Genomic DNA, 138,061 nt, shown 5'->3' with positions numbered 1-138,061 from the left:
ATCCAGGAGTTCCCTTATCTTCTGGATTGGGTTCAAAGTTACAAGACTACGAAATAGAGCATTGGTAGTCGTAAACTCAAAATTGTATCGGTTGTTCAACGACGGTTATAAAATAGAAATTAAATAAGAGCAGCTCGAGTGTTCGATTGAAATACTGCGTTTTGTAAGCTGTTTGAAGCACTGTTTTTGTAGGTTTTTTTATGAAAAGTAATAAATAAATAAATGAAATTTAAGAAAAGGGGCATTTTAAAATTAACGAGCGATTGTATACATATCGCACTTTTTTTGAGAAACAAGGTTATAAGCGATATTTTACTCTCATTTCGTATGTTTCTATGCCTCAAAAAATAACTTTAAAAATACTATAAGTAAATGAGTCTAACATGCATTTGAAACTATTAGTTTCTATTAAAATAAATAAATAAATAAATAAGTAAAAATCTACGGAGCAAAATTCTAGGAGGAAAATGAAAACGCGGAAAAAGAATCAATAAATCAAACAACGACTTTGAACCAATTGCCCGAATATTATCCTTCTTTTTCTGGCTATTCTTTACACTTAGGTATCAATTTAGATCGTTGGATGCTTATGATCTATGCAACTGTTACTGTCATTAGCTGTTCAGAATATTCTAACCAGCAAGCTACTATTTCTTTTCTTTTTTTTTTCTTTCTTTTTTTTCTTTCTTTTTTTTTTTGATCACAGCCGTGTAAGGAGCTTACTATATTCCGTTTAAAGGTGATAACAGCTGCATAAATAAACAACTATAAATGATAGCAACTGAATTTGTTGTATGATCCCTTTCATAATGATTGATAACATTAAGGTCAAGTAATAAAAAAATTACCCCGACAAGTGATTTTGTTTACAATAAATCACGACTTCCTTTCTAGCTCATAAAGTATTCGTCGCGAGCCCACTGGCATAATTTCAATCCCTGTTGGAAAATTAGATCACTTCCAATTTTTTTTTTTTTTTTTTTTTTAATTTTTTTATTAGGATTGCAGTTGAATGTGTACTACGTTTTGTTGACATTTAAAATCGGGTAAGTAAACGTCATTTATAAAAGAAATGCTTGGAGATCAAAGCAATTTTTTTAAGAAAAATTATTCATTTTATTATAGTATTCAAGATTATTAGTCTGTACGGGCATTTGATTTTTAATTTCACGTAAAAAAACAACTTAAATTTTTCTCTCATACGTTTTAAATAAATTAACAAATCTGATTATTTCATATAAAATAAAAGCAATTAGTTAAATTCATTAACTATATTTAGTTTTTCATTATACTATTTTTTTCCAATAATTTAAAATTTGTTAAACCATATTTCTCTCAATTTTTGTTAAGTATTTCTGTTAAGTGAATTTTATAATAACTTTCTACAAAGACGAATTTGAATGATAAGTTATATTTTCATTACTTTAGCATATTGATATTGAAAAACTCTATTAAAGAGTTTAAATTTAGTTACTTTAAAATTTGGTGACAAGTGCATATTTGATAGAAGAAATTTAATTTTCTTTGGTTGTTTGACTGTTTTATTTGGCATAATATTCAGTCTTATTTTAATTTTAAATAAATGAATTGTCTTGTTTTTAAAACAATAATTATGGTTACTGCCACAGTATTATGTTGCCAATTCAACTTAAAAATTAAATTTCTTTAGTCTAGAATTCAACACTATTTTCCTTGCAAATTTTCAAATTTCATTAAAAAAAATTTTTTTTTCAATTAAATTATAAATCTTTATTTACATGAACGTCCCGGTAAGTTTCTCTGTTTTATTTTATTTCCTTCCAAAGTTACAGGAGAATTTTTGATGATGATCAGGTATTATATTGTAAGAGGTAAGAATGTGATTTTCGATATTTTATCTTTAAGTAATATATAAACATTTAAAGTTAAATATATAGTTCATCGTGATGCAAATGGTCCAATTTTCTGAACCTTTTCCAATAGCTACTTTCTAGTATGGCTAATTCATACATTTATTCCTGAAAATTAAATGTATTATTTAACAAAAAAGTATTTTTAATGTCAACAGTTTTCGATTCAAAGTCGTTTAATAAAATCTTTTGATTGTAAAAATATTGTATCAACAAACATTTAAAGTTAAATATATAGTTCATCGTGATGCAAATGGTCCAATTTTCTGAACCTTTTCCAATAGCTACTTTCTAGTATGGCTAATTCATACATTTATTCCTGAAAATTAAATGTATTATTTAACAAAAAAGTATTTTTAATGTCAACAGTTTTCGATTCAAAGTCGTTTAATAAAATCTTTTGATTGTAAAAATATTGTGTCAATTTTACAAGGGCTAAATTGGATAGTTCTTTTTTTTTTTTCTTTCTTGAAAACATATCAAAATTTTATTCGCAATGTTATTCGAGTTATAACAAAAACTGTAACAGTTTGCTAATAGAATCGGACAGAACTCTTTGACTCAAGATCATTGACGCTGAATTAAGTCAAACTAAGTCAATAACATTGTTTGATCAATTGACATTGAATGCGCGATATCGTTTGAATTTGGCGCAGTGTGGTCGATTGCAGCTCTTCTGCCCTTGAACTTTAAATTAAACTTGACTCAATTTGTCTTTAATGTTTGTTGTTTAGTTTTTTTAAAAAAATTCTGAAAAGCTTCTGCTTACATCTAAACGTCTAATTTTAAGCAATTTTAATTGCGTAATTTAATTAGGTACGCAACAGTTTTAATGTAGCCTGGTTAGTAGGGCGTTGGGCACATGTTCAAGAGGTCGTGAGTTTGATCCTTGCCGGCCAAAGGCATAAATGGTGACTGGTGCACGTTAAATATGTCGGGTAACAAAGTCTTCCCATAACAAATCGATACCTCTGAGGGTACTGAATTGGAAATTGATCATACTCTGGTTCGGGTCAAAATTACGGTCAGGTCTGTGGACGAATGAATGTCTCCGGCCTTTAACACGGACTGTGACGTGTGTGTGTGATGCTGAAGTCGTACTCTTGGCTGAGTTTGTGCTACTGAAAAATAAGAAACGTGCCATCTGCCATAAATTCACTTGGTTTCACCAAATGGGCTTGCTGGTATTGGCAAGTAGCAATAGTAATAACAAGAACAGCATTTCCATCATGCCGAAAGTTAAAATATTATCTAACTTTTAATGCATATAATTTTAGATAAAGTTAAAGAGTTTTAATAATTTTTGCTAATCCAACTTTTTGCATTATTTGCATTGACTCCATTTTTTGTAACTTTCATAAATTTAATTTTTTTTTAAAAAATTGAAAACTGGCGGCTACGGACGTAGCTAAAATATTTAAACAACTTAACCTATTTTTAAGCTGTGTTATATGTGTTAAAAATCAAAAAAATATTGTATTCACAATGATGATATTGTGATAAAGGAAACGATAAATGTAACCGTTTACAGACTTCTTAGAAACTGAATTCTAGATGAATAGTAAATTATATTTAATGCTCCTTAATTCTTAAAATGTCGGAAATTACTTAAAAAATTATATTGCCAAATTAATATTGCCAATTAGTTATTAAGATAAAGTTAAGTAATAAGTTGAGTTTTTAAAATAAGTCTCGTCAAAATGTTGTTTTATTACTTTAAAAATTATCTAATAATATAAAATAATTTTTTTTTTCGTGAAACACTATCATTCAATTTTTTTTAAAACATGCATTATTAAAAATAAATTTTTCAAGAAAAAATTAGTGTCAGGTCTTAATTTTATTCACATTGCCTAACTCAATATTATTCAGGTAATTCTGCAAATTCTTTATTTATCAGCAGTATATAAATTTTACAACTTACTTTTATAGTGTAAATAAGAAGCATGATAAATATTTTTACACGCAATTCATAACTTCAATTGTGTGATATATTGGTACCCTTCACATTAACATTTTAAAGGAAAGCTATTTAATGAACTCCAACACTCCCAAATTTGATTTATTTTAATCTCTATTTTATAACAAAATGACAAAGATAAAATACTTTGCAACAAATAATCAGTTAATCATGAACCACCACTGTATATATTATTCTATATTCCCCCATAAAGCTACCCTAGCGGTGTGACTTTAAACAAGGTCCCAAAACAGGTTCGAGACCTTATGGATAATGGATTGCTTAGAGCTCTAACTCATAACGCCTACTCGATATCTACTACAGGGCTTCGGGATGCTAGTCACGTGGTTACCATGGTAACTCCATCTTGGTCTTCTTCTTCCTGATCCGATCCGCCCTACTCCATGCATAGAAGAGATGATTGATGGGAGACGCCATCTAAGATGGATGGCGGATTCTTTAGCGTTGAAGGAAGGAAGTGCTAGGAAAAATTTTCGATTAAAAAATAAAAAATCTCTCCTGCTAGGGAGTGTCCGGAAGCTACCTTAACCCCTCTTGTGATATTGCGTAGCAATTGAATGAAATAATAAAATAGATAAATCTGAAATTCACATAAAAAAGTATTCTATAATGTCACTGGCTTTAAAATGTCGATCATTTTAAGTATTTTTGTACAAGAAAAATCTTCCATTTACGTAACAAAATAAACTATTCTTCGGTGAGTTTTTTTATTCTGGGTGTAGCTCAAAATGCGTGTTTAAGAAAATGGACGCAGCTCGAAATGCATTGGAAAACGGACACAGCTCGAAATGCGCGTTCAAGAAAATGGACGCAGCTCAAAATGTGTGTTCGAGAAAATGGACGCAGCTCAAAATGTGTGTTCGAGAAAATGGAAGCAGCTCAAAATGTGTGTTCGAGAAAATGGACGCAGCTTAAAATGCATGCTTTAAAAATGGTCACAACTTAAAATGCTTGCTCAAGAAAATGGATATAGCATTTGATTCCATTTTTCAAACCTTTCTTATAAAAATTTTCTCTCTTTCCTTTAAGAATAAATTTATGGATTCAGATAAATTCGTAATGTTAAACCATTTGACTAAATCACTTAGCGCATTTTTTTAAATAATTATTTTTTGAAAAGACATTAAAACAATCTTTTACTGCAACAGTTTTTTTTTTACTAGGTTGTTACGGGTTCTATAGATTTTTAATAATTGGCACTGAATTGAAGTTGTACGAATTTATATTTTTTAAAACCACTTTATCGTTTAGTGGCCTGAATACGAAGAGATAACCGATTGGTACATATGGAAGCAAGCGGTAGCACAAACTATCTTACCATCCATCTCCGAACCATTTTACCATCCATACCCTCTTATCATCTGTATCTTACCATCTATCTGTAGAACATCTCTTTATGGAATGTACAATAGCATAACAGCGTTTTGCCGTTATGAAATGTAATTGTGACTATTGTTTTTAATTTATAATATTATCTAAATGTAAATAAACTGGTCGGAAAAAAAAATTTTTTTAAAAGGATAATACTAACATTGATAAATGTATAATTTTTTTCTTCTTTAAATAAGTAAAACCTTTAAAAAAGAAGGGAAAAAAGAACAACATAGGGTTAGGAATTTGAGTGGAAAGGGAAAAATTAATCACTAGAAATCCAATTTCTTGCTGTGCACAGACGCTATGCCAATGCGCAAATTTTTCATGGAAAGATTGACACCCAGCTTATGTTTCCTTATTAACAATAAAATATAAAAATTAAAACTAACATATTGAGAGATTGTGGAAAGCTCTAGTAATATTGTGTTCAGAAAAGAATTGTTTTTCCTCAAAATATTCAGATATTTTAGATTTGAAAAAAATTCCGAATATATTTTGCCCCAGTTACAATATTTTAATCGTCATAGCATCTCAGATTTGTATATCCTGGCTTATAATTTAATTACTTTATTTATTTGCAAAATACCTGAACAATAACTTTCAAAATAAATTTTTCATCCAAACTATATGTTGGAGTATTAAAAAAAAACTGAGATCTGTTGTGTAGTCCTCAGAGAGAACCTCAATAAGTTAAAAGACTACAAGCGCTTAATAGAAAAGACCCAATATTGAGTAAACAATTTCATTTTTATCACGACAAAATACTAATTTATTTTCATAAAGTATGTTATTAATAACTATAAACACATGAATTACTAATTATTGAACAAGAAAACCGATAATTTTGGTTTAATTTCAGAAACAACGACATTAAACAGATATAATTAGTATTTATTAAAATATATTAGCTTACACAATATCCAAATAAAAATACCTTAAACTTGAAAAAAAAAGAAAAAAAAAGCATGCATTCACACTATCAGTTTTTAAACTTGCTTATTAGATGAAAAAAAAAACTTTGACGATGAAATTTTTTGGGTGGAAGTCATGCATTTTATTATCTTTTTATGAGTAATCAATTACATAATGTTTTGCAACCCGTTTCAGAGATATCATTTAATTAGATACAGCAGGGAATGAACTAATTGGAATATTTACATAATCTGTAACGCCCATATGTTTTTCTTTTTCTAAAAATTTAAGATATTTTGTCCGAAAATATAATGTTTTGTAGCAACAAAAACAAAATATTAAAATGTCGTATGTTTAATAGCATATTCTAAATATGGACATTTATAGCAACGTGATAAAATGTTCCATATACACAGAAAAATAAATTCGAAATTGGAATAAACATAGAAATAAAATACTGGTGTAAAAGTTCTGTTTAAGAAAACAATAGCAGACCGTTCTATAGTTGTTTAATTTCATTTAAAACTTTTATTTTCACCTCGATATACGAAATCTGAATTGGGAACGTTAAAATGTTTTGAATTCCTGTTCACGTTTAAGAAAGATTTTAGGGAATAAACTTTGATATTCCTATTTTACACTTAAAATCTTACGTACCATTTTATTTTTAACTAAGCAATTGATATCTCATATAATTTTTTGAAGATTTATGTTGAAGATTTGAGAAAAATGCATTTTGTTGATATAAACCATAGTTGTATCAATTGGTTGTTTATGTAATTAGATTCACACCAACAAAATTATATATTGAATCAGAATAAATTATTTATTATAAGGTAACATAGATAAAAAATCTGTTGTACTGGCAGAGAAATCGAATAACATTTTTTTGTTATATTTATTGAGAAAGGGAATGCGAATGATTTATTTAATAAGAATATAAATTTAAGAGCAAAATAAAATTAAGATATATATAATGCATATAATGGTATGACATGAGGAAAATATCATTTTTTTCTAATTTGAAAACAGGCACATACAATCTTTCTAAAATTAAAAGTCAAGTAAATACGAGAGACTAGGAGGACCTAGAAATTTTAAAATTCCGCTCTTAAAAATTTAATTGTGATGCGTAAGTAATGACTATAAAACAGTATGAAGAACATCATTAAATCGACAATTTTGAAGAGTTATAAATGAATAAACAGTAATTCAGTAATTTGAAATGTTTTTGGTCCCAGATAAAAAAAAAAAATTATTTTAATTGAAATTACCTGAAATTTAACAAAATAGATAAATTTTCAAAATGGGTTTTTGAGATATGACTAACTATGCAATCTATTTTTATGCTTTTTAGTTAATACTTCATGTCTGCACGGAGAAAGAAAATTCTGGCAAAATTACCGTGCTACCGTATGGTAATGACATTTTTGGTAAAATGATTCATAATTCTGATTAGTAAAACAAAGATTTACCGTATTTAAACCAACCATTTGGTAATTTTTCCGTTCATATGGTAACTGTTAACCACAAACTCTAGTTTACATAATCATAGTTTGCTACCACACATTTTGTAAAAAAATAAAAAAATTAAAAACTGAAAAGTAAATTTAACTGAATAAATGGTTTTTATGCCATGTGCTAAGGTATCACTATAAAATTACAAAATTTTACCACATTTACTAAATTTCATCACAAATTATAAAACCATATTTTGTTAATTTTACTAAAATAATTACTAAAGCAATTCAGTAAAATTTACTGAGCTTTTTGGTGTTTCCGTAAGACCAGAAACACAGTAAATTTTACCATATTCTGGTAGTTTGGATCATACATTTTTTGGGGGTTGTTTTGTTATTTTATTAATTATTTTGTTAATTGTATCATTTAATTTCTGAGGCTATTTAGTTTGAAATTTAAAAACAATAGGTGCAATAATAATTTATCACTTAAACTTACGCAAAATTTCAATTGAAATTAGCGATTTTCAACTCAACAAAATCGTTATAATATTAAAGTGCTATAAACATTCCTATTTTCAAGCTTACCAAATTCGCAAAAGTAAATAAATAAATAGTATGTTTAGTTAGAGAATATACGCTTTTGTGTCTGCATGCATTTTGAGTCTATGTACACATCAATAATATTTAGGATGAATTAATCGATATATTTGAAAAGAACTTTCATAAATATAATGAATCTATAGTCCGAATAATAAATATGACTCTACTCTACTTTAAGAGAATTTAATCTTTATTTAAAAAAATACCAAGGCGTTAAATGCTTATTTTTGTTTTAATACTGAAAATGTTATATATATTTAATCATTGTGATTTGAATATGGTTTAAAAACATATAACCGCTAAATTAATGTTATATTTACTGTAGAATTTTGGGAGGAAATAGTGCACAATACTCAATTGTAAAAGATCGAAGATGCTATATTGAATCTGTAACTTAAACGGCCAGTTGAGGAATATATCAAAAATAATCATATAAAGAAAAAAAATTGGTTCCTTTTTATTCTTTTTGTTATTTTCTTGTAAGCGTATAAAAAAATTATAGAGCAAAATTAAATAATCGCCAAGAGATGTAGTGAGCGAGATTATTTATTAAGCAGTAAAGATTAAAAAGCTGGTGATTAGGGATAATTTAGTCGATTAATAAGTATGAGCTCTTATCACGAAAGAAATTTTTTGGGATAATTAAAGATGAAGCCAAACAGAAGAATAAAAACAAAGAAGGTAAAGAAAAAACTGCCAAGTCAAAAGTAGAAATGAACTTTCAACACGCTGTGATAGAGAAGGTAGGCACTTGCCACTAGGCACAATACTCAAGGCGCCGGGATTTGCCGTCAAAGGAACAGGTATGTCTGGGTTGTAGCCATGAAAACAGGCTGCAGGGAGTTACTATAACGGATTTCAAGAAAAGAAAAACCACAGTTCATTTGATGGTACCTCTCCAAATTTCCCGGCATCTATTGTCATACCTTATACAAGTGACAAGGCTTTACCAACTAAAAGTTGTGTGGTAATCCGTAGTATTCCCACCGTGCAGGCGTCGCCGATTTTCCTTTCTGTCTATACATCTCCCTAAGTTTTGACATTTTGTCAGCCCTGGAAATTAGATATTTCAATTTGTAGGATTGTTAGCGTCTTATGGCATTGGACTTATAAATCGAATTATTATTTTCAGTAACACAGTTATAGATAAAATTAGTTTGGATAATGTTTATTATTGTAAAATGTGTCAAATTACATTTTAATTTTTATGTTATAACTTGTAATTAATTAATGATAAAATAAAAGAGAGCTTAATTATTTTTACTTCCTGTTCTTATTTTATTTATTTATTTTTTATTTATTTATTTCTTATTTATTGCTATTTTGTTGCTATTTTGAGAAATATAGTGCCATTGGGTGCCAAACCAATATAATTTATGTAATAAATTATCTATTTTTTTTAATTACAAGAAAAATATAGAATTAGTGCAAAGGAAAAAAAATCAATTGACATGCCGATTATGTGCAAACAAAATTTATAAAAAAGTGAAAATAAAAAAATATATATATAAAAAAGAAATACTTAATTTCTGAATACAAATATTTATATTCTGTTTACATTTTATCATAAATTATTTTCTGCTTAAAGTAACAAATTATTTTCTACTAATATAATTAGGATTCATTTTTTATACATTTCAGCAAGTAACGTACAACATACTTTTTCATAAAGACTTTTTTTTTTAATCAAGGCTTCAAAAAATCTTTTACAATCGATTCTTCTAGAAAGCCATTTTGTTCATGGATCGAGTGCGTATACATAGTAACACTTATTTGAAGGAAAAAAAATATATTAATTATTATAATAGCAGTTTTCTGAAAGGTGATTCCTAAGGAAATCAGAGATCACTTTTAGTTATATATCACAAATAATTTAATTCCACCTTCCTTGATAATAATACTTGAATGATGATAACGTTTTTTTCCCTGCTTAAACATTAATTTGCCCCTATTAATACTTAGGTTTTGAATTAATTTTTGCTAAAATTTCTAAAAATATGTGTTAAAGGTGGTGATTAGGAAACAACCTGTATTTGGTAAACCATAAGTGAATGATTTTGACTTAGATCCACTTCTCTTAGTGGGTAATTATTTTCAGTCAGTCTTTATTAAAATCAGCTTAAATATTCAATTCAAATCGATTTTTAATTCAAAAAGAAATTTGAAAATAATTATTTTGTGGAAAAAAGCAAAACTATTACATAGTTTTCAACCACAAACAGGAATAAGTGTACGATGCAGGTATAATTTTGTCAAAGTTTTAACCAATGAAGGTAATAACAAAATCTTTTACATGTTTATATAAATGTTAACAGGATAACTGTTTAAATTATAGAGAGCTTATATGCTTTATTTAAGATATTCACTGCAAAAAATGTCTGTTAAAAAACATGATGATTCTGTAGCTCTTTCCTACAGAAATTTTCTTAAACTACATCATTTTAATGTTAAACTGCACCGTAATTTAGCAAAAGACACATTCTTTCTGTTAACAAATAAAACCTGTACTAATTGTATCTGTTGGGTTCAGATTTTTTCAGTTTTTGAAATGAAAAACATTAATATCAAATCGACAACAAGTAATTTAATACAATAAAATAGATTTCATTCCTTATGACACTTATATATGTTTGAACTTAACGATGAAAAAAAAAAATTCTTCCATGATTCTTTCAAACGTAATGGTTTTCAATGTCTCCAAAATCATGAAAAATCACACAAATTCTATAATAATTAAAAAAATTAATAAAAATTCCAATTCTGTTTCCATATGCAAACCAGAGGGTATACAGCTACATTCATGCCAAATTCCAGTGCTGTACGTGTTTAAGTGCGAATTGTATTCTGACCTATAGAATATCTGGTGTTCAAAGTAATTTTTAGTAGTGTTTTGTCACAGAAAATTTCTGTCAACGTGTTTTTTTCTGTAACAAACGGATAATCTTTAGTCGTAAATTTTCCGTAGTATAACAGAACTTTTTTTTTCAATGATGCAGTTTATAATTTTATGTTATACAGTAAACGCCAGTAATTTTCTGCCTTCTTTCTAAATAAAACCCAAAATACTTTGCATTTTATTCAAGATGTTAATTACGTTCTATTAAAAATATCAATTACATTCTATTTAACATATTGTACTTTATTATTTAATTGTACAATGCACAAAAAAACCAAGAAATTTCCTGCTTTTATGTTAAATAAAACTCAAAGTTATTTCACGTACTATTCAAGATCTTGATAATGCTCCATTCAAGATACCAATTACTCTCTTTTCCAATGTTAGCATTTTATAATTTTGTGCTAATTTACAGTAAAAACAATTGTCAGTCTTCTTACTAAATAAGAATCAAAGTTACATTACACTCCATTCAAGATACCAATTACTTTCTGCACTTAATATTCTTTGCACTTAATTTGTTAATAGTAGTACTACGTTACATTAAAAACATAATATTTTTCTACCATCTTACAAAATAAGGCCCTCAAATACTTTACCCTCTATTTAAACTACTACTTATCCTCACTTCAATGTTCAAGCTCCATTCACTTCATAATTTAATGCCATGTACTACGGTAAAAAGGAAGAAATTTTCTGCCTTCTTAATAAATAAGTCTCAAAGTTACTTTACACTTCATTTGACTATACTCCATTCAAGATACTAATTACACTCCATTAAAAATATTGCACTTTATAATTGAATACTGCATTACAGTAAAAGCAAGTAATTTTCTGTTTTGTTACCAAGTAACAAGTAAGACTTAAAGTTATTTTACACTCTATTCAGAATAATTTCCAATTAGTCATACATCTTTGACTCTCTTGGATTTTGACTTGAAAAGAGAGATCGTTTTATTTACGATTTCAAAGCAAATTTACACCTTTCATTGGCTCTTGAAAAGAAGCAAACATATTATTTTCTTCACAAAAGTTTCTGTCAGCTATCTTCCCATCTTTACAGATAATCTGTCAAAAAGGCTTAAAGTACGAGTAATAGTAGTGAGCATTTACGAAGAAATAGCAGAGAATTCATAGTCTCCCCTAAGAATAGACAAGTGGCCACCAACGGTGTGACACACACCTTGCAGGAAGATATAAATCATAAGTTAAACGTGTCAAACATGGTTCAGATTTTAGGCATCTCACTTTAGTTGTACGCGTACCTGGTACAGGTGGCTTTATGAATGAAATATGCATGTTCTAGAAATGTTTTCTGGGAATATTGAAAATTATTTCTTAAATCTTGAAGTTATGTCAAGGAGAAAATTGAACGAAATTTAGATTTTATGATTTTTTCAGTATGAATGAAAAGTGCTCGCAAAATAATTGCCTAAGATATTTTATTGTATTTCATTTTATGCGATTTAAAGTTTTCACTTTCTTCGAATATATAACAGAAGAATCTTAATTTTTATCTTAAATTTAAATGCTATGTCGATGAAAAAGATGCACACAAAATTTAGATTTTATGATTTCTTTAGTACGAAATAAATAGTACTAACACAATAATTGCCCTTGAAACTTTACTGTATTTTATTTTATGTGGTTTAAAGTTTTACTCTCTTAGACTATATAACAGAATTAATCAATTACCCCAAAAAGTTCATCTTTTTACAACATTTATTTTAAGTTTTAAAAAATTTAGATTATTTTATCTATATTTCCTGAACTGTTAACTTTGAAATATAAAATAAATAAATATTATTAAAAAGAGTATTTGTGCCAATTTTTGGAAATTTTTGTGCCAATCTGAAGGAGAATTATTAAAATCATCAATCCGGTACCTCAAATATATGAACTAAAGCATCTGCTTCCGTATAAAATTTTGTATAGCTGTAGCAATTAAATAAGCCAAGCTCTCATTTAAATGCTTCCTTAATTTAAGCTTTTAATTTTGCATTGATAAAATAATAGCTGGAACCTACAAGAGATTTGGAAATGCTGCTGAATTAAGTTTACTACATTTCTTTTCTGAGCAGTATTTTTCAAACTCTGTATTATTTAAGAATGAATATTACTTTTTTGTTTTCAACAAAAAAGATTTATTGTCTCAGATATTAATAAATTGACTATTTTTAGAGCTACCGTTGTTCAAATTTGAATTCTGCTACAAATGCCATCTCTTCTTGTTCGTCCATAAGAAATATGTATCCATGAAAATGATATATATTTTTGAAAACTTAAATTATGATCATTAAAAAAAATGATTTACGAAGCATAGTTACAGTTTTAATTTACGAAATTCTCCTATGCAGAGACAAAGAAATACACTGTTTAAATTGAGTTAATGAGTATTTTTATAAGCCTGTGGTACTTTAACGCTCAAACGGCAAAGTAATTATTAATTTTGCGTTGTCAGTTCTGCCCATGTGTATGAGATCATTTTCAAGCAACTCATTCTGAACTTTTTAATAGAACATAAAAAGAAGTAAAAATTAGAGATCTAAGCAATGTACTTAAAAATAGTTATGTAACTACTCTCTTAAAAATGAGTAAATAATCAAAGGTTCTCCTATAATAGTTAATATTAATTACGTGAGTGTTATTCAGGATTGCACAAAAATTATAATTGCGTAATAATCACCCAGATATTTTTAAAACCAAACATTTTGATCCTTTGCAAAATGTTTGTTGATGTTTTCTCACCATTACGTCAACTTACATTTTTCTTTTCTAAAATAGAGCTTTGGAATACATGTGCTTCGACATTTTTTTCCTTACTTTTTGTTCATGAAAAATGATTCAATTTCCAGAATTTTTTTTATTATATCTATCATAGGAAGAAGTACGAACAATGAAATGGTATGGAAAAAAAGAAAAGAATTTACTATCTTTGTTGCATGGGGGTAATATATCTCCAAGCCGATAAATCAGGAAATTTAAAAATAAAATGGTACTTTGTAACAAACGTTCCTTGCGTAACATGAGTTGGAAAGTTTCTTATACACTTATAACTGTGGAACACAAGTTATATGGAAAGGCAAAATGTTTGGTTCGACGATTTACATTTTTAAAAGGGGGAAAAATTTAAACTTATAAGAGAAAGTTGGTTCTAAGTGACAGTTAGGTGAACTTAGAGACTAAAAAACAGAAAATTAACTCAAAATAAGATAATGACTTTTTCTTACTTTTTTTCGTGAAAAATGATAGTATTTTTCAAGTGTGTTTTAATTTATATCGATCTGTATAACAAATAAAGTTTTCGTATAACAAACTATCATATTTTTCTTACTAAACTTACTCCTTTAGATTTGCATATCATCATTGAAAACCTAGTGGCATTTGTATTTGAATGGAGAAGTGTCAAATTCCTCCAGAATAAGTGGGTTCATACTAAACCATATTTCTACTGTAGCATTCCGAACGTGTCACATATTTTTGTTCGATCCCACATAGAAGATTCGATTTTTTTGACTCAGGTTGTCTTAGTGACACGCCTTTTTCTTTCATCCTTTCCATATCCATGGATACTTTCAAAAACTTAAGGACTCTATTCAAAGAATTATATCTTGAGAATGGATTGCTTTTAGCCCTCTTAGCAAGTTTAAAAACCATTCATAACTAATATGACAAATCTGTTTAACCAAAAAATGCCAAGCTGTAATAATTCCATAGTGAAACATTAAATCATTGGTCATTTTTGTTATTAATTGTGCTTTTTTATTTGCTACATTTTATTCTGGCATTATAGATGGTAAACAAAAGTACAGAAAATCCTAAAACTGTGCAATTTTTAAGCCATTTTATTCAAAAGAAAATAGATGAAACTAGTAAATAGGTCAAGATAGTGGAAATTGACTTAGTAGGGAATCGGCTGCAAGGCTTAAGAGGAAGAAAGCTGTTGGATATAATTAATCGGATAACTCAAAAGATACATAAATTTCTCATGCCTTAGAAACAAAATTCCGAAAAAATATTAAAATTAAAATCGATAAAACCAAGGAAAAAAATTACTAGACGAATTTTTTAAAATGATTTTTGTACAGTTGTACCGGAATTTTTACGGTGGCTTTAAAATTATAAGAATATTTTCCTCTTTGTGCCATATGTTTGATTACTCAGTGGTTTCTCGACAAGGCTCAAAACACCTCCAGCAAAAGTCACTGCCTAAAACAATATCAGATATAACTAGATACTTTTTTAAAATTAAGAAATCCTGCTGCAGATAATATAAATTAAATCACAAATGGGCTATTAAATTCAGCGTCAAGAATCAAGACAGTTCTAACTCAATGACTGATTTAATTACGATTTTTTTCAATAGGTTATTAGCAATATATCATTTGCTAATATATCTAAAATTAGAATATATCCTCTGTTGTGATTTCATGTTCATTACTTTAAAATCAAAATGGACAACTTCATTTTATATATGTCTGTAGATAAACAGCAAACGCGATCGATATAGTTTCCGGGGTGAACCATAAGTTATTCTTACAAATATATCACACCGACGGCCGTGATTAAATTCATTGGGTGAAGAGCAGAAAACAGGAACACTAAATTTTATAGGAAAACATTCATGATGAAAGATCTTTCTCCCTCTTAAATCTCTGGAATACAGTAGACATAGCGGGGTTTCTCAAACAATCATTATTCCCCTTACCCTCCCCATTTCAGATTTGAAAGGGCTCCAACTGACAAGTCACGTGACCCACAAACCCGGGGCGGTTGGTGGCTGGGCGTGCGCCCTTGATGGGGGGCAATGAAGAGAATAAGATCCCCCCGTCGAACTACTCTGGTCTTTTGAGAAACCCTCTCAATGATTTACTTGAGAAGTAATCGGCTTTTAACGCTCTCAGAGCTAGAGGGGGTCATGTTTTACAATGATTTTTAACAGATTGATTTGATATATGTATATAAATATCCTTTTTCTAGTTATATAATAGTGTTATAGAATTTGGTTTTATTAAATTAAGTAGACTATAAACGTAATTTCAGTTAAAGCGATCAACATCCTAAAAATGTAAATCTAAGGGCTAGTGAAATTTGGGTCATTTTTATTTTACTTCTTTATTTCCAGTATTATTGAAAGTCGTAAAATTGAATCTAACGACTCCAATCGTGTAACTTCTTCGCATTTTCCTTGAAGTTGAATTATAAATATAAGGGAAAACTCCAAACATCATTTTGCGCCCAGGAGCGCAAACACTTTCTCTCTTATCTTGAATTGGCTTAGCAAGAATTTAGCAGCTCATTTGCTGGGATCATCCAGGCACTTCGGAGCACAAATCTGAAATCCTGAATCCAATATCAAGGAATAAATTGATCTCTAACTTAAACGAAAAGACGTAATGTTCAACAAAAAAAGAACCAACATAAAACTAGGTAAATTAAAAAAAAAGGTTTTTAAAAACTAAGCTTAATATATTTAGCTTGTTAAATGAATGATTAGAGTCTCTTATAAATTATGTAAATCAAAGTACAAAGAAACGAAATCATTAAAAGTTTTTTTTATTATTTTTTTTAACACTTCTGTAAAATCTAAAATCGTTCATTCGATTAAGGGTCTCTTACTCAAGTGACCCTCTGGATCCCATTCCTAAAATCCAATTCTGGGGGTACCAAAAGTCAGTTTTATGAATAAAATTAGGAGGCATTTATCAAGAAATAACATTGAATTTGAAAATATAGAAGAAAATTTAAATGAAAGCATAATCAATGAAGTATATCAACCATAAAAGGACTGCTTGAAATTTGACTAAAAAGTGTTTATAAGGAGATCAACTTGAATGTATGATTGTGCGATAGAAATCTTCACTAAAACAAGGAACTTATGGCATAAAAATTAACAATCAAATGAAACTCAAAACAGGGATTATGGAATCCGCATCTAAAATTTACTCAACAAAATCGGCTCAAGTTAAACCCGTGATCCTAAGTTACCCAGAATGATCAATAATGAAATTTTCCTTTCTTTTTAAACAAATGGATGAATTCTCGCAATCGTTAAATCGACTTTTTCGGAAGTGAGAGATTTGACTATTTTAGAAAGATAAATTTATTAAATCGAAGTTTATTTCAGCACTTCTCTCGGTCAGACTAAAGCAGTCTCGCTCTTATGATCACCTTAGCTAATAATCACAAAACAATTTCTTCTTAAACAAAGCAAAATCTTTTCAAAGCAAAGTCTTATGAGATCACCGTAAGGACCATCCCAACTTTTTTGAGTACCAAAAAAAATAGCATATGAATTAGAATTAGATTGGTGTAATATATTTACACGCAAAAAACTCGCAATTAGGTTCTCGTTCACACACAAAAAAAGCATCTAGTGCGAATGGCAGCTTAGCATGAGAACCAACAAAACGCACAACTTATTAAGAAAAAAATATTCACCAACAAAGAGATTTAACTTACATTATAGCTGCCTGCCTTATCATACTTTGACAGCTCTTAAAACTGAATTCACGCCCAATAATTTCTAACTGTATGTTCAAACTATGAATCGTGCCATTTTTGTTTATGTTTTTTGCGACTTTTTGATTTCAGACTTCTATTTCTCTACGTTTGATACGTTTTTAGTTACTACTTTAGTGTTTTAAGACACACAGCAGTTGTTGAACATAACTTCGGTTCCTGCTTAATGAGTTATCTATTGGTAGTATGCTGACCAAACTTCATACACTCGATTTTTTTATTTTATTGTTGTGTTGTTGTTTCTAATGTCACTTGCCAAATACCAGCAAGCCTGCTTGGTAAAACCAGGCGAATTTAAGGCAAAAGTGCGTTTCTCGTTTTCCAGGGGCGTCATCTATGGCCAAGAATATGACTTCAGCCACACACACGTAACGCCCGTTTATAGGGTGATCCCATTCATACATCCATTTATCTACCGATCGTAATTTTGACCTACACCAGAGAACGAGCAATCTCCAATTCAGTAGCCGCAGATGTATTGATTTGTTATGGAAACATGGAGGACTTTGTGACACAACAGATTTAACGTATGCGGTCTTCGGTTAGTGGGGATGGATCGAACTCACAACTTTTTGGACATGGGCCCAACACCCTACCAATCAGACTATCCCGGTCAATCGCAAAATTTATTGTTGTGCATACATATAAAGGCTTGTGTGTTCAATAGAAAAAACGCATTATTAACCTATCATAAGTTGATGAACAGATAGCACAAAATAGAAAAGAATAGTACAAAAATACATCCGAAGTTACAATGGGATTCGAACCCGTTTCCTCCACGCTTTAGAACTTTTGGTGGAATTACATTACCCTCACCTACGGAAGCCAGACCTCCCAACAACAAGGCTTTCAATCCCGCAATGTTCTCCGGCTTGATTTCAACAGGGTTCACCGACTCTAGTTGGTGCTGGATCACGAAGAATTGTCAACAACTCCAGTTTCATATACAGGGCTTGACTTTGATTGTCATAATTTAGCTTGTAAAAGTAATTGCATTATAGCTTGATTTCTTTTGATATTAATTTGATTAAACACTTAAAATGTAGATTAGACTCATCAAGTGTTCATTTTGTTTTTCGAAATAAACAAAATTAGTTGTTGTAGTTGTAGTTCATTTACGACGTACTAGAGCTGCACAATGGGCTATTGGCGACGGTCTGGGAAACATCCCTGAGGATGATCCGAAGACATGCCATCACAATTTTGATCCTCTGCAGAGGGGATGGCACCCCCGCTTCGGTAGCCCGACGACCTGCACGCGAAGTCATGCACTTTACGGTAGAACAGTTTAACGAGGACCAATACCACACGCCCTCGGTCCCTACGCAGACTGATCCAAGTGGTCACCCACCCGCACACTGACCGCCGCCAGTGATGCTTGACTTCGGTGATCTGCCGGAAACCGTGTCTTGACGATCAGTCCACTGCGGGACAAACAAAATTAGATTATGCGAAGTTTACTTACAGCAGTAATAGACACTCGGAAATAGACTTCAGTAAATTTTTCTCGCTAAATCTCTGACTTAAACATTTTATCATGCATCTTACAAATATTAATGTTTAATTTTAATACATCATGGCATTTTTTTAGTTACATGCTGTAATAATCTCTAAGTATATTAGTATGAATATCTATTATGATAATTATTTTGTTCTAATGATGAATATAACTAGAAAGTGCATTCAGGTTAAAACAAAGCAGATATACGCGTAGATCTAAGAGATGTTTTAGTGTTTGAATTTGTTTGCATTCTTTAACTGTAAGTACAAGTTCGGCTTCAATATTTCTTTACATTAAATTTAATAATTGTAATATATATGTAGATAGATTTAAATGTTTTATACTTATTAAGAATCTTGAGCATTGCCGAAAGAGATAGGTACTTGATGAAATATTTACGAAGTATAGGTGACTTCGAATTCTTATACAATTGAAATAAAAAGAGAGAAAAATTGTGCCTATATATATTTATTTTGTTTCAAGCAAAATTGAGTTTCGCAATGCGTGAGGTGATAATTTTTGCTTAGTTATTCATTCATTGTATTTTTTTCTTTTTCTTTTTGTTTAGATATAAAAAATTATAGCTTGCGCTATGTTTTTCTGCTTTATAAAACAAAAACGAAAAAAAATTGTTAAGTTGATCATTAGAAGATAACATTCAAATAAATATTTTTGAAATTGTATATGTAGGGATGATTCATATTAAATTACGAGAAATGTTTTTTGAAATTTTATCCAGATCAAAAACTCTAATTAAAACATCATATATATAACCATAGCACACAAGCATGCATTTACATGTCTTAAAAACAGTCTAGATCTTCAGATCTCTTATAAAAACTGATAATTGGTATTGAGTTGTGATGACTCATGTTTAAAAATACTGAAAATCCCCACAATTTCAGAACTTATTTTTCCTTTGCCAAAAATATTATGACATCCATATTTTTTACGTAATAAAGCGATGTTTTTTGCTGTGTGAATTTTTATTTATTTTTTATTTTCATATATTTTACAAACTGAACATCATTAAACTAATTGAAATACAACCCTAAAGTCGAGGACTAGCTTTTGGAATAGATAGAATTTGTTTCAAAAAAATTCACAATAAAGGGAATCTGCTGCGAATAGAAGAAAATAAATTAAGCTGTTTTTTTTTTTTTTTCCAAATTAAATCAAGGCTATGCAATTTTGCCAGCAAATTTTAGACTATATTTCACTCAAATTTCTATAAAGTCAAATGTCTGTGAAATTAAATTACTGGATTATTAATCAGACTGAGAATGCGACAAATGCGTCAACTAACTGAGCTTACAAATAAAACTTATTAACTACCATAAACTTAAAACTCCATATTTATGAAACTCATAGAGTTTATGATGGAGTATGTTATTGTTAAAAAATAAAGAAAAAAGCTAATTTTTGTGTTGAAAAAATTAACTTTAATTAGAAATGCATTTATGGAGAATATGATAGTCATCCTTATTTAACGTCTTTGGAAATTTTCCCTGCGCATGAAAATAAAATAAAAATCTGATTTGAGTTTCAATTTGGTGAAAATTATGGTTTTATTAAATTTATTTATGCGTACTTCATTCTTTTTTTGAAATGCTTGTTGAATTTAATTTTTATTATTACTATTTTTAAAGAAGAAATACTTTAACTTTTATGTTTGTTTATTTTGAGCTTTTACTATGTTAAGGTTGAGATTTTTTTTTTACTTGCTTTCATTTTTATTTATTTATTTATTTAACTTTTACAATGAATATTAAAGATCTAGTTCTGTTAGTGTAAAATGTAAGTTGCAAATTATAAAAAGATTTGCGTTAATTGTAAGAAATATGCTACAATTTATATATCATAAATTAATTACATAATACAAAATGATACAGTTATGACTGTTTATGCATGACGTAAGCATGTGTTCCATAATTTCTGATCTTACCAACCCCTTTATCAGCAATAATAAGCAAATTAAAAATATATTGTAAGAAAGACTAATTTTCTCTTATTTGTCGCATTAAATTGACTTTTACCTGTCAATATATAATATTAGGATTAAATTCAAATAAAAGATATAACATTGAATTAAACACAATTCATGTTATCATTTTTTATAGAACTTTTATTAGAATATTTTTAAGGAATATTTTGCGTTTTCCGTCCACGGCGAAAATTTTGTTTAACTTTAATTTTCATGGTCAACTTTTATTTTAAATTTAATTTTTTTAGGTGTAATTTTTTTCAACTTTTTTTGTTACATTTTCTGCATTAAAAATAATATATTTTATTTTATAATCAGCGTTAAACAGCTGACCTAATTCGGAGCTTATAACTATCAGCGTTCAACTCCATAACCTTGTAATTTTGTACCCAACCCAGAAAACAAGAGAACTCCTGTATCAAGCATTGTGACAAACTGGTCTTCCCGAAGGACTTTTTGATGGAACTATCCCGTATATACTCAAAACGGAAAGGAAAACCACGAAAACCTGCCACGGTTAACCAGATGATTCTAATCCATGATCCGTCTACCACTGAAGATATTATACGCCAGCACTGTAGTCGGTGTGATTAGTGTTATAATTTTTCCCCTTATAGCCAGTCGAGAGGGTTAAAAAATTTTACGCTTTTATTCTTACATTCAGGAAAATTATCAGCTTGTATGATATGCCTTTCCTCAAGACTTAATATATTTTTGACCGATGACGAATTCGCTCATCCAATGTCGAGTTAACTCATCATCGGTTCACAACGTATGGGCATGGAATCAATATTTAGAATGCTTTACTTCCATATTTAATTACAAAATAAGATAGTGACATGGCATAGTTTCTGAGTAATATTGACGGTCAACAGAGGGTTAAATCAAAGGAGAGGATATGGAGTTAATATTCTCCCACAGGTAAACCGATTTTGTCAAAAAATATAACGGTATTCTCGATTCTGTCTCCTTATCGGGACCTCTCTTTCGGTACTTTTATTCGATTCATTTTTATCAATTGTTATTAGTTCCATTACTCTATTACTTTTCCTCCATTACTATTATTTTATTTAACTTTTCTAAAGCTTACGAATTTTATGAAGTCAAAGTGTAATATTTTTTTAATTAACGGGCGTAGTATAGATTTTTTTTTCTTCTAATATTATGCTAAACTCAATTACTTTTTATGTATTCAGAAATTATTTAGTCTGTTAGTTACAAAAAAAAAAAAAAAAAAAAAAAAGAAGAAGAAAAAAGGCTTCTGGTCGACAGCCCACATTTTGTGAAGCTATATATAAATGTCGAGAATTTTATTCTCAATGTCACTTTAAAACATCACTTTATAATATCACTCAATATCACAAAAATATACACTTTGTTTCATTAATACATTGGGTCTGTTAAAATATTACGTAAGCATATATTTGTCCCTCTCTTATTTCTTTTATGTAATTTGTGACCACTTCTATATTTACACAAAATTTTTGTGAGAAAAAAAAAATAGCACTGAAATTTTTTTTTATCAGATAAAATAAATTTTATTAATCGACGGGTTTAGTATAGAGCTTCAAATTTAATTTAGGTGAACCAACTTTGGTTATTCAGAATCAACTACGTGTGATTCAAACTAAAAAAAAAAAAGGGGGGGGGAAGCCAAAGTGTACTTTACGGTATATTTTAAAAAATTTTATGTCTTAATTAAATAACCTAACTCAGATCTACCCCCGTCAGCAAAAATGCACATCAAACCGTCTCCAACTCAACCATGTACCAACTGAACCTTAACCATGTTTAACCTATTAATCGAGCAACCTATTTCAAAAATTTCAATTTTTATAAATTTATTTTAATATTGTATGTGTTGTATAATTGAGTAAAGTGTGATAAATATTAGTTAGCGTAATAGTACATTATTTAAAATACACAAAACCGAAGGGAAACTTTTTGTGTCAGAATTAAAACATGTTTAAGCTTAGCTCACATACTATTTTTGACTTTTATAATTTAATTCAATCACAAATCTTTCGTTGCATTCTTTTCTTTATTAAAAAAAGTTAACGAAGAAAAAGTGGAAAAAAATAACGACTTCAGATATTTTATAATTAAATTCCAAGAAAATTTAATGAACCTTTTCTATTTCTAGGAAGTATGGAGCACAAGATGGGAGAACAATAAATATAGTTCTCTTTTAAATAGCCAAGTAATTTAAAAGAGCCAATAACTATTTTCACCGAATGCAGGAAATAAGCTAATAATCGCTACCTAAATTTGCCGTCCATCGGAGATACATACAAGGTTAAAAGAGCGTTCACAGAGCCTAGTTTACACAATACTGAATCTCTTCAAATATCATTTTCTTGACAAAACCAAAGCTTTCCCTATGTATAGCCAGCCTAAATAATTGCCCGTGGGGTAGATACGTCGTCCAAGCCTGTAAAGCGGCCAGAGTTGATGATTGACAGGTGAAGGCGGAGTTTAAACGATCCACCAACCAATGGTGCAGCTGCAGTAGGCGGAGACCAGGACTAGTCTTTCATCCATATTCATCCTAACGTTGGAGAGACGTTTTCTCCCGCCGAAGGGATACTCTTTCATTTGTAGCGCGAGAGGTAACACGTTCGGACGGCAAGTTTGAAGCTTGAGAGACGAGTATTCTTACATAAAGGAGAAGCAAAAAAGAAGAAAAAAAAAGATAACAAAAAAAGAAGTTGTGTTGTTTTTTATCCTTCTATCGTCTCGTGCTCCTACTTCAAGGGCTAAGTTGAAAATATTTTTTTGCGTTACGGTGTGCCTTCAAAAGCCGTCACCACGTTGAATTTCACAGAGTTTTCGGCCCCCTATTCCAGCATGGCTGGTGCAGCGGATGGCCTGGACCAGGACGGTACAAATAAATCAGCATTCATGGAAATTCAACAACAGGGGCTTGCGGGTATGCCCCACCATGCCCAGGCTTACCCTATTCGTTCAACTTATTCTTCGCAACCATCACAGCACGAGGCAGTATTCGCCTCAGCCCACAACTCTCGGCCGTTGGGTGCAAATCCTTTCCCCATGAACTATAACCCCCTGAACTCTTCTCTTCATAATGCCCATTCATATCCAACTCATCCGTACCTGGGTTCGTATCCGGGAAATGTACCCGGCTGTCCGCCATGTCCATCACCTCCAAGGGACGGTAAGTAATTTTCTCTTTATTACACTTGATTACATCTGCTCGACCTCATTAGAGGCAAGCACGTGCTATGGGTGAATTTGTGTTTACCTCCTCCTCCCCCCTTGACCCACCCCCTACTTCTAAATCACTTCTATCATTATTTAATATCTAATAATGTATGTTCTCCATCATTTATGTCACACTTCATATTTAAATATAATTATTTATAATGGTAGCCCATAATTGCTAAAAGTTTAAGCTGTAATTGAAATTAAAGTACTAGGGATTAAGCAATGATTTATTTTTATTTTATTTTAGGCTTTGGAATTAATTTAAATTTTTGTTAAACCAATTAAATAATAATTCTTCATTTGTTTTTTATTTTAAATTTTTTCTTCCTTACAGTTGGAGTAAATGTGATAAGTTAGGTCCCCTTTTAAATGTTTGCATTTCATATTGTTTATGACTCCTAATTCTCGCAAATCTTAACGTTTTTAAATTTATTTAATTGAAATTAGAATGATATATTATAAGTTATGTCATCGTTTAATTGTTTCTAATTAAATATTTCTTAATGATATATATATATATTTATAGTTATCGTTCTGCATCATTTCTTTTATTAAATGCTCACAATTTTGTATCAAATCATTGTTCCACATTTTCCACTAAATCATTTAAAAAAATTTAAAAAAAATCTATTTACGTTGGATTTCTGTTTTTTTTTTTTTTTTTTTTTGTTCGTTTATTTTGTTTCATTTCTCTCTACAGTTTCTATTTTCTTGCATTCCTATCTGTATAGTTTTTGTTTTCTATAATTTTTTGTATAGTTTATATACCATATTCGCTATTTTATTCTTTTTCCTGTATTAACAATATTTCAGTTCAAATATTTGCAGTCTTTTCGTTATAGTTTCTAATTTCTGTATTTTTTACTTTATTGATTTTTATTTTCTGTATTTTTTTCTTCTTTTTGTTACATTTTCTGGTTAACGTTTAACAAATAATTTCATGATGAAAAGTTTTCACACCAGAAAATGGAGCTTTAATTATTTCTTGCTTTTTAAATGTTAAGTTTTTCATGAAACTTTAAGTAAAATTAAATAATTAGTTATTTAAGAAGTACTTAGCTAGCAGTAGTATATTTTAATAGATGCTAGTAAAAATTTTAGATGTATAAGAAATAAATTAAGTGAAACTCATAAACATGTTCTGCAACTTGAGTCTTGCGGGTTTTAGTTGATTTAACAATTTATTGTTCACACCTTAAGCTTCTCGGAGTAAAATCACTTATGATTTAGCTAGCATATGCAAGTAAAATTTATCTCTTTAATAAAGGCGATTCATTATTAAATAACTGAAAATCAGATGAGATATTGATTTGAATACACTCTTTTAAGTTTCATTAATAATGTATAAGATATCTGTGTATTGTGCTAGGTTATGAATATCTTTATTAATTATTTTTAAGATATGAATAAATTATTCTAACCATTTTTTAATTCAGCTAATAGCTTTTAAAAGAATACAAAAAGCGAAAGTATAGTATATGAAATAATAAATCACGGTTGAATAGAATTTGAGGGTTTTCACATTTTATTTCTTGTCTTTTCGATTGATTGCCGATATATTATTGAGCATCATCAGTTTTATGGCATTGTTATTTTTTGGGATCAATTCTCCAAGTAGATAATAGGTGAATTTTACGTCAATGTGTATTCATTTTTTCTTCTCTATTTCTATTATAAAGACAGTATTTTAATTAAATTTTAGCAAGTTGGCTTTTGTTTGCACTCATTTGTTTCAGTTTAGTTAAATATTTTATGCGTCTACATTTTCAAAAATATAATAATGATTGGTTGGAATAATCGAAAAGATTGTTTACATTTGAATTCCTCTAAAGGTATTTCTTACTAAGCATTAAGTTTTAAAGGCGGGAGGACAATATAAAAACTTTATATCTATTACTCTTTACATTCTCCCGTTTTTTAAAATGTTTTTTTTTATGAATTATCCCTTTTAAATTCTGAGATAGCTTATTAATGGAACAAAACTATGTTTATTTGCTCTACTACAGATTAAACTTTTGTTAATCGTCAAAACTTTATATTTCATGTAAACTTTGCATATCAGTCTCTATTTATTTTTAAACATTTTAACTTTTTCTAGATTTCTTATAAATAAAAAATTTTCAGGCATAAATGAAAGTATTTTGCATAAATGTTAGCTTTTTAGGAAAGTTGAGTAAATTCAAAATCATAGTGTCTTAAGCGTAATAGAAAATTTAACACCCACCCCTTCCCACCCGGTTCGCTTGATTATTATATTTTCTTGTGGAATATTGTGAAACTATAAAAGATTATATGATTCAATAATTGAATCATTTTGTTAATTTCAGCTTTAAATATTGTAAAAAATATTTATTGTAAAAATCAGGTTTTTTTCTTTTTTGTCAAAAACCTCTGTTATGACCAGGAAAAACTTCCAATGCTATTCTGGATCTTGTAAAAAACGTCAAATACTAGAAGAAGCAATTGATATATTGACTTTAAGATTGTTAAAGCTCCAATTTAATAATATTAAAATCATATCAATCAGCGAAGTTAACTTATGGTAAATTAAAAAATAAATATTTATCGCAATGTAATATTAATTTAGATTTAACTTCTGATAAGAAAAGACAGTGTTTTATTGTTTACTCCATACCTCCAATATGTTTAAATAACTTTTGAGATAAGATAATCTATTTTGTGATTAGGCATCTCAAAGGAAGCTAATTGTTACTAATTTTTAATGTAGTATCAAATAAACTCAAAATAATTGTCCCCCTCTTTCGAAATTAAATAGAACTTGTAGAACAAGAATCTATAGAGTATTCAGAAAGTAACGGAAAGATTGAATTAAAATGTTTAAGATTTTGAATTATGATAAAATTTAATAGTTTTGTTCGAAATAAGCATGTTTAGGGACGAATTTTAAAATTGTTTGTAAATGGCTCTTTTTTATTATTTGTTTGATACTTCGACCATGCAACTAATTTCTAAAAATGTATATTGAAATAGATAATTTTTGACCAATTGTTGCATTTTAATAGTCAAAACTGACTATTACCTGTGATTAAACAAAGAAGCAAAAATTATTTTTTATCATGCTGATTTTGATTAATATTTACTGGTGCTAGTTCTCTCTAATGTGGCAAGGGTAAAATCTGAAATATTGCGCAGAAAGTTTAGTCTCTCCTATAAATGAAAAAAATATTTTAAATGGAATTAACAAACATTTTTAAAATATTAAAAGCTAATAACGTAGCTTTACATGGGCATTCAAATTACCATTATAAGAAGTGTAGTAAAATATGCAACGGTTGCATACGATAAAAAAAAAAAATCTTGTAGCTAATAAAACTTTTCCGTGCCGAAGTTGAGAAACTGGTTGAAAATCATTGATTATGCGTATAAGAGTATGTGTAGAGAATTAAACAAAGCTACTTCCCCCTGCGGTATCAGTAGTTGAAGTATACGTGCAAGGTAACGTTTTTTTTAAACAAACATTTTTGCCATTACAAATACAGTTTTTTTAATAACGCATGCTTGCTTTTAACATTGTTTGCAAGTGGCGTTCGATACACAGATTCATTCACTATTAGACAATACAGAATCGAAATTTACAAATAGAAATTCCGTATGAAGCGTGTAATGGAGTATTTTGTAGCAAACAAACATTTGTTCATATCGATATAAAACCCTTGCTGTAGGTCTGGTAATGTTGACTCAAACGATTGGGATTGTCAGGGGTTTTTAGGAAGATTTTTATTTGCTTTATCAATATTTGTCGCGGGGATCATGATAGAAAAACGTTGCAGCTATCAACACGCAATGATAATTGCGTATCTACTAGTGCTTGTAAGAGGGGGGAAGAAGATGAGTCTTCTTTTGTTGACAGCTTCCGTACTGTAGCCGACCCCTAAATGTAATAAATCTGAGTAGTGCAATGATGAGATTAAAATATTAAGAAGATATCTTCTGAGTAATTTTCTTTTTTTATTTTTATTTAATCGATTGGAATTAACATTCAAATAGTCGTTTAAAGTTATTAAAAATTTTGTATTTACGGCTTACTGGGTTCTAGAGTCCAGTTTTGAGAAATTATAAGTTTAAGTATTGTTAGCCACGAATGTTTTACTTTTTATGAATCTATAGTGTAAAATTATCTCCCTCACCCAAGATTATTAAAGCTTTATGCAGGGGTATTAAGATTTAAATTTGTCAGTGGGAAAACATTGTTGCTGCAAGCCCAATAATTTATACTTTTAACGCCATAGCTAAGGCTATTTTTTTCTGTTATATGGCGCATCTTTTTAAGACTAGATATTTTTTTCACGCTTTTAAAGTTGTATTTGTTTAGGTGGCATCTTTAACGCGTTTTGAACATGTTGTAGTGTTATCAGACAAGTGCACAAAAGCCAACATTGAATCAAATTTTAATTATGTGTGTAAAAAATGCTCTAAACAGCTTTGCAGAAAGATGATGAAGAATCTTTTAACTGATTTTTTTAATAAATTTTAATATTTTCTCATTGTTATCAGTATTTTGCACTTGATTCACCTTACAAAAAAAGAAAAATATTTGAGCTTTGTTTACAGTTTTTAAAATCATTTATAAGGTATAACCTACTGTTATAACAGTAATAATCAGTAGTTTTTGTATAATTGTAAAATACTATAAATAAAAGTGCCTTTTGTATAACATTTAGTATAAATCATTTGGGGAAGCAGAACGCGCGAAAATGTCGTGGGTTAAGTTTTAATTTTGATAATTACCAATTAGTAGTTTTACAAGATGCAGAGCTCTCTTTTAATGTTAGCAATAGGAATCAACACTTGCAGTTAAGTAGATATATCGGGAGGAAATATTCGTGAATTTGTAATAACTGTTACGTTATGATTAGAGTGCCTGTATTGCACTCTAGTTATGATACGTCAACGCACGGGTTTTCTTTTTTTTTTTTTTTTTCCTGTTTTTTTGCCCGTAATCAGTTACACAAAAAAAATTAAATCCCTAAAAATCAATGCAGTAATGTCACAAACAAGAAGAAAATAAATGAAGTAATTTATGATAAAACTCTGACGTATGGCATGACTGTTGCATGTACAAGTAATAAAGCTCTATTAAATTATATTCATCTTGCGAGTTTCAACAAAAAATAATTTATGACAGATTTTTTGCAATTATTTTTGGAAAATTTATAAATGACATTATTTAATCAATCTATACTTCGCTTATAGTCAATACTTGCTTTGGCAATATCACTAGTAGCTATTATTAAGATTGGAACTCATTGGGCATCAATTTATAGCAAAGAAATTTTTCTTATCTTCCATCTACATAATAGATAAGGGCTTATATATGTATTTAGTATTAAAAAGTAAGAATGTCGTACTGAATTAAAAAGGGATAGTAGAGTTATTTCGAGACAAGACGTGTCTTGCAAATAAAGTAATTTTAATCATCAATGTCCAATTTCATGAAGAAAGATTTCTATAAATTTCGTGATTTTTTTCATTTGAGGATTGTTTGCAGTATTTCATTTCCGGTTAATGTTTTTCCCTGTTCAATTTATAATACAATTAAATAATTCATGAGTTTATCTTATATTTTATAACATCGGAAATGGAAGTATATAGTTCGGAGCATATTGGCAGATTATCCTAGTATTTCCTAAAATGCGTACTATCGTTCAAGTTTAACATCGTGTAGCAAACTCTGGTCCGTATGCCATTATTCAAACACTTCCATCCATCAAAATAATATATTTGGGCTTCTGTTTGGGCACATGTTTCTTTAATTCCGTAGAGAGTGTATCAAGTTGCTTTAATTGAATTTTATTTTCTTATCTTTTATAATAACAAAATTATATATAAAAATTTTATTTTTCTAATTCAGATACAGTTTCGTTACAATCATGTTTTATGAGCTTTATGATCACGCTTCGTAGTAGGAAAAAAAGTTTGTATTAGAAACTCCAGTTTTTAATTACTTAATCGCAAAGTTTTGCAAAGATTTTTGTTTCTGTATTTTTCAATAACTTCTTTTTTTAATTACCGTCAATAATGTCAAGCATTTAAATATTTGTAACATTGAATTCATTTAAGTTTTTTTTCTTCCTTTTTTTTCAATAATAATATTTCAAAACATTAATGAAAACGAATTAACGTCTTTGTGTTCAAAGTATCACTATTTTAATTTGTAACTTTTTTCAAAAAATTGAATTAGTCTGATATTGAAAAGAGTGAATATGTCAATTAATTGAATATTTATTTCCGAATATTAAAGCAAATAGATTCTTTTGATTTCGTGTGATTCCCTAATTAGCTAAATTCAAAAGCTTTAAAGTGAGTACTAAAATTCCTCAAGAGATTTAAACGGGGGAAGGAATTTTTTTTCTCCATACATTTGAAATTTTTAACAGTTACCAACTCATAAATTGCAATGAAACGTATGACGCGTGCGGATATTATTTACTCTCTTAAGAATGTTTATAAAAAAAAGAAACATTTCATGTAAACAGCGCTCTAAATATTACTGTAAACAATAGTAATTAAAAAAGTATCAAATTTATTGTTTTAATTGTATTTTAAGTAGTATTTTACGTCATAGGTTACTGTCCATTGTTACGTGTAACTAATTTCTATAAAATAAAAGGGTTTTAATTATTTTGTAGGGAAAATATCTTACGCACAAAGCTTGTTATTGTAATTACTGATAGAAAATATGCTGCATAAATTTTCAAAAAAGAGTGCTATTTATTAATTGCTAACTATTATCAGATTAATGAAATACATAAACACATTTTTTAAATTTTTGCAATTGAAGCACCGTTGACTATCACTCCACAGTTCTTCGGTTAGTGTTTTAAACTATTTTTTTTTTCAAATTTAATATATCATGTAAATAAAAAATTCTCAGTTTAGTCGCATCTTCAGTCAAATTAAAAAATATGTAGATCTTATGGAATAAGCATTTTTTTTTCTCTCCAAAAATGTTAATTATGTAAGTATTCAAGTATCAATTGAAAAGTAACTGTAAGAATTTGGGTTTCCCAGAATTCATATGAAAATCATAATTTTAATATAAAAAGAAAAGAAGACTTCAAATTTCATTTCCAAGGAAAAGTGTTTCCTACTACACCCTATAGTGCCCATCTTGTCATGTAATGAGCCACCAAGTACACAAATCACTACACAAAATTGAATAGCCGAGTGAAAGTGCTGATTGATAGTTAATTATTAGTAAATACATATTAGACTTAAGTGTTATTCTCTCATCCTCTCAAATCTTTTCCACAAATTCATATATCCATTTTTTTCTATTCTGTTTTTAGCATCTGTTTGCAACTTCAGTCAATAGTGTTAGTTTTCTTCGAGGTGACCAGATAATTAAAAGTAACACACTTCAATTTCCTTTAAAATAGTCATTTAGTGTAGGTGTGTCCAACCTTATACGTTAACTGAATCGTTAAGGAGGAAGCATTTGATTGCGGTATAAAATTGTCTTGATTTTTTTTTAATGTTTACAATTATTTTAGATCGCCATTTTAATTACGAGAAAATATTACATTTCTAATAAATCAAAGCTTAACCACTTTGTTTTTATTGCTACAAACGTGATGCTTACATTTTCTTTTGCTTAAAAAGCAAGAGATGGTGTATTTTTATTCCTCAAGCCATATAGATATCAACGACCCTTCTGCAGCAAGAGATAGAGAATGGTAACTTCGATGTAAGGACGATGTTACAGCATCCATTCCCATGCTAAAGTTATTTCGTAGTCGCTTTAAAAGTAAATTGTAAAATTATTTTCGTTGGCGAGGATGAAATGTTTCTCCTTTTCGTAATAGTAAAAAAAAGTAATTAACACAACACACACTATTAGAGAAAAATAATTTTTAGGTTTTCCGATATCGTTTATTGATAATATACCGACGAATTTTTATACGTATCCTTTATTAAGCACACTTTATATTCTATCACCTGTGCATATAAACAACCAGCTGTAGCTATCTTTCCCTTTTTAGTGTAAACCTTAATCATTGCAAAACTCAAATATTTTTCTTTGCGATATTTGTATCCATTGTTAGAAACAATAGTATTTTCGAATTCAATTTTTACAAGAGTGAATTCAAATATATTATGTGAACTCAAAAATATATTAAGACTTATTAAAATTTACTTATATCATAGTCTTAAAAAGATTAAGAGCCACTGGAACCATTTGTGTTGGTTAAAGTGGCAATTGAGATGTATGTTTATGAGGGGAGAGATTAAGAATGCAATATGCTGTATAAGAAAAAAGAAAGTCATCTTTTAGTAAATGAACCTCGTATTGTATTACCATTAGTTTATTGAAAGAGTTTATTTTAAGCTTAGCTTTTTGATTTGCAATTAAATCTAATGATTAGGCATAAGATGGCGCATGACAATAATGCTTCAACTTAAAAATGCATAACACCGTTAGAAATTTTGTATAGTATTGAACCTTAATATTACTCAAATTTACTGCAACCATAATACGGTGGCAAGTTGTACTATATTATTGCACTTGATTACATGATACTATGTTTTCGCTTGAATGATACTATGCTGCCAATGATTTGATTAAAACTTATATTAAAGTTGCAGGAAATTTGCATTCTATTACTATTCAAAATTCAACCATTGTTCTGCGAATGTGTACATTCGTGTTTAAAGTACTTTGATGAAAATGATGTAGATCGATTATTATGATGTATTAATCAGAGGTGATTTTTTTGTGCTTAATTCATAATAACAGAAATTCCACTATATTTCATTATTTAACACGGCCAGTTTTCCCTCACCATTGTTTTTGGCTTGAGGTAATTTACCAGTGTTTCATTCACCATTGTTTTTGGTTTGAGATATCTAATAAGTAAAATAGTGTTAATTTTTCTACTTATCCTACGTTTTTGATAGTAAAAGCTACCACTCTTAATTGCAGCCACATCGTCCCTAGTGGCCCTCCAGAGCCGCATGATGGGCAGTGCTCCATACAAGTACAACTCCCGATCGATAAAAGACGAACCGAATTGGGAACTTGGTTACTATGACATGGGTGTAGGTATGCCTGAAACCTCCATTCATATCTAATACCTTTTTAAGCACACAGCACTGCTCCTCATTTAGACATGGAACACCCATTTCGATTTGTATCCATTTTCGCTTCACTTATCTAAACAAAGGATTGTCTAAATATAAGGCATCCTAATAAAAATGAAAATCCAAGTTTTAATTGTTATTCAAAACTTTAGAAATTATTAATTACGTTCATGAATAAGTTCCATTTCTTTAAAAAAAGTTAATATTTTATTTTTTAAAGTGTTTTTTCTTTTTGGCAGCGTTTAGGTTTTAATTATTTTTAACAGCAAGTCTAATTAAAAGTTTCGACCTTTTATGCATCGTACGGATGCTTTAGGTACTCATAATGTTTTCTTGATTAGATTATGTATTTAATTAACTTCAAAATAATTGTTTTTGTAATATTTGGATAAAATGCTGGAAAGCAGCTTTTTAGTTTAAGAGATCCTCTATCCGTAGAGATATTTTTTTGATTAGTTGTAGTAAGAGATTTAGGAATTAAACGTATTTTTAACGATGATATGGATACAATTTTTTTAATAAAGCTATCAATCATCCACCGAGACTCTTAAATAATTGGAGATTGCTTTATCTTGCGGCTATCCGGAGGGGCATTATGGCAATGTTGCTGTCCAAATAAGTTCCCATTATTAATACTATAATTTAAAATAAATATTTATTTTGTAGAATCCCATGAGCATGCAGCTACGTATATATTTTTTGAAGAGTTCATATCTTTCATTATATGTCGAATAACACAATGTTGGTTTTTGTTACTTGGTGTTAAATGTATTATTCATGATTTGAAATTTGTGAAAGTGTTATTTATTACATTTTTCGCTCATTGATGATGAAATACTTTTTATTTCCACAATCCCGATGAATATGAAGTGAAAAGCTCTTTCTCAAAATTAAATAACTAGGGCTTCCATGTATATTTGTAGGAGCAGTGCCGTAATTTTCTAAGTATTGTCAAAGGAAGTGAATTTATAATTTAAACAGTAAAGTTTTTTGAAATATTCACTGTTTTGAAATTCCTATAAAATTTTAAAGAAAAATGCAAAGTTTTATTGAATTATAGAAACTATGTATTTCATAAACTTAAATAAGAAAATCGGTGCTTTGAGGAACTTGCAATGTTGTACACTTATTCCTCATTAATGTATAAATTAGTGATGGCATTATTTTCTAATTTAAAAACAAGTGATTGGCTCATTAAACTACTTCAATAGAATACACTTCCTTTGAATATTTATTGTTTTATGTTAAGTATGTAAATTATTTTTCATTTGTATTGGACTGATTAGAAATGTTATCTTGTATATTATTTTTTATATCTTTATACAATTTATCAAAATGTATAAGTATTCATGACATGCTATATGTATACAAAAAACTTCTTTTTGAGAATTATTCTGATTCGTGAATCACAAAGCGCAATTCTTTTAAATCTCGTAAAAGTATTCAAACTATTTAACTACATTTTACATTACCATATGTTGAGTAGAACGTTATCGAGCCACAGGAATAACAATAATTTCATAGCAAATAATAATTCATAAAAGAATGACGTATTTTCGGTATTAAGTTTCGAAGTATTAAACTTAATTTTGGTTATGACTGAAACGACATTCTTATGTTTTTCTTTTTATGGTATTAAGATTTTAGAGTATTAATATTTACTATATAATCAATATCATATGTTACAACAGCCACCATTTATTGTATGCTCACTGTTATTTACATGTGTGCATGTTAGCTGTTTTCTGATCACCTTATATTGTGTTTTATGGAAATATTTTGACGGTCAAATAGCAGAGGTTCCGTGGCCTGTTGTTAATTTTGAAATCATCAATGAATTTATATTTTTAAATCAGAATAAGCTACTGGTATGCACGAATCTCTATCACTTGCGTTTTCTTCCAATATTAGCATAATTGTTCTTTACTTAATAAACAAATTAGCAACGCCCCCGAAAGGGCAAAGTCGTGCTTGCTCTTTACCTCAGGAGCAACCTTACGTGCCACCAACTGCTGACAGTTGCGTCATGCTGCAATCGCTTATAATACAATAAAAAGCAGTGGGGGTGATTCACAAATTGTCATGTAATAGGCATATGTGACAGATGCCAACACTATCTTTTCCATGGGAAAAAGATAAGGACATTTTTTTTTTTTTCCCTTTCTTCCTTTTGACAGATTTTGAACGTCCCACAGGATTAGGTCTCAGCAATATCCGCCTGCAATTTTGTTTTATCGACGATTTATATGTATTTGGAATTAACAGTACAAAAATATGAAGCTAATTTATTGAAATTTTTCTTTTTACTGGATTTTAGGTTTAAAATAATAGTTATCACAAAACTTTAGCTTAGCTACTTGCCATTATACTAGACCTAGTCGTTTACAAGTTTCTTACGTTTTCACAGAGAAAAAAAATTGTGGTAAAATTACAGTACGGTATAATAATTACGCTTGCGGTTAAAAAAAAATTTAAAATAATAAAATTAATTTTGATTATTAAAACCAAAAGACACTGTATTTAAACTATTCATTAGGTGCTTTTTTCTTTTATATGGAAACGGTTTATCGAAAATTCTGGTTTTCAAAATTATAGTTCTTATTACCACATATAGTTAAGAATAAAACGCAGAAAATTGAATTTAGAAGAATAAATGGATTTTATGCCATGCTCTAAGGTTTCATGATAAAACTACCAAATTTACAAAATTTCATCACGCATTATAAAACCTTATTTTATTGCTAATTTCACCAAAATCATCACCATATTATTAATTGATTAATGTTATTTTATATATTTATCTCGCTAAACCTCACTCCAATTATGAGAAAGACAGAAGCTCTAGTCTGCGATTAAACAAATTTTAAATTGTTATAAATTCTTTAATTGCTTATAATCATCATTTTAAAGACGTATAGCATTAAATAACACTCTTGTCCGCTTTTTCACACGGGTGATGAATATTTTTGATAAATGTTCCGTTATTAGGTAAGCATCGTTTATTTCTATTAGTAGCGTTTACGTCTATGTTTTGTTGTTTCACTTTTTCCAGAGCAATGTAAACTTTTCTTTTCGCAATACAAATTAAGTTTAAGCTAATATTTCATGTGTTTTCATAATGAAACTTCAATTAATTTTTTGTCTCGTTATATCTTTTAGGTATAGATAAGAAATTACAAGGCTGTTTAATTTAATTTAATTCTTTTACGTGAACAGCTTTAATTGATTTCATTAACTAAGAGTTAAATTTAAGTGCTCCATTTTAAGTCAAAAGACATTGGTTTAATTAAAAAAGCAGGGATAGCATTTTTTTCAAAGGTGATATTTTTACGTCAAATTGTTCTTTAGTTTTGTTTCCAGATAAGTGCTTTACAGTTCGAAAGTTTTCGAAAACTTTTACTAGATAACAGCGTAATACAGAAAAGAAAATTTACTGCCTTTTTTTTATTATTATTTGTATTTATTATTTTTTTATTATTTTTTCATAAAAATTACTTTTTTACGCTCTTTAGAACAATTTGAAAATGTGGCTAATCTTTATACTGCTCCAAACACTTTTAATCCTTAATTATGTTTAAATTGATTTATTTTTTTTGCTTAAAACTTCAAAACTTAAAGTGAAACGATTATAGCATGTGTGGTCCAATTATTGAGAGTAAAAAATAGTTACATTATAACAAATCATTACATACAGTTATCTTAAATGGCACTTAAATAACAAAAAAACGAAACGATTGAGTCAGAAATTCGAAATGAAAACAAAAGTGTTATTACTGTATTTAGAGCTAATATGTGAGAGAAGTCCCGCCATTCGTAACAGAGAACAAGTTAAAAGAAGGCTATATATGCATCACCAACCACGAGGAAAAAAATATGAGAAAATCTTAAAAGACAACGGTTGAAATAGATGAACAATATTCACACGGATGCTGTAATCAAAGATCCGACTTTGTTTAGTACAAAAAAAAGGCTTCAGACTGCTCATTTAACTTTTTATAAAGGTCGGAATATATCTTTATTAGTTGATTTTTCTGTAGAAACTAAAGGCGATTTTTCTATAGAAACTGAAAGCGATATTTTTGGCGTGTTTTTCTTTTTTTCAGCATGAATTTTTTGTGCCAATTTATGTTGTCCTTTATAAATTTATTTATATATATTTTTTTTACAAATTCAAATTTGCTTCTGAAATATTCAATTGCATTTCTTAAGTTATTTATAATTTTGAAATACAGTAATAAAAAATTAATTAAGTATTTCTTTAAAAAAAAATCATAAAAGCAGATTATAAGACTATATGAAAAGTTCCTTATTAACTGATTGCTCATTTCCAATCATTCAGTTTGATTTCTGCTCACTTTTCTTTACTTTTTCTGAAGGTTTTGCATCTTTTGAAAGAAAGCACCTTGTGAAATATTTTTACTCGGGAAAAAGGCGAAAACAAGATTTCTTAAAGGGAATAGTTAAACAATTAAGTATTGTTGAAATAGGTAACAAAATGGTAACAAAATATATACAAAAACATAGAAACGGTAATACTTTTTGAACGGGAACATCTTAAACGTGTTTCATTGTATTTCATTTAAATTGTTCACACAAATGTATCCTATTTACACAATACTGATGTTCTTAACTACACATGCCCCCAATTTTTTTACGACTATTCTAATTAAAATTATCAATGTATTATTCCAATATATTTTGTAAAGCCTGTATAATAAGTTAGATGTTTTATAAAAAAGCATGGATATGGAGAGTTCCCGCTTCGCTTTGCAAATATGTGGTGTTGGTTTTTTGAGAAAAAAATTTAAAGGTAGTAATGTTGAAAACTGAAAAAATCATAATGTAATATTTTAGGATGTCTCATTTTAAATTAAATGCGTAGTTCTGAATTAAATTTTAAGGTTTTTAAAGTAACACTCATGGAAATGTAAAAAATATTATGTTTTCTTTTCTAATAAATATTTTAGATAAGATGTAAGAAAATGTTTGCGTTTATTGATTATTGTTTAAGTTAATTGCGTGTATTTTCAACAAGCAGTACGGATTTTGCTTGACTTTCTTCCCTTCAACGTTAAATATTGTCTGGAGAAAAGGAAAAAAAATATGTACAGGATTAAATTACAGTATAAAGAATTTTTCAGGTTTTTTGTATTGTAACATGTTCCGGTAAAAATGGAATTTACTGTAAAAAGAACAGGCACCCCTAAATCCCGGACTTTTCGCCGTAATTTGTTACGGAATCTTTTACAGAGAAGTACGCTGAAATTATTTTCTTTTGAAGCAATTTACATCAGGTTGTTCTAAGAACCTCCATTTTGAGTTATTCAGAAATATTTCTGTAGAGTGTTAACAATTTAAGATACTCTTTACAAAAAGAAAGAAAAATAATTTTTTTTTTTACGTTTATAGGGAACTTGATCGCCCAATCCTTGTGCCACCAAAGGCCCCATGTTTTCTGTAGGTTATTTTATAGTTGTATTTCTGTATTTTTCGGCACGATAATGTATTACATATGTCGCTCAAACTTGGAGATGTTACATTTCAAACTTTTCCGGATCTGTTTTGTGTTGTAGTTGTGAATATTAGTTAAAAATGTTAGTTAAGTAACCTTGTAGATAAGAATATTTCAAACTATTTTATAAAGAACGATGGCAAAGAAATTTGCTAGTGTTCGTAAGTTTGAACTTAGAGTTTATTTACTTATCCTCATGATTTTAAAGAAATGTTTATAGATATCTGCTTAGGTAAAAATAAACTTATTTTAATAAATAAAATATGTTATTCCTTTATATAACAATATAATTTACATACTTGGCAATGTTTTGATGTTTGGAGATGATAGTCCTTAATAATTTGAGTTTCATATTCATTGTTAGTTACTAAACTTATTCTTTTCAGCGTATGTTTCTAAATTGTTTTTACAGTTTCGAAGAATTTTTAGCTTTTGTTACATTTCTATTATGTAAAATTGTGTTAATGAGCATGATTTGAATTGAATAACAAAGATCATAGAGTAATTTGCCCTAAATTATAGTGTTATACGATAATTAATAAGTTCTAGATAATAATTCTTTAGAAATCGTAGCACATCATATCTCTGAACTTAAGATAATTCACACTGTGAAAAAAGAGTTCAAAAATACCTGAATATGGTATTTTACCATATTTCTGGCTCTATGGGAACACTGAAAGACGCGATAAATTTTTACCGACATACTTTGGTAATGATTTTTGGTAAAATTAACCATAAAATATGGTTTTATTTCCATGCTCTTTTAATAATTTTATCATGTCATGAAATCCCTTTATTCGGTTAAATTTACTTTTCAGTTTTGTATTTTTACTAAATGTGTAATATTTGAAAACCAGAAATTCCCATAAACCATTTCCATGCGAACAGAAAAATTGTCAACCAAATGAATGATTTAAATATTCTATATTTTGGTTTAATTACCAAAATTATGTTTTTTTTTTCTTTCCTTTTCCTAATACCAGAAATGTACGGTAATTTTATTAGCTTTTTTTTCTCATAACATACATAACATAACATGCAAACATAAGTTAAGATAATCTCTTTTCTTTCCCAGAGACTGCTTACACTAATTTTTTTAGTTTCTTACTGAAAAACTTGCAATGCAATGATAAATCCAAACATCTAAAACTTATAATCTTCCTTTTAAAATTCGCGCCAACAACGTATTTGAATAAAAACCAGTCATTTGATGATGCTAACTAAGCATTTATATTGACGGGCTCTTTTAACTTTAACTAATTCATTATACTTAAATGACAGTAATGACTGCTATTATCCTATATTGACTCACAAAGATGTAATGTATAAAAAGATTATAATAAATTGAAGTTGAACGTCAACAAGAAGTTTCTTTTTTTTTGCGTCTAATTAATCTTATTGTAGTTTAATTTCTCAGTTTTTTTTTTACGTAAATTTTACTGTTTTTTTTAAAATTATATCTAAACAAATAGCTATAATAAATATTTAATTTGGCAGTAACTATAGTTTTGTTAACCGATTAAAAAATTCCGCTGAAATAAGAAAAAAAAGTTTAACTCACAGTGGTATATTAGGTAATAGACATGAAAGTTGGAGTTTTCACAGAATAAATGAACCTGTAGAAAGTGCAATGTTTTTTACTTCTGAATATTAGTTTAAATAGAAAAAGAAGCATAATAATCACTGCGTATTTTTGCGAATTTTATGAGTTGCAAATATATATAACTTACTTTTACAATATATTATTTTGTAAAAATTTGGTTATTTTCATTTATTTAATTTTTTTCCCATTTATAAGTATGTAACTATAGTTTTTGAAATAACAATCGGATTAAGAAAAGCATTGCAAAACAAATATTACATCTTTTTCAAAATAATAATAAGGATAATAATGTGTATTAAATATATTTGTTGCAGTACTGCGGTATGCTGAGAATTATTCAAACACTACATTCTAATAGCATTCGTAAGAACGTAATTTCAGGAATACATACAAGCCTGAAATAGAATTTTTACGGAGTCTCGAAATAAGATATTTTAAAATATTTATGATGATTATTAGCAATTTTATACTAATTCAGTTTGAAATACTTTTTTTAAAAAAATTTTTCTACTTAACCCCTGCTTTTGTTTAGTGTATAGTAAAAAAATTTTGTATAAAAATTTACTATTTTAGTCGTTTGCTATATATTCAAATGGTTGAATATTTATTCATTAGGTTTAAGTCCTATATATTTATCTTTTGAATCTTATGATAAGCTAAAGTGACACAAAATATAATAATACTGTTTTATATTCTGTATAAATAAGGTCTTTAATAATGATTAAAATTATTGAAAAGGTAAAACTCGGTAAAAAAAAAAAATATTCAACACATCTCTAGTTTGTATTATATTTGAAATTAAAAAAAATTACAAATGATTTCCAAAACAGACATATTTCAGTGAACAAGTCAAAAATTCTAGAGCGTATTAAACCAGAATATCGTTAAAATTTCTTATAACATTAATATAGTGCTTAGTTTAACTATATTATCGTACTTATGAAACTTGATCACACACTGAAAATATTCCTGATCAAATTACAGTATAAAGTACCGTCACTTTAGACTCATTATCCGTAAAATCCCTTTTTACAGTGAAATATTAAACCGTATACTTTTATAGTAAGATTTATTTAGAGTGATTCAATGATATAACGGTAATTATTACTGTTAAGATGACGGTATGTCAGACTTTTTTGTTACGCAACATGTGCCGGTAAAAATGGTTTTTACAATAAAAAGTACCGATAATTTTTACTTTAATTTTTCACTGTGCGCGATATTATGGTTTAACACGAACGAAAGGATGATTCGATGAAACCCTTTATTAAAATTGCTACAAAGTCGTATTGGTTTAAGGTACGGATTTATTATGGTTCTGCGTTAGGCAGATTTTTTGAAAATGCACAAAACAGGATGCAGTTAATTATACGAAAAAAAAAGAAATTGGTTCAATTTTTATCTCTAGACAGTTTAAAAAAATAAACTTATAAATAAGTATCGACTTTAATGTGATGAAAGATTATTAATTCAATTACGTTTATTGATTCAGTAGCTAGATCGGAATCTTATACTTTTATCATCGTGATAACCTTATAGCATCGTAACATTCAATTCCACGGATTTAAACCAATAAAAAGAGTTTAATTTAGATTCAGAGCTCCTTAAGCTCCGATAGTTGTAAGTTCTCACGTGTTAGCGGGATTTAAGCAACCTTATTAGATTATAAAACTTTCACCGTTCCATACCGATGGTTAAAAGCTTCATATTTACACACTTCATACGCAATGATAGCAGTTCTTTTCAGGTTTTACGACACACGCATCATTTCCATTCGAATTTTTCTTCTTCATTATCATGTTAAGATTCTCTCTTTTTTTTTTTCTTTTTTTTTTTTCTCTCTCTCTCGGCTAGCACTTCATTCGAAATTCCGATCTCGTTCCCGAAATTGAAGATTTTAATTGTATTGACAATACAAGACAAAGTTTCAGGAAATGTTACTAAATCAAAATATTACAGAGACTTAAACCAGTGTTTTACGCGCGTATTCACGCGCCTTTTGTGAGAATTAATACAGATTTAGTGTCTATTTTATGGCGCGGGACTTGATTTATTAGATTGCCGGGAAGGAGTTGCTGACCCTTTAAATATAAATTCCGCTTGAATGCTCGAGTAATATGCTTGTAATACTTAAACAATAAAATGTTAAGCATGTGTACTGTTAGTGTCAATCGTAAAGATTTAACCTGGTCTGTGTAAGAGAAAAATAAATTCTAAAAGAAATGAGGGTTTCTTAGAAAAGTCTACCTTTTTTTGAAACTTAACGTGCTTTGCATTTTTATATTTTTTTAGACAATTGTTAAATGCTTTATTTGTATTATTTACGAATATATATTTCTATAGTAATAAAAAATATTTATAACATATTTATTTTGTACAATTTATGAGACAGAACAAGCTAAGAACAAGTGACATTCACTGTAAAAATATAAGGATCAAATTACAGTATAAAAGTATCGAGACTTTCGGTGCATCATCCGTGAAATTCCTTTTTACCGTAAAATATTATACCGTAACTTTTACAGTGATATTTATTTCATTAGAGTGATTTAGCGATTTTATGGTAATTATTAGCCAAAAAAGTTATGGTATCAAAAATTGTAACACGTTGCTGTAAAAATGGATTTTACGATTATAAGTACTGACACCCTGAGTGCTGGTACTTATTACCGTAATTTGATCGGGGATTTTTTACAGTGCAATAACATAAATATCGAAGATTGTGTTCTTAAAATAATTGTTAGCTGTGGAATAATATTTTATTATTAATTTTGTCCTCGTTGTGAATATCTGTTTTTAAATTATAAATATTCTAACGGCTTCCAATTTTCCTTTTGCCCCCTAGCAGCTCTCGGGGGAATATAGAGAAGAAATTTATACCATAATATTTTTTACATTTGCAGCAAATTTAATGCGATACCATGCTGAACAATATTGATGTACAATTTAATCTTTCTTAAACTTTATTGTACGGCAGTACTATTAAATATTACGGTGACAAATTCTTTTTAAGGTTACAGCAAACTTGCAGGTTAATACGACTTGTTCAAATTAAAATTAATGGTTAAGCATTAAACTGTTTTTTTTTTATAATAGTGTATTAAAAACTAACAAATTTATCTTCTTTTACCAAAGATTTGTTGAGTTCAAAATTTGTACACGAAAAAAAAATTCAAATTTAGCGAATGTTTTTTATTGCTGGTGAAAGTGTTATTACTTGCATTTGATATTGAAGACGAATAGTAGAAAATTACAAATATGTCATTTTTTTTAAATAGTTGAAATTAGAGAGTGCATTCCTGTTAAAGAAATTGATCGAATATTTGAAGCAATATTTTATTTTATTTTTTATTATTTACTTATATACTTATTTAATTTATTTGCATATTTTTTTTTTTTTTTTTTTTTTGGTCTCTTAAAAAAAAAGGGTTAGCAGATCTTGTGTCTGGAATACTTATACATATCTTTTCCTCAAAATCTTAAATAATGACATTTAATATGAATTGAGGAAACTATTTAATTAAGTTAAACCTATGAATGAATAGAAAATTATAGTATAAAATAAATAAAATTTGAAACTTGTTTATTTAATGTTTTATTTAGTTTTTTTTTTTTTTAAAAAAGGGAAACATATTGTGAAATTGGCTATCCTAATTTGCTTGCGAAGTATATGGAAATAAAACTAAGTTTAAATTTAAAATAAATGTGTGGTAAATAATTATCTAAGAATTTAACGCGTTTTTAACTTTTACTTTTCCGACATTATTATTTAATACCATTTAATTATATAGCATCGCTTCATGTATTATCTTAATCCAATAGTATCTAATTTTTGAGACATAGGCGATGCCACTTTCTTTTTCATAATCAGCGTTCATCTAAATTCATTGTAATCCGATTCTCTCAAATCTTGTCAAGAAGAACAACAAGGAGACGTTTTAGCGGAACTGATTGCCTTGGAGCATGACCGAATCATGCGGCTCAATTAACATAACTCTTGCTCAAGATTGAACTAGGATGTTCAACTTTTAGCGCCATACTTTCCTCCATATACTTACGAATTCAGGGATTTTGATTTGTAAGTTTTTATTTACCATTAAATTTGACAAGAGAACACCTGACTTCCTTTGTAATCAATGGGTGGTTATCTATGACTCTAGCCCTTGAAATGACCACAAAAGAAAAATGTTATTGGAAAAGTATTACCACCACTGGTGGCCACACTTACAGGAAATGGAAATATTCATGGACTTAGTTTTCTGTTTAACTAACTGAAAGATAACACCTGACTATTCTTTTCTTTTTATGCTGAAGATGGATGATATTCAGTGGGTGGGGACATATCTTTCAGATCCCCTAAAGAGACCACATAAAAGCAATACATATTTCTGAAAAGTGTCTATGTATTCACCCTTTGACTATTGTGCTTTTGTGTTTTCTCTATGCATATACTGTCAGAATCTGAGGGAACTTACTCCCTTGTAGGCGTTGCTGGGGAATAGAAATGTCATATACAGAAATATTAATAATAACACAATTCATTTATTTTCTACTGCTTTGTACACTTCTAAGATTCTTGCTTTTGAATGTCGTTGATTGACTTAAATTGATCATTTACCATAACCTGTGAACTATTAAGACGAAATCCTGCTATTTCCTTTAAAGTTTTGAATTTCAAATGTGTGTTTATAACAATTAAAAAGCGTCTTTGTTAAATAATATTTTTCAACATTCGAAATAACAGTAAATATAATTGAACTGTAAATAATATTTATAATGTTCGGATTCTTGAATAAAATACATTTTCATCATCTAATGAAAGTGATTAAGAATACCTTAAATTTATGTAATGAACTGGTTAATTATATTTTCCGGTAGCTTTTTCAAGTTAATTTTTTTTAATGAATTACATTTTCATCCCCGGGATAAAAGAGAAAAGAATTGCATGAAGTATTTTTTTTAAAATATGACTGAAAAAAATTTAAGTTTAATTCAGCTCGAATTGCTTATTATTTTTTTACTAATTTACTTAGCAACATATTCAATTGCTCTAAAATTATTATTTTTTTTAACAGATTTTGAAATTAAAGATTTGATATTTCTTCAACAATACATGCGTTACTTTTTCTTATTTTATGGAATTAGTTAGGATCTGAATCAAGAAATATAAGTATACTGAGAAAAAGAGTATGGTCCATACAAATGTAGTAGTAACATTTACCGTTATTTTATCCTGATATCTTAGATCAAGGCATAAACACCAGTGGTTAAATATATCTTTCAATTTTGTATTTTTATTTATCGTGCGGTAATAAGAACAATTACTATGAAAAGCAGAATTTCCCGTAAACCGTTACCGAATCGGTGGCCTAAATACTGTATATTTTGGTCTTATTAACCAGAGTTAAGCCTATAAGAGTCTGGTTAATAAAGTTTATTAACCAGAGTTTTTTTTCCCCAAAAGTGTCATTACCATACAATACAGCAATTTTAATAATAAGAAAAAAAATTTCTGCGCCTCATATTTTAAATAACCATTTCAATTTTAGAATCATTTTATAGTGCTACAATTCTTTTATTTCGAAATTGTAATCTCAGCATGTTTTCGCAGAAATAACAATTATGTTTAGTTATCATTAGTGAATGATTTAGGCACATTTTAAAAAAAATTGGATCCCGTTTAAGCATAACATGGTTGACATTTGCTGCAACTTTAATTTAGTGCTAAGTTGAACCAGATTAACGTACTTCCAAAACTTCATTACACGATGTTATGGTTCAATTTGAACGGATACATGGTTCAATGAAGCACATTAATTAATGTTGCATCGAATTTGAATCGGTACTACGGTTTAAGATATAGATATTATTGTTTCAACACTGAACCGATTTTTCTTTTCCATGTTTTTTTTTTAGAAATTATTTTACCTACAACGGATTGATTCCTGTTTCGGTTTGGTGTATATTATGTGCATCCATGTTGATTAAAGTACAGCTCTGTTTTTATAAATGTATTGAGCTTATGTCGGTGGATTTATTTTTCAGATAATTTATGAATAGTCTAAGAAGATGCAATTTTGATATCATTAAGGAATAATTATAAATGGCAATGAAAACTATAATATTTTATAATTTTGTCTCATTACAATTTATGTAATTATTTTTCACAACTTCGTTAATGTGCTTCTAAAAGTTAAACATCTTTCATAAGTTTTTCCATTGCTCAATGTACAGCTTGTTTCGTTAGGTATTAGATAATACCTATCATAATGACTTTTTTAATTTTATGAATTTTCCTTTTGCGTTGTATAGTAATGGCGTGAAATTGGAAAATCAACATAAGCGGCGAAAATTTCATAATTAAGGCTTTTATATAATTAGCATTTCTATATGACAAGCTACTTATTGCAATTTTTTTTCAAAAATAAATTTAGTTTTTTTAAGTTTTAAGAAATTCTATTTTAATGTTAATTAGCAGTCGAAAGACAGTAGTTGGCATTCTACTTTCCTTGAAATCTATCGTGCAGCACTTAACGGCGTTTTTCTAATCGCCCAGTAGAATACATGTTTATTTTAAAAATATTTTATAGTTAATAGATAAGAGACAATCTTCTTTTAGGAATGCGAATATTTTGGGTATATTATCTTATACTAAAACCTGAAATTTTCTACTTGTTTCCAAGAGTTTATGATCAAAATATTATGAAAGTGGTAAAGTACGAATGAAATTTATCATTTAACTGAGTCGATATACATTGAAATATTTTAAACGTGATTAAAATAAAGCTCTTCTTCTTACGTCTGATGTATATTTTTGTTTTCTTTAGATAAATCTCAACTGGAAGAAACGTTAAGAGTGAACGGAAAGGGGAAGAAAATGAGAAAACCGCGCACAATATATTCTAGCCTTCAATTACAACAATTAAACAGACGATTTCAAAGGACGCAATATTTAGCATTACCAGAACGTGCAGAATTAGCTGCTTCCTTAGGCCTCACACAAACTCAGGTAAGGCTAAAACATCTACATTTGCCAAATGTACGTACATTAGCGTCTTAGTGATGGAATTTCTGATCTTTTCAGAGTTTATCTACTGAGGTGTTAATATACGTACATTGGGTTTTTTCTTAAATGTAAAATTATAATTTGCAAGTAGATTATTAGTTAGTGTAGTTGATTTTTATTAAAATAGATAAACTAACAGTCGTAATTAGCAAGTTATTTTGTTTTAGTTTGAGTTATGTAATTTGATAATTATAGTAATATTTTTTACTTAGTAGATATATTGTTTTGAACTTCATTTAATACTGTATTAAGATACGAAACTAAAATTTTTTTACATCTTAATATTATCACTGTTAAATCTTTCGTGGAAGGATTTTTTTTAAAAATAACTTTTAAAGAATTTTTGGTTAAGTAAACAATATTTTTTTATTGCAGATAATGTATAAAACTACATATTCTTGCTTATTGTTTATGGATCGAAAATAAATAAAATGTAATATTTTTTTTTTTTTTGCAAATAAAAATTTTTTTGGAAACATTGAGTATAATTCCCAAGTCTAATTTAACTAGAACTGTAAGGTAAAAAGTTATTTTCTAAACTCAAACATGACCGGAAATTTAATGCTATAACAGTATTTTTACTGTATGATTTTAAAATTATATAATAATTCATTTCAGCAATAAAGGATTATGTTAATTTTATTTTACATGAAGTGTTTTCTCTTAAATTACAACACTATCCCGTTAAACTCATTCACCAAACTCTTGTTTCTGATTTAAAATAGATTCACAGACGTGATTTATGTAAAATATCTCTTTGCAAGGATTTAGTTTTCATAATAATAATAATAAAAAAACCGAAACTTAACATTTGATATTAGGATTTTTACTATTTTTTTTACTGAAGATTCATGAATTGCACTTCCTTTTTACGACTGTTGTTATTAAAATAAATAATAGTCATATAAAAAAAATTTTTAGAATTTTTGCAAATTTTTTATTTTTTTTATAGGTTAAATATAGTAGCTTTAATTTTATGAAAGCTAATTTATATCCTATACCTTTAAATGAATTACATTGTAGTTTTAACTTAATTTAACTCGATAAATTTTTTTATTGAATTATAGGTCATTTATAGAAATTAATATATTTGAATGATTCAGAGCATAGTAAAGGAGTTCATTTTTCAATCTCGTTTTAAAAGAGGCCTCAATCATTTTCAAAAATTTCCCTTTACTGTGCTGTGAAAAATTCTTTTAGAAAAATTTAATTTGTTTAAATTAGGCTTAGTTGAAGTAATAATAGTATTGGGAGATAGTACGAGATTTTTTGGTAAGTGCATGTCGCTATATAGTAGTCTTTTTACTTAGATGATAAAGTAGATGGAATTTTCTTAATTTGGTGAGTATCTTTAAATAGACATTAAAGTCAAAAAGCCCAATTCTTGCAAATAATGATGTGGTATATATCTTTCCTTAAATAGTAATGTGGAAGCTGATTTACACCGAAGCTTTCAAGGTGAACAATGGATCTAAATTGTACTGACTTTTTAAACTTATCATTATTTAAACTTATACTACTACCAGCATATATCTCATGTCTGAAGTTGTTAGGAAGTATAATATTTGAATCACAAAAAGGATAACATTTTGTTTTAGTTTTAAAAAAGATTATTTACTTTGTTGAATGGATAGTTTGCTAAATCATAAGTTTTTTTTTTTTTTTTCTTTTGTGATTTCCTTGTTTTCAAAATTTTATTTCCTTTTTGGGATTTAAAAATGCTTTCTAACAATTTTAAATTATTCATTTAATTACTTGTTAACTCGTTGTTCAGTATACGTGTACATACATTAGATATTTATTAGTTAAGCGATTGGTAATTTTTCTGTATGTTGGTTTTTATGTATGATTAACTTTTTCAAAACTATCTATTTGATTATATGTTACAATTAATAATGAACATTTATAGAGCATATAAAGCAAAAAGTAATATTTTCACTATAAATTTATTAATTGCCAACTAAGGTTTCCAGTTTGTATGCAAAAGCGATAAAAGCTGATTGATCAAAAATTAGTTCTTAGTTGCCACAACTAACCAAAAAAAAAAAATATATAAATAAATAATAATTATATAATAATAAATTTAAAAAAGTTAATTTTCAAGTATTTTAAGAAATTTTTTCAGAATTATTTGATTTCTAAAAAATATATTTAGTCGCATCATAATACGGCTACTTTTGAATAGTGGGGAAATAATTCAAAGTTCTTAATTTGAAGTTCTTTAAAGCTTGCAGAATTCAGCTTCTTTAATCAGTTTCTACGGTATCAAATCTTCAGAAACATACCTACCCAAAATTTTGAGTTTTACGTTCTTTATGCGTTTGAAATTCTATAACGAACACTTCTGAAGAGAGGATTTTTTTTTGTCACCATTTGGCGATAGAAAACATAGTGACAGGATATCTATTCTACTTTTACAGGGTAGCTATTTCATTCTATGAGAAATTTCATTGTTTTATTTTAAAAGTCTTGTCCGAACTGAAGAACTACAGCTTAAATGCCACCTCTATTTTTTATCTCTTCTCATTGCCGCGGTCTGATGATCTCCGATCTCGACAGACCGTTACGCAAGTTGAGTTTTACTCAACCTGTTCCCAGAAAAAGAGAAACAACTTACTCCTTTTCGTACCTTTACTTGACTGTTGGTGGAATACATACACGCACTACGCACACTCAATTTTCCAAGGCCAAAATATCGACTTATTAAGACGTAGGTTTCAAGCTTAGTGAATAGCTCTGAAGGATATTAATCATCGCGAGTTTATTAACATAACGAGTTAAGAACCTTACCGTGGTCACTAATCTCCCTATACCATCAAAATTCACAAATTAACAACCAATTTGATAGCCCTCGTTTTCAGTCTCATCAAGTAACTCTATTGCTGATTAATGTTAATTAAGAAATCATTTAATAGCATATCTCATCAAATAAATACTTCGTAGAAGTAAAATTTCATGAACATGAAACGATGTGGTACATAACTTGTCCATATTTTGTATGTAGCACGAATTTTAACCAATTTATTGCATCGGATTTTTAACCTCAGTGTGCGCAAAATAAAAAATAGACCACTTTGAATAACTTTTGATCAAATAATCGGGTCTCCACGTTCTAGAACTCAATCTTAAAGGTTCGATGGGGTGACCTCAAGTATACTAATTACTTAGTGCAGACGATAATTTAAGTTACGAAATCGAACGACACAAAAAAGTATTTTATTTGAATAAACGTGCTTTTTTTACGATTTATTCGGATTTCTGACTCACAAAATATAGGGAAGAGCAGCAATCGGGAAATACGGTTCCAATAATTGAATTATAAGAGCGGTCCAAAGTTTGGAACCCTTAATGTTAATTTGTTTTTCGTATTTCACCATGTCTCGAGAATTTTTTAAACGAATTGAAACATTTTTGCACACAATTATAAAATTTGTTTATCCAAAGACAATTCCATGCATTTTATTTATAAATATATATTATTTTATTTAATAATGGTGGAATTGAATTTAATTGTAATGTATAAAATTTTTTACAGCATCATTTTAAAGAATGCTATCTTAAATGTCAAAGTACAATATTTGGGAAAAAAACAGTCGAATAGTTATTGAGAAGTTGAATTTTGAAAAAGTCGTATTTTTAAATTAATTGCCTAATGCATTTATGACAACTTGTAGAAAAATAAATACTCATCTTTTATGTAAGATATTCCTTTTTTTAGTTTAAAAGATTTTAATTAAAAAAGAAACACTACAAAATTATCTTATAAGTACAGATATGTATTTACAACTCAGAAGTTCGCATTCAACATACATGCGCTAAAATGTGCTCAATCCCTTTTAAGAAGCGTGCCAAACCTGCTTCATAAAAGTCATAATGCTTGATTAAGATCAGAAACTGATCTCAGGGTAGGTTTTCACCTGATAACAAAGTTACCACCCACATAGTAAAAGAACTTGGTTATCTAAAAAGCTTTTCTTTCATGTCTTTTATTCAGTTTTATTTTATAACTCATTGAAAAATAGAGGTGAAATGATTCTGGCGTCTGATAGATTCAAACCCGATATCGAAACAAAATATCGCCATAGAAATCTAAAACTTCCTCGAGCACAATATCAGGGGGAAAACTATTACCAAGGGGTGGGGGTAGCTTGAGTGGATATCTTTGTCAAGCGAACGCGTGCCATAACCGCGCTATAAGCGCTCTCCAGGGTTCTGTAAACTTTTCCAGAGGTGCTCTACAACAACATCGATAAAAACCCTGCTGATAGTTGCTTCCAGCTTAGTTGGTTGAGGGGTCAGGTAAAAAAAATCTAAATTATAGGTTGCGATTGAGATTTAAAAATTATGAGAAAGGGTTTACGGTTACTTTTAAGTTGACATATGATTAATTTTTAAAATAAATTTATGTTCTTTAAAGATAACTTATTTGCCAGATATTATTTGATGTTTTTATTACACATTTTAAAATATATATGTATTCTAAAGCTTATAAATAAAAGTGAATGCTAAACAACTTAGTAAGTTTAATCCAAAAGTTGGCGTATCTTTTGAGTGAATTATTCTGAGAGTTAAACAGTTTCCTTCTTTAAGTGACAGGTATTTGTCTGTAAAAAAATATCAAATAACTACTCAAACTATAAATAGCAAATTCGAGTGAGTGTTTTCATTTTTTGAATTTCATTGAAGATTAATCAATGTTTTATACGGAATTTTCTGTAACATTTTTAAGAAATTTCATTTTAAATTAATATGAAATCAACTCTTAATTTTTTTTTAAAGAAAAATAATAACTTTTCAGAATTTTGCACTCCATATAGGTGGTCCTCATCACCTCAAAAGCAGTGGCAGGATCCTTTTGTGACTGAAAAACACTAGTAGATTTATTTAATGACTTTCGGACATACAAATTATTTTTTGTTCGCAATAGCTCTGGCTTATTTATTTCCCCAAAAATAACTAACCTGGCTTTTATCTTCCTGAAAAACTCAATATGTAGCAAATCCCTCGTAAAGCGAATCAAAAACTTTACAAAGTCTCAAGGAAGTTGGATGAAAAGGGGGGGGGGTGAAATAGGGGATTTGAATGTAAGTTTTTGGACGGAGGATTTTAGCTACAGGACAGGGACGGACCAAAAGATAGAAAGGAAGAAGTTAGTAAAAAAAAAAAAGCTTTAAAAAGAGGGGTAGTATAGAGTATATAAAAGGGGGGGTTGCATACAAAACCTGTGGAAGAGCAGGTGATAGATTGTCCGTCTGTCTTTGGCTTACCTTTGTTCTCTCCGCAAGGGGTGTTCTCTGGCTGTCTTTCATGAGAAGGGGGGGGACAGGTAAAAACTACGATTGTCTACCCCCTTTTCCCCCTTAGAACTTCGTGCTGGAGACAGGAACGCGTTGAAAATATTGCCTCCAAAGGTAGTTTATGTAATCCCTCTGTAGGTAGATAAACACGCCAACAGTGGAAACGGATTTGTCAGTAATTTGCTGAGGACAACGTCCAATGATAAATAAAACGCGATTCTTTCTTCGCGTTGTATAAAAGACGCGGAACATCCGTATCTACAACAGCTGTGCATATTAAAACTATTTTTCGCTTTATTCTTTTGGTAATTTTTATTTTTATTGCAGATTCATTCCTTTAGAGTGTAGTGATTTTTTATTTTTTATTATGCTTTCGATGTATTTTGGTTGATTTGTCATAGAATTTAAGACAGGTATTTTGAAACAAGGTTTGTAGGAAATTAAAAGTAAATGCTTAAGTTTTTTTGGAGTAATTGCTTTTCCGGAGTTTGAAATTCAATAGCTAATAAAATTGTTTTAATACTACTTATGACAAGTTCAAAAAAATTTTTTTTTTGAATTTATGAACATTTGAAATTATTGTAAACTTAAATTTTTGAGTAAGAAAAAAAGTTTTTATTATTAATTTCTGAATGTTTTTTTAAAGTTTACAATGCATTATAGTGTTAATTAAGCTTCTAATTTTTTGAAAGAATTTTTTTTTATCACTTAAAACTCTACTGGGAGAAAAAAAGTAATAAAAATTAAAGTATACGGTATTTAAACCATTCATTTAGAAATTTTTCCGTTCATTTTTAACGCTTTACCGGAAATTCTAGATTTCAAAATCATAATTTTTTTTTACTCAAATTTAGTAAAACATACAAAACTGGAAAGTAAATTTAACCGAATAAATTACTTCTATGCCCTGATCTAAGGAACCAGAACAAAATTATACAGAACAAAATAAAACCATATTTATTGTCAATTTTATCAAAATCATTACCAAAGCGATTTGGTAAAAGCTAACAAGCTCATTGGTGTTCCCATAGAGCCAGAAACATTGTAAATTTTACCCTGTTGACTATATATATATTTAGTGTACTTTGAATGAAAAAAAAAACTTGAATTATTCTTCAAAAGTGCTTTGGGCTTAGAATTTTTTTATATATTTATTTTTATTTATTTTTTAATAAGGATTAAACTAGTTTTCTTAAATTTTATTAATCAAAAATTATTAAAAGACAAATGCTAGTCATGGTAGTTGATTTTTCATATCCTAATTGTTTTATAAACATTTCTTTTATGTAACAAACTTCAATTAATTTTTAATTGTTCTTAATTTTGCTTGTTAATTTTTTTGAGAAACAAGTCATGAATGTGTAAAAGCTGTTCTCTAAAGATTGATAACAGAAAATTTGTTATCGTTCGCCTTTATTACTTGCAACTGTTTTGAAACCGAACGTTGCAATTTGTTAACTTTTAGTTAGGTAAAAAAAAAAAAAAGTGAGAAGATGAAAAAAATTAATATCTATGCTTTTTATTTTATTATATATGTTTATGGGCAGTCAACAAGGTTCAGTAATTAATTTCATTATAAACTAAGAATTCAATTATTGAGACTAAACCAAATAGGAGGTCGAATCGTCAATTCTTAAACTCATATAAACTTTCGATATCAAACATTACAACAGAGCGATTTATTATTAATAAAACGCTCAAATGATTTCTTCAAAACAATTTTTTCAAATATAAATGCACCTAAAGACCGCTCTGTTTGAGTCCCATCAACTGAAGCGTAACTCTAAAAATATAAAACAGTTACATTGCATTCACAAGATCGGCCATGAAGAAACAGAAAAAAAAAATTATATCGTGCTAACTGATAAAAAGCGACGGTAAATAATACAAATAGTAATGCAGAATGGCTACTTTTTTTTTATAAAAGACCAAAGAAAGAAAGAAAGTAAAAAACTAAACATATTTCGTGCATATCTCCAGTTGTTGGGCAGCTGTCTAGCAGTTTTTAACGGTTGCATAAACTGAGGCTCCGACATTAGCGGAAATTTCAGGTTCGACTCCGGAAGCACGCTCTCGTTGGTCTGCCTGTCCGTCTTTTTAACGGTATACAGCAAAATTGTTCGGCCTATGCTCTAGAACTACAGCTGGTTTCTAGCGAAATATATTTTTAATAAAAATAGGAGGCCAATCTGACCTTTTGCTACGTGTATAACAATATATAAATGGTCATGACAAACTGTGGTCAGCCCATTCATCAAGCATATTGTTCTGGTGTTGCATAGTAGTCCAGTGACTATATTAGTTTGTGTCGGGGAAGGAAATTCAATCAGTGCTGCAGAGCCTGTTTTTCAAAACTGTTCATAATCATAAATGTCACCAAAATCAAATCTTGAAATTCAATTTCTGGAAGGTACCTATTGTTAAATAACCGAAAACACTTTTGTTGTTAGTTTATCTAATTATTTATGTTTTCTTTTTTGCTTTTTTATTGTTCCACGTGGAAAATTGATTCAACAATCAGTAAAAATACCCAATTTATTGGTTTTTGTTCCTGGTTTCCCTTAAATAAGCTAATCTAGAATAGACTGTGAGCAGCTGAACACCCTTCTTTTCTTCTACGTTAAACAAATAATTTTCATATTTGAAATTTACCTTTGACGTCAGAAACAGTTTTAATTATCGCAGTTGTTTTTGATCATTCTATTTTCTAAATTTCAATTATATTCTATTTTTAAATTTTAATTATATTCTATTTTCTAAATTTTAATTATGATATTCTATTTCAAATATTTATTTTCTACTTATATTTATGATTTCATAAAAATGTGCATTTTATGTAAGTTTTTTTAAAATTTGCTATTTTGAATTAAAGGAAACTAAAAACACCGTTTACTTCATTGAAACAGATAATTTTTCACTGCTATGTGTTTTCAAATGAGATTTTTTTTCTATTTTTAAAAAATTACATTTCCAAAACCACAGAGAAAGACTAAAAAATTTTTTCTATCATAATGAATAATTTCATAACGAATAATTTTCCAAAATTTAACTTAGTTGGCAAAGTATCTCAATAAATTCCTTTTAAGAATAATTTGAAAATAACGAAAAGAAAAATAATTTTTTTTTTTTTTAAATATTACATTATGCCAGTTTTTACTTTGTTTTTTAAAAGATCGCCATGGCAGTTTTTTGTTTTTTTTACGAAAATATTCTTTCATGATACATATAGTTAGAAAAATATGCTTAAAAGCTATATTTTTCTTAACTATATGTTCTATAATTTTTAATTCCATTTTCATTCCTTAATTTTTTTTTTAACAGGCTAAAACAAATATCCCCTCTACATTTATAAAATATGCAAACGTGGGTAGGTCATCAAAACCTTATTGTGTCCTAAAAATATTTTCTCTTAATGAGAATGAATCGTCATGGTGTCCAGAGTTTACAAGAAACAATTATAAGCCAATTACAATAAGCTTAAAGAATCATTTCCGATTTAGCTTTCACGAAACTGTTAAACAAAAACATAAACAAGAAAAACTGTTCCGGTTGGACTGGAGGGGAAAAAAAAAAAAAAAAAAAAAGCGCTTTACCAGTAATTATCCTTCATACAGTTTTACACCTTTTGGATCCATCGATAATATGAAAAGAGTTTTGTAATTCTTTAATGCTTTTACGTTTTCTTACATCTTTTTCCGATAAGATTATTGATATTTTTTTGTGGAACGAAATCGATTAGGATGCTCTAAAAATTTTATATCTTCATCAATTTCAAATACTGCATAACAATGAAGAAAGATGTCGCGAATGCAAAAACCGAAAATGAAGAATAACTTGTCTATTATCTTTTCCCCAATATTTCTTAAGCTTGTATCATCTTTCTTATCTAATTTTAATGCGCAAATTTTGCTATTAGAATGTCGGATATCATTCACGCCTCCTTAAATATGTATTTTTATTGATTCGTGTTTTAGGGACTGAAAATCAGGGCGACAGCAGAGTCATTATCTAAAATAAAAAAGATGGGCAAATTATTGAATTGTGGTTTGTTCATATATCATAAAACTCTTAATGTTCTGTCGCCTTGTCTTAGAAACAGTGAATAAATGCAAGGAATAAAATTATACCGGTGATATTTTTTATACAATTTTTTTTTAATCTTGTTCCAACTGTTCCGGAGTATGTTATGAGCTATTGCCCGATTAATTTGTCTTTGCTTTTGTTATTTTACGATTTATATTTTGAGTGAGTGAAAAATATGTGATAAATATTGAATGCATAATAATTAAAGATTGTAATTCAAACTTCCGCATGTTGAATTTATATTTAGTCAAAAGCTTAATACAACATTGAATTTTTAAGAAATCTTGGATTGCATTTTTTGAAAAAATTTTTTTTATATACATTTAAAAAAAAATTTTTAGAAAAAAATTCGTTACATTTTAGATGTATAGCTTTGTTTAAATTCTTTTAGAGAACTGGTTCACAAAATAGCATCATGTATACAATGCGTCATGTTGCGTCAAACATTAGAATAATTTATGTACCGGAATTTGAAAAAAAATATTTTATAAAAAAACTTATGAAAAAGAACATTTTTTTAAAAAGAAATATGAATATAGCCTTGAAATTAATTTAATGGGGAAAATTTTATCTGCAGAAATTTAGTAAAACTATATTTTTTCATGAATGTACATATATACGTTTATGATGTACATGATGTCATTATGTACAATATGTACATCCATGAATGTTGTGTAAAGTATTACGATTCAATTTCAATCAAATTTTCACTATACTTACATGGTTTGGAACATATGGTTCGCAGTTTTGACTGTGTGCTCTACCTTTTAATACAGTATTTGTAATCCAGTTTTAAATAATTGCCTCTAATTTATATTACTTTTCTTTTAGCTGAGGCAGATTTTTGTAAAATCTTAAAAAACAGCCGTAAGTTCTTTTCTTTGTGAAAACTTACATTCATTGAACTGAAAAAGTCAAATGCAAAAAGATACCATCTATGGTAAAATAAATTTATGCTCAAATATTCATCCACTGTTCTGGGAATAAAAAAAATTATTTAATACAAAACCGAAATTTAATTTTTTGTGAGATAAAGTTGCGGACTTTTAAATAGATTCATGCAACTTGAAATTAAAACAGTGACTTTATAATCATTTCTCAAAATTTCATGACATTAGTATAAGTACTGTCAGATTATTTGAGTATTGTATAAGTATTTAAAGACTGATATGAGTCTTAAAATAATTTTGCTTAGTGTATTTGAAGTGAAACGCATTAAATTTAAGTTAAACTTTTCTTGAAGAACATATAAATAAAATCATCAAATGGAAGTTTAAGTGGCGTGAAAAATTTAATTATATAATACGAAGTGCATCTCTGAGGGGAAGAAATTAAATTATGTTCATGTACCAAAATTAAGTTTTTTTTCCCCTAGAAATGTCATTAACATTCAGTACTGCAATTTAGCCAGAAATTTTTTAACCGTGCGTAATACGTCATGTAACGTCATACATTGGAATAATTTATGTACCTGAATTCTAAAAATATTAATTTATAATAAACTAATGTAAAGGAAAATGTTTATTCCAAAAAAAAAAAAAAAAAAAAGAGAAACGTCTTGAAATTAATTTAATGGGGAATAGTTAACAGAAAGTTTTATTAAAAATTAATAAATAAATCCTAGAAAAATTTAATTTCAACTTTTCTTGAACGTATAAATAAAATTAAAGTTTAAGTGGTGTGGAAAATTTAATTATATAACATGAAATGCATCCTTGAAAAAAAAAATCTAAAATTCAGGTTTTGCATTTATTTAGATTAGTTCACCCTTTACTTCATTCTTTACTCTTTCATTTTAAGTAATTATCAAGCGAAAAGAAAGAAACATTCTTTGATCCTTTTATTTATTCACTTTTTTTTTGTCGAAGTCTGATTTCGAACAAGATCATATTTATTCAACAGAGTTTATTTCATTACTTCTTTTTTTTCTCTTCACATTTTGCATAGAATCACGATTTCGAAATACTTCAAGAGAACCAGAAATCATGCAGCAATTGACGTTGGGAAGTAATATTTCCCCCTTTCAACATTTCGAGGTATCGTGAGAAATTGGAGCAAGTTTTCGAATTATTCATCACAAGAGGGGTGGAGAAATTTCTTTTTTTTTTCTTCTTTCTTTTTGTCTTTTTTTGGAAAAGACCAAAGGACTCAAGCAAAAGATGAGAAAACGAGCGTATTTTGCGATGCTATTGAATTTATAAAATTTTAAATATGAAAAGCTACAATAAAGTTTATTTATAGTTTTTTGAATTAAATGACAAGCAATACTCAAAAATAAGATTTAAAAAAAGATTTTTTTCGTACTTATTAAAAAATATAACTCAGATTTATTGTTTAATACAGCTTGAAAACTCAAAGTAGGCATTATATCAGTATAACTTTGATTTTTTTTTCCTTTTCCAATGATTTGTGACTATAATTCACTATTAATTTATAAACAATTTATTAAGATTAAAATTTTTAAAAAATTGTATTTCATTAACTTAAGATTTATTTACTGTGAAAGAGCTTAAAGGAAAAAAAAATCTATGAATTTAATTAGTTTTACTTTTAATGCTAATGAACACTCTTTCGTGCAAAATGACAAAATATTTTTTTTTGCAATAATAGTTACAATTTTAACCTCGGGTTTCACAACCTAGCTAATTTTTTATTTTATAATTTCTATTTAGTAATAGTACAAATAGGAAAATTGATAAGCATTATTTTAACACTTTTTTTTAGTACATTCAATCTACTTTGCGACTTTTTCCTTTATTTACTTTTTTTTTTACCTTTGAAGAAAAATTAAATAAATAAACAATTAAATTAGTTCAAAGGCTATTTTCTACTGGCATTAAACAGCAGTTTTTTGTCTTCATTAGAAATTTGATTTGCATATGTCAACGATGAATATAGGGAATTTTTAAATTCTTTTAATCCCTTTATAATTAGAAGTGAGTTGTAAATACTTAAATTAATATCTTTTTCTGATGAACTTTTAAAGTAAAATTTTGTAATTGGCTAGTACATTTTGTCATGATGCGATTTATTTTTCAAGTACTGAAACATATTTAAATGTAAATTTTTTAAGCTATTAAGCCCACATTTTTGTTAAAACAAACATTTCATTTACAAAACGATGTTCAATTTTTTGATATTTTAGTAAATGAAGTTTGGAATGCCATTTGCTCCAGTTAAGTAGCATCAGTATTGAACTTATTTCTTAAACTGGTTTACAAAACATTGCATAAAAATTGCTAGCAAGTTTAATCTATTTTCATTAAATATTTATATCAATTAAGATATCTTTTATATCAATTAAGATATTTTTTATATATGAATGCATTTTTATGCTGCAAGGAAAAAAGTCTGATTTTTTCCTACTTGTCCCTTCTTTCCCTTGCATCTTTTAACAACATTAAAAAAAATTTAAAAACAGTTAACTTTAATTGTGACTGATTTTTAGAAAACAATAATCATAACCTTTCGCAATCTGCAAATATATTGTCTGTTTCTACTAGGTTAACACAATCTGAATTTTTTATTAAGGTAAAAATCTAGAATTAATCTCGTATTTTCTCGTTAACTGGAACGGGAAGGAATTGAGTGGCTGGACAGTTGCCGTCAGTAGTTTTATTTTTGCATGAGCTAATTGATTTGGGCATTGAAAAGCTTATTGAATAGGTTTATGCAAATGAAACATTAAATCTAATCATATTAGAAAGGAGCCGGCTTGCTGAATGCGTTTATTCAGCTTGAGTAGATCGTTCTTTTTATGCATGTTAAGTCTAGGAATTCGCTTAAGTGGAAAATTAACCTTTCTTTACGTGCTCACGTGGAGAAATCTTGAATTTATATAGTGAGTTCTGCACTAAACAAAATGTATTTCTGTACACATGAAAATACTCGAGCGGTCATTTTGTAAATATTTAAATAGGCGACTTTGAAGTTTTGAGCATTGATTTTGAATAGCACTTTTAAGTTTTTCCATTTGTAACCATTGATGACTTTTTGATGATGGGAATTGAAATAGTTTTAGAGAATTTTTATTTAGTTCAAAATTACTAATTTGTTTTTAAATTTAATTGCTTCTTTAAAAAAAAATGATCTATACTACACTGTAAGATAAACTAGTTCGACGTCTAACTATGATATCTGTACCCTGAGCCTTAATATGGTGCAAATTTTTTGCATCTTTAAAAGGATGTTAAACTGAATCATTGTTCAAGTTGACTTACAGTGTCATGTTGAGTATTAAGCTCACCTATTGTATCTCTTGTTGAGCATAGGTTGATACACAGATATACATGTTTGTTAAGAAAACTCTAATTATTTGTAAAATTGTTTTTCAATCAAGTTTTCTATAACTAAACTAGCCCATATTTGTGTTATTAGTGAAAATGAAAATGGTTGCCATTATTGGTTGACCTGACTGCGATAAAAAGTTTAAAAAGATGGTCATTGTATGTCCGCACTGTCGTAAATGCAAGTAAGCAATAAGATAGGAACTGAAATTTTTGAAGATAAATTTGAATTACTAAATGAATACTTTATTAATCTATTTTATTTTCTCAAAAAAATTTTGAATTTAAAATCCATTTTTTGATATGTTATCTAAAATATCAAAATGCAGTCGATTGCAGTTATTGCTAATTAATAGAAAAGTTTTAAATATAATATATTAAAGTAATTTAAATTAGCGAATGAATAAACAAAAATGCTTATTACTTAAGAAATTATATTACTTAAGAAAAGTTCTAAATTTTGAAAATTTTTTTTTTTATAAATTGATTAAAATATCTAAATGCATTTGATTGGAGTTATTATTAAACGAAGTATAATAAATATCTCTTTTGATAATTGAGAAGTCATAGCAACTACTTAATTTTGAATCGGCATGTGTTAGGTTTTAGGACATCTAAAACTTTGTAAATGGTTCCTAGCCAATTGGTATTTTTAGATTATTATTTTTCTTCATTTGTCTCTTTAGGCATAAATAGCTTTTTACTTTACTAGATTTTCCATTAAACTATCAAATTTTCGTTTGCCGCAAGAAGCTCTCTAAAATTAGAAAAACTCCAGGAAAAATGTAAAATCTCTTACAAAAAATTTTTTATTTAGCTTATTGTGTTATGAACATTTAAATATATGATTCATATCATTATTAATACTACTAAATATCGAAAGGCAACGCTGGAAGTAAATTTTAATTTTTAGAAAATGCTATTTTGTTTGTTATAAATTTGAAATTTGAATTTTCGTTTTTCATTCATAGTCTTTTTAAAACTTTAAACTAGTTGAAAGATATTTTTGTTTGTATAATGAGTAGTTTTAATGGATATATTATTGAAAAATTTGTTACTACTATCTATCTAAAATGACTTCATTATTCTAAATTATGAATTTTTGAATATCGTAAATCCATATCAATATGAGTATCAATAAATTATTGTTTCAAAAATGTTTCTTTTTTATTTCTGAATATTTCTACTTTGAGACTTTAAATTAATAAAGATACGGACTACACCAGATAAAATTTTTAGCGAATTACTTACTTTTTCCATAACGTCAATAAAGCTCATTGCAAATCCTTAATAAATCAATTGCGTAAATGCGACTGGCTTCGTTCTAGATATATTTTAATCATTTTCAAGTCTTAGGTAAAATAATGCAGACAATTAATCTTTTTTTTTCTATATTTAGTTCAATTCACTTTCTAATTTCATTTTAATTAGTAATATCTTAGCTTTCTGTAAATTTAATCTTTTGCGAGTAAGACAATTTTAATATAAAATTATTTGCAAATGTAAGAAGAAAAAATGAAGACAACTTCATCTTTTGTTTTAGTTCAATTTACTTTCTTATCACAATTTTACCAGTACCCTCTTAGCTTTTTATAAATTTAATGTTTTGTGAGTAAGACGCATTAAACTTAAAACTATTAAACTATTTTCACGTATCAAAAGAAATAATGCAGACGATCTTTTTTTTTTTTTATTTAATTCAATTTACTTTACTATTTCAATTTCATTAGTATTATCTTAGCTTTTTATAAATTTAATCTTTTGTGAGTGAGGAACATTTAACTATATGCTGTTAGCAAGAGTTAGGAGGTATGGGAAAAAATAAAGTTATAAATTTCTTTGCTTTATGTTTATGTAATTATGAAACAATGCAAGAAACATAAATTCCAACTAGTCTACCAAAATTTTTCCTGAATAAAAAAAAAAAAGAAGGAAAATCATCTTATGTATAATCATATTTTGGCGTGTTTCAACGAATCAGTGTTGCGAGACGGTTATTAAAAACCCATTCCAATTGATGAATCGGATAAAAAAACATTGATAGACAAAACAGAATTTTCATAAATAATAACCGGAATTTGAGAACTTTTCAATACTCATCATTTAGCAGGGTTCAGTTTTTCACTGCCTCCTCTTTTTAAGATGTCAATGTTCAAAACATGTAAGAATAAAAACTCAAATTATCAGCTTTTACTTTTTTATGCATCTTGATTCGCTCTATATTTTTTATTTCTACCATTCAAGATAAAACCTTAACATATTAAAACGTTTTGTAAGCAATGGGAAAAATTATAATTTGATTTGCCGAATAAAACTAATGCCACAAAATCCATTTGTTTTTCTTACGACAATTGTAAATCTTCTTTTACTTTGTTCATAGCTAAATAAAGAAAAATAATTTAGATTAAAAAATACCGGCTTAGAGCGAAGTTCTGAATTCAAAAATCCGTAAAATAAACATTTTTTTTCTTGTTAAAACATTTTCTTTTTTTTCTTTTTCTTTTTAACACCTTTTCTTATTCTATTTTAAAGCTTTTGGTGGTTTAGCAGAGTATTTGTTAATAATATTGATTTTCCCTTTTTCTTTCGTTTATTTATTTGAAGAGTACAATTATGAAAGCTTCATTTGTCATTATTTAACTTGAATTTGTTATTGATAGTTTTAAAAATACTAAAAAAATAGAGATTTTTACTTTCTTCCATCATAAAATCATACTCGTATGGCAATATTTTTTATCATTTTCAATTTTTGTTAACACACTTCCATTGATTTCGTTTAAGCAATAATTTTGTTTTTAAGTTAAATACTTATTATGTTACTTTAAATCTTCGACATTAGTTATATTTATACAATTTCTTTAACCTAATTTTTACCTGTAAAGATTTGTTAATAGTTTTGCTTATTTTATATTAATGTTAAAATTAAATTCAACCTTGAATACGTTTTACGAATTATGCCTGAATATATTATATTTTTTTTAACTATCTAGTGTGCTCTTAAATTGATGAAAGAAAGCTACAAAAACATTAAGTTAATAGTGTAGTATAAAGAAAATTTAGCTCACTTTTTAAAAATGTATCAGGATAAACTTACAAAATAAATTGATTTCTTAAATATAAATACTGAAAAAAATAAACATCTTTTAAATCTAATAGTTTAATTTTGGAGAATATTCACTTCATAACAATTAAATTTTTATATTTTTCATAAACTGTATGTTGATCTAGTAAAATTTTATCTCCTTCAATGAAATATTTTAAAAAAGCAATTTTGATTATTTTGATGGCAAATTGCGTTTTATTAGGCTTAGTCAAGGTGGAAAAAAAATCGAAATATTAAGCTTTGCAAAATTAAAGCAGTGATCTAGATTTCTTAGGAGCAGTACTATCGCCAGAGTAGTAAACTTTCCATTCGAGCTTTAAAAGCAGTAAATTGTTGAGTATCATGTGTTCTTTATGTACATACTGGATGAGTAACAATTTCCTCCGGGATTTGGAAGTCTTATAAAAGCAAAATATTAACAATGCAGCAACGAATTTACCTTTTAACTGACAAAAAAACATCGAGTTTTTCTTTTCTTTTTACATACGCGAACCCTTGGTGATGTTCCATACTTCTAGTCTTAAATCAAATTCTTACCACTCTCGCTGCAACATGTCACGATTAATGGTGAACATGTCACAGCGAATGTAGATGTGATCCGTTGTCGTAATTCTGTTGGAAAAAGTGAAACAGGGGCTTACGAACACATAATAATTAATGTGTAAAAAAAATATATCTGAGGAGCGCGGTGGCCATGAGTAAAACCCCGGAAAGAAATATGCCAATTACATACACACATATATATATGTATATATATACATACATGTATTATATATATATATATATATATATATATATATATATATATATATATATATATATATATATATATATATATATATATATATATATATATATATATACAAAAATTACAATTTTACTTTTTTTAATCCAATGATAAAATTTCTCGTTGTTTCTTCCTCAATAAAACGATTGTGTTTCAATTTTTAAAAAAAATCTCATTTTCTATAAGCTTTTTTTTCGGGTATTTATGTTCTTAGTTCATAGAGTCAACAAAAACTGTTTTATTTATATAACGATGCCAATTGACTTGCATTCAAAATAGTTTACTAAAACATCAGTTAATTGAATCAGTTAATCAATTCAAAAAATATGACTCTGATCAAATATTTATCTAATTTTATACATTATCAAAACATAAATAAAGAAGTTCCATTGAATGATCAATAGCAAATTTTATGTATCACATCTTTTCAAATTGTTTATTTTTATTGTAATCATAATTACTTCACGCTATTTTATTTTCTCGTAAAATACTATCTCTATTTAATAAAGTAATTTTATTTTTTCTTAAATAAATAACAAAAATAAAATGGATTGAAAATGATATTAATTTAAATCACTAACAATGGGAATCAATTGACCAAGAAATGAATAAAAAATTAGCTTGCTAAAAAACGAAAGCAGAATTAAATTGCAGATATTAAAGTTTTATCAAGGTTAAGTACACTAAATTGAGTATCGATTGTTAAAACAATAGATTTTCTAATTTATGAAAAAGTAGATAAAAAGCAAAAGTAATTGCGTCTGTAAATTTTATATGATTTGAGTGGAAGGCGTCACATGAATAGAGTATTTATATTCAGATGTCATTAACAAGCTTAGTTTTAAAAAAGAATTTTGTAATTTTTCTTTTCCGCATGCCGCTACTATTTATTGTTTTTTTCAATTTATGGCAATCCTTTTATGATTTGAGTCGATACATTTTGTGCCTTTACTATTCTAAAATTACCGTCATGATTAGTTTACAACACCGTTAACGTTTGATTTCTTTGTCTTGAGTATGAGTGCAATTAAAATTTTGAGTAAGATTGCATTTCTTGTGTCATTAAACTCTACATTCAGTCCAATGTAATACATTTTATTTTTATGGATAATTTCATACAAATGCGTCATTGTTTTCATTTTTTTAAAAGTTTATGTTCGTTAAAATATCCACTTTTTCTGCTTTACGACGTTCTGAGGAGACGTCATTTCTTTTCCGTACATGTCTTGTCTCATGACGTCTTGAATCTGTCATTTCTTTTCTTTTCTTTCTTTCATTACTGTTGTTAACGCTTTGAATGAGTAATTGTTTTCGTTTTCGATGTCTTAGCAAAATTTTTTAATTTCAATTTTCCATATTTAAAATTAAAACTATTTTGAACACTGCTTGAAACATGTTAAGATAAATTTTATTGTTTAGATTTCCGAACGTACTTAATTATATAAAAATTCTTATTAAATTACACTTTTGCACTAACAATTCTTAATCACTTTTATTTTAGATTTTCCATTTTTTGTTCTCTATTATACATGCCTCTTAACTTCCAACAATCTTAAATCGAAATTTTACTTTTCATAATTAGCATAATTAATGATGACCTTAAGAGATTCGTAGTTGAAAATAAATCTTCAAATGTATTTGATTTGTATGTCTTTTGTATATGAATCACGATTCATGCATTTGAAAACTAAAATAATTCTGGCGAGATTTATCTCATTTTTGAATTTTGCGAATACACGTTGCAATTAGTGGTACAGTTAAATATATATCTATCGACGTGTGTGAAGTTAAAAAGTATATAGCGTTATACCAAATATAGTTGCGTTTTGGCAACGGTATAGCAAATGTTTCAAATACTTCCAACTTTGTTAAAATTCAGCTAGGTTTATCCCCAATCCAAAAGAAATATAATTTAACGAAAAGTACCATTGTACTATTTTTTTATCATATTGAGCATACTTTTAATAATTTTATTCTTCGTTTAATACTAGCAAATTTTCAATTAACACTAGAAAGATTGAAACTTAGTATATACCTATATCGTCCAAAAGCAGTCAAAATGACTAGATTGTAAAAGAATAAATAATGTGTAAAGAAATTTGTTTAAAATTAATTTTTAATATTTTTTATATTACTTACAGTTATATAACAAGGTATTAGTAAATATCAGCATTAAAAAATTTTTGCGTTGTGCAAAATTCTAAGAAATTCTGTCATTATATACACCATTGTTTTTCTAATTGAAATTAAAAGCAGTAAAAATGACTTCCTTCTGCAATCTAGTGTTAAACACTCCTGATTATCCGGTGGATTTTGATTTTCCGCAGCATCTATAATTTCGTGGGTGTCGTATAATTGCAGCTATTAACCACTGAAATAATTAATTAAATTTCAATTAGCAAATAACTTATATATAAATTAATGAATTGTGTTAAGACTCCTTATAACGTAGCTATTAGTTTATGACATATTTATTGTATTTTATTTTCTTAAGTTAGATCAGGATGAATGAGTGTAGCGTTAAACGTGCATATAAACTAGATCTGTCAAAAAATGTTATTATATTGCTTCAACATCATTGTACGACGATGTTTAATCCTTTTAGTTGATCCGTGTAATAGTATTTTTACTAAAGTATCGAGGTTTTTATTACTATAACTGATTTTTTTTAGAAACATTAAGGTTGTTTTTGTGGCTTTTCTCTGAGAAAAAGGCATGTCCAAAATTACCAGAATATGGTAAATCTTACCGTGTTTTTGGCTCTATAAAGACACCAAAAAGTTCGTTAATTTTCATTGAAGCTGTTTTTTAATGAATTCGTAAAATTAGCAATAAAATATAGTTATAATATGAAATAAAATTTGGTAAAAGTTATAAAACTTGCCAATTTTATCATGATACCTTTGAGCATGGAATAAAAATAATTTTTTCGGTTAAATTTACTTTTCAGTTCTGTATTTTTTACTAAATGCATGGTAATAAGAACTATAATCTTGAACACCTGAATTTCCGGTAAACAGTTAACATACAAACTGAAAAATTACCAAATAAATGGTTTAAATACTGTATATTTTGATTTTATTACCCAGTGTTATGACTTTTGCCGGAAACGTCATTATCATACAGTACGGTAATTTTATCTTAATTTGTTTCACGTGTTCATAATTTTTTTTCTTCTGCAATAATTATGATTTTAATTAGCCGTAAATTATCTTCCAAGTTAACGAAATTAAATACTAATCAGTTTTATATAACTTTATTTATTTTTTATATCACAGGATTTATTTCCATAATTCATTACGACGATCTCTCTTTATTTAAAAAAAAAAGAAGAAAAAAAGCATCAAGAGTTTTACCTATTTCCTAAGAAAATAAACAACTAAAATTAAATAAAAATAAAAAAGGTGAAGGAAAAAGTTTTTCCTTTACATGCGTTAAAAAAGTCGACTTTCAAATTTTATTTTAAAGAAAAAATTCCGTCTTGCTTCTCAAATTGAGCGTGGAAACTAAGCCACCATTGGAGTACTCTTTTATATATTCATATTTAGTTTTATCTTGGGAAAAGAAGACTAATTTTTATTTATTTTTGTACCTGGACATAAAAGAAAATAAAGATCCTTTTGGATGTAATATGTGCCTGAAGACAGAATGTGGTTTTCACAAAACTTTCGCGGAACTGGATCATCGAAACTTTACGAACAAGTTTTTCCTTCACTTTTCTTTGTAAATACGGAAGTGTACCGTAGTTTCAAGAGACACCGACATTTCTTCGTCACACAATGATTATTTAGATCATTCTCACGGTACAAAACTTGGATGCTCTCCTTTACTCGCAACATTTGCTTTTTTTATTTTTGTTTTCCTTACTGGGAAAAAGTTTATTCTTTGTTTTTTACATTTTTTATTTTATTTTATTTACTCGTTGTTTGTTTACTTCAAATGCCATTTTCTTCGTGTTTGCATTTAATTCACAAAAAATTGAGTAAAGCGCGCGATATCGTAAGGAACGTGGGAAACAAATCTCAAAAAGAAAAGCGGGTCCTGCGATTTTAAGATAGATACGCGTGACAGGTTTGTTAAGTTTCGAAAGTTATTGCAAGCTTGTAGAGTAAATTAAATATGTGATGACATTTTATCAACTGCCTCAAATTATGACAGGACATTCCAATGCATTTCTTTATAATTTAAACTTATGAAACTGAAATTTTAAAATAGGCAACCTTTCTCGTGGTCTTACTTGCCAGAATGAACTTACATTTAGTAAAAAATAAAATTTTAAACTGATATACTTTTTTTAAAAACAAAAAAGAATCGCGATAACGCTGCCCTATATGATTATATTAAATTGCTATTCATGTTATAGTAATTTTAACTTCATTTGTTTCATACACTATTGAAATTTTCATCATAAAGTTATGGAAAACTAATCGGCAGTAGTCTGCCCATCCAATTAACAGTAAAGCTTACTGTAAACATTATGGTTCTCTAACCGCGTACCTCTAGCATGGTTTAAAAAATGTGAAAATGAACTGGACATTGGAGCTTGACTTTTAGTTAAGTAATGAGCATTGGAGAGTGCAGGGCACTGGAAACTCTTCCTTCAATTGTTTTAGGGGATGGTGGAAATAATGTGGTGTCAACGTACTGTAATATGTACGCAGCTATAAGGAACTAAGTGACTTCATTTAGTGGGCTTAGTTGATGCGATAAAATTCTGGTAGCTTAATCGTATTTTTCACCCGATACGGGAGCAGTACGGTTAAATGAAAATTAAATAAATTGTTATTAATTATTTTTTGTTAGAAATTTCTAACAGTTTACATATACAAAAACATATACAAGGCACAAAGAGAAAAAAAAGAAAGTAATTGCATTGTTTGAGGTTTCTGACTTTTTATTTTACTATAATTTCAAACGTTTAAGTAACTTGTAACATAATACGAATTTGTTTGCCATAATTTAAACCTCGTAAACTTCAGTATCTTTATTTAAAAATACGAAAGCAAAGCATATGTTTATAACGGTTATTTTTCGAAGGTTGAAAATGGTGCAAAACGTCAATATGGAGGAAAGCCACAGTTTTGGGGAAATGAAAAGCTTTTGTGGTCTAATTTTTTAATACTTAAGAAAATACTCCACTGCTGCACTACCTAGGTTGAAAAATGTTGCCAAATTAGCAATTTTTAAAAAAGTTTGATAACTTTTAGAATGCTTAAGTTATTTATTCGTTTTAAAGCCTTGCTAATTCTTCACAGCAAGATGATATAGTTTAAAATCATCGTTTTGCTTCAAATGTAAGACACTTAAACTTAAGCATATTTATTTTCCTTGGAAGCAGAGTTTCGAAAGATCATGTTAAGAAGTTAAATAGCTTAACCAGCTTTAATCATTGCTTTGTTCTGTACTATTCATCTTCTTTTTTCCCCTTTCCTCTTGTATTAAGTGTTGTAGAACAAGCATTAAACAAATTTTAAGAGCTGAAGGTGACTGCTCATTCTTTAAATTAGAAAAAATCGAAGTTCTCTATTATGAGGCACTTTTAAGTAACTAATTATATCTTTTAAATACTTTTCAGGGATCCTTTCAGTAATTTCCTTATCATAAAAAATAACTTGATTTTAATTTCTAAATTTCATTTTTCTTAACGTTTTAAAACGCTAAGATAAAAATCGTATTTAAACATCAATTTCAATCTCTCTAAAACCTGTAATAAAATTAATAACGAAAATTTTAATTAAAAACTCATGCAAAAAAATTTTTTGGTTTAATATTAAGAGACATTTTAGGTATGAAATTACGAAAAATTTTAGTTTGAAGGCAAAAGCAATTTCGATTTTCTGCTTTAGATATAAATTCTTAATTCTTATAAGTTTATGGGAATTTTTTTAGTTAAAATAATTTTACGAAAATCGAATTTGCGAAATTTTTTCTAATTTTACGCCCAGTGAATTATTTTTTGTATGAAGAGTGGGTGTGATTCAATAATGATCAAATATAAAAGTTTTTATTTTGGAAAGGCTTTAAAAAGTTAATTCAATTCAAGTTCATAAATCAGGATTCAATTTCATCTATTTTCCCTTTTAACGCGTTTATAATAAGTGTAGTTCGTATTGTATACGAGTCAAAAAATTAGCTTAATTTAAAAATCATTTGGAAAGAATTGTTTATAAAGTTGCTCGTTTCAAATCAGTAAGATAAAATACTATTTCATTGCTTAAGTTATATTTTTTCAATTGAGCTATAATTAACCTCAGTGGGAGACAGTTCATAATCGACTTTGCCTTGAAATGATTTTGTGAGAATTCAACTGAAAATTAAAGTCTAATATCGCATGACAGGACGAAAATTAATTCTGATTTCCGGACACAAAAAGTTATAATATATATTACAATATTTTTCAAATAAGTTTCAATTACCTAAACAATTTAAACTGATTCAATAATACCTTAAAAATTCATATTTTTTAATACTTTAAAGGATAGTTTTTTTTTTTTTTTTACGAAATAGAATTAATATGACAAAATGTTACATATGTTTTTAAATAATAAAAAAAATCTTTCTTTTTTAAAGGCTAAACAGAACGAATAAGTTAAAACAAAAAGAATATTTTCTCTAAACTTAATCTTTAGATTTGAATAAAATATATTTCTAAGTATTTTATTATATATGAGGAGCGAGATGTTTTATATAACTTTATTGTGACTCTTGTATACTACAAAAAATTCCGGATCAAATTGCAGTAAGCAGTACCGGCACTCACAATGTCGGTACTTTTTTATGGTAAAATCCTTTTCCCGAACATATTACGGAACAAAAAATCAGATATACCGTAATTTATACAGTAATAATTAGCCTATAAACCTATAATCACTCAAATTAAATAAATATTCAAGTAAAAATCGTTGCTTATTTTACAATAAAAAATCAATTTTACGGTAAAATAGATTTTACCGATGATGAACCCAAAGTGCCGGTACTTTATACCGTAATTTGATCCAGAATTTTTTACAGTGTATTTTAGCATCCAATTTGAGCGATTTATTCATTTTGGTTCTTCATTTCATTAAATAAAATAAGATTCTTTCATTTTAATACGCTTTTAGAACACTTTTAAATTAGAAGTGATTCTCTAATCAACAATAAAAATATCTAAACGAACATTAGTCATGCTTCACTCTCCCCTCTCTACCCTTTCTGCCCCTTTTGAAAAAAAAAAGCATCAAAAATGATGAAGTAGAAACATGATATGATCGAACCGAACGAAATTAAAATTTCACTAGTTTAAACACCGATATCGTAATATTTTCGTGAAATATCTCATTTCAACCTATCTTATCTCGAAGGGGATCGGAAACACTAGTTTGTCACACCCCAATCATTTAAAATTGATTCAATAGGATTAATTAAGTTGTCAGTGTTGCAAGTATACTTTGATTTCGATATTGCTAAAACCTTAATAAACTTCAAAGTTATTAAGGATTAAAAGATTGTACAATACATAAAATAGTTTTTAATTCAGATTTTTAACGGAGTGAGAATAAAAACAGAGATTTCGATTGAAAATAATCAGTTTTGTGTAAAATTTTAAAGTATATTTTTGATTATAGCTTTTCGATTGAGGTATTCAAGCTACACTGAAAACAATTTTGGTTCAATTACCGATCATAAATCTAGCAATAAAATTAAAATATATGGTATTTATATACCATTCATTTGGAAATTTTTCCGTTTATAATTCACCAGAAATTCTGGATTTCAAAATTATAGTTTTATCACCAAATATCTAGCAAAAAATAGAAAACATTTTGGATCTAATAAAGTCATTACAGTTTAAAAAAATATCGTTTTTTGAAAAATTCACGAGTTAGATTAATTAATTAATAAAATTCTTAAAAGATTTCGTATATGCAAGAAAAATAAAACGAAATAAATATTCTTTGATGTAAATAATATTGTGCATAATGATATCAAACAAAACATTTTTCTTTTTTAATACTACATAAGTCGCCTTTGTGTTTTCTTGTAATATTCTTTATCTTATTCTTCAAAAAGAATAGAAAAGAAAAAAAAGAAGCGTTTTTTTCTCTTTTTTTTTTACAGTAACGCAACACTAATTTGTACGTCCAAGACCTATTTCAGTAATTGTACGGAATCACTCATTAAATAACTTGTTTTGTTAATCGCGCAATTCAGTAAAATACTACAGGGGAAAGCTTCTTCTGATATGCCGGTTTGTTGAAAATTCAATCGAGCTTATCGAGATTTTGCTAGCTTCTTTAGAAAAATGTATAACAAAAGAATCTCGAGTATTTTTCTTTGCCAAATTCCTTCTTTCTTCATTACGTTTATGAATACTTTCTCTACTCTTCGAAAGTCTATTTGGGTCAGAAGTGAAATTATAGCCTTCAACATTTTTTTTTTAAAAAAAAAGAACTCTTAATAAAAACGTCATAATGTGAACGATGCATTTAAAGAACCAATGTGAACAAAGTCGTTATGTGAATTAAACTTTTAATCTTTTCAAATTTTTTTCTTTTGTACCTTTTTTTTCTTTCTTTCTTTGAATTTTAAGATTAGCTCGACTAGGGGTATTTTTTTTTCCTTACATATATAGGCAAGTCGTCAAATCTAACGTTAAAAAACGCAAATAAAGCAATTCTTCAGTTAAATTGATATTTATTGAAATAGATAAATATCTCCATTTGTTGTTTGTGAAATAATAATAATGAAATAAAATAAATGTTTAAATGTTTTTTTTATTTGTGTTCTGAAATTCAAACAAAGTTAAAGGGATTTTGAAAATTTAAAAATACAATAGTCAATATCCAACTATTTGACTGACAAAAACTTTTATTGAACCTTACCTGACAAAGCGACCTCTTTTAAATGTTTGCGTAAAACATTCTAAAGTTTGTGTATAGTATTTTTTTTTTTTTAAATGCGTCAAAGGTACATTTGTTTAGATCAAAAATATCAATTTCACCAGAAATATTTTTTTTTTCAAAGTACTTCGAAAGCAACAGAAAGTACGACATTTGTAATTGATCTAAAATTAATAACAAAAAAATCAGAACATCTTTAAAGATTGAGACCATTATAAATTTTTCGAATTCACAACTACAGCTTTAATTTATGGAAAATAAGTTATCTGAGCAGATTATTTTTAAACTATTATTTTCCAACTGTATAACTGTATAATCATTTTTTAACTATCTATGTTTTTAAATTTGGAGAACTTCAGTGTTTACAACCACTTTGGCAAACGATATCAATGCCGAGAGAGAATAGAATTTATTGGCAAATCCTTCGCGATCGGAAAAGTGACAGCAGGTTATTTTTTTTATACATGTCTTCTCTTTTAAGTAACAAGCATTGTTGTTGTCGGTACCGTATTCAGGCTACCAAAGTATTCAATCAATCGACAACTATCACCCAACTTTGAATAGAGCACCAGTTCTATAGGAAACCGATACTGTTCGCGTCTCCTATAGGTACACTTTATCTTTTCGTCTTTAGATGCGTATAAAATAAGAAATGAATAAAATTTAGCGAAATTTCCTTTTTGTTTTTGATGAGTTTCCTTATTCAGCTACGCGTCAAACTGTTCATTTTGAGTTTTGAATTCAATGATGTAATTGTTAAAGGGACTATAAATAGACTCATTTTAATTGAAGTTTGAAGAACTTTTGACTTAGCAATATGAAAAACTATTACTGCCAATCCTTTTGAGCGATTTTAAGGTTTAGGATTTAGAAATTCCAATGAAGACCCGATTCCAATGAATTTGTAAGGTGGTAGAAAATTCTTTAGAAATTTGTAATTTATAGACGATTTTTAGAATTTTTTTTTTATTTTTCACTTATCAATGAATATAATAGAACACGTAGCTGTAATTAGTTTGGAATGTTGTAACAAAGGCAGGTAGAAAATCCAATTTTTGGACGATACTAACACTTAAAAAGTTATCTTGATATGATTTACTATTTAGATGAGAAGTCGGTGTCTTTATTTTTAAATTTCGAAGTAGTTTCTAGTTGTTTTTCTAATAATTTTTCTTTAATTTATTATTGTAAATGTAATCAAGGGAACAAAATTTGGAAAATCTTATACCAAATTAAAATTTTGATTAAAAAATTAAAAATTTTGATCTGACCAATCACATTCTTAAATTACTTGATTGAAAGCAGGCTAAGCAAATCGGATTTTTGTTCCTCTTGTGATATCATGCGCCTGATGTCAGGCTTCGTGTAAATAGGGAGTTATTCTAAATCAAGACCAACAATTTCCTCGCTTTCTGGGATGGGTTCAAAATTAGAAGGCTACGAAACAGTATGATCCACAAATCTGCTATATCAATGAGCTATTCAACATTGATGATAAAATCAATTAAGGTTTTCAATAAAGTTATAGTTCAACTATGTACTTCATATGAAGCTTTACATTCTAACCAATCCTTTAAATTTTTTTTATAAATTCCAAAACCGTATCTTTTATGACGCTATTTAAATTCCCATTAACTACTGACTTTTGAGGATTTTGAGAATAATATTTTTTCCTAGATAACTTATTTGTAAAATCTTTAACCTATTGTTCTTTGTCTCTTTCTGGCCTGTAACCAGAAACTGTAGTATTAAAGTATTTCAGAAAAAGTAAAATAAGTAACAAAATGATATTTACAACTATACATTTTTGTATCTTTAACTCTTAAAGAATCTATGGCTTGCGTTGAAAGAATGTATATATTAAATTAGTTTTATTAATGGCATGTATCAAAATAATATTTCTAATTAATAATGAGCTTATGAAATTAATATATTTTTTCCAAAACAAATCTTTCTTTTTAGTTTTAAATTGGACACTCTCCTCTAAATAAATTGAATTAATATCTGTAAAATACACAAAGTAGTTAGAGATCATTTCCATTTTGAATTGATTGGAATTTCAGCTGCTGCAACCATTCGAATGTTACGGGGGAAATTTCTATCCCGCGCATATGTCCAACTTATCTGAGCCCATCCCCAAACTGCCTGAATCCTCAAATTCGACGCTTTGCAACGTAGTCTTATATCTTGGCGCTGAACTGTCAGCCTATGCAACCCTTGTTGCAAACTGGGTGTCCAACTGTCAAATATAAAGCAGAGTTTGAAAGCTCGTTCACTCCTCTTTCTATGAGTATCCCTCTTCCAGTGTTTCCTATGCACTATGTGTTCCTGCATGTATAATTTCTACACTATTCCTTGTCTAATATTCAGCGAAGAAAGATTTCGCTACGTTTATCTTCTGAGATCTCATTAATATTGGCGAGAATCTCTTTTACTATGCATCAAATGCGCCAAATGGAAAGAAATCAATCTTGATTAATTTTCTTCTTTGTTACTTGAACGGTAGTCATATTAATTAATTCCAAAGGAAAAATTTTCAGACATTAAAAGATTCATTGATTGATATATTTAAAGTTCTTTTGATGTGATCTATCTTTTTAAATTATTTATATTATTTTTGTGTTTTGAATTTGAATGCAGCCAAACGTGGGTTTCCAGAATAGGAAATTGAAAACCAAAATTTTCTAGAATGTTGTTAATTTAGGAATTTAAAAAAAAATATCGATTTGACATAAATGGGAGAGCCTGATATTAATAAAAGTATCAAACATAAGAAAAATAGATTTCGCGTTAAATTAATCTCACAATTTTAATTTCAAATTATTTTAAATATCAAAAAATACAATTAAAGATTTGGTTGCAAAAATTGGAGTTTAAATTAGTTTTATAAATAATAGTCAAAAATATTAATGCTTTAAGATAAATAATTTCAAGTATTCAAGTTGGAAAAGATAACTGTGTTGAATGTAAAACAATTTAATATTTTTACAATAAAAATCAAACAATTATTTGTAATTTATAACTGTAGTTGCAATATTTAATCAATTAACTCTATGTAAATATTTATTCCTTGTCATTAATTAATGTATACTACTGGTTAGAAAAGCTTTGAAATTTTAAATTGAAGTTGATCAATTTAAAGTGATTTTATTTTTTGATGTGTTATCGAGTACTTTTTTTCCCAAATTTTTCATTGAAGTAAATAACTTCTTGAATTGTTTCACAAATAGTTTGTATTGCTGCTTATTAATTTTTGCGCAAAATATTCTTGCGATAAATAATAAGTTATTCAACTAATAGTTTTTAATATTTAATTGACTATTCGAATCCATGTTTCTATTTATTTTTGATTTAATGCTTCATGCAGATAATGTAAAAAAAATATTGACGCAAACAGTGGGATGAAGATTATTGACCTTTGCCAAGAACAAAGTTGTTATTGAAGTATCACGCGTGATTTCAATTTCATTATTTACCAATAGTAACTTCAAAATCAATAACCCATTTCAACAAAGTAACGCAAGTATTGGTCACATATCAGATTTCTTTTTCGATGCTTGAATACGTCACACCAGTTTGGAAAGTTATCTTGTTTGTGAATAGACACACAAAAGAGGGTTAATTTCTCCAATTTAAACAGTCACAGGAAGAAAAAAAAATATTCTGAGATCAATCTGTCGTAATCAGAAACTGGTCACATCGAAACACTAATCATTTCGAAATAAACCGGTATAGGACAAGAATAATCCACTCTTTCAGAAGGCAGGGAATAGATCATGGCAATCCATCTACTTGCGAATGGGAGGGGTCATTGAAAATAATGTGAGTGATGAACGGGCCAGCAGAGCCTTGCTGTCAGTGTCCCGCGGTGTAACACAAGAAGCAGAAATTTGTCCCCTAGCCATCCCAACATGCACTGGGAACCTGTTTCAAGCCGTCAACCCACTAGATTAAAAATGCGCGACATTAGGCCGTCCCGTGTTCCACTGCGTTCTTCTAGAATAATAATATTAAAAAAAAAAAAAAAAAAGAGCCTCACACGATATGAACCCCTGTCTTCTCTATTGCCTTTGATTTAAATAATGCGGAAGAACTGTTTGGTTTTACGTTATTTATACTACTAGTTTCGAAATCACTCTACAGCTAATATACGATGTTTGGAATATGGACTTTAGTAAGCATATATCATCGTGATGTTTAATGTATTTAAAGTTTTTATGCGCTGTTATTAAAGAATCAGAGAATTTGACTTGTTTGTTTGAATAGAAAAACTTGTTTATTTCCTAAATACGGAAGTTTTTTTTTAATAGCAGAATAATTATTTTAATTTCTACTTTAAAGGAGTAATACTTTATTTAAAGTAACGCGACAACATTGACGTTTGCTTAACAGATGATAACCAATTCGGTAGCTTTCATTTTAAAATTCTAAATTGAAAAATGTCAAAATTCTGATGTAAATTGCAAGAAACAGTAGTGTGTATTTTTTTTTTAGTTTTGCATTGTTTTATACTTTTTAAGATATTTCGTAAAATATAAAGTATACGTCCCCCATCTCTAAATAAGAATTAAATAAAACAATGAGCGAAATTTTAAAGTTTTTCTAAGCATGCATTGCAGATTATCTTTTATAGAATTGCATTATTTAAATGCGTGGCTTCTTAATTTTTGATTTTCCAATTTTAAAGCGTGTATTATTAAATCATTATATTCGACTGAAATTTCTTTGAAAAAGCTATGCAAATGAAATGAAGGCTAAATCAATATTCATATCCTCAATATTTTATTAATCCACAGTGATTTCAATTTTATAAATAATTTTAAAGTACTTAAAAGTGTTGTCTAAGCAAAAATTTTTTCATTTTTTGGAAGAATTTTTTTTCACATGTTACAGACGATTTGTTGTTTTGGACACATGTTTCCCACGTCTTTAAAGCTTTAGTGATCGCATTGTGCTCGTCATTGCTTCAACACTTTCACCGAGGAATACGATTTTGTTAAACAAAGCGTTTGAGAAGATGTGAGAAAAACGTCGAGGCGTTAAATAGTGTTCAGCTATTTCCCATTCATTTATGGTGCCTGACGCGTAGTAGCAATTGAGTGAGCTTGAACTATGAAAAGGAACCAATCGCTTTAAAAATGCAATGACTGTGTCGATGAGTTATAATTCCCTAAGAAAAAAGATGAGAAAACAAAATGCTTATCTGAAAGTGACGAATCGAGTTGAAAATTGTTGGTGCAAAAATCTTTTGACATTTCCGCTTTTTCTTTTACATTTTCCTGACATAAAAATAGCGCCAGCATTTATAAGTAATTTCCTTGAGACAAAGTAACTAATTTTTATCACGCAAAAGGCAAACAAGACTAATAGAAAAAACTGAAGACCGTTATAGACGAAGTTGTTAATATAGATTCACGAGAATTGTATCAAATTGCTCAATCTCAGCTGTCGTTGCCAGGTTTATGCTTTGGGCTGAATTGGGAAAATTCATTTTTAGCTTTATTGTTCTGATTTGTAGTGAAATTACCTTATTTTAACAGCTTAACGTAATTGTAGTTTAGGGTCATAAAATGTTTTTCATTCGTTTGATTGTTCAATATCAATCTGACAATAGAATCATAAATCTTATTAAAAGGTATTTTATTATCCAACTATTGACTATTAAATAATTTTCTTTATTAGTTACATTTAAGAAAATAAATATTTTTTTACGCAAATTAATTGTGCTCTTATTTTTCGATTTCTTCTCTCCACGTAAAAAATTATTTTTATAAGACAAACTAATTTAAGTATTGATCTAAAATCTTTTATTTAATCTTCATAATTTTTTTTCAATTAAATAATCATTTAACAAGTGAAATTAACTAAATTAAATGGAAACAAAATAGCAATACATTTAAGTTATGGTACTTATTTACGTTTTCTCACGAAATGCTGATTGTTGTTATATTAATTCGTTAGTGTGGTAACAAGCATATTTCTGTTTTGTTAGTGAGGTGTAGACAAGATATATAGCTATAAGTGTAAAAATATAATAAGTATATATAGCTCAGCGAAAGTTGATGTTGATTTTTAGCAATGAACATCAGAGATTTTTCAAAAATAATAATGAACAAATAATAAAAAAAAAATATAGAACAAGCAATCCAGAATACTAAAACATAGTATTCATTCTTGAGAAAGAGCCAGATTTTTTTTATCGATAAATTAATAATATGAAATTTTTTCTGATAAAAAGTGGAAAGTTGGAATTTTGAAAAGTGGAATTTTAAAACCTTTTACTTAACTATTTTAATCGAAGGCAATGGAGATTTTCAATAATCCAGAGAATAGATGCTTTTTTCTTTTTTCGTACTCTTTAATTTCATATTTAATTTTCATTTTTTTATCCTTCAGTGTATGAAAGCACTACTTCGCTTCATATATCGAAACTTTTTGAATGAATCAAATGATTTGAGGAATTCACAATGAATCATATCCAGGTAAATTTTAAATAATTATAATAAATTTAACAATTTTATAATAACACAAAAACCATAACTGAATAATCTGATCAGTTATTCTGTATTAGCGCACAGAATTCGAATCCTGCTCTATCAGTTAAATATCATTTAAATAAGTTAAATCAGTTAAATATTGTTCAAGTAAATTAAGTAAAATCACTTAAATATAATTAAAACCTAATTTAAATAATTTATCTATTTGCTATTTTTTCAAACTATTCGTACCAGAATTTTGGGTTTTAATTATGGCTCATTTAGTGTCAGAGAAACATTTAAATGGGAGAAATTTGCTATGCATAAATAATCCCATTTTCATCAAATCTATCCTTCATTGAGCAACATGCAAAAAAAAAAAATTATTTGATCAAAAAATTATCTGGTTTACTTATTTTATCTTCATTTCAAAGTTACTTAGCTTCCTTTAAAAAAAATAAAAATACATATATTTTTACTTTTTAAACCAAAACAAATGATTCTACAAAATCTAATGAGTGTTTTTTTATTATAGGTTAAAATATGGTTTCAAAATCGTCGATCCAAGTACAAGAAAATGTTGAAAGCTCAACAAAATCAGCAAAACAGTCAGCAACCTAACCAACAAACACCGGGAAGTACACCGAATATGCAGCAGCCGCCGAACCCCGCATCAACGCCGCATACTCCTCCCGAGTCCCATGATGCTCACAGCCCGCCATCAGTGGGCATCCTGCCACCGAACCCTTCGGCCCAAGGCATGCCGAATGCTACCGTCAGCCCTCCGGCCATGAGCCCGCCTATCTCCTCATGGGACATGGCTTCGTCCAAAGCAGCAACAATGAACGTTACGAACACCTATATGCCACAATATTCGTGGTATCATAATACGGACCCTTCTATGAGTCAACAAATTCTTACTTAATCACCTGTTTTTTTAAATAAAAAAATGAAAAAAAAACAAAGAATTGATATCAACAATGCCTCCCCTGTCCCCCCAGTAAAATTGTCATCCTGTATTTGTATGGATGGAGTGATATTCTTCTTTGATTTATCTGGGAAAAGGTAACCGAAAAGCTTTTTTCCAGTTAAATAGTCGTATCATTACCACATAAAAAGTTACCCATCTTTATTTAATTAAAAATGGTGCGATGTTTAACTAAATATAAGGAAAAATGTTGGAGATTTGCCAGTATTAACTTAAATTTCCTTTTATTTTGTGTGCACAGAAGAAAAAAAAAAGTGTGCAAAAGTCTGTTTTTCTCATGGAATTGGGGAAAATAAGTATATGTGATCGTGTGTGGTTTGTCAAAAGAAGTTGATGCCTCATAAAAAGAATGAAGATATACGAAAATCATACAAACGCGTACAAATATTTGCAAACAATTACTCCTTGCAAAAGCCATGACTGTGAACCAAGCCATGACTTCATCGTCCATTGCCATCTCACGGGGGGCTGGATTGGCCAGTAACTTCGTTTATTCTTTTTAACCGTCACATTGGAGCCAAATACGTAAACATTGTTTTTATTATGTTATTCATAAGTGTTTCAATTTTGTTTTCATTCCTTTATCGGATCGATATTTCATTAGGCAGGTTGATGAGATTCGAACATTTATTTGTTCGAGAAGGGTGGGTAAGTTGATTTATTGTAAATTCCAGAAAAAATGAATCAATTTGAATGGAATAAATATAAAATAGTAAAAAGACAATTTATACACTATTTTTAACATTGAGACGACGTAATGTTACTGATAATTGCTATATTGCTTAAATTTATCTGAAATAATTTAATATTTTTTTTAATGTACTATTTAAATTATTACTTAAGTTCTAAACATATGAAGATTAGACTTAAGCTAAATCTGATAATTAATGACCTGATGAGAGAAGTTTATTTAAATACAGCTTAATTCTCTTAAATGGCACTATTTGACTTTAAAATGCAATATTTTTGAAATAATCTCTAAAAATTTAAAACAGTTTTATTACATTAAAAGAATTGCTTTTATTCAAAGTAATATCCACTTCTGTGCAAAGTGATGCTGCAAATTTTATTAAAAAAAGTATGTATCAATTGATGTTATATATGGAGTTTATAAAAAAAAAAGTGATTTTGTAATGTGTTGTAATTAAATCTCATGTCAAGTGGAATTTTCCGATGGTTTTATAAATATCAAAAAAAAATTCTGATTTCAAATTTGAAATGAATGTAAATAAGAAATCAGTCTGTACATATCAATTGTAAAATTCAGAAATTACTCAAATATCAGTAATAAACGTCTTATGGAAAACTTTTGTTTTGAAATTGATCTTTTCTCTGCCTCATAATAGATTTTAATTAATTTTTTAATTGATGATAATTTGACATAAAAATGTAGCAAATTTCTGGAGTGATATTGCAACCATTCTCACTTGTGCATTCGATTTCCTTTAAATATGTTATAGACAGTTAGAATATTTAATTTGTGAATTCAAATTTACATCGGAAATATACTGACTACACAAATTATCAGATATTAGTTAAAATATTAAGTTTCAATGAAAGAATATTTGTTTTATAAATTGAGTACAATACATAAAAAGCTTGTTAAAAGGGCTATGAATGGATAATTTGAAATAGCACATTGCGTGGCTGACAATAAGTAATTAATTTTCTTTTGTGTCTCTTAAATTTCAATACATTTTTGCTGCACTCAAACCCATTTAAATCCTATAAGTTTAGAATCAGTAAAATGTATTATTTTAAAGAAAAAAAATAAAATGAAATTTTTTTGCATCCGTATGAAACATGCAAATTATGAATATTTCATGCATCTTTAAAAACAGGATGATGAAAACTAAATTATGGAAAAAAAAGTTTTTGTGATAATTTTCCCTTAATAATTTGTATGTTTAATTTTAAATATAATAGTCAATCAAATAACACATTTATAGATTCGTTATTAATGTTTACATCCGTTTAATTTACATTTAAAAGTTTTTCGCATGTTAAAGATAATGTTACGGCATTAATAAAGACGGTTGTACATGGTATAAAAACGAATATGTACTCATAATTTTGATTTTTTTCTCCCTTTGTGTGTATGGAAGCATATTAAGTTTTGAATGCCCTTGATATCATATAAAGTAATAAAGATTTTAACATAAATTTATTAGAAAATCAAAGCTTTTTTTTTCTTATGCATTTTTCTAGAATCAGACAAAACTTAATTCAGACTCTGATAAAACTGAACTCTGTAATTTAACTCATAGAAATTTTAATGCTATAAGTCATATTTAAAATGTAACTTCGGTTTACTTTAAAGAAAATTGTAATTTTCGTTTACATCGTATGGGTGTTTTTCTTAAAAAACTAAATTCCGATACAATTTTGAGAAGGAAAAAAATTTTAGTGATGTTTTTATTAGTTTTCCGCAATTCAGTTTTAAGTGCAGTTGTTTTATGCGAGAACAACCAATAAAATCAGTATTACAAAATGTTAAAAACTTACTCTCGAAATTGTTTTCCAAAATTATTGCTTGAAGTATTCTTAATTTATGAAAATGGTTAAAAGGAAAAGGGTTTGAATATATTTATCTTAACTTGATGACTTAGAGACCAACATTTTACATTATATTGATGTTTTCTGTTCTTGATTTGTTCCTCAGTTATTATAGAAGAAGCTATGCAGATTTGCCATAAATATGTGTCCACATAAAGTAAATAAAAATTATTTCAATTCTGATTTATTAAAAATTCCTTTATTTTTCTTTCAGATCGAAATTAAAAGACACTTCATTAATATAATAACCCATTTAGTATATCTTGCATATTTTTTTTCGTTCTGGCTTTCTCTCTCTTTCTCTATCCCTCTGTTTCACAATTTCTTCCAGATTCCCTTCCAAATTTAAGCTAAAGTTCTCAATTTTAATTCTTAAACATTCTTTGGATGGTTTAGGAAATTTTTTAATAAAGCCAAGAACCAATTTAATGAGTCTAAGAACCTGAACATTGATTTTTTGAAATCATCTATGCATGTACAAAAACAAATAAATAAATAAAAAATTGATGCAGTTTTGAAAAGTTGATTAAATTCATAAATTGATACAGTTTAAATTTTCTGCATACAGTAATAGTTTTTGATACTAAAACAATTTTCTTTAAATTATTCACATAATTCAAATATTAAAAACGAAATCAGTTCGAAATTTCAAAATTAAAAATAAATTAGTTGGTATCCTGCAATTTAAGAGCCCTGCAGCGCATCTCTATTTATTTTCCAAAATCACCATAAGGTGCTCAATCATTTACTATTAAATTGATATTGAATAAAATTGTACAAACAGAAAAAAATTTTGTGTATGGATTCTTACCGAATATAATGGATAACTCAAGGTAAGAAATTATTTTTGTATTGAAGTCAAAAAGTCATTTGTTGGTTTCTGGTAGGTACTATTTATGTATTCAATATATTAAATTGTTGTTTGGAAAGGAAAATCATTTTTAATTTTATTATGCTTGCAAACTTAATAAATCACAAATTTTAATTAATCACAATGTTAAAAATGTTCTAGCTACCTGTAATTAATTTTAATTCAAGTAAAATTTACAAGATTACATCATTCTTGACTATTAAAATACTCAGAAAATAGTAATTAATAAGTCAAATTTATCACCTTAATTATTTTCAAATAAATTTTTATTTAGAAACAAATTTGATTTAAGTGCTAACTCTATGAAAAAACTAAATTATGAAATTTTGCTTGATTGTAGTTTTCTAAAGAGAAAGATTATGCCTTTCACGAGTATGTGACTTTTTTTATATCAAGCAAACGCACTTTATTAATACAGATTATTTTAATTACTGCATTTTATATTATGCTTGCATATTTACTAATAAAAGCATACGTTCTTTTTTAATATTTTTATTTTGTTACTTTATTTTACTATTTATGAGTCAAAAGTTTTAAAATTATGAATTTATGATATTAAATACAGTAAGAATGCTTAAGTTGGATATTTAGTTTGTTAGTTCATATTTTATTCATTATCTAGAAAGTTAAAAAAAAAATCACAGTATTTTAAAACTAATGAGACATGTATCAATATTTCGACTTCAGCTATGTTAAAAATGTTAACCATTAAATTTTGTTAACCATTTTTACGAACAGAAAACGCATAATTTTAATTCGTAGGTACCTTTAGTGCCATGAGATTTAAATGTTCCACGTACATTTAGTGCCCAAAAATCTTTTTTTAAAGATTTCTTAAAGCAATTTCATAGTAGTTTGGTTTTCCAAATTCTTCGAATAAAATTGGATTATAAATTGCAATAGACTAATAGCTTTTAGAAGCTCAAGGAACAATCAATATTATAAAAAGGGAATTTAATTTTTTTAAAGCAATCTATGAAATATGTTTTACTTTACGTGAAATATATCTTTAAATTGTATCAATTTAAGATAATAAATTTTGCGTTTGGAGAAAATTCAGAATTTCAGAATAACTGCATATAATTTGCATTGTAATGATATATGCTGGTATTTTAGTTTAAAATAAAACGGTCTTATTTTGTTAAGAGATAAAAAGTTTTAAGTAAATAAACAATATATAGTTTAAGTAAGTAGACAAAAAGGTATAATAACGAATGAAAAAAAAAATAACAGAAGAAAACAGAAATTACCTATATATGATTTCAGTTTGCATATTAGATTCTTCGATAGATAAAGAAGAGTTCTTTTTCTTATTTTTTTGAAGAAAAAAAAGATTATTTTAGTTAGGAATGATGACAACTTAATTTTCAAAAAATATTTAATATGAAAGTAAATTTTACACTCAGCATTAAACCAAGTTCAATATTATTAGATTTAGAAATTTCAGACGATAGACAAAATCAAAAATATTTTAATATATTTTACCTTGTAACAGTATATCCTATACACTTATAATTGGCAGACGAGGCTTAATTTTATAAAAAATTCATGATTTTTCTACATTTAGTTTTGACAGACAATCTTGGATTTTATAAGGATCGGGAATTTTACGTTTGACTGAAGACTATATTTTTAAACAAAATTGCGTATTACTTTCACAAAAGGTAAAATTGACTTGTGTAACTAAATATGATGAACTTAAGTAGCTTAAATATTGAATTTTACCTCATGACAAAAAATTTGACCATTTTTTGTAATATTAAAGTAGAATATCACAATACATAAATCTAAATTTAAAATATACTGCTATCGCTTTGTTTATATCTGTTTGCTTCTAGTTTCGGCAATTTAAGAAAGATTCTTTACATCTATAGGCATTTCTTGCATTTATTATTTGTTAATAAAGTGTTTTTTATGTTGATTATTCAGATTTAATACACTTTCAGGATTATTGAATTTATAACCTGTATACCCCCTTCATGTTGTGAAAATAAGGATAATTTTGTCCAATAAAGTGCTAAAAAAGATATTTAATAAAGGCTGTTTTTCAAAGACTCCATCGTAATATGAAATGATGTTTTTTCACAAATAATATAATATTTTTATAACTGCTGTAAGTTTGCAACTGTTACTCATGACTGTTAGATCAAGTTTAGCCTATCTAAAGCCAGAATACGCTTATTTTGCAAATGGCTCAAAACGTCAATATTGAGAAAAGCCACGGTTTTGTGAAAATCAAAAGCGTTTCTGGTCTAAATTTTTAGTATTTAAAAACTTACCCAACGTTGCATTACTTGTTCTCATAAAACTTTGCAAAAACTGAAAATAAGGCAGGAATTTTGATAAATTTCATCTAGGAGGAAAAATGCCGCCAAATTGATGATTTTTAAAAAACTTTAATAACTTTGAAACTATTTAAGTTATTTGTCTGTTCCAAAGCCCAGATAATTCTACAATGAAAGATTATATACGCAGTTTAAAAGCATCGTATTGATTCAAGAGTAAGGCACTTTAACTATGGTTTTTTTAATTTTCCTTGGCGAGAGAGCTTCGAAAAACAGCGTTTAAATACTAAGCCTTATCATCTCAGTTGGATTCAAAAATATGTTTATATGGTTATGAGAATAATTTGAGATTATTAAAATAATAAATCACGGTCACTTAAGTTCTACAAATCCACTACTTGGATCAGACCCCCGATGCCTATATTTTATTTTATAGCCATGCTCTGAAGAGTTAACCCATTTTGAATTTACGGCATTCAAAGTACCGTTCCATTTTGAACCCAACGAAGAAGACATGGGAGCTCCTGGATCGAGCATTAGAGCAAAGTAGCCTTCGTGGAGGTTTTTTTTTTTTTTTTTTTTAAATGGACCTAACCCTTATTTGCCTTGCATGGAGAGGAAAACCAAGAAAGTATCCAGAGGTTATCCTGGCAGTATAAGGGTATTCTAATTCATGATCCGTCTGTCACCGAGGACGTTTTACGTCAGCACTGTGATCGATTCTAGCTGGGAGCAGAATTCGGACCTCCACTAGGGTTCCACCGATGTTTAATATAAGAATTTTTTTTAAATTATAATGAGGGGTTTAATAATATCTGGCATCTGCTCATTCTGGCCATTAATAAATCGTAGCTTATTCTCAATACTTTAATAAATTTAACTATTTTTTAACCCTTAAAATCTGCATATTTTTAATTATAAAATAGGCTTTAAAGGAAAACAATTGAACATTCTTAAAATCCGCATTATTTGTCAATCCAGTTGAGTACAAAAATATGTTCAGTATTAGTAATCAAAAACTAATGAACATACTTAAATAATATACAGCTATGTAATGCGTGATTTGAGTACGCTGGATTGCGTGTGAATTGAATTTGTATACCATACTTCTGATTGCTTATTTGCTTTTAGATAATATTAAATTAAAAATTGCAATTTTCTCTATGTAATTAAATAAAAAACTGCTGCACTATTTTTTATTCTATGACAAGCTGGCTTCTAAAAGTATTTAAGCGTTTTTGGAGCCTCATTATTAATTATAGTTATTCATAAGAATAATTCAAAATTAGCTGCAATTTTATGAAAATTCACTATTGAAAATTTTATGAAAAAAAGTTAAGGTATAAAACAGGATGCAATATGTAAAGTAGTAATTTAAATTTTCATAAATCAAATTTAATTACAGTTTGTTAAGTTATTTTAATATATATTTACTAACAGTATTTGCTATTGTAATTACCATATTGTTTTCACTAATTACTTACACTCTTTGTTCTTGAGTCATGATGAAAATGTCAGCTGAGTAAGTGAGTATATCTTTACTTATAGTTCGTACTATGAGGTATTTCAGAATCAAAAATTTAGGATCGACGAAAAAATGAATCGTAAAATATTTGAGCGACTGTTTCTTATTTATATCATATTCATGTTTTGCAGAAAATTCAAATTTGTTTTTCTTAAGCTTTTATTCACAATGAGGAAATATATTTTGAATGATAAGGTTAAAAAAAAAATGTACCAACAGCAACTTTCTCATATTGATGTTGAAGATTAGATGCTGTTTTTTTTCCCCCTTCTTTTTTAAACCGTAATAATAGCAGGCAGGCACACCCCTTTAAGCATATTTATTCGTGTTTTGTAATTTTCTGTCATTAGATAATCCTGAGATTTTCATTCCTCGTAAATTGGTTTATTTTTAAAACTGTAACATATTGTATTGTAAAAATATATAAATACGTAATTCATATTTAGGTATTTTTTCCTCCATTGGATTACTAAAATATGATGTAAAGGTTATTTGCATAAAGGGCGTAAAAAATTTTATGAAAATATCAGTTAAATATTTTTTTTTAATAGTTAAGAGGTTTCTTCCCTCGGCATCTTAGATTTTTGGTTTAAATTTTAAATTGTGTTCCTTTAATGTTTTTTTTTCTTCTACTTAACGAACATTTGATGATATAGTATTATTAAATTATTAAACAGCACAATATCTTTCAAAAAAAGATAGAAAATAGAGAGATTATTTTATTCGATTCGGAGAAAAAACGCTTGACAATTTTTATAACTAGTATGATCTTTTTCTTAAAACTTTAATCAATAAAATGATGCTATTTGTGATTTTGAATTCATAATTTGAAGCTATGCTGTAATTTTATTATAGTTTTTACTGCAGAAAAATCGATTTGGATGACGCTGTAAAGTTCTTTTAACGTCAATTGCACAAAAACAAAAATATTTATCGATCAAAAATCAAAAACAGATAACTGCATACTATCTAAATACCTATCAAAAAATGTTGATTGCAGAGTCGTATAATCATAGTTTTGTCAGAAAAAATTAATGGAAAATCTCAAATTACGCCCGTTTTTATTTCAAATTCTGTTTGGGTAGCGGTTTTGTACTTTACATGTATCGAAAAATACTGTCAAATAGAGTAAATATCCACCATCAGTTTAGTTGTTAAAATTAAGTAAAAAGGATTATTAAAAAGTATATTTAGAATTTTGTCTGTCCGTCTTCATCCCTTCGACAGTTAAATTCGGTAGGGTGGTAATGTCTCTCATACGCTCCTTTACCAAAATTAATAAAAAGATTTTTCGTTATCTAAATTATAATTTGATATCCAAATTTTTTTATTTATTATATCTTCATTACTCTCATAGCAATGGAATAATAATTCAGGGAAGAGTTTTAAGAGAATTCTTCATTCGTATGACTTGGCTTGTACGAAAAGGCAAAGATTTTCGTTCATAACAACAAATTATTTTAATGAAATAAATGGATTATTTCACCATCGTTGATTTAAATATGTACTTTATCTCTTGTTTATTATTATTTTATTTTGTTTTATTCACTTAAGTTTAAGATGGAAGTTTACTATAATTTTTAACCATGCTATATGGCAAATTTTCTTCCTTTGTAGTATTTTATTTCTCTGGAAATGCTTATTTTTTTTATTTAAATTTTATATTTATAAGTATAAAATAAAACATTAAAATATTAATTTTGATTTGAGACTGTTTTTTTCTGAGTTTTCCCAGTTTGTAATGCAACTTTTTTTCTTCATTTTGCAGCTCTTTAAACATGTGAAAAATCTTCAATGGAAACTAAATACTGCAACATAAACATTTAAGCAGAATGAAAAATCAACTAATGAGTAACAACTAATAAGTATCATCATGTTCAACACGACATTTTTCTGAAGAAATGTATTTAATACGAGAAATAAAGCAGCAGCATTAAATTAATGAAATATATTAAGTATTTCATTCCAAACGTAAAACCAAATTGGGTATATTTTGGCGTCAAAGGTATATTTTCGTGCCAAAAACTAAAATTGGCTAAAACCAATATTTAAAAAAAAAAATAAATAAAACAACCTTCTAGGCTACGACCCATAGCATTTCATGAGAGTTTCTTAGTTAGTTCTTAAAATATTGAGAGAAAAAAATTACTAATAAGGAAGGGGGATAATTATGATTGCAACATTGTTGTGTTAGCTTTGAAAGGAATAGAATTTTTTACACTCTTAAAAATTCCGAGCTATGTTGCACTAAAAATTGGCATTAATTTTGCTGGCTACATAAAATGGAGCTCAATTTTACTATATTTTGGTGTTTTCACTGGTCCAAACATCAGGAGGAGGTTACACCAAAAATAGGTGTTTCGAAGACACCTAAAAGTAGAGAAAGGTTGCACCGTTATTAGATATTTTTAAACTTCCAAATGCAAGGCAAAGTTGCACCATTATTTTATAATTTAATATTTAGTTATTTAATTATCATCAAAATATTAAGTATTTTGCGTAAGTAAGTTATTTCATGACATACCGCCAACCATATTATACCATATTTAAAAATGGAAACATAAATTAAATGCACTTAATTGAGGCAAATAAAATAAGTTATTTATTTATCTAAATAAGTTCATACTTAAAACAACCTGCATCAGCCGCCCCAATACTCCAAGACCGATCTGTAAAAAAAACATATCGCAGGAAACAAATATCGTTCAGTTAACGGTCACCGATCAAAGTTTTAAGTTTTCTACCGAATTTTGGTGGACTTAGTAGCAACATGGAGGTATTTCTTGATAATACTTTTTTCGCAGTTATCAGTATAAATTAAATTTCATCAATGAGAAACTTTTCACCAAATATTGGTTAAAGATTTGCAGATTTTTTTTTTTTTTTTTACAGTGTATTGTTAAAATTATTTAAAGACAGAATTTTCAGAACGATTTAAAAGGAGTTAAAAATTTAAGAAAGTACGCTATTTTTTTTTTTTTTTTGAGAATTATGCTACTTATAAGCGAAAATATTTCTTTCTTTGAATAGCGATGATTTCAAAAATATTTTTTGTGACACAAATCAGCCTTATTTTTAGTTAAAAGTTTATGAATTTATGAACTCGTTTATATTTAAAGTTATAATGTATACAAAATTGTTTGGACTTAAATTAAAAATTTTTGAAAGCCTCTATCATCCTACAGTATTATTGGTTATGAAACATAAGATTTACTAGAGTTATTGTAATAGGAGCAAGCTGCATTTCTCGGAGATAGCAGAATTCATGCATGCTACTTTCATAAAATCTTACTGTCTATATTTCATTTATAGAGAGAATGCAGACAAACCCCAGGAAGTACAGGCTACTTTTGATCAAGAAAAAGCTTAATTAACAGTGTTTTTTAAAATTGTATATGCTGAATTTTTTTTAATTGAATTTTACTAGAAAATAAACATAACGCGAGTTTTCTAAGTTTAGGTATTACATTTCCTTAAATTTATGAATTGAGTGGTGAAACATAATTATAACGATTGAACGTTTATAAATGTGGAAATAAGGTTCGATGTCACTGTATCCTAGTTTTTTTTTTAATTTTCTTTTAAACACGAAGACTAATTTTAATGCATGCACGATTTAAGACATGCTTTATAGGCAGATTCTTAAGTAGTTGCAAGTGCAAATATTTCACGAAAAGTTGAGGTTAGGTCCAATATGGATACCTTAGTACCCAAAGATACTCGAGATACTTTAGTACCCAAAATACTTGAATTTACTGAAGGAGAGAGGGGGTCAAAAGGGGGAAAAACTTAAACTTTACATAGACAAGTGAGGTATTGTTTCATATATATATACTATCACTGAATCATATAAAATTAATATCAAGATGATACTTCTCGAAGTCATTAACTTAGTTGGTATAATGGATAAAAAGAGCATTTTTTTCAAATATTGTCTCTTTTGTATTTTTTTATTAATCAAATGAAGCAAAATCTAATTCAATGGGGTCAATAGTTCTTAAGTTTGACAAGTAAGTAAAATAATTACCGTTTTATACCTATACCTTTCTTCACATATGACACTGCTATCTAGATAAGCGTAATATTGATTTTTATGTATTTGCTTATGCTGCATCGACGAAGACTAAGTTGATGAGAAAAATAATTTAGAATTTATAAGGGTTTTAGTATACATATAATGTAAGAAGCACAGCTAAATCGAATGACATTAAATGCAATTCAATAAATCTAATAGTTTAGAAGCTTTTAGGTTTTTGCGTACAAAAAGTAAATAAAAACACTTAATCAAAATGGACCTCAAGTCGACAGGAGCACACACCTCTAATTCTTTGAGGTTGTGAATGTTTAATGAATAATATGTGTAAGTTAAAAATTATATTTAATATTCAAACTCTTTATAACTTTTACACTTTAAATTTTATCGGATTATTTTTAGTTTCATTTGATTAAGCGTTTAAAAAAAAATCAACATTTCCTTACTTAGATAGGAATAGCAAACACGTGAAGAGGTATAAATCAAAAATTGTACCTTTTACATATTATTTATAATGAAACCCATATAATTTCTAAGTTACTAGTTTATCAACTCGATTTTCATCTCGTCCCATTCAGCATGATAAAAAAGAAAGGAACGAATAATTCATGTGACTAGGTAGAAATGTTTGAGGCATAAATATAGTATGATTTAAAGTTTTATCCCCCCCCCCCTCCTTTTGATCCTTTCTCTCTATGTTAGTAAATTCAAGATGAAGAATGGAGCTCATCTCAGAGAAGAAGCCATTTCCATTTTGGGCCCAAGTCTAAATTTTAAAACTATTTCTTTTCCTTCCTTTATTATTTCTGTTTTGCTTTATTTTTTGTATTACTTTTCATCTGACGTATTACATTGCCATGATGGCTCAGTGGTTAAGGGGCTGGCCTGTCAATATGAAGAACTGCGGTCCGATTCTGCGGTTTATGCACATTGCTGATCACATTGTCGCAATCACGTTGTTGGTCGCGGAATAGGTGGAGCCTTTGCCCAACGAACCTCTCTGGCTCACAACTGGCTGTTGCGGGAATTCTTTACTTCGCATTAATTACATTTTATTTATTTATGTTTCAGAATAGATAAAATATCTATCTGCATATTTTTATTTGCTTGATTAATTTCCTGGTTTGAAATTTATTTCAAATCAGGAAACCATTTAAAATTTATTGTATTTTTATAATTTCTGCTTCTACTCGAATGGAACATTCAATGGAACATGGATTCATTCGAATGGAACAAAACGAAAAATAATTTTTCGAAATTTTCATTCATGGAACGAAAATATTGCATTTTTTCCCACCTACAGAAAATTTAAATGATCACCTGCAAGGTTTTATTTTTTTTAAAGTTTTAGCTCATAATGACAAAGCGTAGTGGTTCTCAATTCGTAGTAAATACTTTATAGAGGTTATAAGTATTAAATAAGCCTATTCTAAAAACAGTAATAAGGATTCCATCATTCTGGAATAATGAATAAGAAGGAATAATCTGGAATAATGAATAATTTATAATTCGTTACTCCAGATTAACCTTTAATTTATCAAACGGGCTAAACATTTAAAAGCGAAGAAAAACTTAAACGGACAACCCATGGGAGATATTTTTAATATAAAGTAAATTGAGAAGCAACCATTTTAAGAAAAACCTGACTTCATATTACTCATGATAATTTCTTTAAAAATGTTCAAAAATTTAATTTTAGCGAATTTAAATATTTCACACTGTACAATTTTAACGATCCTATTTTTGTTATCAATTGTCTCATCTATCATTATAATGCTGTATTTTAAATGGAAAAACGAAAAAACTTTTTTTTTCAAATGTTTAAGACTTTCACAATTATTGTTAATAGAAATTGCAAGGATGAAAAAAAGTATGGTTAAAACTACCAGAATATGGTAAAATTTACCATATTCCGGCTCTTTGGAGACCACCAAAGAGTTCGGTAGTTTTCACTGAAAAGAATTTGGATTTTGGTAATAGTTTTTACAAAATTAACAATAAAATATCATATATAGCGTAAGATAAAATTTGACAAACGTAGTAAAATTTTGTAATTTTATAATTTATTTAATTATAGTTAATTTATTTGGTTAAATTTACTTTTTAATTTTTATTTTTTACCAAATGAGAGAAAATACAAACTATAATTTTGAAAATCAGAATTTCCGGGAACCATTACCATGCGAACGGAAAAACTACTAAATGAATGGTTTAAATACAGTATTTTTTTACTAGCAATGTCATTGCCATACAGTTGGGTAATTTTACCAGTTTCTTTTTTCTCTGTGACGTACATTTATTATCATCTTAACCTACACTGAGTGAATAATAAATTTGAAGTGTGAAAAAACTTTTAACAGGCAACCTTGTATATCATGTACTTGAAATATAACTTAAATGCATAATATGTAACTGCACTGATAGTTTAGACATTATTCCATTATGGTCTTAATGGCAAAAAATGAAATTGCCTGATTCAGAATAATATATTATGAAACATATCAAAATTCGTGTTATAAATCAGTTCAACAAAAAATATACGTCATGTTAAAGGCATCTCAAACAATGGTAGAAGTGGCAGAAATACTGCATTAGTGGCGTAGTATTGCTATCATATCATAAATATTTATTGAAGAATAAAATTTCTGAAAATAGGTTTTATTTAGTAATTCTTTTGTATTTCATTTAAGTTATTTTATTTACGATATAAATTTTTTTTTGTATTTTTTAATATCGTTTCTATTTTTATTATAAGTATAATTTATTTAAAAATATATAAAATACATTGAACTGTATTTGAAATTCAATGAACTGAAGAAACAATAAATTCAGAATGCTTATTCCAGTCAATTTATATACATGAATATTATGCTTTTTGCTTATTTTATAGATGAAACAATAAATACGAACAAATTAAAAAATGAAGCACCATGGCTATGTGTATATCTCAGCGCCATATTTTCCAAGCAGAACAATAAAAGAGCCTCCGTGATGATAGTGCATATTACCTCATCAACAGTTCTATTTTGGAGACATTAGTGAATTCGATTTTCGAACAGCTGACTGTTTTCTTCATTACATTTCGTTCTTTGAATCCTCATTTATCCTTTGTTTTGAATGTTAATCTAAGACATGGAGGATCCCAAAGAGTTTCTTAATTAAGAATAAAGACTTAAACATTCATTAATCTATTACAAAATTATAGAATTGAGTTTTTTCTTCTTCTAATTAAAAAAGTATTTACATTAATTCGAATAAGATGAAATTCCGAAAGGCTTTTAAAGGGTTAGACCACTTAGTAGGGAAAATATTAAGTATATTTTGCGATTATTATTTTTTTGTTATAGAAAGAAAATGAAATAAATTAAGATTGCTATAAATATGATTTATTTTAAAGCTAGTGAACAGTAAAAATGATTTTTTTTTAAAACTATAAATGACAATAAGAGGGGGTTAAAAACAGAAGTACATAGGGTTTTAATAATACCGTTCTTTAAATAATGGTCCTTTTTTTAAAAAAATTTTTAAAAATTTAAAGTTCTTCTGTATATTGTTTATAAAATTAATAAATAATGCAACAGAATTAAACAATCCTACGTGTTTTTGTAAAGAATGTAGTTCAAAATATGCAGTTTAAATTAGAAATCTATCAGTAAAGAGTTATGAGTGTCTGACAGACTTGGAAAAATTTACTTTTCGAATTAATAATTGGCAATTTCCAGAATAATTGGAAAAAGATTTTGAAGTTTTCTAAGCTTCTAATGCACGAAAACTGTTTAAAATTCTAAAACTAAATATTTTTCCAGTTCACGATCCTTTTGTATATTAAGGTGTATATTTTAAGATATTAAAGCACCTTCCAAGGCAAAGAGAAATAATTTTTCTAAAATTCTTGAGTGGATGAACCCTTTACAATAATTAGGTGTCCCGCAGCCACATATTGCCATTGTAAAATTTCCTCTTTTTTGTTTGTTATATCGTTCTTTTTCCCTTTTTTTATTCAGATATAGTTACTAGCATCGGGAAATCAACAATAAGAATATAATATCGAATTACAGCCGCACCTGGTTCTTGTGCTCTTTTAATTCTACATTCATTCAATCAATCTAATAAGGTCAGATTGGTATTTTTTACATAGTGAAAGAATATCAATTAAGAGTCTTGTGGAAAAAAAAGTTTATAACATTTTATATCTGTGTAAACTGTTTTATTTCAACACACAGGGATTAGGAAGTTTATGGGGAATAAAATAAAATAAAATGCTTTAAAATTTCAAATATTTAAATTGAAAATCCAGTTATATGTGAGAATTGTCCTACGGTACTACAATACTCTTCTCGACATCTTTTTTCCGACTAGTGAACAAAAGTAACCCACACTGTTAGAATTTTCATTCCGAAATTATGGTAAAATAACCGGAAGCAGTCTGTCCATCCGATTAACAGTAAAGGTTACGGTAAAGAATATTTTTTGCCTTTACGGTTTTGAAACCATTTACAACTAGTATGGTTATTAAATCATGAATACAAATCTCGACTCTTTTTTTTTAACCATTTACAGCTACCATGGTTTCAAAACGGTAAAAAAAAGAAATTTAATTGGACATAGGAGTTAGACTTCTCGTTAGAAATTGGGCATTAGAGAGTGCAGGACACTGGTCGAACCCCCGTTCTGTCCTCCACGAGATTGACAGATTAGCTCTCTCGGCTATAATATGTACGCAGTGGCAAGGAACTAAGTTGCTTCCTTAGGTAGGATTAGTTGGTGCAGTAAAATTCCTGTTATTTAACCGTTTTAGGTAAAAAATAGTTAATAAACGATATTTCTCACTGTTAATAGTTTCATTTCCATCAATTTATGGTTATTTGACTGTTTTGGTTACATATGATAAAATAACAATTAAGTAAATTGTTATTTAGCCATTTTTTCCGAGAAATTTCTAACAGTGCAGTTTTAAGGTATATTATTTATAGTAATTTTATTTAAACATGAGAAATATTTTTATGAAATTAATTCTTATAGTTTTTTTTCTAGCTAAATCCTGAAAAAAAATTATAATTCAATTTAACAGGAACACTTTATAACTTTTGAATTGTTGTAGAATGATTAAGTTTTTTAGTTTTTAATATAAACTCTAAAGTATACAGGGTGTTCTAAAATGACAATTAGTAATATATATTTTAAATTTCCTTTGAAATAAGTTAAACACTTCGTGCGTTAAAGAGTTGCAATTTAATATTTCAAATGCTTCGAATCTCTAGCTAACCATTTTTGGAATTGACAAGGACAAAGAAGAGGTTAAAATCATATAAAGACCACTTTGTTTGAAAATGTAGCTTACGCAGAGTTTGAATGCAGTCCAGCTAGGCAAATACTAATTGATTTTCGATGATTTGAATCCCTTCCTTGCTTTTCCCAACCTTAATAAATATTGGTCAAAGACAGGAATCGTTTATTTCTCAATGAAATAGTAATTTTAAACCTTGACATGCACAGCTTTCTTAATTTCATTTTTACAAATATTCTAAATAGGTTTATTAAAGGTAGTCTTTACTGAACACTTTGTATATATTTTGGAGTGCACAGAGAGCAAAATAAATGACGAAGCACCAGCACCCTTTTGATCTAATTATCAGATCTTCACTTTCTTGGACTCCATCTTAATGGTTTGAGGGGGTGGTATCAAATATGATAATTAATTGGTGCAGACGATATTTTAAGTTACGAAATCAGATACAAGAACATACTTTCTCTGAATAAACATACCCTTTCTCGACGTGTTTGGATTTTTGACCCCCAAAATATAGGAGGTAGCCGCAATCTGAGAAATATTGTCCTCATAGTTTGGTCGGGCAAGAGATTTAGGACCCCCTATAGTTAATTTTATTTTTTGAGCATTTCACCATATCTCGAGAATTTTCTAAGCGAATTGGAAAACCTTCGCATGCAGTTATACAATTCGTGCATCCAAAGATAAATTTATGCAAAAAACTAATTTTAGTAAATATTTACTATTTTTTTATTATTTTATTGAGCAATAGTCGAGGAAACTTTGAATTGTAAAGTATAAAATTTTTTACATCATTTTAAAGTTTATAATTTTACATGACAAAATACAAAATTTCAGCGAAATCGGTTGAATATGGCAATGGCTGGTTAATATGATTTCCCCACCCGACTCGCAACGACCACATTGCTGACGCAAAATATCCTCAGTTGCAGACAGATTATGGTTTCGAGTTCCCTTGCGTTCAGGCTAACAGTGGGAAAGCTTCGTGGTTTCCTCTCCCCGTAACGCAAATGCAGGTTAGTTCCATCAAAAAGTCCCCCTCAAATCCAAATTTCGCTCAATACTTGACCCAGGAGTTCCCTTGTCTTCTGTATTGAGTAAAAATTATAAGGCTAAGTAGCTGAACATTAGTAGTAGTAAACCCAAATTTGGGTCGGCTGTTCAACGATGATTATAAAATAAAATAAAAATTAAAATAATCTTTTAACAAAAAGAAAAAAAAAAGTAAATGACATATAGTGCTTTCAAGCTCTTCTGCCCTATAATAAAAAGAAAAGTTCGCCTTTTTTTTTTTTTAAATATTAGCCAACAACTTGTTACGTCGTTTGAAACAAGCAGTAACTATATTACTCTTACTTTTTTTATGATCAAACACATTTTAAATTGTTCTTGTTTATAATAACCACTCTTCCTTTGCGTAAAAAAGACATGACTCATGTAATGTTTCTATATACTTGAATACCGTTGATAGTTAATATATTCAAATGATTCTCGTAAATGATTAAAATTAATTTCCGAACATGTTTAAGTCGTAGCGACATGGTCGATGTCGACAAGAGCCTAAAAATAAAAGTAAAAAATGAGTTGCTATTTCTACTGATAAATGATGTATAGTATTAATTTTTAAAAAAGAAATGAAAAAAAGAAGTAAATCACAAAAAAACGTAAAACAGAAAATGATTTTAGACTTAAAATGGCAGCTACTTATAAAACTTATTTTGAATTGCATGCAGCACTTATAACGAAGAGAAAATGTTACATCGTGCTTCATTAAGTAAAATATATAAATTAATTAATTAATTAAAAAAGAGAGTAGTTTTGGGATTTAGAAGAAATCAAATGGCGTGATTATCACTTAAAAAAATGGAGTTAGAAATCCGGTATTTTAATGTACATTAAGAAATTAAATATTTTAATTATGTAAAGTAGCCAACCAGATGGGTCAGCAGTCAGTGTGCCTGAATGCGAAGCCAATGGTTGAGAGTTTGAATCCCGCTCCGGGTATGGACGTTTCTCTCTGTGTGCTGCTCTCTGTTATGTGATGTGTAAATATGGCCTATCCTTTGAACGGGAATCTGCGGCAGTGTGAAGTGGGTAACGTTGCGTGCCTCCGTAATTTAGGTTCATAGATTCTTACCAGGTAATGCTAAATGTATAACAGCTCCGATATCTTCGATTGAAGAACAATAGTTCAGTGCTTGAAGTTAGAAATTTTTTTTTATTAATAATTAAATTTTAATAATAAATATTAAATTAATAAATATTTTATTAATAAATATTTTATTAATAAATATCTTATTAATATATAATTTATTAATAAATATTTTATTAATGAATATATTTAAAAAATTTGAACGCTGTTCAAAATTTCTGCGCATTTGCATCATTGAGATGGTTTGTGGGCAAATAAGTCAAAATACATTAGCCATGTATTTTGACTATTTTGACCATATATATATATATATATATATATATATATATATATATATATATATATATATATATATATATATATATATATATATATATATATATATATATATATATAAAAGCAAAGAAGCTAAGACTTTGGATGCGATATACAACATAAAGCACTATCAAGTACGCTTCAGTACTTAAATATTTCAATAATACAGTCAAATATGTTTTTATTAATCTCTTATCTCAGGCAATTCTTAAATTACTTAATAAATCCCCAAGACAAAATGTTCATTGAAATAAATTTCCCGCACTATTGCAATATTTAAATCCCTCGCGTGTTTCTCCAGTCCAGTGCAACTATCTTTACTCGTGTTTTACAATTTGCTACGAATGTAAAAGTGATTGTTTTTAATTCCTTGAGATGGAAAGCAAGAAGGAATACGTGTTTATAGAATCGATCATTTCTTAAACTTTTAACAATGCTCTTAAGCCTAATATATTTTGATTATTTTTTTATCTCAGTCATTTCCTAAATTACTTAATAAATCCCCAAGGCAAAATGTTAATTGAAATAAATTTCTAGCACTATTGCAATATTTAAATCCCTCACGTGTTTCTCAAGTCGAGTGCAACTACCTTTATTCGTGTCTTACAATTTGCCCATAATGTAAAAATGATTTTATTTTATTTTATAACCGTCGTTGAACAGCCGACCTAATTTTATGGGTTTACGACTACTCAACTCCGTAGTCTTGTAATTTTGAACCCAATCCAGAAGACAGGGGAACTCCTGGATCGAGAATTGTACAGTGGGCCAGCATCCAAGGCCAAAATTAGTATTTCGATAAAAAAAATTTCAAAATTAGGGGGTTTTTATTTAAGGGTTTTTATGTGCAGGTAAATTGAATTCATAGTTAAAATTTTGAAATACACTAAAAATACCACCCCCCCCCCCAGAAAAAAAAAGAGAAATGGCGGCTGAAATATGGCGAGCAAAAATAAAAAAAAATAATATAGTACGTTTAAATAATTAAATTTAGCAATAAAAATTTTATAAATTTCGTAATTTTATATTAAAAATGAAAAGCAAATTAGATTTCCGAAGTAATATTACTGAATAATGCGAATTAATTACAAAATAACGCGAATTAAATTACAAAATAACACGAAAACATGAAAAAAAAAGCCTAATTTTTGTTTTTCGGTATATTTAGTCCACCTTTGCAATGCGGGCAAAATGGGGCAGGATTTTTCGAAAGAATAAATACCAAAGAAGACAACAGAAAAAAGTTTAGTTAATTACCTCTTGGAACTTATTGGAACTAAGTTTCGAAAGACATTGTAAAATGTCAAATGATTAGATATAAAGTATAAGTTTGTCAAGAATATTAACTACTCCAACAAATTGAAAAATCGTACTATAATTTTTAAGACTAATTACACAGATGAAAATGTAACAGTAAGGTGAAATTCCTATATCTATTTCTGAAATTAAAATTTAAAAGTTACATTTAAAAGGAAAATTTTAACATATTTTTTATTACATTGTGCTCACGTCGGCCCAAAAAGTAAATTATAATGTTTGGAATGATAATGAATACTTAATTTCGGTTATATTAAAACTGCCTACACATATTTTAGTTGAAAATTTAATTTTCGACTTTTGCCAAAGATCATGGTCTTTTGGCCCACAGTGCATTGAGAGAAATTTGGACTTTTTGATGGAGCTAACCCGCATTTGCGTTACATGGAGAGGAAGATCACGAGAACCTCCCACGGTTAGCCTGACGGCAAGGGGACTCTAATCCATGATCCGTGGATATTTCACGTCAGCACTGTGGTCGGGGCAAGCCGAATGTGGAATTCGCATCAACTGGGATTCGAACCCTGTTCACCTCATAGTAAGGCGAACGCTCTATCCCCTGAGTCATCGCAGCTCATGTAAAAGTGATTGCATTTAATTCCTTGAGCCGGAAAGCAAGAAGGAATACGTGTTTATAGAATCCATCAGTACTTAAACTTTCAACAATGCTCTTAAGCCAAATATATTTTAATTAATCTTATATCTCAGTTATTTCTTAAATGACTTAATAAATCCCCGAGACAAAATGTTCATTGAAATAAATTTCTAGCACTATTGCAATATTTAAATCCCTCACGTGTTTCTCAAGTCGAGTGCAACTACCTTTATTCGTGTTTTACAATCTGCTACGAATGTAAAAGTGGTTGCATTTAATTCCTCGAGTTGGAAAGCAAGAAGGAATACGTGTCTATAGAATCGTGTGAGGTGCTATATCTATTCGCAGTTACGTGATATTGTCAACTTTAGATCAATGGCCAAGAGGCACGCTATCACGGCAAACCACTCTACTCCACCCACTATACTCCAATAAGGGCTGCTTTAGTACTATTTCGCGCCAGATATTCGCCAAATTTTAAGTACCACACATCGCATGATATAATATAATACACGTGTTTAATAAAAAAGAGAATTTAATGTTAGCCGCAGACATTTGCCGATTTATCGCTCTACCAGGATCCGCTAAAACCTGTATTTAACCTTTAAATTACAAATATTGCTTTTGTGTCTTTTCCTTATATTTTTCTAAAGGAAGTTTAAATTTAAAAAAAGAGTTATAAATATTCGTAAATTTAAATATTTATAGAGTAGTAGCACGACTGAAAAATTTATTTAAATATTATTATTATTTTTATTGTTAGCATTGTGCAAAGAACAATTGTATAAAATTCATAGTTAGTCGTTAACTAAAGTGGCATCTTACCTCAAGATTTATGATTTTAGCTTTTTGATTTAAAATAGCATTCGACGGCAATATACCTTTGAAGAAGAAGAAAAAAAGCGTTTCTTTTTTATTAGATTTATAGAATTAGCGTATTTTTAAGTGCTTTTTAAGCTTCGTCTAATTTTTACTTTTAAAAAAAAATCCGCGAGGTTTGTAACTTTGGATAGGTAATTTATACAGTGCATTTACTCGCGTTTACATTTTTTAAAATAGAATTTGAATTTAGTTTGTTTAATTTTATTGTTTAAATTAACAAAAACCCATTTGGACGATGCCAAAAAATTGTTTCAACATTAATCGCTCAAGGATATTTATCAATCAAAAAGCAGGTATATGTACTTACCTACCTTTCGAAAAGGCTAATTGCAGAATAGCTTTAATTAATTTTTGTCAAAAAAAAATCAATTAAGGTTCTAAAATAGCGCCATCTACATTTCTTTCGTTCTAATTGAATGCAGATCTTGTACATTACATGTTTGGAAAGATAGTGGCGAGTAAAATATCTAGTATCAGTTTATTTCTGAAAATTAAGTAAAGATAATTAAAAGCTTATTTCGATTCTCCTTTCGTCTCCTCTTCCTTTGCCGTTAAGTTCGGACAGGATAGAAGGGACTTCTTAATAGGCAACACTGGTTAAAATCTTTAATAAATGTCTGTTTTTTTAAGGTCTTTAAACAAGAGTTTGAATCATATCGTGTAAGGTCAAAACAATTGAATGACTTATAAGTTTTAATGAACACATTTCAAAGATTATTCTAGAAAGCTTATAAAATTTTAAACGCAATTTTAATCAGATCAAACAATTAAATTTTCAAACAATATGGGGTAAGACGTCTTAAGTGATCGCCCAAACTGGCTCCAAGATTTGTCGCTTCTTAACAGAGCTTTCATCTTGAGAAAACAATTGATCTATTTTCTGCCAGTTTCTACTGTGGGAATTCGGGTTGTTTAAAATTGATTCCCGCAACAGCCCATTGTTGGGCAGGCGGGTCATGAAGATTAAGACTTGACAATTTCACCAACGGCATGATGATGGAAATGTGGTCAGCATTGCGCATTGACCGACTTTACTTCCCAGACAAACAAGCACCTATCGAGCTGAAACTGGGTGGGCTTCATGCCTCCACCGGTGATTGAACTCCAAACTTTCACTATGACATCTCAGAGCCTTAACCACACAGCCATCACAGCTCATAACTGATTGGTAAGGGAACACAAATCCATGGTTTTCAAAAAAGTAGCAAATTTTGTTGATATGTAATTAATTGTTGATGCTGATAGACTTTCAATAGCTTATTTCTGCTTGAAAAAGCTAAGGAATGTGGGGTAGTAGTTGGTTTTCAGTTATTTGTCATAGTTCCATTCAAGACATAATATATTTACACACCATCGGTGAAAGAAACTATACTGATTTACAGACCTACACAAATTTGAAAGCACTGAAAGAGAAATTAGATGCCTAAAGTTTAAAAATCTAAAAGTAAATTTTTGAAATATGTCTTATTGATTATGATTAATATAATCAATGCATAAAAGTATTAATTATGTATTATTGTTAAATTTATTGCATAAAATTTTTTTAAATAATATTTTAAAAGGAATTTGAATGAAAATTTTTTGGAGTTCTATCTTGCAATACCCTATAACTGTTCACACTTACAATCTACACTGAGAAAAAAATATGGTCAAAATTACCAGAATATGGCTTCTTTTACCATATTTCTGGCTCTATGGGTACACCAAAGAGCTTGGTAGCTTTTATCGAGACGCTTTGGTAATAAATTTGGAAAAATTGACAATAAATATGGTTTTATAATATGTGATTAAACTTGGTAATTGTGGTAAAATTTGATAAATTTATTATCGTACCTTAGAGCATGGCATAAAAACCGGTTAAAAGAAAATTCGGTTAAATTTGCTTTCCAGTTTCGTATTTTTTACTAAATGTATAGTAAAGAGCAATAATTTTGAACGCCAAAGTTTCCGGCAAACCCATACCCTATGAGCGGAGAAATTATCAAATGAATGGTTTAAATACCGTATATTTTGGTTTCATAACAAAAATGTCATTACCATACAGTACTGCAATTTTACCAGAATTTTTTCACAGTGTATAAAACCATATAATGAAGAATGTAATTGACATGTTTTGAAATTTGACAAGTTTGTAGTGCTTAGAGTGCCTCTCCCATTTTCAAGACTGACCATATGTGAATGAAGGAACCAAAAATGATTTGAAACAGAAAACGTAGAGTAGTCAAAGAAAAAATGAATAATAAAAGTGGAAAACAAGACTAGAAAAATGAAACTACTAGAAGTTTTTCACTTCATTCTCATTTCATCGTATTCATTCTCAATTTTTTTTTTACAACTTTACGTAATCTTTGTTTAAAAAATCAAATATTTATTTTTTTCTTTTGGGAATTTCATGGCACATATATTCGTATGAACAACGCATTAGATTCATTAACCATTGTAATGAAATATTGATTTTCTTGGAACTTTACCTGGACATACTGTATGTTATAAAATCTTTTTGATCTAAATCTAAATAAATAACAAACTACTAGAATTTAGAAGAAACATTTAAGTAACAAAGAGAAGAAATTAGCTAAAAAATAAATCATGATTTTGATATTTAAAATCATAAAAGAAATCTAGATTTTTGCTGACATTCATTTATTATTTTTATTCTATTTTCTTACGCGTTTCAGTAGTGAAAATGACAGTAATAAATCTCTGCTGATCAACTAATATCGTAAATCCATTAATGAGTTATATATAATTTAGACAAGGTTTTATTGTCACAATTTTAATTCTAGAAATTCAGTTAATTTAAAAGTTTTGAATTTTTCCTTAAAATGTTTATATTTTTATGGACTTTTTTTTTTCTTTAGCTTTTCGAAAGTATAATTGAATAACTGACTCTAAGTTTGAAAGTAATATGCAAAAAAATTTAAAAAATCTTACGAACAAAAATTATATTTCATATAATTTTGGTTAAAAAGTTTTATCATGCTTGTAGAGGGGAGTGGATTCATGGAGTTGTGAAAGTTTGTGACAAGAAGGGGAGAGGAGTACCAAGAAGACGTATATTTTAGTCGAAATAAAAATAATTAAAATCAGCAGATTAAAAAAAAAATAAATATAGAATTTGTTTTCATATTTTTTTTTCATCTTACTTTTATTTCCAAACGATAAAAATTATTAATGTGTACGTATTTTGACTAATTTATTACGCAATTTAATGTAGCAAATATTTGTTTATCTTATCAAGTAAAAAGTATGAATATAATACAATGCTGCAAAAAAGTTGCCAATTATCAAACATCACTGTTATATAATTGGAATCATACAAAATTTGGAAGCTTGCTTGCCACGGTAAGATGTCATCGCAACAAATTAGAAATGAAATATAGTTACCATGCAGCAGCCACATGGTTAGAAATTAAAGTTATAACCCGAGCGTTCAATTTAAAAATATTAAGGGAAAACCTCCACTTACTGAATTGCACAAAGATGCTCGTTTAGCATTTGCAAAGAAATATCTCAAGAAAGGTACGAATTTAAAAATAGGTACGTATGTGGTTCTTTCTGATGAAAAGAACTTTTTTTTAGATGGACCAGATGGCTGTAAGAGTGGTAGTGCTTTGACCTAATGATGACGAGATGGTAATGCTTTGCATCTGATTTTTGGTACGACTTAAGGACTGAATCACAGTTATTTGACAACCGTCAATTTGGTAGTCGATCCGTTATGGTTTGGGCCACTTTTGCAGCAGGTGGTATAACTCCAATTATATTTAAGAAATTTAAATAAATTCAATTATGTGTCGGGGTATATTGGGAGACAATTTATTGCCTGTTCACCCTCTTATAACATACAGAGACTGGATCTTCAAATAGGACAATGCGGCAGTTCATACTTCATATTCAACTAAATCCTGTATAAAAGCACATGAGGTTGAATCCCTTGAGTGGCCCTCTCGTAGTCCAGATCTGAATTCGGTAGAAAACCCTTGAGCTATGTAAATAAGCGACGATTACAGATCTGGCCCTCAAAGCAAGAGCAAGTCGGATTTGATTGATACAATCAAGATGTCTTAGAACAATATTGATAACAGCATGTTACGAACTCTCTCTAGGTCCATAAATGCGAGATTGATAAATGTAATCGAAAACAAAGGATCTCACATTGATTACTGATGTTAATAATCGTGCCGACTTTATACTTTTTTCAAACTTTTTTTCTGTTGAAATCCTTTTATTACACATAAAGTAATGTATAATGTATTCTGCTATTAATTTAATTTTGCTTTTGATTTTATTATGTCAAAATCTATGGCCATATTATAATTTTCGTTTAATATTTTATCACTTTCTAAAGTTGCTTCATACTTTTTTTCCAGCAATGTATTGAAAAAAAAATTGTGCTTTGTATCTGAACTGTAAGTTTATGTTTAGATAGTATAGTGACAAGTGCTAACTTTGTTATTGTAAAGTGTTACACGTTGAGAAAAAAGATGTAATATTCGCCCCTTACGATAAACTTTGTTACAGTAAGCATCACCTTGTAAATATTTTATTAAGAAAAAAAAATCACTTTGAACTGTAGGAAAAAGTTTGTTTAGAAAATTGCTAATCACAATCATATCAATTAGTATTTTGCATTAAGTTTTATTTTCTTCAATGAATAGAACATAATTTTTTTTGTTACTTACTGTTGAGGAAAATACTATTTTTATGATCTTAATTCATTTTTTTAAGTAAAATTTAAATAAATACATGGATAAAGATGTTGGAAATCAAAACGTCATTATTTGAAATTCAGTATCAACTGAACAAAAATATATCTTTTTTTTGTTTCATGTTAGATACGTTGTTCAATTATTTGTGTGTTAAACAACGTTGACCTTTCACTGAAGTTTGATTCCTTGAAATATATTTTTCACAAATTAATAAAAAATCAATTTAAGCGATTCAGCTTAAAATAGATTCTGCTTCAAACAATCAAATTTCCTTTCAGGAACAATTCTTAAAAAATTATTTATTCATGCAGTTTAATGACACTTGTATTTTTACTGATGAAACTTGGATACACTATAAGAAAAATTCTTGGTCAAATTACAGTAAAAAATAGGAGCATTCAGGGAGCTGATGCTTCTTACCGTAAAATTCATTTTTACCGAAACAAATTACGCAACAAAAAAAATCTGACATTTCGCAAATTTTTACAGTAGTAATTACCGTTGAACACTGAATAACTCAAATGAAATAATTATTACTGTAAAAATCACGGTATAATATTTTACGGCGCAAATGGATTTTACGGTAAAATGGATGCTATGGATGATGCACTCAAAGTGTCCCCGCTTTACATCGTAATTTGTTCCGGATCTTTTTACTGTGTGACAGTCGGAGTAATTTGATGATTACTGGTTCAATTCCCGAATTCATCCCTGAAAATTAACTGATATGCTTTGTATAAAAAAGTAGTATTTGCTTGAAGCACAATACCATAAAATAAAGTAAAGTTCAGGACAGCAATTAATCGTATTTTTTAATTGGAAATTTCAAGGTGAAACTGCAAAATTTAGGCAATTGAATGCTTTTTTTTAAAGTTCGTTTTTAACTTATTGTTGAGTTTTTATAGTAAAGCAAAGTGTTCCGATAACAGTCCACTGTGGGCCATTGAGTCATGGAGGTAAAAGCTCCATAATTTCATTACAAACGGCATGATGCGGTCGGAATTGCGCACAGACAGCATTTACCTTTTTGAGCTGCTGGCACCCATCGATCTTCACCCCTGGGAATCGAACCGCAATTCTTTATAATGACAGTTTTATAGTAAAGTGAAGCAAATAATGAGATAATAAAATTTATTTAAACCCTGAAGCACTCAGAGATTTTAAAAAGCATTTTAGCATGCTTAATTAAAATTTAACTACTATGTTTTTTTAGAAATAATACTTTGAAACAATGATTTGTGGAATTAAATCAAAATATAACTTATTTTTTTTTATCTAAAAAGAATTAATTTTATCCATGTTGAAAATTTAGAATTTGAGCATTCACGTACGCACTGATTACTTAGTTTTCCCCCTAAGAAAATTTAAAAAGAAAAATAAATACCTATGATACAGCCAAGATACAAAATACTATTTCTTTGTTTTTAATTAATGAAATTTTTCATGAAACAATTTTCTTATCTATGAATAAAAGAAACCTTTATTGCTTTTATTTTGGTCTAATTTAATTTTACTTAATTACAAAAATAGTCAATGTTTTAAACCTCCTATAATTTTCTTGAATCATCAAATCACGAAATGTTTTACTTATAAATCCAGTTTTTTATTTGGCGATAATATAGAAGTTTAATGAGACTTTAACAAGCAGTTCATAGTTGAACAATCTAAGCCAATATTGAAATCAAAAGTCGGTTTTTGAAATGAGTAGCCAAATCCTGTAACCCCGTAAAATGTATTTGGAATGTGGCGCTGATGTGGCCGGGGTAGAAGGGCTGTCTGCGGGCACCAACATCGGCATGAAATATTAATGATTCAACCTCAGTGTAGTTATATATAGCGATGAACTGTGGCTGTGGGAATAGTCGCATACTCTTATATTTATTTCGACCCCCATTCATTCAAATACTATATGTAATAATATCAGCTTCTTCTTTCCTTTGAAAATAAAGGAAACAAAGGCTTCATTTTGTCACTTCTCATGTTAGGATAAAAAAAAAAATGAGGGAGAAGTGATTTATTTATTTATTAATTTTTTTTTTACTTCTTCTAATTTTTTTTACTTTCTCCTTTTTTATTTTTATTTCTTATCTGCTTTGAAGTTAATGGAGAGATCTTAAAAAAAACAAATAAAAAAAAAAAAAACACTTTAGCTTATAAAATACTCATCCTTAAGCACAATTACTTATGACAGTTAGGAATTAATGCATGCTGAAAAGGCAATGAATAATATTCTGCACCTTTCAGCTTTGAATCTCCTATTAGAAAGATCATATTGAGTCTAATTTATGGACTCAATTAAAAAAATATATGTAAAATAATTTTTTTTTAAATTTATGGCAGTTGAATTAAATGGATAGTAAAGTCTTTTACATTATAGAAATAAAATCACAATTTTTTTTTCTACAAAATTATGCCATTTAAAAAATTATATCTACTTTCTACATAAAACCCACTTCGGTCGACACATTTATGTAGACGGCGAGGCTGTTTTTCTGTACTCAAGCATTCCAGCTCCCCGCGATGTCCTTGCAAAAAATCATATTTTTCATTATTCAACTCGATAATGGCTGAATCGTCTTCTTGCCAAACTTTTTCTTCAATTTAACTCCTCTATTACTCAAAGTTAGACATCAGGCACGCTACGTAGCAGAAGCAATGATAAAAGGATATTAATCGTATTCGCCAGATTTTCGGTTAGTAGATTTTAGGTTCGGTTTGTTGGGCGAATTTTAATTGAGTCAGACCATCATTCAGTTAGGAAACACTTGGTTCTTTGCATCCAGTGATAATTTTCATGCAAATTCTAGCAAGATGATAATGCTAGATTTCAGGAATTTCGGTAAAATTGACGTTTGCTTTTTCAGAGGGTAACATCAAGAGACTGCTTTCAGGAGCTTGTTCTCAGTACTCGTGTAAATCAGGTGGAAGACATTAGATGCAAAGCTCGGCACAAGAATGCTTAATGACCTACCATTGAAACTATTGCAGTAATGCGATGGTTTAATTGTCGACCACATGAAAAATAAGGTTCAATGATCCTTCGAGGACATATCGGTGAGCTGGAATACATGAGCATTCAGGACGTCTACTAAAATTTATCGAGAAAAGAAGTGATTCAAACTAGTTATAAAATGAAAAAATGAAAAATGAAGTTACTGAAGTTACAATCCTTAAAATGAAGTAATATTAGAGTAAATAAACCGAATTTTGCAATTGAACAAAAATTTGAGGCGGTACAGAATTGTCCTTACAATTAACTTCCAATAGCTGTTTGCGATTAGACAAGAGAACTGTAACTAAAATAGGCGACATTCATTTACGCCACAAGACGCAAGTTAACATTTACTCCTTAAGTGGTATTCAAGCTTTAGTTCGGAAATATATCGTAACTTTTAATTGTCAATCCATTTTAAAAATGCTTTTAACTAAGTTAAACGAAATGTTTTTTAAAATGGCAGTTTTAAACTAAAAGTCAATAAATTTTTTTAACATATTCTAGTAACCAAAACATCTTGTTTCGCCCAGAAATAGGTGAATAAAGACATAACTGTCTCACAACTTTTCGATTTTCATTTTGACTGTGAGACTTTATTACAGTCACAAGTAGAGGTGATAAAGTAGTGACGTCACTTTCTAAACAAATTTTCTATAAATTCGAAATCCATACATAATAATGAAAAATATTTAATTTTTATTGTACTCAGTATGTAACATTTAAATCAAAATTTCCCAACGGATATCAAAGTCCCCCCCTCTGAGGTGGTCTTCAACCACCAGCTTGACGGAGAGGGAGAAGGGCTCAGAGGAGGAGACACTAAATTTTTATTTTCTAGTTAACGGAGGATTGTTCCCCATTTATTTGTTTGCGCTGAATCAAATGCGAGAGAAACCAAGTCGATAGAATTATTATTCTAAAAGTTATTAGCTGTTTCGATAGTAAAAAACATATAAAAAGTACATTTTTTTTTCGTACTTACGAAATTGATATTTGTTTTTAGTCAGGTAAAGCTGTAGCTCCTATATATTTGTTTACGCTGTCATGACACATAAATTATTGTCATGACACATAAATGATAACATTATTAGTAATTTGCTTCATATGTTATCTACACTTGTTTTTCTTTTCCTTTAACAGAATTATTAAGTTTTTCTTATCAAAATCAATAAATAACACACCATTATAATATACCAGGAAACCATTATATATGCTTCAGTTTGAAAAGAAAAACTAAGATTTAATTAAACTTATTCATTCAATAATATACATAGAGCTTCTCTAAATTACTATTCCTAAGAAATTATTTTTTTCATATTAATCACGTGTAAAGTAGGTGTTAACAAGTTTAAGGATGAAACTATGATTATCTTTCTCTAACAGGTCTATAACAAGTAACAGGCCTATTATTTAGGCTAGAGGAAGGAAGTCGTAAAAGTTTTTCTGGAGTTGAATCTATGAATGTATTTTAAGAAAGAAATAATAAATATTTAGAAAACACGGAATTCAGGTTTTAATTCTGGAAACTTCAAACGGAATTAGTTATAGCTGTGTTTTCAAAAATCCTCAGTTGAATTAACTAGTACATATTCATAGGCAGAAACTATTTCAATATCTTTAAGAAAACAAAGCAATAATAAATATAATCCATATGAGATTTTTGTTTTGTTTTTTAAATAGAATTGTTTTCAACTATCTTTCGGCATAGTATAGATAGAGAGAAAAATTAATTCAGATAGAACAGCACTGTGCTTCGATAAAAATAAATTAAAAAATGCTAAATCTCTCAGACTTAATAATTTAATATCTAAGAATCAAGAAAAATAAATTATACTTCAAACATTAATTACCAGTCATTATACCAGTCGGCTTTATTCTCTTCACAAATGCATCGCAGTTAACATTCGTATTTTTTGTCCATCAGTTTCCTGACCTTCTAAACGAATCCTAACTTGAATGGTACACTTTAAAAGATTTTAGTGTATCTCATCGCCATAAATGATGGCAATTACTTTACACCAATGTAGTGTAGTAAAACACCATAAACATCTCTTGGATCTAGGTGTTTCAGTATACCAAGATTATTCTTTTATAATACTTGGTGTAAAATAGCAGCCACTATTTTCTTAATTAAGTAACACTAAAATTTATAATTACAGTAAGATATAATACACGTAAGAATCAGTAAAGTTATTTTAATGATACAATATAGAGTAAGAATTATAAATTTGAATTCAAACTAAGCTTAACAAAACTGATGCGGATGGTAATTAAATATTATAAAATGATTTTATACAATTGACAAATTCTTGTAAATGAATTTGCCTTGTAAATTTTCTTTTGAGAACATAATTATCTTCATTATACAACTGAAAACAAGCATGCCTTTTTATAACAATATACATCTATGACATGTTCAGCATCGTGCGAGGCGAAATTAAACTTTCATCTTCTCTGATGGGTTGTGAACAAGAAATGTCGATCACCTGACGGTTTTCAAATTAACGCAAAATTAGCGAAAATAATTCACGTAAGTGCATCGGATCTTGGTGTAAGCCAGTTTTGGAGATTAGAGTTAGCTACATCCTTTAAATAGATACTATGAACTCTCAATTTTGTATTAACTTGAAATAACAAGCTTACATTTTTTCAGCACTTTATTCGGCCACAGTTTTTGCAGATTTTTACAGTCTTTGTCTTCGTAAATTGATCATTCTTAAAAATCCAGAGGGTCATCTGATGATCATTCTAAAAAAGAAATTTAAACCCATTGATTTAATTAAAGAAACCTTCTGTTAAATTTCGTCGATAATCTTATGACTCAAATAATTGCAAATGTCTTCGATTGTGATTCTGATTATTAGAAATATCTTCTACTGGTGATTTAGATGATCGGAGATATCTTCATATAAGATAGTTAAAATCTCTTTATATAAGCCCATGTCTTTATACATTACTTGCGTGAATTCTTTTGAAGCTTCATGGACTGAGTAAGAAACCTTATCCTTTCAGATAAGAAGATTTTTATAAATGTATATATCTCATTTTTGGTAAAATTTAGAAAGCATCAAATAACGACTTACCTTACAATGGAGTGTATTTTGCTATCAACTCCCTATATTATATCACTTTAAAATTTTGTATTTGCTTAAAAAATTATGGAAACATTTTATGATAAAAAAGAACGAAAGCATGAAGCAAATAGAAGTGAAACAAATAATCAAGGTAAAATACTGTAAATTTTTAGAATTTAAAATAGAATAAACATTTAGTTGGAAACAAAATGTATTAAACACTATTATAAATTTTAGAGCTCGTTGAGCCACAGATTTATAGAAAAGTAAAACTTTTTAAAGTAAAGTAAACTTTTTAAAAAATCGCCAAATTTTGTGAGATTTTCCCATCTAGATGAAAATTATTACAATGAATAATTGTTGGAAATTTTTATGAGCCCAGGTAATGCAGCGCTGTAGTAACGTTTTCAATGTTACAAAATTTGATCAATAACTCTTTCATTTTCCTCAAAATTCTATCATTTCTTTATATTTCCGTCCCGCGCCATTTTCAGATTTAGCGTAGAGAGCGTTTACTAAAGAGGAGCTTAACGTAAACTAACAGTCATGAATAACTATTGAAAATTCACAGCTGTTATAAAAAATAACATAATATATGCAAAAGTGTTATTAAAGTATTCCCAAAGCAGCCAGTCAAGTTGGCCCCCTAAGACGTATAATTGGGTTGGGATTTAAACCACCAATGAAGTGAGTAGAACTCCGGCCTTCCCAATGACAGTACAGTGACTTAACCACTTTGCCATCGTAGAAATATGGTTCAGTTTAACACTTTATTAAGTGTCAAAATATTCACATAATACTGTGGTTCAAGATACCAATTTGTCAAAAAAGTAAAAGAAAAATCACAATTTGATAATAATAATAATAAAAAATAATAATAGTGATAATAATGATAATTAATAATAATAATGATAATAATAATAATAATAATTAATAATAATGATAATAATAATAATAATAATTAATAATAATAATAATTAATAATAATGATAATAATAATAATAATTAATAATAATGATAATAATAATAATAATTAAAAATAATAATAATGATAATAATAATAATTATAATTAATAATAATAATGATAATAATAATAATAATTAATAATAATAATGATAATAATAATAATAATTAATAATAATAATGATAATAATAATAAAAATAATAATAATAACAACGCTTGGTTTGAAACAATGCAAAATGTAAGAAATTTTTGAAGTATATGAGTTACTTCCATAATTACTGCAATAGATCAAAAATATACTGAAGCAAACTTAATCAAAGATCATTCTTGATATTTTTAATAAATTTAGAAACATTAAGCTTTTTTCATTGGAGATAAGTGAGTAAAAAAAACACGTTTTACGTTTTACTGCAAAACCACGGCTACCAACAAAACTCTCTATTCTCCTTTGTAACATTTTAAAAGGAAAAGTGGTTTAAAATGTGAAATTTTTAATGCTCTAAGCCGAGCTTTAATGTTATAAATATAAAGTCGATTTAAGAGAGCTAGAACGATAGAAGGAGTGAACCGCCCGTCCGTCAATTACAAGCTAAATTGGGGATGAGAGGCTGCGATTGGCTCAGAATAACTATAATTATTCTAAATGATAATAATACCAACCAGGTAGTAGTAAGCAAATTGTTGGGCTTCAAACATTATAGTTATGTTCAAGCACTAGCTATGTTAATTGGAAATACCAGCGTGGAGGCGTATTCTCTTGAAGCGTCAATAACTTTATAAATCATCAGATAAAAGCACCATCTATTATCATGACTTTGGGTCCCATGGATATTTAATATGGATATGGAAACTTGGATCATTTGTCAATACCTTTTGGCTACGCTTTTCATGTGATTAGAAGGCAGTGGGGAAATATTTTAAGTCCCCTTTTGTCGACATGGCTGATTTGAAATGTTAAGGATATTTAGAAGCTCTTGTTAGTTGTCAATGATTCCTAGAAAATAGTGAATATGTGTGTAGGTGTAAATGATAATGTTCGAATAAACAAATATGGAAAAAGTTTGTTGATGGGGGAAATAAGTAAATATTTTCATAATAAATTTGAGAATATCAATTAAAATAATTTTTTATCAATACCAATTCATATATATTAGATTGTAGTTGATTGCAATTTAATAATTATGCTGTTACAGTGACCAGATGTAGTTAAATACAATCTCTAGTGATGAAGGGTGTGTGAAATACAGAAAAACCAGTTTGATTGTCTGATAAACTTGAATTGCAAGCTATATTGGAGTTGAGAGGCTGCGATTGGCTCAGAATCACTATAATTATTCTAAATGATAACAATACCGAGTAGGCAGTAGTAAGCAAATTGTTGGGCTTCAAAATTTGTAGTTATATTCAAGAACTAGCTATGTTAATTGTAATTACCAGTGTGGAGGCATATTCTCTTGAAGCGTCAATAACTTTATAAATCATCAGATAAGAGCCCCATCTATTATCATGACTTTGGGTCCCGTGGATATTTAATATGGATATGGAAACTTGGATCATTAAGCAGTTTTGTAAAGAGTTTGTTGGTGGTGGAAATAAGTAAATGTTTTTAATAAATTTGCGAATACAAACAAAAAATCATATATATTAGATTGTAGTTGATAGCACTGTAATTATTATGCTGTTACAGCGACCAGATCCAGTTAAATACAATCACTAGTGAGGAAGGATGTAGGAAAAACGGAAAAATAGTTTGATTGTCTGAGGAAACTTGAATTATAAGTTAATATAGAACGAAAATGCTTCCTCAACTCGAAACCTCATCGTTCATTGGGGGAGATTGTTAACTAGAATGACGAACTAGGATGAAGACTAGACAATCGAAAATAAAGTGACTTATAGTTTGTCCGTAGTAAGAACTCCCCCCGCCACAAAGTCTGAGGCCGTCTGCTGCTATACGGAAACAAGAGTAACGCATTTCAGGGAGGGTCATTTCAATGATGACTTATATAGGAATTATACCAGATTGGCTGAGTCAGCCACCAGTAGGAGACTTATTTAATCTGATCCAAGAGCTTTCTTAAGATTAGTATGGATATTTCCTTCTTTACGTAAAATGATGGTCTTTGCCTAATCGGTTGCAATTTTTTGTATATAAACAAAAAAGGAAAAGCATATGTACATTCAGACAGAACATATTCTGACATTAAGAGTAATTCAGGTTTTTTTTATATTACTTTCTAATTTTACACTAGTTTCTCACATTTGCGCTATTTATTATAATCAAATGGTTTAACTTCTTAACTAACACATTTTTTAAAGCAGTTAATTTCTTTTATCGGCTGTATTTTCTGGTAAAAGTGAAGTGCTTAAACTTGTTAACTTTAATTTTAAAAGATGATGAAAGTTTTGCTCAAGGTGGAAGCAGCGATTTAATAGATTTATTGGAATTTTTTTTAAAACTCTTAGCTCATGTTGATGTTGTGTACTCTTATATGCAGATATTTGAATCGATAATATTTAGTTTAAATAACTTATTTAGCTAATATAAGTGTTAAAAACTTCATTTTCTCTTTTTTTTTCCTTCGTTTCTTTAAAGAATTTTTTTTTTTTGGTGGGGAGGGCGTTATGTTTTTTTATATACATTTTTTTGGTCGTAAACAATGTTTGAAATAAATAAACAAAAATAAATAACCAATAAGTTGTAACGTGCTTTATTTTTTATTATTCATTTAATTTTTTTTTCTTCTATAGCGGGAAACAAGTTGCCACAACTAGGATGAAATCTAAAACTATCAACGATAATTTTTTATCAGCACTCATCAAGCCATCTGATGCTATCTAATTTTTATTTTTAATTACGTTTTCTTATTTTTATTTTAATGTAGCCTGTATAGTTTTTCTCTCTACTTATCAGCAAATAATTAAGAAAACTTTCCTCAATAAATCTTTTTCCCATTCGAAATTAATTCCCTCACGAAGAACAGGAATTACGAAGCGATGGCTCTCTCTTCTCCTTTATATAAAATTCTTGGATGATTTGCAGTATAGCACACTTATTGAAATCAGCAATTCGGCCACATTGCTTTTTCCAAGAGTGCGCAATACACCTTCTTCTCCTAAACATGAAACTCTTCTTTTTATCGATCTTTTTAAGTGTGAAGTTTAACACTACAGTTGCCAGACACGTTCCTTGAGGCGATTGATAAGGAGGTAATTTAAGGACTTTTCTATTGGCTTCATCAGCAAAAAATTCAAACACATTGTGTGCAATTTTTGTGATTTTAAAGCTTCACCTTTTTTAGTTTTAAAAGGGATCCTTAATAATTCAAAAAAATTAAAATATGAAAAATGAAAAAAAAAAATTTTTTTTTTTGAAGAGCCTTTCTGAATTACAAACCTGTGAAAAAGTAAAAAGATTAAAAAAATACGAAATCGACAAGCTTTAAGCAATGTTTCATGCGTGAATGCTCATTTCTCTTCATTCTAGGGCTAACACAAAAGACCGAAGAAACAGATTCCCTCTCTCTCGCCGAGTCAAAATCTGTCCTAAACACTGACCACACACCCCTACTTGAAATAGTTATACCTCGTTACCATAGTCACCGCTACGGGTTCAGATAAAAGGTTAGGGGAGTTCTTACTTTAGACAAACTATATAAAGCCAATCGGGCCGCATAATGGTCAAGGAGTTGGCTTCGCGCCAGGAAGAGCCCAGGTTCAGATCCTGCTTCGGGCATCGGTGAAATTTATCTCTCTGTTCGATCTGTCATTCTTGTGTTGTTAAGATGACATTGATCCAGTATATGGTACCCACGTTGTGATTGTTAGAAAAATCAAAAATTAGATACATTAGGCACTGCGAGTATTTTTATTGGGGGGGGGGATTGAATGATGAAATATTTTATTAATTTTCTCAAAATTCGTCTCCTCGAAGAAATTACAATGATTTTTTCAGCACTTTGACAAAAAATTCGCTCGGATCATACACCAAGAAACGGTTTCGTCAAAAACGAAGAAAGTTTCGAGAAATTTGAGCATTCATTTTTTAAGTGTTAGGAGTTTTATTTTCTAGTTGAAGCATTTACATAATTTTGAGGGCTTCTCTAAACTTGTCCTCTTCCTTTTCTCCAATATTTAAAATGTCATTTTTATGTAAAAAATACCATTTCAAATAATTAAAAAAATAATCATGTGTTATTACCAAATATTCTTGCAGTTTCCTATTTCGTTTTTTAAGTATTACAGTGTTTGTTATAATGAATTCAGTAATTATTACTTATGTAAAAATATTTACTATATTTATTCATTCACACATATAACATTATTAAGTACACTTGGAGACGTTATATAAGGCTTTTACTGCATTAATGTAAGAAAACCAGGTAGGTGGTTTCTATATTTGAAATTGAAAATTATTTTCCACGAATATGTCGTTACTTTATTTTCGTTCGAAAAAACACCATTAAATGAATTAGAATGACAAATTGGTAATCATTGGCTTAATACAATAACAAATTAGCACAAAATTAGCTAATTCATATACATTACCAAAGTGATTTTAAAAAAATTACCGGCAATTTTTTCCCGATTGGGGCTTGCTTTTGTTCCTATAAGGTTTCATTTAATACCTGTAATGTCAGGTTTTAGTATCAAAATAAACGTATTTCCCGAAATCTAAATGAGTTTGCAACCTTAGAAACAAGTTGGAAGTATTTCAATGCTGCTTTTTATGTATTATTATGGATTTTATATTGAAACAACGGGGAAAGAGCTTTTATCATCTTTGATACTATAGCTTTTAGGTTAGATTAGTATGTTTATGATGCTGATAAATGCCATAACAATTTGTATTTTCGTAATGACTTCCATTTTTGGTAAGTTAATGGCACCTTTTAAAAATAATGTGAAGAGTTTTGCTTACATTGGAGAAAGGAAGAAAACAGAACCAATAAATCAATAATCAAAATAAAATACTTATCCATCCTGATTTACCATATAGCATTCATTATCTTCTTATCTTAATTCAATATTGGAGTAAAATGGGGTTGTCTTGTTTTTACCCCAATTATTATTCATTAAAAATTCTATGAAACAGTTACAATTACATGCAATTAAGGATACTTGAACCTGCTTTCTTTCTTAAAGATATCATTATTTTAAAAGGAATTTATCAACATAAAAAATATTACTTATGAAAAAATAATTGAGACCTTAGTAATTTAGGATAACTTTCTAAGAAAATCTTGATTATTTCTGAAACAAATATTTCAATAAAAAAAAAGGATATTTCGCAAATTTTGTTTCGGTTACACAGGAAACATTTTCACTGAATTCTAACTAAAAATTGAAATTAAATCCCACATATTATACACATGCAAAAAAATTATCATAATTATTTCCTGGATAATGAATTAAACAAAATTTGTCGACAAAATATATCAATAACTCAATAAAATAAGCTTGTTTTCTAAAAGATAACTAGATCCTATTTCTTAAAATTTAAAAGAAAAAATTAAGAAGCTAACTTAAAAACTTCCAGGAGAACTAAACTACCAGGAGAAAAAAGTTCTAATAAAGTTACCATACTGTGAGGTAAAGACATTTCTAGTTTTTTAAAAAAAATGATAAAAAAAAAAACAATTCTGGTTAATGAAACCATAATATGTAGAGTTTAATTTAACCAAAATTTACTAAATTTTACCATATTTATCAAAGTTTTTCACATGTTATAAGCCCCTATTTAATTGGTAATTTTACCAAAATCATTACTAAAATACTTTTGTAAAAAATACTGCTTTCTTCTGTTCCAATGGAGCCAGAAACACGGAAAATTGAACCCTATTCTGGTAGTTTTTAGATATTTCTTATAAAAGAGCAATAAATATGATAAAAATCAATTGATATAACTATAAAACTAATGAGATCTAATATAATGCAGTTTCAAGAATTTAAACAAGCCTTCAAGAATACGGCACTTACTAGTGAATAAATAAAAAAATAAATGTCCAAATTTTTAAACATTATATGGTGCTCAAAAAAAAAGAATCTTTCATAGCTTACGGTCAACAGTTCGAAGGGGTTATCTGAAATATACTAAGGGGTAAGTGTAGGCGATGTTTCAAGTTATGAAATGAGACAGAAAAAACGTACTTTCTCTGAATAAGCTCACTTTTTTTCCGATGGATTTGGATTCCTTACCCTATAAAGAGGGCAGCCGCAATCGAAAAAATTCGTTTCCAATAGTTTGGTCAAGGACTTGGTGACCTGGGATTTAATCCCCAGTGGCCACTTAAGTCTACCCAGCTTCAGATCGTTGTGTACTAGCTTGTCTGAGAAATAAAGTGTCTATTAGTGCTTATTATTTATTTATATTTTTCTAATTACCTATTCGAGATTTCTCCCAAATTTTTATTTTGACCCATAAAATTATTCTTTTTAAAGGGATGTAAAATATTATGTACCTTTTAATTCAAAATTTTTTCGACAATTATTAAATAAAACAATGAAAAATACTAAATAATTATTACAAATCATTTTTTGCGTGAAATTATCTTTGGTTAAGCAAATTTCATAATTTTGTGCAAAATTTTTTTAATTCGCTTTTCGAGGTGTAGCAAAATGCGCAAAAAGTAACATTAAGATTAAGGGGTCCAAAGTTTGGATCTTTCATCTGACCAGAATATTAAGACCTTATTTCCCAGATTGTGGCGACCCCCGTATATTAAGGGTTAAAAATTCAAATCCGTTGAAAAAAAGGTTTTGTATATTCAGAGAACATACGTTTTTGTGTATGATTTCGTAAATTAAAACATCGTTTGAACTAATCAATTAGCATATTTAAAATCCTCATCCCCTCACAAAACATTGAGATTGAGTCCTAGTACGTAAAATTCCGATCATTAGATCAAAAAATATACAGGGTATTTCGTTTGCTTTCATTTATTTATTTATTTATCTATTAATTTATTTTTTTGCGAAATGTACATATTTTTAATATCATTTTGCAGTAACTTAACTTCTTATTAATAAGAAATTGTGAGATTCATAGCGTATGGTCAAATTAATCCTTATATTTTGTTCCTAACTTATGTGGAAAAAAATATACACAAAAAATTCCTATTCATTCAGAAAAGTAAAGTATCATAAGAATAATTCATATTATTTAATTTTTTTTATAAACATATGGTTTCTGGAAAAATAAGGTATAAATTAGAAAAAACATTGAAAATAAGGAGCAAATTTACGGCCTCGAGTTTCCAAAATAAAAATCTTACTCTCGATCGCTGTTAACTTAGTTTAATCCATTTAGTAGAAATCTCAAATTTCTTATTAATAATAAATACTGTATATAAATAATAAAACAGGAGATCGAATAATTTTTGAATCAGTCTTATTTTTATTCTCACCCTAGAGGGGAAAAACTACTTATTAAAAGAGAATTCATTCACAAAAGATTAACAATGACTATCATAAAAATAACTATAACAGAAAAAATTTCTACCATATTCATTTATTTTTAAGTTTATGGGATCTAAAATGATGTGGTTTTAATTAAAACAAACATCTAAAGGGATAGCCTGGATCGCAGGGAGCTGGACGTTTGTGATTACAGGAGTTCAAATCTGGCCAGCCGAAGACTCCCCGTGAAAAAATGGTGACTGGTGCACGTTAAATCTGTCGGGTCACAAAGTCCTCCAGGTTCTCATGACAAATCACTATCTCTGGAGGAACTGAATTGGAGATTGATCGTTCTTTGATTCAGGTCAAAATTACGTTCTGTGGAGAAATGAATTGGTCCGCTCTATAAATGGGTGTGACAGAATTTAAATTCTTTCCATAGATGGCGCCACTGGAAAACAAGAACAATCGCACCCCCTCTGCCTTAATGGCTGACGACAGCAACAACAAAGACATGGCATTGTTAAATTCATAAATTGATTCCATTTATGAAATAAGGAATAAATTCTTAATCGTTATTTATATTGTTGAAACCACCTAATAGTAATTTGAAATATTTTTAATAATAAATAGTGTGACCTATAACGTGCAATCAAATAATTCTTTTTTTTTTTTTTACTCCAACCATGAGAGGAAAAAAAATTCACAAGAAAAAAGATAATTCATTCAAGAAAACCAAAAATGAATATTTGGAACTCTCGATATCAATAAAAATGAGTAAAATGTATGATTTTGAGAACTCGTTACGAACTCGTAATTGAAAATGTCATTAAAAATTAATACTGTCATCTTAAACAAGCGATAACATAAATTTCGAATCAGTTTCATTTTTATTTCTACCTAGAGGGGAAAAAAACTACCTATAAAAAAGATAATTCATTCACAAAAGATAATTTATAATGACTCTATCATAAAAATAACTATCATAAAATAATATGCACAATATTTATTTATTTATAAGCTTATGGGATCTAAGATGATGTGGTTTTATTTAAAACAAGTGTCTAAAGGCATGACACTGTTAAATTCATAAATTGATTTAATTTAAAATGTAAAATGCAAATTCTTGATCGTTGTTTATGGTGTTAGAACCACTTGATCGTAATTTATCTTATTAATAATAAATAGTGCTATCAATAACGTAAGAACAAATAATTGTCCTTTTCTTTCCTGCTATTAGCGGAAAAAATACACAAGAAAAAAGATAATTTATTCAGGAAAGAAAACCAAAATTAAGAATATAGAACTCTGGAAAAAACAGCAAAATGTATGTTTTTGTGAACTCGAAATAATTCGATATGAACTCGTAATTTAAAATCTCATTAATAATAAATAGTGTGAACTTAAATAAGTGATCAAATAATTTTAGAATCAGTTTTATTTTTATTCCTGTTCTAGAGAGGGGAAAAACTGCCTAGAAAGAAGATAATTCATTCGCAAAAGATAACTTACAATGACTATCATAAAAGTAATTTATACGATCTTCATTTTCTTATAAGCGTATGGAACCTAAGATGACGTGGTTTAATTAAAACAAACATCTAAAGGCATGACATTGTTAAATCCATAAATTGATTTCATTTAAGAAATAGACAGCGAATTCTTGATCGTCGAATGGGTAGATTGTTAAAAACCACTTAATAGCAATTTAAAGTCTTATTAATAATAATGTGTGATTTATAACGTGCGATCAAATAATTGTCTTTTTTTTTTACTCCAACCATGAGCGGAAAAAAATACAGAAGAAAAAGATAATTCATTCAGAAAAGAAAACCGAAAATGAGTATTTGGAACTCTCGATATCATAAAAAACAACAAAATGAATGATTTTGGGAACTCGATATGCTACTACCGAAGAACAAATCTAAGGAAATATGTACACGTATCATGAAAATAAACAACAAAACTTGTCTGGCAGCATCATAACATGGAAGAAAGCTGTTTCAAGAATTGCGACTTGCGTTGCATCACGCATACCAATGTACTGATTTGCATTGCAAATCGCGTTTTCTGCGCCGCAGGGATGCACTGCCGATCTTGATAAGATCACCGGCCGTTCATTTATCACACGTTCACACTTTTTTCTTTTTATGCATCTATTTTCTTATTTTATTTCTTCTCCATCTTCTTCATCTTCTTCTTGAATCATAAATGCAAAAGGGAGATTTTTGTTCCCCTTTTCCACGTGCGTGTGTGCGATACTAAAAGACAATGCATGCATTTTCAAGTAAAGTTTTTAAAAAATTTTACCCTTCCATATCTTTCAGATTTTACAAACCAACATATTTATTTACATAGCGTTTCAAAACAAAATAATTATCTGCCATATTGGCTACACCTGATCTAAATTTCTAAAAAAGACATATATGTGATATAGTTTATTATTATTATTATTGGTAAGTTTATGTCTATTTTGACCCTTTAACTCTATCAGAGTTTCGGAAAAAATTTTACTATGGTGGATAATTTCATTCGAATAATCAAAATGAAATATATTGCTCAATAACGCTTTACTTTACCCTTTGATGTCAAAATTTTAGAATCATAGTTTTTTTCATTTTTTTCATCATTTTCATTATTTTATTAATTTAATTCAAAATAAGTGAAAAACATTATATTTGCCATTTTAATAATTTTTGGTTAGGACATCATGGGACAACTGTGTCCCTTTTTACGTTAAAGTTAAAAGTTTCCAAACATGACTCACTTCAAAACAAAAATTTTTCAAATTTGCATTTATTTTGCAGTTAATCAGATTTAAGAGAAACATAAATTCATCAGTGAAATTTCTTTAATTTGCGAAATTTAATTATTGATAAATTTTTGAATATGAATGAAAAAAGAAATATTTTCACACTACTTTTTTTTCTATTGAATTTTTTATTTTAGACCAAATATAATACCGAGAATACAAAATTTTTGGAAACTTTTAGACTGTGTTTTACAAATAAAAAATTATAAAATATATTTTTACTTGTATTTAGAGTGCCAGAAAAAATTGTATATTAAGGGACACCGGTGTTCAGTCCGAAACCCAAATCTAGTAATTGAAGTAAAATCATTTCTCTATTTTTCAAATAATTATCATGAATTAAGATTTATTCATCTTTTTCTTAAGTCAACCAGAAGAAGATATTTGACGATAATGATGTATTGAAGAGGATATTGATATAGTGATATTGTTGGTGTTGAGGTTTGAGCTGGAAATGTGTAATTTAAGTAATAATGTTTTGTAAGTTCGGAATTGTTTAATATATACACCAGATAAGACCAGTTATTCGTAATCAATCAGCTATTGAAAATTTTAATCTCCAATAAAAAATATTTTAAGAAAAAAATTTTGAACATTAAGTAGGATGCTCAAATTTGCCCTTATCAGCACAAGTTAACCATGGTTCCGAGCTGATGCCACCTTATCTTTAATAGATACAACAACTTCTTTTGAAAGCTTATTCTAAAATATTGCAAAATGATGTTAAATAGGTATATACTTCCATTTATTTATCTATAAGTGTTTTAAAAGCATTGCCTTCTTAAACTTCTTCTTCTACATTTTACTTCATTTTGACTGAAAGTGCGATGCTTAAGAAAGAATTTATTTATTCAAAGAATTCACTGATTTAGTAAAGAGTTCGACTTTGCTCTTCTGTTTTGAAATTAAATGTTTGTATGATAAAAGAATAAGAATTAATTTATTTGTTTTAAATTGTGATTAAACTAATTTAAATTCTGGCATTTTTTTTTTTTAAATTTTAAATTTTTTTGTAATAATCTGTAATTTTACATGTTCAATATTTCCTATTCAAAATTTAAAAATTAAATATAATATATAAAATTAAATTAAATATATTGAAATAAAAATTTATAAAACATTTTATATTTAATTTAAATTAGAAATTTCTGAAAATACCTTTCATAAGCATTTTTTGTTTAATTTCAAATTTATGTCAATTGTATGAAATTTTTCCTTTTCTTAATTTTCACGTACCTTTATTTAAGTCATCCTGATTCCATAGGCACAGAAATGGAATAATTTTGCAATTAAATTCTTGACTATTTAACAATGTTTTCCTTGTTGAGTTGCAAATAAATGCACACTGAAGATTAAGATTTATGCATTTAACGCTGAATAATATTTTTACAGTGATATTTTCTGATTCATACAGCAGATATTCTTTATTGATACAAACATTTTATTATTTGATGACAAGAATATATTTCCTTCAATGACTAATAACTTTTTACTTTATAAACATCTTTCATCACTTTTTGCAAATTCAAATTTCCTAACTTTTCTTAGCACCTAGCTTAGACTCATTTACATGTTTCTAACAGAATTTTTTTGGATATTTTTATTATACTGAAAGAAAAAAGTATCGTCAAAACTACCAGAATTTTAAAAATTTATCATGTTGCTGGCTCTATGGGAGCACCAAAAAGTTCGGTTTTTCTTTTACCGAAGTGGTTTGATAATGATTTTATAAAAACCAACAATAAAATATGGTTTTTAATACGTGATAAAATTTGTTAACGGTGGTATAATTTGGTAGTTTTATCATAAAATTTTAGAGCATGACATTACCTGAAATTCCGGTAAGCTGTTACCATATGAACGGAAAAATTATTAAATGAATGGTTTTAATACCGTATATTTTGCTTTTATTAACCAGAATTACCGATTTTAACCAATAATGTTCTTACCATACAGTTCTGTAATTTTACTAAAAATCTTTTTTCCGTGTAAATTTCATGACATTTTTAGCTTAAAAACAATTGAATTATGTTCATCGGAATTTTATTTAAGGCCACTTTTGGAAATAATATACGTGCCTATGTCGGAAAAATTTTGTCCAATTAGTTTTAGTTTACAATATATTAAATCTATTATTACGCCATACAAACACACTCTCTGTCTCTCTCTCTCTTCAAAAAAAAAAAGGTCGACATTGAACCAAAATGTAAGTATTTATTTACATTTTGGTACCGAATTTATTTTTTATTTTTTTATTAGTACCGTATTTACCTTTTTTATCGTAAATACTGCGCCATTTCATTAAACCCTAAAAATGACGTCATGATGGACAGTGCTTCCGCTGAAGAGGGCACTGTGTCGCGGGAGAAACTTTTTATTTCAAATTTTATTTCACTTCCATAACTAATTTAAAATTTAAAGTATAGAAAAGGGAGTTTAGAAAAACATAGAATTTTTAAAATATTAAAATGCAAAGAAATATTGCAGAATTGCTTACCCACTGCGTAATACTGAGTAATCTAGCTATAATTGTAAAAAATAGTTAAACTCACTTTTTATATACATTAAATTTTAAATTACTTGTATAGGTAGACGAAATTTGCCATAAATGTTTTCTGCGAAAGGACACTATACCGCGAGAGAAATTTTTCATCTTAATTTCTCCTTCTTAAGAAATTTAAAATTTCAAGTACAGAAAAAGTGTGTTCTTGCAAACTTAGATGAACAATGAAGATTCAATTGCTGAAATTTTTTTCTAAATATAAAAATGCAAACAAATTTACGAAAGAGAACTTCCTCATTGCATAATCCTAGGTTATCCTATGGATTATCCTCTATTAAATTAAACGATTTTCAGCTTGATTAGTGATACTACGTGAAGGAAAACGTTCTTGCGAAATAACCGCACTATATTGTAATGTCATTTCCAGTAAAAAAAAATAATTTTTTTTGTAATAAAATCAAATTATAGGGTATTCAAACCATTCATGTGTGGTAACGGTTTACTGAAAATTCTGGTTTTCAAAATTATAGTTCTTATTACCACACATTTAGTAAAAAATACAAAACTTAAAAGTAAATTTAACCACATGAAAAGTTTCTATGCCATGCTCTAAGATGCGAACTAGATTTTATCACCATTACCACTTTTTATCACGTATTATAGAAGTATATTTTATTATTCATTTTACTAAAATCATTACCAAAACGCTTCGGTAAAAATTACGAGTCTTTTAGTGTTCACATAAAGTCAGAAATACGGTAAATTTTACCATATTCTGGTTGTTCTGAGCATACTTTTTTTCTTAGTGTAAGGTTCAGCTCGGACGAAAATATTGATCTACTTTACATCTCATTAAACTTGAAGCAAATTTACTCGATATAAGGCTCAAAGTTGAGCAGATTTTTATGAGTGTATAAATAGTATTGTTTTTGAATAAGTTCACTATCTTTATTCTTAAAATGTTTCAATTATGAAAAATACGTTTCATGGCTTTGTGTAAATATATATAAATTGAAAAAAAAAAATACTGTCTCAATTTAAAAATCAGCTCTGCCTTCACAAAACTGTTAAAAATTTTATGGTGTGTTGAACTATAATCGTTCGAATTTTCAGCAGCCTTAATATGGTGCCTAATTAAAACATAACACAGTATAGATTAATTATTGTTAAATATAATTGCGCGATACTTTGTCCCAAATTGAACAAAAACATGGTTTTATTTAATTTGACATCATTTTAAATTTGCAGAAAATTTGCACCAACGTTCATTTATGCACCAACATTCAATAAATAGTTCAACGTATAATAGTTTAACGTTGTACCGATTCATATGAGAGTGTATTTGTTCTGAGAGAGCTGTAATTTTGGGAAGAGCTTGGTACATCTTTGTATTTTTATTTTATTCTGTTTTTCCTGCATAACTTTTTTAATCTGTACATTTTTAAATCTCTTCTACGCATAGTAAGTATCTGACAAGAAATTAAAAGCAATATTATCTAAACAATCTTGTAGGGGTTTCCTCAGAACTTCAAGATTTCCTCAAAGATATTATGCCGAGTCATACGACAATAACGAACAGAGAGAGGTCAGTGAAGATCAAGGTCTCAATAGTCTTAGATCAGACAATGCTAATAACTATTTAAAAAATAAAAAGAAAGAAAGCAAGAAATTATTGTATAATCAGAAATTGTTTGATAAAAAACTTCAATGAATTCTGTAATTTTTCTAACAATATTGCATTTTTTTCTTGTTTCAGAAACTGTCTTATGTTACATTATTGGTGGATCAAATTAAATTCCAGTTACTTTTTATTGATGTCCTTAAGAATTGAGGAGAACTTCTATTCAGTTCTATTTATCACACACACACAAATCGCTATTAATCAAATCATTCTCAATTGTAATTTACCAAGTTTTAAATTTTAAAATTTAACAACTTGCATCTTTAAATTGCATGTTAAATAAAGGATAATTATCTAATAAATGCATTATTTAATTATTACACTGGAGAACGCTTTTCTTTTTTTTCGCAAGAGATTTTTAATCAGATCTTAAATACTTTCGTATCGTTGATTTCAAATTTGTAATCGGTGTCACTCTCCAAGCTACAGTTTTTCTTTTAAATGACATTCTAAGACCATATTTTTTCGAAATGTACAAGTGAAATAACGTTATGTATTACAAGAGGTCAAGTAATGTTGCCACATACTTCTAAGGGACTTAGGGTACATCATCAGTATTAGAGTTGCATAGGCATATAAACCTGTGCCTAGAAATGCTGTCATACGCCGTTAGTAGAGCTTTTCTAAAATGTGAACTGTTTCTTTATGTGCTTCTGAAGCCTTTGGAAACGTACAACAACATTTCCGGGTATCGGCTCCTATGTATTTTTAATCCTGATGATGTGCCTTAACTCCCATATAAATTTGTCGCAATATTTACGTGACGTTATATATAACGTTTTTAAACTTGTACATTTTGACAAAAAATAGACTAAAAATGACATTTAAAAAAGTTGTAGCTTTAGGAGTAAAACTAATTCCAGATTTAAACTCATCACACCCGAATCTGGCAAGATAAAGTATTTGTATAAATGCAACAAAAAGTTTGTTCCCAATTTTTATTTTAGTCGTATAGTTAATTTTTTTTTAGTTTTAAAACTGCATCTGCAGTTTTTTTCGAAAACTAATGCTTAAAAGTGAAATTTAGTTCACAATTAAAAACATTCCTTTAAATAAATTTTTTTTTAGAATATTGAAACATTTCAAGATACTTTTCTGTACGAACAAATTTAAATTTATAAATTTCTTTTAATATAATATTTATAATTTTTTAAATCTAAATTCATTTTCTAATTCTTGAATTTCGTTTAGTTTCGTTGAGTAGACTTTTAAAATTGTACAATAAGTACTGATACTTTTAATCAATAGTATTTGAAATTATTTTCTAAATAATGAAAAACAAAATCAATAATATAAATAAATAAGAAAAATCTTTTTTTTTCATTCGGTTTCATTTTTCCAATTCTTTGTTATTTAGTTTTGCTGCGCAAAATTTTAAACCTGTGCAATATGTAGTGATACTTTTGAAATGCCTTTATTAGTATTATTAGTATGCCCTTATTAGTATTGAAATTATTTTTCTGAATACTGAAAAGCAACACCAAAAATAAACAAAAGCAACTCAGTTTTATTACTAAGTTTCATTTTCTAATTCTTTGTTATTCGTCTTTATTGTGCACAACTTCAAAAATTGTACAATATGTTGTGACACTTTTCAAATGAAATTAATAGTATTTGAAATTCTTTTCTGAATAATAAAAAGCAAAACCGGAAACAAAAATAAGCAAAAAAGACTCAGTTTTTTTTTATTAAAATTTATTTTCTAATTCCTTGTTATTTAGTTTTGTTGAGCAAAATCTTAAAGCTATGCAATATGTAGTGATACTTCTGCAATGCCATTAATAGTATGAAATTCCTTTTCAGAATAATGAAAAGCAAAATCAAAGACTAAAATAAATAAAACAACTAAATTTTTTTTAAGTGCCACATCTCTACTGAAAGCTCTCCTGAATGAACGGGGGCGTAACATGAGACCCCCCCCCCTCTCGAGATGATGGGGGAGAGATTTTGATTGATAGATTCGCCTCTAGCTATGCCCACGCTTGTCATCCCCTCTACAAGAGATCTCATTTGCCATTTAAATGTAACGAAAGAATAAAAAATAAATAATTAAAAACTCGTGTCATATTCGAGCATCTATTTCGACATAAATTTATTTTAATTTATCTTGATCAATATCGACATGGTTTGAAAACTTAAGAATAACAATGCAGTTGTTTTTTTGTTTTTGCTTTTTTAGAAAAATATATGTCTTGATTTTAAACTACACACAATGCTCCTCTATGAAAGCCAACGCAATTAACATTATTAAGAATATATTTTTGCTTCATTATTTAAGTATTTTACCTTGAAAAGAAGTCTTATTGTCTTATTCAGGTTGTTAAAATATTCAAATGAATTAAAATATTTGGTTTTAAATCATCGAATATATAAATGCTTAGGTTATCTGTAGTTTTTTTCCCTTTATACTTTAATGATTGGTAAATCTTCTTTTTTTTTTTTTTTTCCTTTCACGTTATAACAATCAACTGATTAAAACTCACAGCTCTTACATAATGGAAAAGGGTCATGTACATGTTACTCAGAATAACTTTTTGTTCTAATAAGGGACTCATTTATTAGGGAAATTCTAAGAAAAATCTGTTCAACGCTGGGTCATAATATGCAAGAAGAAAAATATTCTGCGAAAATTACCTAACTGTATGGTAATGAAATTGCTGATAAATATATATATATATATATAGTATATATATATATATATATATATATATATATATATATATATATATATATATAGTATATATATATATATATATATATATATATATATATATATATATATATATATATATATATATATATATATATATATATATATATATATATATATATATATATATATATATATATATATATATATAATTCTAGTTCGTAATACCAAACTGTATTTAAATCCACGGTATTCAAACCATTCTTTTAGTATTTCTTCCTTTCATATCGTAATGGTTTACCGAGGACATGACATCGCAATTTTGAACCTTTGCAGAGGGGACGCCTCTGATTTGGTAGCCCGACAATCTGCGCGTGAAGTTGAGCACTTCACGTTTTCTTCTTCACAGTTTAACGAGTTTACGTTTTTTTTTCATAGTTTAACGAGAACCGATACCGAGCACCATCGGTCCCTACGCAGGCTTATCAAAGTGCACACCCACCCTCTTACTGACAACAGTGATGCTTGACTTCGGTGTTCTACTGGGTACCGCGTCCTTACTATCAGTCCACTGCGGGACTGACTGGATTAGGAAGAGAGTATCAGAGAATAAAAGGTGTATAAGATGAAGCCTTGCAGAATATCTTTCTGATCTTGATTCTGCAGGCGTCTTATGTTTACAGATAAACACCCTTCTGGGTATGCAAACAGACACTAACATTTTAAACGTAGAGGCAAAGAAAGTGGGACATATTATCAACCGAAGCAAAACTAAAATTTTGAAAATTAATCCTAATTAATTAAATAAAATATTTCTTGAAAATAATAAACTAGAGGAGATAAGCCACTTTACGTATCTTGAAAGTATAATTAACAACAAAGGAGGAACTGATGAAACTATATTAAATAGATTAAGCAAAGCCCGAAGCAGTTACGCTATTCTCAATAAATTATGGAAAAACAAAAACATAACAAATTCAACAAAAATTAGGATTTTCAATACTAATGTCAAAACTGCACTACTATATGGATTTAAGACATAGCACTGCAATAAAAATAACATGAAAAAGCTGTTATAAAAGAATCTTGCGCATCAAGTGGTTCCATAACATTTGTAATTCCAAAATCCTTAGAAAAGCAAAAGAGAAATTTCTTGAACTGGAAATTAAAAAACGTAAATGGAAATAAGTTGGTTCTGTTCTACGTAAACCTGAAAAATTTGAAGTAGAACAAGTTTTTCGGTTGGAACCCTCAGGGCAATAGAAAAAGAGGAAGGCCTAAAAATACTTAGCTAAGAACGATTGTAAATGAATTGAAAACAATAGGAAAGACATAGAGGGAGGCAAAATATCTAGCCACAAATAGAGTGAGATGGAAAGCTATGATTGAAACCCTATGCTCCAATTCGGGGTTAAAAGGAAAATGTATGCTAGTGTATGTAAGATGGAAGAAAAGGGCATTTCTTTCATCAAACTGTTCCTTAGAATTGGTTCCAGTTAGGTTGCTTTGTGACTGTCTGAAATTATCCCTAAATAACAACCCCAATGCACAGAAACATCTGATTTCTTGCTTAGAAATGATGGTTGTATACCGAAAAAAAAAAAGAAAAAAAACTTTGTTAATGTGGAAGCAAAAATTTTACTTATCATTTGTGCTACTTCAAACTCTTCAGTTGCAAAATATGTACAAGTGTGTGTACAAGTATGTTTGCTTCTTTATTGATCCATGAAGAAACTTATCTGAAATAAAGAAAAACTTAAAAATTTTATTTTATAACCTTTGACCTATAGTTGTTGACGTCTAAAAAAAATTAAATCTATTCAAATGTAATAAAAATAACTTAAATTGTATCTGATATATCTGAATGTATGCAGATTAATTATACTGTTTAAAATCTATTTTATTTTTTTATTAATCCATTTAAAATAAAGCGTTTTCTAAATAGTGCATATAAAAAAATACAAATTTTTTATTAATTATTAATCTTACGTCATGAAAGATATTAATTAATTTTTCGCAAATAAGAAATCTCAATTCATTTTTCGAAACTATTTCTTTCATTGTTAAGACAGTTTAATCCTTTTCATCAAGTATTTAATCATTAAAAGCGTCAAAATAAGTATCAAATCAATGAAAACCACTGCAAATGATACGTCAATTTATCCGATTTATTAAAATACAATATTAATTACATTTCTCGACTTGTGGGCCGCGATGAAATGTTGACATTATCAACTGAGTATTGTTTTTTGAGTGATTACGAATGTTATGACATGTAATTAGTACTTAGTCCCTATTATGAGAAGAAAAAGTAAATGTATAAAATAGGGTCTGACTAAAAGAAACAGGTTTCAGAGAAAAGCCAGTTACGTCAGAAGAACGAATAAAAAAAAATAATAATAATAACAATAATAAAAAAGAAAAGTCCGTCGCTTTCTCTTTGTCCCTATTTTTTCTTATTTGTTTACTTATTTTTACTTTTCTTATTTTCGAATTGTGTTTTTGATGCGGGGTTCCAGCAAGGCTACGGCTGCGCTCTAAGATAATTTCAACTTCCTCTGGCAAACGAGGATTTAATAACCCTGTTATAAGGGACTCAGTCCCTCGGCTGATAGGGGGATGAAAAAGAAATGGGGGAAGTGAGTTATAATCATAACACATGACATCACTGGTGCCCGCGGGGGTAAGACAACGGTTGAATGAGATAAAAATAAAACATCACTTTATTTACCCTCGTATCGCTGTAATTTATTTAGATAAATACTCACGGATATTTATTTGCAGATTTTTTCTCTTATTTATTTATATTTGTTGAAGATTATTTTTATTGTGAAATAATTTTTTTTCTTTTGTTGACAAGCCTAAATATGACAAAACTTAACAGGACGCTATACCACGGGAGAAACTTTTCATCGCAAACTCTTTGCGATGGAATTGAATTGACTCAGCAATTGAAACTTTATGGCGCTTACTCCAGGTTTGCCTAAACTAATTTTTTCTACGCTTTAAATTACTTATGGAGGAGAAGGAGAATTTGCAATGATAAGTTTCTGTCGACGTCTTAAAGTATGTTTCGAATATCGCAATAATTTGTTTGCGTTTTAATATTTTGAAAACATTTTTTCATCATTTAAAGCTTCAAGGTCTACTAAGTATAGCTGAACTCCCTTTTCTCAAAACTTTAAATTTCAAAATGCCGATGAAGGTGAAAGAGAATTTACCATGTAAAGTTCCTCCCGTGGTATATCTTCCTCTCACGTTATTTTTTGAATGTTGTTTAAGAATAATATATACACTCATGGACAAAAAAATTAGCTCACCAAGAAGGAGACGTCAAAATGAAACGAAATTTTACATACGTAATGACTACTTTGATTTAAGTAAAGGATTAGAAAATCAAAGATTATCATTTTTCTTTGATTTCCTAATCATTTAAATACATCAGAGTAGTCATTACGTAAGTAAAATTTGGTTTCATTTTGAAGACTCCTTCTTGGTGCGTTACTTTTTTTGTCCATGAGTGTATGTTGTTTCGGATGTTGTTCAAGAATTAAATACCTCCGGCAAAGAGAATTTTAGGTCTATAAAAGCTGATTCGGAGAGAAAAACGACTTTGCGCTCGGAAAATAATGGTTTATCCACAGTACGGCTCATCTTCACTGAGTAATAACCATCGGGTAGAACCAATTTATCACGTTATTGATTTATCAAAACATAGTAATCTTCAAGGTGTAGCAGGTGAGTCAATCGTTATTTTTGAGAAACCGTTCTATCCCCTTGATCTAAAATTTCGATCGTTCATTTCCTCTGCTTCAACTTTCATCTTCTTTCATTCGTTCATTCGTTCATTTTCTCTGCTTTTAATATCTCTGCAATTTTTTACAAAAATGTAAATTTTTTATACTTTTGAGGAAGAAAACATATAAAAAATTAAGCATTGAAAAAATATAGGTAAATGATAAAGAAAAGATTACAAAAAACACAAATGCAAGTTTATTTGTCAGAAATTCCCCGTTTAACTTCAGATCACAGTTTCCTCAGCAAATAGCACCATTCCTCAGCATTATCTAAAAGATAAAAATAACATTCTAAACATCATGAAGGTCTTACCAGTTCGTCATACGAAATTTTTATTTATTTATTTTATTATTATTTTTTGAGAAAAGGCAACAGTTTTAGTGAAAATTTGTTTTCGGAATGTAATCAAAAGAAATGCTGAAGCTGCTTGCAACAAATTTTTTCAACTGACTTCAATCCGTTCTTCGAAACCGGTTGATCTATTGTTTAGTATACGAACGAACTTTTTGATTCAGCATCGTTAATATCGCAGTTTGAGGAACAGCCATTGATGGTCAAAAAATATTAAATATTTGTGTAAAAAATCTTACAAAAAAGTGAGTCTACTTTTAGGTAGAATAAGCAAGTTAAGAAAAATAATAGTTTAAGTTATCGAAAAGGTATTTTAACCTTCGAATGTGTTAAAAGGAATCTTATTTTGAGAAAAATAATTCTAAAGTTAATGAAAGGCTATTCTATTCATGTTAGAATATGTGTCATATTCAGTTTTCAAAAATTTTCACATCTTTTGGAGTAATAATTTTGTATGGATATAATGTCGGCAAAAAAAATTGTCAAAATAAAATAAAATAAAAAAATTTTTATGCCTCATGTCACAGAAACCTGTTCTATAATGAAGTAAATATTTTTATTTCTGAATGTTAACCTTGCAAAAAGAAAATTTTTTTTTTATTGGCGATCCATTCTTTTGCTGAAAACTTCTAGAAAAATTAAACTCAGTCGCCTGTATGCAAGAGACTCAGAACCCTGCATTTAATATTTGATGTAAAATAACCCTACAAACCAAACAAATGACAATATTATAAATACTAAGGATCTTTTCCCTCTGCTACAAAATGCTTACATGGTACCTTTCTTTCAGACTTGCAACAAAAATAAAATAAAACAAAAAAAGAAGAAAAAAAATCCTCGCCGCATTTTCTTTATTCACGAAAAAGTGTTACAGAAGAATACTACATAGATGTGGATCCTTTGCGTGACAAGGCAACCCATTTATGTAGTCCTCGTGACAATCTTTTTGCCATACCGAGATTTCTCACGAGTTATTTAATTTGGCATAAGCCTCCCACAAACTGCCCTTAACGATCCTCCTTCTGTGAGTAGGAGGGGCAACAGAATGGTCAGAATCTATTTGGAATCACCCGATCCTCCAAGTATCAAATAAACCTCGCAGTTTTGCTGGATGAGGTTTTTGTACCACAAAAACTGAGTGTCACGCAACTGTTTTCCCTGAATGCGGGACTACCTGAAAAAAGGGATGTCTGTCCCCCAAAGGGAATTTCGGTCCCGCCTTGTACCGAATTATAGAAATAAGAGGGTCAAAGCCGAATCTGGAGCTTCTTGTTTGTCAGTGGACGAGCTTCTGTTATTTTTTTTTTCTCTGAGCCTTGGCAAAGGCTGTTGATTTCAAAAGAAAAAAAGTACGCAGTCCCAAATTATAGGTCTTTATATTTGTAGATCTATCATTTACTTAAGAAGGCTATAGGTATCAAGAGTGTCTGGTGTACTAAGTACATTACTAGTTTTATAATAACTGAGGAAAAATGCTAATGCAGTGGAATATAGTTTTTACTTCTTGAGCGGATAGAGCAGCTTATTAGATATCCTGGCATGCACTTTTCTTTATTAAAAAATTCTGAATCCCGAATCAATTTTGATAACAGTCTTTGAATTGAATTAATTTTTGTCTTTTTATAACGGAAGAAAATTGGTGTTTATTTCCTAGAAAAACCATTTAAATAGTTTTACCTCAACTGAGTTTTTTAAGCATGCGGATCGGATCCGATATACAAAAGATTTTATAAAAAAAACAGTAAAATATCTAGAATTTTTAATTGAGC

General features: G+C 28.3%; 1 protein-coding gene across 4 annotated transcripts; it reads left to right on the top strand.

The window, feature by feature from the left end:
- Window positions 1–19,111: 19,111 nt before the first annotated feature.
- On the top strand, window positions 19,112–82,838 carry LOC107450100 (homeobox protein DLX-6-like). Of its 4 annotated transcripts, none has more exons than XM_087154336.1 (5): window positions 19,112–19,397; window positions 23,266–24,297; window positions 33,292–33,411; window positions 47,392–47,573; window positions 81,080–82,838. In XM_087154336.1, exons 2-5 carry the CDS (start codon window positions 23,970–23,972, stop codon window positions 81,467–81,469), a joined length of 1,020 nt encoding a protein of 339 aa, XP_087010462.1. In that variant the 5' UTR covers window positions 19,112–19,397; window positions 23,266–23,969; the 3' UTR covers window positions 81,470–82,838.
- The last annotated feature ends 55,223 nt before the right edge of the window (window positions 82,839–138,061 follow it).

The sequence above is a fragment of the Parasteatoda tepidariorum genome, chromosome 11 (assembly GCF_982258835.1).
Source record: "Parasteatoda tepidariorum strain Cologne lab strain chromosome 11, Ptep-v5.0, whole genome shotgun sequence".
Taxonomy (NCBI): Eukaryota; Metazoa; Arthropoda; class Arachnida; order Araneae; family Theridiidae; genus Parasteatoda; species Parasteatoda tepidariorum.
This window is presented reverse-complemented; position numbering and strand designations above follow the sequence as displayed.

What these genes read in the sequence shown, in the direction of transcription:
- LOC107450100 (XM_087154336.1), top strand. Translation starts at nt 23,970, where the DNA reads ATGGCTGGTGCAGCGGATGGCCTGGACCAGGACGGTACAAATAAATCA. An exon ending in TCCATCACCTCCAAGGGACG is followed by an intron (nt 24,298 to 33,291) that starts GTAAGTAATTTT and finishes TCTTAATTGCAG; the next exon opens with CCACATCGTCCCTAGTGGCC. An exon ending in TAGGCCTCACACAAACTCAG is followed by an intron (nt 47,574 to 81,079) that starts GTAAGGCTAAAA and finishes TTTTTATTATAG; the next exon opens with GTTAAAATATGGTTTCAAAA.